At 31.5% G+C, this 144,179-nt stretch overlaps 12 protein-coding genes and 1 pseudogene across 14 annotated transcripts in view; 9 read left to right on the top strand and 4 right to left on the bottom strand.

Moving 5' to 3' along the window:
* The window catches only part of LOC123226068, an 11,980-nt pseudogene extending 2,420 nt beyond the window's left edge, over positions 1–9,560 (bottom strand).
* Positions 9,561–30,829: 21,269 nt separating this feature from the next.
* LOC123224978 lies at positions 30,830–33,894 on the bottom strand. 2 transcript variants are annotated; one of them, XM_044648787.1, is made up of 4 exons: positions 33,640–33,894; positions 32,124–32,248; positions 31,865–31,943; positions 30,830–31,728 (listed from the first exon to the last, which is right to left on the bottom strand). In XM_044648787.1, the coding sequence occupies exons 1-4, from the start codon at positions 33,794–33,796 to the stop codon at positions 31,025–31,027; spliced, it is 1,065 nt and encodes a 354-aa protein (XP_044504722.1). In that variant the 5' UTR covers positions 33,797–33,894; the 3' UTR covers positions 30,830–31,024. The 2 variants fall into 2 exon arrangements, with proteins under 2 accessions (XP_044504722.1, XP_044504721.1); XM_044648786.1 differs by having other exon boundaries at positions 31,865–32,248; positions 33,640–33,893.
* A 7,572-nt stretch (positions 33,895–41,466) lies between these two features.
* LOC123225030 (probable polyamine transporter At3g13620) lies at positions 41,467–43,225 on the top strand. The gene has a single exon (XM_044648876.1). The coding sequence runs from the start codon at positions 41,630–41,632 to the stop codon at positions 43,019–43,021; it is 1,392 nt and encodes a 463-aa protein (XP_044504811.1). The 5' UTR covers positions 41,467–41,629; the 3' UTR covers positions 43,022–43,225.
* Positions 43,226–51,456: 8,231 nt separating this feature from the next.
* LOC123226092 (constitutive photomorphogenesis protein 10) lies at positions 51,457–62,149 on the top strand. The gene is made up of 4 exons (XM_044650568.1): positions 51,457–51,699; positions 54,411–54,484; positions 55,323–55,470; positions 61,862–62,149. Exons 1-4 carry the CDS (start codon positions 51,501–51,503, stop codon positions 61,957–61,959), a joined length of 519 nt encoding a protein of 172 aa, XP_044506503.1. The 5' UTR covers positions 51,457–51,500; the 3' UTR covers positions 61,960–62,149.
* Positions 62,150–77,059: 14,910 nt separating this feature from the next.
* Positions 77,060–82,161, top strand: LOC123224963 (probable CoA ligase CCL12). Its single transcript, XM_044648769.1, has 14 exons — positions 77,060–77,439; positions 77,954–78,083; positions 78,206–78,465; positions 78,578–78,779; positions 78,871–78,911; positions 79,135–79,263; positions 79,342–79,415; positions 79,498–79,718; positions 79,849–79,943; positions 80,021–80,237; positions 80,460–80,585; positions 80,995–81,093; positions 81,326–81,532; positions 81,806–82,161. The coding sequence occupies exons 1-14, from the start codon at positions 77,171–77,173 to the stop codon at positions 81,917–81,919; spliced, it is 2,184 nt and encodes a 727-aa protein (XP_044504704.1). The 5' UTR covers positions 77,060–77,170; the 3' UTR covers positions 81,920–82,161.
* Positions 82,162–89,957: 7,796 nt separating this feature from the next.
* On the bottom strand, positions 89,958–94,397 carry LOC123225029 (glucan endo-1,3-beta-glucosidase 4-like). Of its 2 annotated transcripts, none has more exons than XM_044648874.1 (5): positions 94,238–94,397; positions 93,061–93,255; positions 91,312–92,559; positions 90,538–90,565; positions 89,958–90,438 (listed from the first exon to the last, which is right to left on the bottom strand). In XM_044648874.1, the coding sequence occupies exons 2-5, from the start codon at positions 93,125–93,127 to the stop codon at positions 90,294–90,296; spliced, it is 1,488 nt and encodes a 495-aa protein (XP_044504809.1). In that variant the 5' UTR covers positions 93,128–93,255; positions 94,238–94,397; the 3' UTR covers positions 89,958–90,293. The 2 variants fall into 2 exon arrangements, with proteins under 2 accessions (XP_044504809.1, XP_044504810.1); XM_044648875.1 differs by lacking the exon at positions 94,238–94,397 and adding an exon at positions 94,026–94,199.
* An 887-nt stretch (positions 94,398–95,284) lies between these two features.
* LOC123226136 (serine/arginine-rich SC35-like splicing factor SCL30A) lies at positions 95,285–104,558 on the bottom strand. The gene is made up of 6 exons (XM_044650621.1): positions 104,425–104,558; positions 104,150–104,318; positions 97,835–97,912; positions 96,795–96,959; positions 96,243–96,374; positions 95,285–95,754 (listed from the first exon to the last, which is right to left on the bottom strand). The coding sequence occupies exons 2-6, from the start codon at positions 104,302–104,304 to the stop codon at positions 95,517–95,519; spliced, it is 768 nt and encodes a 255-aa protein (XP_044506556.1). The 5' UTR covers positions 104,305–104,318; positions 104,425–104,558; the 3' UTR covers positions 95,285–95,516.
* A 2,726-nt stretch (positions 104,559–107,284) lies between these two features.
* LOC123224939 (transcription initiation factor TFIID subunit 7-like) lies at positions 107,285–110,151 on the top strand. Its single transcript, XM_044648730.1, has 5 exons — positions 107,285–107,619; positions 108,593–108,726; positions 108,799–108,918; positions 109,267–109,336; positions 109,803–110,151. The coding sequence occupies exons 1-5, from the start codon at positions 107,505–107,507 to the stop codon at positions 109,967–109,969; spliced, it is 606 nt and encodes a 201-aa protein (XP_044504665.1). The 5' UTR covers positions 107,285–107,504; the 3' UTR covers positions 109,970–110,151.
* Positions 110,152–118,547: 8,396 nt separating this feature from the next.
* LOC123226392 (putative B3 domain-containing protein At3g24850) lies at positions 118,548–120,182 on the top strand. Its single transcript, XM_044650904.1, has 2 exons — positions 118,548–118,770; positions 119,357–120,182. Exons 1-2 carry the CDS (start codon positions 118,650–118,652, stop codon positions 120,073–120,075), a joined length of 840 nt encoding a protein of 279 aa, XP_044506839.1. The 5' UTR covers positions 118,548–118,649; the 3' UTR covers positions 120,076–120,182.
* A 1,967-nt stretch (positions 120,183–122,149) lies between these two features.
* On the top strand, positions 122,150–123,471 carry LOC123226218 (B3 domain-containing protein At5g24050-like). The gene has a single exon (XM_044650753.1). The coding sequence runs from the start codon at positions 122,545–122,547 to the stop codon at positions 123,364–123,366; it is 822 nt and encodes a 273-aa protein (XP_044506688.1). The 5' UTR covers positions 122,150–122,544; the 3' UTR covers positions 123,367–123,471.
* Positions 123,472–123,586: 115 nt separating this feature from the next.
* LOC123226504 lies at positions 123,587–124,535 on the top strand. Its single transcript, XM_044651032.1, has 2 exons — positions 123,587–124,190; positions 124,372–124,535. The coding sequence occupies exons 1-2, from the start codon at positions 123,999–124,001 to the stop codon at positions 124,495–124,497; spliced, it is 318 nt and encodes a 105-aa protein (XP_044506967.1). The 5' UTR covers positions 123,587–123,998; the 3' UTR covers positions 124,498–124,535.
* Positions 124,536–134,453: 9,918 nt separating this feature from the next.
* On the top strand, positions 134,454–138,396 carry LOC123225413 (IQ domain-containing protein IQM2-like). Its single transcript, XM_044649353.1, has 9 exons — positions 134,454–134,671; positions 135,592–136,093; positions 136,190–136,304; positions 136,388–136,453; positions 136,559–136,647; positions 136,740–136,830; positions 136,914–137,150; positions 137,248–137,349; positions 137,457–138,396. The coding sequence occupies exons 2-9, from the start codon at positions 135,615–135,617 to the stop codon at positions 138,189–138,191; spliced, it is 1,914 nt and encodes a 637-aa protein (XP_044505288.1). The 5' UTR covers positions 134,454–134,671; positions 135,592–135,614; the 3' UTR covers positions 138,192–138,396.
* A 5,050-nt stretch (positions 138,397–143,446) lies between these two features.
* LOC123225199 (G-type lectin S-receptor-like serine/threonine-protein kinase SD3-1) overlaps positions 143,447–144,179 on the top strand; it is a 2,864-nt gene continuing 2,131 nt past the window's right edge. Inside the window, exon 1 of the mRNA XM_044649101.1 lies at positions 143,447–144,179. This exon is cut by the window's right edge and continues 2,131 nt beyond it. Within this exon, the coding sequence (XP_044505036.1) occupies positions 143,658–144,179 (522 nt within the window). The 5' untranslated portion in view covers positions 143,447–143,657.

Below are 144,179 nucleotides of genomic sequence, written 5' to 3'. Positions count from 1 at the left end.
AAACATCCTTATCAGATAGTCCAAACTGTGCTAGTTCATCTTGGGGAAGATAAACTCTCCCTCTTGAAGCACTGGGAAAATAAACCAATAACAAAGTTAAAAGTAGGTAAATTAAGAAGCTTCAGCTTTAAGCAAACTATGGTTTCTCTTCCTGAAACTTACTCCTCTCCCACATCTCTGAGAATGTTTCTCAATTGATTTCCAACTGCCAAGTAGAGTGTAGCATTATATATACTTTTTGTAGAAACTGCAGATTCCGGTGCAATTCCCATAATTGGAACACTCATTAGGCCTACTGTCCCAGCCACATGGTAGCAATAAAGATAGAGTTCTTGAAAGTTTTCGTATCGACATTTTCTCGTATCCATTCTCATTCCCTCGATCATGTCCTTGAAAGGCTGTTAAAAAGAAAGAATATAAATCTATTATTGCGTCAACCTTTTTAGGTCCCTTGCCTAGAGAAGTGAATTCTGTAAGCACCTTGGTGTCTAAAGGGAAGTTGAAAACAGTATCAGTTAGTGCAGCATCAAGCATGTCATAAGGGCGCCCATCAAAAATGTCTTGCAGCCTTTCTTCCCATCTATCAAGAACGCTGGAGCTCATGCATACAGCATTGTGCCCATCAACCAGCTCATCAGTCCTGCACCAAACTGCAGAATTTCATTTCAATTAGTTTTCAGTTTTATTTTCTAGATTCTAGAAATTCTCCGACACTTGCTTCCCCAGCCTAGTTTCAAAAACTGGAGTCTCCACTGAATCCTGCAACCTTTAAAGGGCAGAAAACAATGCCCATTTCAAGAAAATCAATTCAGAAAGTGAGTCATCTCCTAGAATTAATCTGCAGAGTCGACAATTATTACTCACCGTAAATCGCCCATATCGCTTTTTGTCGCTCCTTTGTCATTAACAAGGTACCTGCATCAAGAAACCAACAGAAGAATTAATTCAAACCTTGTGGTTTTAAGCCACCGCCAATTGTTGGAAAGAAGGGAAGTGAAATTGAACCTAGATAAAAAGTCATTGCATATTCGGCACAAATATTTCCGCATCTTTGATAAGCTTCTTCAAGGAACAAAGGAGCGAACCCAGGCTTTCTTCTGCAGGAATCTTCCTTACAAAACAATGACACCTGCGACTGCCTCTCAACGATTTCGCGGACATGGAGATCCGTGTGAGGAACACCTAGTCTTGACAATCCAGGGAAGCTTACTAAGCTAGTTTTCCTGGGGGCCATTGTAACTCCACCACTGCTTGTTGCTGTTATCACTAGAGGCCTTCTACAGAATTCTGTTTTGCCATTCCCAACCCCCGTAGGCATTCCTGCTATGGAAAATGTTGTACTCATTATGGCATCTCAATCTTTCCCCTTTCTTGAAATATTAAAGGATCAAGCCGACGAAAACAAAGAGAAGTTTTCTAACAGAATATTGATAAACAATGAAAAGTTTCTTCTCGAACGTTTTCCACATTGTCCATATTGAAGAAAAACAACAAACTTGGGATAAAATAGATGGATGATAAGGCCTCTTGGGAATCTAACAATGCAGTTATTGGGAAACTTATAAACATACGAGTCTAATGAGACAAACACACAAGTGATTAAGATTGGTTTTGATAAAATTAATACAAGGATTAGAGATTGACTCTTAGGTTGATGAATAGTTGTTTAGTTAGGATGTTTAAATTGTCAGGATCATTGGTAAATTGTAAAGAGTTGAGAATAATAGTGTGTTTTTACAAAGATGCTACGTTTGTCTATTTGCAATTGGTCAAAAATTCCACGGAGCCGTCTTCTTGTGTGCAATTCTTATCAGAATCTTGATCTCATTTGATGCATCGTTTGTTCAATTTCTGCGTGCTCCTTGTTGTCACGTCATCACGTCTAAATTATAATATTGCAGTTTGTTTCCAAGTGGTTTGAGATGATCTAAGCGCAACACTAATTAAGGTATCTTGTCCATCTTTTTCCCAGCAGAAGATTTATGAATTCATTATTTTCAAAGGAAGTATCTAGGGTCACATAGTACATCATTGGTGACAATGAGTTAGAGATTTTGCATTTTCTTCATTAAATAAATACATGTATTCCGTATTCAGATGAAAGAAACTCTTGCAAAACCTAATAACAAATATGTAGACTGTTTTCACTTGTTTGAGAGGCTTCATTTGTTATTTTGACCATATAAATATTATAATTCAATTTTGTTGGTCTTAAAATTCTTACATTAGATCATTGTTAAGAGTTAGCAAAACTTCGATTATAAGGTGTTATGATGATGTATATGGGTCTTGTTGTTCATTTGTAAGCGAAAATCCGACTTTTTGATAAGCAAATAGGGGTGTAGAGGATAACACCTTTGAATTCGTAAACGTATTATTTGAGTTTAATCTATAAAAAGTCATATTAGAATTTTTTTTAAGAAATCTAATTACGGTTTCTTTTATTAATGAGAATTTTAACCGAATTTGTTTTAATTATAAATATCTTAATATATAAATACAATTCGCGATATAACAATTTATATGTATATATACTTATTGTTACAAGAGGTTTAGGAAATATTAAAATAATATTTAACTATGCTAGCCATAGCCTTATTTTATTTAGATGAACTAGGGTAGACTGTGTGCATTTTCTGTTTACTATATGAGTAATTGGTTTATTGATTTTATAAACTCTCTAATTAGTTAAATAATTAATAACAGAGGACGTTGAAAACAATATGTCGTGACGAATTTGTAAAAATAGGATTACATGTTGTATTAAAATCAATAGATATTGTCAAATCAATAAAAAGGAAAAAACAAGGTGTCTGATAAACTTAGCGCACACAATATCTATTCTTCAGATACATGCAAACGAAAAATTATGATGTGAGTTCAAATCATATTGCCACATTAAACCTTAATTTATATGTAAGTGTGAGGAAAAACCTTATTTGTAAAGCTAACTTTTACTATGGAAAGAGCCAAAATATCACTTTGTAGAGTCCAGAAGTCTCCTGGCTGAACCAATAGCCATGGATCCAAGGAAGTAAAACCATTAATGTTGCCGGATTAGGAAGAAAAATTAATGAAAGTGAAGTGAGAATGTGAAGCCAAAGGACTTTTCAGCCCTTTGATGTCATCACTTCAACGATATTTAAGCATAGTTGTTTTATATTTTGTCTCATTTAATCGGATATTGCTTTTAATAAGTTTCAACATAGCCAAAAGAGTCTTTTTGAGTAAGCTAGAAAACAAATTAAGCCTTTTCGTCCCAGAAATTCATGCATGAATGGAGCTAAACATTCTAATGAAAAGCCATTGTCATATTAATTCATTATTTTATTTTCGAAAATTAAAAAAAAAAATTGATTCTCTAATGTGAAAAATTTTCAAAAAGAAAAACTAATACCTAATATATAATTTAATTAGGTTTATATATACTCTTTCCATTCATTTAGTAATAAAATATCTTTTTTTTTTTTTTTACAATGAAGAGATTTATATATACATATAAAAAATTTATTATTTGAGATAATTTTTTTATTTATAAAAATAATTATGCCATCAAAAAATCTGCATGAAGTATGAAGTCCATGATTTTGTTATTAAAAAAAAAAGATGGTTTCATATATTCTTTTTAAAGTTCTAAAATAAACTTGTTAAGCAACCAATTATGTCATGATCAATGTTGATAGATCTAAAAATATGGCAAAATCTGTTCAAACTTCTCCCACTATCTACCACCAAATTGCTTTTTGGGTTGGATTTTGAACAACCCACATGATGTTAGAGAGGACCTAAGAAGGGATTAGTGGACCTTTTTATATAATAAATCTTTTCTCTTTCTCTCTCTATATATACGTAGTAATTTGATATAATTTATTTTGTAAACTGACCTCACTAATCTATTGCGAGGATAAAATTATCACTATAAAAAATACTAATTTTAGTAAGAGAAGTAATAATAAGAGGTTATATTCTATCGTTGTAAGTATTTTTTTTATAATTTTAACGATTAATTATTGATACTCATTAAAATCAAAGAAATTTATGACTTTAACGATGCAAAAATGGTCATTAAAAATCTATTTTTCATTGTTAAAAAATTTTAAAGATAGAAAAAATCTCATCATCGATTATCGTTATAGCTTATGCCGTTAAAAGTATTAATAACAAGAATAGAAAAAATTTCTCCTTCATTAAAACCCCCTTTTTTTTAAAATGTAGTTTATATTATTTATTAAACAAATAGGGGAAGTTTTTTAATTAAATATATTTTATTTTTTAATAAAATTATATTTACATTTTTTATACATAATTTGAGTATATAAATGATTTATCATTATGTAATTAGATGATTTTGAATTAAAGATAAAATAATATTCAATCATATGATAATATAACATTTATATATATAAATTATGTATAAAAAATATGTATATATAATATTATACTTTATTTTTATATTGCCTTTATCAATTAGGCATTGATAAAAAGGTGAAAACTAAATATTGTTTGTAGAATGTTCAATCCCCATTTGTCATGTTTTTTATATTATTTTATTTTGAAATTATACCCCTTATCTTAAAAACAATTATTTCAAAGTGGATTATTATAATACAAATTCTTGGCATAAATCTATAATACAATAATTTACCCTTTAATTGTTGAAAAGATAGTGAATCTCTAATTTCTCTTTACTTCATTGAATTAATGAGTTAAGATTTTATATAAAAAAAAATTGTGTTCAAAATAAAAATTGATAAAAAATCAGGGATAATGTGCAAATAACTTCTTCAAGTACATTGAAGTCCGAACCAAGCCATAATTTTTATATCAATAATTGTTTTTAAGATCCACTTTCTAACTCTGACAAAGTTGTTAATTTGCTTCTGTTATCGTTTTGATAATATATAATAGATCAATAACATGATAAATTGTTTTTGTTTATAGATCATTTATCAAATTAATTTCAAAATATTATCTAAAATAATTATTATTTATGTCTCCATTTTCACAAGGGATATCAATTATTGTTCTCAGTCAGTTTTCATTATTAGAATAGCAATGATTTTTGTTCTTTATTCGTAGAAAAAAATCTTCTCTTCATCCTTATACTTGCAAAATAAAATCTTCACCATATGCTCTCTAAACACAACATAAACATATTAAACAATAAAACTAACTAAAACTAAAACCATCTTATTATTTCAAATACCACAAATAACATATGTTAATTACTTTAATATGTATTACAAAAAAAATAAATTAATTTAAAAAAGATAAATAATCTAAAACTACAATTATATGTTAGTAATTTAAGTAACAATATTAATATAAAAGGATGAAGAAACGGTAGGGACACATATTATATATCTTTGTCTCCGATTGTGAAAATATTTTTTATTTCTATCCCTATCTCTTTTCCAATTTCTATCAGAAAATCTCCCTCATATAAGAGTCGGAGAGGGCCGAATATCCTAAATTCGGCCCTAAAGTTATTATCTCTTTATATTTGTCAAATAAAAAATATTATAGAAGCTTAAAAAAAGAAAATCTCACTAATAAAAGATTTTTGATATATTACAACAATTTTCAATGTATTTAATATTAACTAATTTTCAGTAAATTACTATTCCCCACCCAAGCTTGGCTCAAAAGCAATTTTCCACCCCTTGATTATATAAATTACATTTATACAGCCAAAATAAAACTTCATTTGAAAAAAATAAAGGTGTAAGGAAAAATAGTAATTTCACCATCTATAAATTATGAAAAATAAATAAATCTTATACACATCACACCTTAACATTTTAAATATAATATTTTAGCCTTTTACAAAATTGATTGAAATCATGTAATGAATTCATTGCAAAATGTTTGGAAATCCTAACCTTAGTCACTAGTAGCCTCCTATGTACGCTATTTATAGATCTTTGTTGGTTCTTCTTGTCAATGACGAAGCCATAGTTTCTAATGTCGGAGAAATTGTTTCTAGTCATCGATGAAGAAGTGAGAAGTAGCATTTTTAGTCATTGATGAAGAAGTAAGAAGTAGAATGAGATGATGATGTACGTCAAATAGAACTTCTAGTGTTGTTGATTTTGCTTCCAATGTAGGTGAAGTCGATGCCAAGTAGAGCAAGGGGTAGATCAATAGGTGTGGAAGCCAAATGACATGCCAAAATTTGATGTCGACTTTACCTAGGATGAGATGATGTATTAAGATTTGCGAAAGTTGATGTTGTTATCTTTGTTTTTAGTGTTGAATGTGAGATTAGCAGGATGAGATGTTAGAAATCAAAATAGACGTCGTATAGAATTGGAAATGGCAAGATCAGTGGATGCAAAAAGTCGAATGAAATTCTTGATGGTGACAAGAATAAGAGGGTGAGTTAAAAAAAAAAAAAAAGGAGAAAAGAGGGTACTTATGCAAATATGATATCTAAAAAGATTTTTAAATTTTTTTGATATGCGGTAATATTATAATTTTGAAAAGTAAAATAGTTAGAAATAATATGGTAATTTAACTTTAGAAATCGTGTCAGGTTTCCTTTCCCATTAATGGAGATTTATTTTTGGTGGAAAAAAGTAATTTATGCCATCAATGGTGAAAAAGTGTTTTTAACCCAAACATTAGTGGGAAAAAGGTATCTTTTCAATAAAACCCTATCTATAAACTTTTAAAAACCTTCAAAGAAGTGTCTGGTTTGAAAAATATTTTATTAATAAAATTTAAAGATTATTTTAGAAATTATTGTGTATAAATTGTTACTATATTTATAAAATTTGATAAGAATTGGTAGATATAAATAATTATTATGTTTAGTTAGATTTAATAAAAGAATACTGATATATTATTTTAAAATATTTTTTTATATTATTTATTATATTAATTGAAAATGAGATTTTTTTCTTAAAAAATTAATAAATAAAAATATAATTATAATAATATAAAGATTACCAAGGTAATCTTTTAATACATGAAATGAAGGTGATAATTAGATTACTTCTGCATTATTATTAATAATAAAAAATTATCAAAATATTTTATTACTTATAAATAAAATAAAGTAATATAAATAATAAAATATAAATTATCGTATTACTCTTTAATCTCCCGACCAACCGCCCCTAAGGATTTTTATAGTATTCTCTCTTCAATATCTTTCAAGGCAGCTGTTACTTCAACTGCTCTCCTCCTCGTCAGCACTACGCTGATTTCGCTCCCTTATCCCTTCGTCATCAGCCACATGAACTTGCCTTATCTGTTACCGCTATGGTTGATTCAAGTTTTGATTGGGTTTGTTTACAGCAACCACCAGATGCTGACTTCTGCGCTTTGGCTACAATTGACGTCGGTACAACCTTTGCAGTCTCGTTGGCCTTGGTAAAGTGAGTGAAGGAGCTGATGTGTTTTTAAGCTTACTCTCAAAATGCCCCAATGTATGTTCCAGTTATTGTCACTTGCTCTTGAAAAATTCTGCTCTATTTTTCATCAATCTTCGCCTTGCCATGTATCACGTATAACGAGGGTTTCACTACCTTATTGATCAAGTAATCGTTTTAATATTAGTCAAATAAAAGTTGGCAGACACATGATTAACGATTTTTTATTATGCATCTGGAAGGATTTATGTCTACCTAAATAAATGTAACTTATTTGTGAAACAGAGGAAGTATTCTGTAAGCTTTCTTTCCTTGTCATCTATGACTTGGGGAATCATTAGAATGCGATAATACCTGCAGTCCATGAGTAACTTGAAATGTTGTGCTTAGCATGAAATGATTTGATTTTCTTCCAGTTTGGCTTAATGATGAGATAATTATATCAGTGGTTGGTAGCAATTTTTGTCCATATTGCAGTCAAATTCATCTCCATTATGAGTTGTAAGGATAGCTGATTTAATTGATTGTTTTAACGTTTGTTGGGTTTATTTTCATTTTTGTATATAATATCGGCTTTTTAAGTTTAAAATTGATGATTAGTTGATGAAAAAATAATTATTTGTTAAACTAAGGTGTGATTTATGTTTTAAAACTATTAATTTTATCAAAAAATAATAGATTTTATGCCAGTAAAAAATTTGGGTTTAAGCTTAAATTTTAAAATTTGCTTAAGAAAATAAGATTTATTAAGTTGAATTTGGTACTTCGATGATGGAAAATTGAGCATTTGGAACAATTATTCTAGAAGTGCAAACCAAGGTGGTGATAATTAGGGTCAGTGGAAGAGTTGAGATTCAGGAAATTGTGAAAGTAGCAGTCAAACTGGCGGTTGGAGCAGCTAGGAAATTTCAGGTGGTAAGAACAAAGGAGATACAACTAACGAGACTGGGGGTCAATCATCTGGTTGGGGTCAGTTCAAAATCAAAGGAAAAGTAAGTGGTGCAGGAAGCTCTTGGGGGAAGAGAAGCCATGTAAGTGGAAGGGAGAAAGGAGGGTGGTAATTACGCTTCATAGAAAATTTAACTCGTGGAAGAGAGAAATAAGGGTTATGCTCTCGCCTCTTACTTACTAGCTATTTCTTTCTCTTCTTCCATCTTCTTCTCCTTCCTTGTTTCACCTACATCACTCCTTTCTTTTTCTTTTGCTGCTCTTTTTTCTTTCATGATATGGGCAATCGTAGCCTTGGCAGCTCCATTGGGCCAAAATCTGGCTAGATTGAGATCATTTTTCTTTCTTTTGCCTTTTTTTTTTTTCCTTGATATAGCCAATCTCAATCTGTGCAGTGTCACCGAGCTACGATTTGGCTAAATCAAGCAAGAAAAACACTTTTGTTTTTTGTCTTTTTTAAATAAGATTAGACGTAGTCGATTTAGCCTTTACTGATGACCTGTTTCTTTTCTTTTTCCTTTTTTTTTTTTTTTTTTTGGCTTTTGTTGCTGCTATAACGGATGCTAGCTGTTTTTATTTGTAATTGTTTATGGATGGTTCCCATGGCCATAGCCACCAGCAACTACACTTTCCACTCGTTTTATATTTTACTTGTCTTCATGTAAAATGGTTTGGTAAGATGTCTAAAATGACCAGGAAAAAGGGTTAAAAGTGTTGGAACTGGGGAAGATTAAGAAATTAACTGAGAGGGGAAGAAGAGAAAAAGAAGAGAAGTGTTACTTTGTCTTTTTTTTTTTTTTTTGCATGAAAAAAATGTGAATTATATATTTAACGGAAAAACTTAAAAAGGTATTTTTATCAAACCTTCCTTGGGTGAAAAAATATAAATCACTCATTATTTAATTCTTGTATTTAAATTTCCATATCTATGGAATTCTTTCCAGATTGAAATATTACAGAACTGTAAGACTTGAAAACGGGGCGGCCAATCCTTGAAAAGTTACCGTTTCTTAGATGTTTGAAATGGTGGCCCACAGAGGCAGCAAAGAGCCACCTGGGGACTTATTGTTAGATAATTCAAATGATTCAGTTTTAAACCATGTAACTGAATTGACATGTCAATTGGGGTAAGTTTATGGTCCGGTCTTAAATACGGAAAAATAGTATAACCTGAAAGGACAGGATTTGTTATTATGGTAGATTATGTTAAATCCGTAAACCTTCTAAGCCATTCTGTGGCAAGGCTGTGCAGCCTTGCAAGCTGTGCCCTTGAGGTGTTAAATTTTTTATTTTAATTTTTTCAATTTCCCATTCTCTTTATACGTTCTCTTCTTTTAATTTATTTCGCATTCAACATTTTATTCATTTAATTTTAATATTTCTATTTCAATTGTCAATTTCTCTTTACATTGTATTTATTTAATTTTGTATTAATTTTTTGTCTTTGATTTTTTAATAAAAATATTTTTTAAAAATAATTATTTAAATCTATTCATATAAATTTTTTTACAAATTAATACAATTGAAGATTGTAAATTTTCAAATAACATAAAACCATTTTCTAACTAATTGGAGTATTTAATTAAAGAAAACTTTTTCATTTATTGATGTCACTGTGATGGATTTACTTTCTTAACTACATCGTCGTGCCTTACCTTATACTTGAGCCGAGATAATTGTATTTCATATGCTCCATTGGTAAAAAGAACCAACTAACTCACTCGCTAGACTTTCAAATAGTGTCACTTGTAATTTTTATTACACATGTTATTGTCACCATTTCTTAATGTCTATTAACAACATAATTGTTTTTTTTGTTTTTACAATTTTATTAATTATTAGTTTTCTTTAAAATATTTCTATAATGAAAATATGCTCTAAATGGAAAAGATGTGCAAGTAATTGAAACGATTTAATTTTTGTAGACATAATTGATCAATAATTGGTACAATGCAACCACTGTAATATAGACTGTTACAGTATTTACATTGCACCCATTTTTGATCCATTACTTTTACAAAAGTGAAATCATCTCAATTATTTGAACACTTTTTTCGTTTAAAATATATTAAGTATTTTCATTATTAAAATATTTTAAAAAAACAATAATTAACAAAATTATAAAAGCAAAATAGAAACTAAATTGCTAATAGATATTAACAAAATAGTTACAACAGGTATAGAAAAAATGTAAGAGACCCTATTGGACAATCATTCATGTGAGTTATTCAATTCTTTTTGGTGATTGAGTGTATGAAAAATAGTTATCCTAACTCAAGTATTAGGTGAGTCAAGAAGACGTAGTTAGAAGAAAGTCTATTGCAACATCACCAATGAAATAAAAGGTTTTCTTTAATTAGATAGAACAATTAATAATATAAATTAATTTTACATCATTTGAAAATATAAATAAAATATGATTTAATAGATTAATTTGTAATTTACGATTCTCACTTATTTTAATTTTGAAGAAAATTTATATTAATAAATTCAAATAATTATTTTTAAAAAAATTTAATTAATATGTAAATGGGTGAGTTCGTTTAAGGACTGAAGTGACTTAACCCCATATACATAGAGCTGTGTTGAGAGCATTTTGATTTGTTTGAATCAATCCGGTCCAAAGGCTCACAACTATGACGACCTTGGACCCGGCATAACCCACAGCCTAGTTTCTTAAAAAAATAAATTGATAATATTGGAATGAATTGAGAAATATAAGGAATTTTTAAATTATAATATATATTTTAAAATTTTTTATTAGTGGCTCATTAGATACATGTTGTGCCGATAATATTATTTTAATGGTGCATTTAGTTTTAACAATATTTTATTAAAATAATAAAAGGTTAATATCACAACGGGTAACCTATAATATTATTCAATAAAATAATGTATAAATATTTTTGAAACATAAATATGTATACACATAAATATATTATTATGTAATTAAATAATTTTAAATTAATAATAAAATAACACATAATCATATGATGATATATTTATATATGTATATATAAAAAATAGATATATATATAATATTATTCAATATTATTAAATATAAGTTATTATTATGTTTGATAAAAATAAATAAATATAAATAATTATTGTGTTTGATAAAATATAATACAAAAATTAAGATTTTATTTTATTTAAATATCGTAAAAATTATCAGATATAATTATTTTATAATATTTTTTATATTACAAATATTTTTTATCCTTAAAATTAATAATTAAGAATAAAATTATAATAAAGTTAACATAACATTAATAATATTTTAATATTTATTATAAATATGATAATTAGATTATTCGTGTATTATATGACAATCATTGTTAAGATTATTAAAATCTTTTATGAGGGAAAAACCAATAAAGCTAATAATGAAAAATAACTCAAAGCCGGTGAGATATCTGTAGTAAGAAAAAGCCTTGGCCGTTTGTCAAACATAAGCAAAATTTACAGTTCACAACAGAGCCAAAGTTAAATATCATGTATAAAAAATTAGTTCCTTACCCTTTGTTGAAGGAGAAATTAGATGAACCGGGAAACACTAGTTCCTTCCACTACAAGCTAAAAGGCTAAAACTCTATTCTGTTCACCACGGAAAAAGCTTCTCCATCAAAAGCAGAGCTCTTATCTCTTCAGTTCATTCGTTTATCAATCAAAAACAAATTCAAAAGCAAAATCACTCATTTCAATTTGATAAACAAGTGTTGTTTTAGCTATTTTTTTTATATGATTTGTACGTAATATCTACTATTTCTTATTGCTGAGCATTACTGTCAATGCATTGTTATTTTCATATTAAATTCTTTTGTTTAAGAAGACTCAGTTCCAGGATTGGTATATCATGATGAGATTAAGTTTTTGATAATCTCAAACCTGCATTTCTCCATGGTGAGACTGAAAAGAAAGATAATAATCATAATAATGTCATGCCAAGAACTGAAATTTAAAATATCCATCGATCTCACATTAGCATAATATTATAAATCCATAAGCTACATATGGCGAGAAAGAGGGCTTTTATAAAACCTTTCTTCCATCGTAGTGTAATTGGTAGTGTACATTTTATTTGTAGAAGGCATAACAGCTTGACTATAAACTCTTACAGATACACAATCAAACATGGTTGATCATAAATCCACAAGTCTTATTACCTGATCACGAAACCCTTATTATTTATCGTAGGTGGGTGAGGTGAAGATCGATGGTATATGGAGTAGATTTTCACACGCATGCAGTGCCATTAACGCCGATGGTAAAATTAGTGCATGTGGTGTTGAATAAGGTCGCCACCGCACTTACATTCACAATTATATTCGCAGTTGCGTTGAAGAGCGTAATAGCGGGGCAAAAGCATGCGCTTGCATTAGCTGAGATGACATTGCAGCAAGCATTGGTTGGTCGATCCAAACGCGTGAAGGGACGGACACATGACGTAGCCACAGCCATGAGGTTCGCAGATGAGCAGGAAGGGGCGGCTGATAAGGATGGGATGAGGGAGATCAGCAGAGCGCTGAAGAGGAGAGCAGTTGAAATAACAGCTGCCTTGGAAGAAGCCATTGGAGAGAACTGACAACTGTTTAGGGATTTTGAAAGTTGATAGCTTGAGAATGCGAATGCAAGTGATGGATTTTTTAGGCTCTTTGCATGGGGTTTTATAGCATGAAAATTAAGTAGAAACTCAACCAGATAAAATTAATTTCATCTTCTTTAACAAGTCATCTTCTTAAATCAAATTGTGTTTAATACAAACACAATTTAATTGACTATATAATTACATCGTTCTAATAAGGCTGCTGACAAATTCTATTTGTATGTACAAAATAATTACAAATACGTACACTCAAAAATATGTATTTTCCCACTTTAAAATTACAAATATATACACATTGAATTCGCATTAATTCACAGATCTTCGTCACACGCCACTTCTGGTAGACATATGAAAGATCTTAATTTGTTGCTTCTTAATTTCACATTCCTTAGTCACACGTCTTACTGAAAAACTGCATGTAATTAATTGGATGTTGAAATTGAAATTGAAGCAAATTAACCTCATTGCTAAAGGTGCTCAAGATTACCCAGTAACTAAACCAAACTGATCTTTGAACAAAAAAATAGGATATTTGAAAAATCGGTTCAGATATCAATTTAAAAATATAAAAAAACCGATTTTTTGATTTGGTTATTGTTTTGTTTAATTTTCAAAACTAGTTAACCGAATCAAACTAGTTTTGAAAAAATTGAATAAAATATTAATAAAACATTAAATATATTTTTAAAAGATTGAAAAAATACTAAAATAGGATAATTCTTTGAAATTTGGTTCAAAATTGATTAATCAAAAATTTGGTTTGGTTAATTGGTATTTTTGGCTTGATTTAAAATAGGTTAATCTTTAAATCAGTTTAGTTTCGATTCTTGATTTTTTTAAACCAAAAATTTGGTTCAGTTCAAAAAATTGACAGAAAGGTTTGGTTAACTAGTTTTAAACACCCCTACATAGCCATAGCTCTGACTTTCATTGTTCTTATACAAACTCACAACATCTAGATAAAGTCTTCATATTTAATCTCAATCAACCTTTCGTTTTCTAGTTTAACTTCATTTTGTTCATGTTCTATGAAGATATATAGGGAAATAAGGATATGTTGTGCTTGAGTTTCTTCTTCTATATAATCAATATCATGACGAAGGGATAACTTTGTATTGAGAGGCATAGGAGCGTTGCTGCAAGCACACGCAGAAACTTCAACTTGCAAAGCATTTAAACTTCTCTTAAAATGTTTGTAAGTTTGATTTTTAGGTTTCTGTGGGGCATAAAATCAATCATGCAATCTCTAACTGAGGACATTGGATATGAGAAACCAAAGACTAAATTAAATTCATATAGATCTGCTCATATAAATTATATGATAAGTCAGGACTAGTAGTTAGGATTAATTAAATTCATACGAGAAATTAATTAATGTGATGCCGGCAGGAGGAAGAAAGTGGCTGACGGTGATCAATTTCGTCAAGTAACTGTAACTTGGGTTTGACCTTACATGCGTCCATTTAATCGTAATTTAAGAGTTGAGACAGAATTGAGAAATAAATAGGCCAAAGCACTATTCCCACCCAAAGTATGCACATTTCCCAGTTTCCCCCCGTTAACTTTGAAAATCTCATTTACCCATTCATGGGCAGTTAGAATTAATTAAGTCTGTTAGTTATATCATTTTTCCCCCCTAAACCCTTAAAACTAATAATTTCACCCCAACCCAAGTTTTAAAAAACAACATTTTCCCCCTAGGGTTTTCAGTTTTTCAGATTCAATTTTCCGATATCGTTTCTTCCTCTCTGGTGACCTCCAGGTGATGCCTCTTCCTCTCCAGCACAATCTCCTTCCGACGGCTCTTCCGAGAGTGGTCGTCGATGAAGACCTCGTCTTTATCTTGATGGAGACGACTCGTCTTCGTCGACAACCACTCTAAGGAGAGCCGCCGGAAGGAGACTACGCCGAAGAGGAAGAGGCATCGCTTGGAGGTCACCGAAGAGGGAGAATCGACACCAAAAAATTGAATCTGAAAAATTGAAAATCCTAGGGGAAAAATGTTGTTTTTTAAAACTTAGGTTGGGGAAAATTGTTAGTTTTTAGGGTTTATGGGAGAAAATTAAATCAAATTTTAGATTATTTTTCTATAATACAGACAAAATAATAATTTTACCCTTGAAATCGTTAGTTTTAACCGTCCACGGGTGGATAAATGGGATTTTCAAAGTCAACGGAGGAAATATTGGGTAGTCCTTTGGCCAAATAAATATATACATCGTAATCACATAGCAACATATAGTTAGTTTGATGACTAATTGACCAGATTTCTTGTTACTAACTGAATATGTATTAAATAAAGAAAAAAATGAAGGAAACAACAGGTTTTTAATATTGTTCGACCCCATAGTTGAAAAACTTATGCCCATGGCGTGTTATTGGCTACTATTACAAGATATCCTCCAAAAAATGTATGAGTATTGAAAAATTAGTCATGCAATTCTTAGTCTTTTTGTGTTCGTTTTTCTATGTATGCATTGTATCTGTATGGGTCTCACTCTCCTCATATTTTTCATTTATATTTTAGATTGAGAGAAAAGATTTGCATTCAAAAAAAAAATTAGTATTCCTTATTCCTTTATAATTCTGATGATTTATTTAGTTGAATATATATATATATATATATATATATAGAGAGAGAGAGAGAGAGAGAGAGAGAGAGAGAGAGAGATTATCCCAACTAGAAAGGAGGAGATAACTTTCTCTTGTTAAAAACATAGGAGAATAGGAAAATCAACTTGTCAAAATTGTAGAGATTTACCATTTTATTAAGTTGTCACTATAACCAAGCAAAAGGTTTATTTGCAATCCTGGGTGAATGGAGACAAGAGAAGTACTTGATTGTTGGTGTTGTAACTAATTGTTAATCATAACTACTTAGACATGTTCCATTGAAGTGATACTTCTCAAGGAGCTATCTTCCAGACAAAAGAATATTGTATAACATTTGTCTCACAATTTTGGGAATGCGAGTAAAACTTCAAAAACTTTTCTCATTGTTTGATGTCATGTGAAGATTGCAAAATCTTTGTGACGAGGATGTCTTAGTTGGCATAATTATTGTTTCATTCATTTCAAGTAATGTATCAAGTCTTGTTATTCTATTTCTCCATGGAATTTGATAAGACGTGTTTTATTTGCATCACGAGATAGTTGTAACACTTATTTTGTAAGTGTGTTGAACGGTTGGTTTGAGTCTTTTGTACTTCAAACATTTCTAAGCCTCTTGATATTATGAGATTTTCATTTTGTCAATTGATTGAAGGAGTATTCAAACCAGTTCATGGAACATAGGTTGTTTCCACTCTAAGAGTTTTCTGTCGCTAGCTAACTAACTGGTACTATTGGTTTGCGTAGGTGGGAATTTGATACTACGAGTGGTGTGTTTGTCCATTGCAAAAGAGAGGAGTTCAAACTTTGACTCCTCTTTGAAGGAAAATGACATGGTGGACAAATATTTATTAGTCTTACTAGGACAGTTAGTATGGGATATATGTTCCCTTACCATTACAACAAATAGAATTATGCATTCCATGTCAGTATATGAAAGAGTTTTGCATTGTAATGGCTATCATTATCTTGATAAGGCAAGCTATCTTACCTAGGCATACTCTGTCATGAGAAGGGTGTGCACTTATGTCTTACCTCTTTCCATTCTAAGCTCTTGTTAAGGAACCATGTGACATGCCTAATTGTGTCTTTGGTGATAAGGTTTGATGAATTAAGTAAAGTCACTCAAAAGAGATCTCGAGGTGTTTCTCATGGTTTGGACATATCTATAGAGCCTAATTTTTGTTTTGTGGGCATTTTCACACCATTTTCATACACATTTTTGTAATAAATAACATATATACAACACTTCTATTAGAATTGTGCAATATAATTATATCAACAACATTATGTTTAATTACTAGGATCTTTATTTATAAAATATCATTTTAGCCTAATAAACAAATCTAACTATATCAAGATTAAGCAAGCAATGTTCTATAATTTCTCCCAACAATTTTTTCCAAGAAAAAAAGTATAACTCCGTTACAGTTTTGTTATAATTTAATGAGATGAAATTTGTATATTGATACATGACTAAATGTATACATGAGTCTTACGAATATAAAGTAAATCATATACAATTGGAAAATCAATAACAGAAAATATTCTAAAATATTTAGAATATATTTAAAGTATATTCAAAATATATTTTAACATTTCTCTCAAACTCAAGTAGACAAAAAAATTGCTAACTTGAGTTTGTAATATAAGTTATAAAAACATCCTGTATAATGAGTCTTAATGAAGACATTAGCTACTTGATCAACATAAAGAATTGAGGTAAGATGAAAGGTATCATTGACCAAATGATACCCAGTGACAATCAATCTCAATGTGTTTAGTGCACTAATGAAAAACATCATTGTGGGTAATATAAATGACATTTTGATTATCATAATAGATGTTTATAACTTTGGATCGAAAGACTCTCATATCTTGTAACAATAATTGAAATCTAAGAAGCTCGAAATTAGTGTTTACAAATGCTCTATACTTTGAATCTATACTTCAACGAGAAATGATAGTTTGCTTCTTACAATATAAGAGATGAAAGAATCCCCTAGAAAGAAGTTATAACCTGCGATGGAATATCTATCTAATGGATCTCCTACCTAATCAACATCAAAATATGTTATATTTGGTCAAATGGAAGTTAAGTAGATAAGACTTCTAACTAGTTATTTGTAAAGAGTGGGATTATCAAGAAAAACCCCTTCTGTAGGAGAAAGCTTAACATTGGCCTTAAATGAAGTGTTGGTAGTTTTATAATCTGACAAGCCAACACGAGATAAAAGATCAGTAGCATATTTAACTTAAGATAAATGATAACTAGTACCATAACAAGAAATTTCTAGCCCAAAGAAATAACTCAAGTGACCAAGGCCCATCCAATCTTGGAAAAAATAGGGGCATCCATTAAGAGAACCATTCTCAATCCAAGACCCCTAATTTCAAATTGTAAGTTGAGAAATTGTTTTAACTCAATAATACCCTGCATATCATCTCCAATAATAATCATATCATCAACATATAACAATAACATAGTACATCCTCTCTCATTTTTGCGAATGAAGAAAACATTATCATAATAGATAGAAGAAAATCCAAATTATCAGATGGTAAAGTTTAATTTGGCAAACCATGCTCTTGGAGTTTGTTTAAGTCCATAAAAGACTTTACAAAGATCGAAAACCTTGCTAGGTGGATGCCTATAGCCAGGTAGAGCTTTCATATAAATTTGTTCAGAAAGATCTCCATTAAAAAAAACATTTTTTGCACCCATTTGAAAAATATGCCATTTTCTGATATCTACAACATGTTAGGGTAATGCCTTAAAGCTAATTGATTTGTACTTATGAATGTTGTAATTAATTCATTTATTAATAAAAATGTTTTATCATTTATTCATATTAACATACATCTAATATGTTCATAAAAATAATATGCCCTTAAAATGATTGAATCGTGATGAGGGGATTTGACAATTGATCATGAGAACTCTATGAACATATTAGATGGTCATTTTAGAATCGTTCATAATCCCGACATTACTTTGACTAGGGGTACAAGTAATGGAGATGAGATTATCATAGTATTAAATGATTTCACTAAAAGGGTGATGACAATTCTCACATGTTGAAATTGTTAGTTGACAACTTGATACAATACATGGGTGCACATTGTTGATGTGTTCATCGGATTAATATGACTTGAGGATTTCCATATGGATGGTTATTTTATTGTCTATGGGATACATCTTCTAACTCATAGGTACACATGATCTTTTGACTTGAGGTCACGAGACCATCTCATAGAAAGATTGATATGGTTTAATGACACCTAATATGTTATTGCAATAAAGGTAACCATAAAGATAGTGATTGGTTATACCAAGATTTGTATCAAGGCTATAATGGATCAATAGAAGATATGTCACTCTTGAGTATAAAAAAAATGTATCTCGAATGAGAATACTAAAAGACATCGATAATTATTTGAATTTATGGCTATAGTGAGATTGAGTTAGAGCTCAGTTTGAATCGTTTAGTCATTAATGTATATCAGTTCATATTGAGAAGTTGCTTAGATAGACACATATCTATATGGAAGTCTTGAGAGATATTAGTTAACAAAGGGATTGAATTATACATAACCGTAAAGTTGACAAGGCTTAAAAGTTGTTTGCTGACACTTTATTGATGAAGGTAGTCATGATGCCTTGCTAAAGGCCAATTTTGGTCTATGTCCACATTCAACCCGAATCTTAACATTACAAACTCAATAGAGAGCTTATAAGTTACACACATATAAGAGTCAATTCAAACCCTAGCATCATAAGGTTATTTAGCGAAAATCATAAAATGTTTGGGTTAAGATGAAATTGGGAATGGACTAGGTTTGTTCAATAAAATTGAATCATCCTAGTTTGACTTTTTCTTTGACCATGAACAATCATTCATAACCTATAAATGGTCGTTCATAGGTCAGTTAGATTAGGATAAAACTTTATCTGAATTTATGCTTGAAAATCCAAATAATTCACTAATTGTAAAGGATAAGAATTAAGGATGAACGACCAGTCATTCGACAACGAATGAGCATTTATGGCATCTTATGAATAAAGAGATGATTTCACAATTTCACATTTTTTCAAAAACAAACATTTGAATGTTTATTTACTCCACACTTACTATTTGTGAATAGAGCCTTAACAGTCTTTTATGTATGATTTTAGCCTCCTTTCGTCTATGCTTCATACGGATACCAAGTTGCTACCCTATTGTGTGTTAGAGAGTGATTTTCTTGCCACGAAAAGATTGAAAGAGCCTTCAGAGACAGATATTATGTTTTAAACACCGCATGATTGATGTTGTCATGTTCATGTATGTTTTGTCGAAATTCCCTACAGTGATATCAAAGTCATTGTTTAGGGAAACATACATGAAAATATACCTATTGATGATTGATTGAATATGTATGTAGTTACATGTAATTTTGATATCTACATGTTCCATCTATAATTCGGTTTGCATTATGTTGTTGCAAATTGTTGAGGTCAAGATAAGATAAATTGTGTGAAATTGTTGAGTTGTATCTATTAGATATTTGCATGTAAAATTTGTTAAAATTGTGCAAGTTTAAAATTCATTGAATGTCAAACCGTTTTGTGTTGTTGCCCAAAATCACCTTTGATTCATGTCGTTACACATTTCGAGGGTTTTTGCTAGTGTGAGATAGGCTTTCATGTCGTATTATCTTATCCCAGCAAAGTCATGCCGAATTTGGGAAGGTTTTTCAATAACTGCTTTATAGCAGAATCTAGAAAATGTACTACAAACAAACATTCACACAATAGGGGACAACTGTTCATTAGCGCATTCCTCAACTGTGATGGTCATGGAATATCCCTATCCATCTACGTTTTTGTGTATGGACAATTGTTCATTTCGCATGAATGTCTGTTCATTAGTGAAAAAGGTTTTCATACATCAAGTTGTTTGTCTTGTCGTTCATGCTTCTGGAATTTTGTTAAATTTCAGATGTGATACGAGAAACGGGTATTCATGCAATCTACACACTCATTTGAGGCAAAAATTACTGTTTTAATCTAGTTACGTTAACGGGGACCAAATTACAAATTTCTAAATCTATGCAGTTAAATGTAATTATACAAAATTAGCGGGGTAAAAGTAATTTGACACTTGATTAATAATTAAAATTGATTTAATTAATTTTGATTATGATGTATGTATGGATATTTATGCATGATGTTTAGTATACAATGATGAAGCTATAGGTGTTTTTAATTTATTTATTTGGGAATGCATGGTTGTAATTATTTATAATAGGACCTATGTGTCATATCTTCTCTATCTTTCCGGTGTAATTCTTTTCTCACCTAATTCTCCTCAAATGTAACTCAAAATTTCTAATTTTAACGAATGTAAAGTTAAATTTGTTTTATTTTTCTTTAATTAGAAAAAATTGTAACTCAAAAACAAAGTATTGTACACTTAAAAAAAAACAAAGAAGAATCTTTGAAGACCTGAAGAGCAGGGCCTAGGTTGACTTGTTAGCTCTTCATGGCTCAAGGGGATTGATATTAGAATAAGTTGTATACCAGCATGTTTATTTTATATTGTAGATTGCTTGATTAAAGTTTCATTTTATTGTAAAAATAACACCTCATATGCAAACTAAAATTGGTGAGATGATAATAATAAATCTCTCAATAAGTCAAACAATAATAATTGGCACCCTCTAATATAACACCTAATTAAGCTCATATTCATTGAAACTTTATTTGTAAAAGTAAATGATACACTTCTATCAGATGAAGATTGGGGTGGTTGTTAGATTGGATCCGACTAAACTAATACAATTTGCTTGTTTGTTAAAGCAAAGATAAAATATGTTAGAGACAAAGTAAGGATTGCATTTGTTGATGCAAGGTAATATATAGTATCCATCCTATTAATACTAAAAGTCACAATTGAGATCACATAATTTATTGGGGTAACTCATAACTTGAGATTTTGGGCTTTTGTGATTAACTTTTTTATTTACCTAATTGGGTCGATTTTAGTTTGTTCGTCAAATTGAAGGTTGAGTTGGTTTAATGAGATCTCGGTCCACTAAAAAGTTTATTAGGATTTATTAAGTCCAATGGTGAGAGTTCGACAAATTCACAGAGTTTAGTTTGTGAAGGATGAGTGCGGTTAATAGAGGTTTATATAAGAGGAAACTTCAGGTTTTCAGTAAAATACAATGCATCTGGAAATAAATTTGTTTCTTATATTATCTATTTGGCTATAATTGTCAGGTTGTACATAAATTAATGAACTCAGATCATGCTCATGTAGTGATGAAGAAAAATTAGATTAGCTATCTCAAATATAAGCACCATGATCCAAGAATCTAGGTTTCATCGTGAAACAAAATTATCAGAGATGATAATTAATTCGATTTCATCTGATTTGATTCTTTCGGAGAAAAAGGGTGCTACTACTTAGGTTGAAGTTATATCTGGAGATGATGCAATGCGAATTCTATTTGTGTCATGCTGAGTTATGCAGGTGGAACCTCAATTTTTTCTATTATAATAATAACTCAAAACACCTGTAGGAAGTTTATTTACATTTTTTTTTCTTTCTGGAGCATTAAAGATAGCCCACGCATGTAAGAAACAAGTACTTTGGAAGTTGAATTGACACTTGATTTTCGAAAATGTAGATTCTGGAATCCTGCTCTGATACTAGATATATTGTTTGTAGTTAGAGCTCTAACCCACATTTATAATACAAAATCTGGAAGAAATGTGGAGAAAACACTGGATTGATCCAAAAATTTCAGCTTTGTTTCCTCAACATCTCTTGTATTAATAATCCTTTTAACTCTTTTTCTCAACCTGAAACATTAGCTAGTAATAGTATTAAAAATAACAAATTGGATTTATGACCAAATGGAAAGAGTTGGCTAGATGTCATTCTAACCCTACTAGTCGTACTACAAGCGAATAATACCGAAACACGATAGAGATAAATTCTCAAAAAAGGAAGAAATAAATTAATGATTTTTGTTGGACTTGAAGAAATAAAACCTAAGAATTACATGGGTGTTCATAGGATAGCAAACCTTACGATAAGGTGATTCCTAATATTTTAATAAACCTTCCTTGAAAAAAGTAGCATTCCTCGTGCTAGAAGTGAGAATCATCCTAATTCTAAAAAAGGAGAGAGAAAAAAAATAATTTCATCATAAACCCTAAAAAATAAAGCTTGCCTTTTCTAAAATCAAGCTTGCCTTAAAAAATTAACTCATATTTAAGTTGTTTAAGGAACTCCTTATGATGGAGGGTGTGAACTAAGCCATCAAATCGTAGAAAGATAGTAGAAGTGTATATTAAAACAAAAATTAAGTTCACTCAAAATTCTAATCAAGATCTGAATCCAAGGCATAATATGTGTGTTAAAACAAAAATTAAGTTTTCTCCAAGTCAAGATCTGTGTTGTTTTATAGGGTAGTGAAAGGGCTGTTCCAATTGGAGTAGTTAATTATTGAAGCAATCAATTGGGAAATTTTGGCAGTTCCTACCAATGTGATTGAAGGAAAAAGTAATTTTTTTTTTTAATGTAGAGTGCGTTTAGTTAGGAAGTATTAAAGAGTATTTTGATAATTTATCTTTTATTATTTACATCATTTTATTTAGTTTATAAGTAACAAAAGATTTCAGTAATATTCTATTATCAATGATGATGTATATAAACGATAATTTGATTACCATCTCTACCTTAGGTATTAAAAAATTACCAAGACAATCTTTATTTTATTATAACTATATCTTTATTTATTAATTTTTTTAGGGTAAAAATAATCTCATTCTCAATTAATATAACAAATAACATAAAAAAAATATTTTAGAAGAATTATACAAAAGGATATTTAAGTAAAATAATATACTAATATTTTTTATTACCCTTAACCAAACATAATAATTATTTATACCTACCCAGTTTATCAAATTTTATCAAATATAATAATAATTTATACTCATTAATCCTAATGGTAATATATCTTCAAGACAATCCTCTAATTTTAGTAATAAAATATTTTTCAAATCAATCACTCCCTTACTGTACTTGTTATGGGTAAGTCAAATACTCTATTACATAGTATTAGGCTTAAGGAAAATATTAAGGAGTGTTGAAATATATTGGGTCTATAAATGTAGAGATCAAAACTCATATTACATAAAATTAATTGGTTTGTGTTAAAATTCAATCTATCACACTTGTATACCACTCATTTATATTATTTTTTATTTGATATAAGACTCTTTAGTCTTCAACACCCTCCTTCAAGTGCAAGGATTATAGATTGTTAGACCCACCATTTTATTAACTATGTGAAGATTGAAACTTATATTATACAAAACCAATTGATTTGTGTTAAGATCCAATCTACCACACTTATATTATACAAAACCAATTAGCTTGTGTTAAGATCCAATCTACCACACTTATATATCACTCATTTATATTATTTTTATTTGATGTAGGACTCTTTAGTCTCCAAAACCCTTTTTTAAGTCCAACCACCATAGGTTGTTAGGCTCGTTGTTTGACTAGGTTTGTTGTCACCTAGTATCCAAAATCAAGTTAGGCGATTAGGCTCACCCATTAACCCATTTGGTTTTAAACTGTAATACCTTGTTGAAATATAATGAGCCTATAAATGTGGACTCTTTAATCTCTAACACCCTTCTTCAAATGCAACTACCATAGAGTGTTAGATCTATCGTTTGGTTAGGTGTGTTGCCACTTGGTATCCAAAATCAAGTTAGGCTATTAGGCCCACCCATTAACTCATTTGGTTTTAGATTCTAATACTATATTGAAATATATTGAGCTTATAAGTGCAAAGATCGAAACTCATATTAAACAAAATCGATTAGTTTATGTTAAGATTTAATATATCACACTTATATACCACTCATTTATATTGTTTTTATTTAATGTAAGACTTTTTAGTCTCCAACACCCTCCTTCAAATGCAACTACTATAGACTATTAGATCTGTCATTTAGTTAGGTGCAATTCTGATACCAAGTGGCAACACACCCAACCAAACAACGAATCTAACAACCTATAGTGATTGCACTTAAGAGAGAGTGTTGAAGACTAAAAAGAGTCACATATCTAATAAAAACAATATAAATAGATGGTATATAACTGTGATATATTAGATCTTAATATAAGTCAATTGATTTTGTAAAATATGAGTTTTTAACTTCATACTTATAGACTCAATATATTTCAACAAGGAGAATAGAAGATTTGTGTGCCTTGTTAAGTGAGAAGCAACAAAACACATGGTATGACTGGAGGAGATATTTTGTATAAGCTTCTCAAATCTTGTCAAATATCAAAAACCAAAAAATCAAATTGTTTTCTTTCTCTTCTTTTCACCCAACAAGTCCGGAGTACCCGTGGCTGGGTTTCATTTGCACAACTGTTGTATTCTGGCAATCTTTGTATCATGTACATATAGATTTTGTAAACCCTAATCTTGTTAGTGAAAAATCGAGATATTATTTAGAAATCCTCTTTGTTATGTAGTTTTTCTTTGTTGAAATCTTCAGTTTGGAGTTTTTCACTAATATTCCTCTAAGATACTGAAAAACTATGGAAATTAAGTTTTGCTTTGCATCAACCCTGATTATGATAGATAATTATTAAATAAAATAACTACTTCATACAAGCAGATTTTTTCAATTTAATAAGCATTAATATTAATGGTTGCCCATGTAAATTGGAGTAGAATAATTAACTAAGAAGAAAATTTCAGTACATTGATACGTGATCTGAAACATCTTCAATTATTCATACATAAAAAACCTGAAATCAAAAAAACTTCCGTTATTCTTCAAGCCATATGCATGGCTAATCAAGTCATTCATAAACTAACGAACGATTTAACTAGTACTGAACTACTCTTCTGAGCACTTATAGTCGGCAGGGACTTTGGAATCGATCTCACAGGTCTTGAGGATTGAGTTCAAAGTATCAGTAAAATCTTATCCTTGTGTTTATCAGCAACTGCCTTGCAAAGGCAAGAAGCTGCTTCACTGGCTTCAACTTTTTTAAGGTACTTGCAGCAATTTTGGCTTTCCTTATCTAATTTTTTTACCCAAAGCTACCTTCTTCAACGTATCACCACAATGAAAATGTGCCCCAGACTTGGTGCATTGCTTTTCCTTCTTCTCTTTCGCTGCTGATGATGAAGGAACTGAAGTTAGCACCAAAGCCAACAAGAGAACCAACGCCAAAGCAACTCCCTTGGATGAAGCCATTAATTTCTTAACCAAAGAGTTCTGAAAATATTAGGATTAATTTACAGAGTTTAGTTTGTGAAGGATAAGTACGCTTCACTGGGGTTTATAAGAAACTTCATGTTTTCAGTGAAATATAACATTGTTTCATGCAGATCGTGCATCTGTAAATAAATATATTTTTTATATTATATATCTGGCTATAATTGCGAGGTTATACATAAATTAATGAATGCAGATCATGTCCATGTAGTGATGAAGAAAAATGAGATTAGCTATCTCAAATATAAGCAACATGATCCAAGAATCTGTGTTTCATCGTGAAAAAAAAAAATTATCGGAGATGATAATTATTTTGATCTTATCTGATTTGATTCTTCCGGAGAAAAAGGGTGTCTACTACTAATGTTAACTTCTATCAGGAGATGATGAGATGCGAATTCTAATAATGTCATGTTGAATTATGCAGGTAACTTAATTTTTTATATTTTAATAACTCAAAACATCAAATCTTGGCGTCCATCTTACCTGTAGGAAGTTTTTTTTTTTTTTTTCTTTTCTCGAGCATTAAAGATAGCCCACCCATGTAAGAAGGTTGCTACTCGACACTTTCAGCAAGTACTTGGAAATTTAATTGACACTTGATTTTTTAAAATGTAGATTCTGGAATCCTGCTCTGATGGTAGATATATTGTCTGTAGATTGACCTCTAACTCACACCCATAATACAAAATCTGGAAAAAAAAAAAATACAAAGGAGAAAACAGTATATTAATATAAAATTTTCAGTTTCGTTTCCACAATATCTCTTGTATTGATACTCAATATCTCTTGTATTACTCACTCTTGTTGGTGACTCCTTCACTTTAACTTGTAATAGGAGTGTTTTTGTATTCCAATCCAAGAATAAGATGGCACCAAAAAGTCCACACATAGCAGCTGGATGTGGAGAAGCAATGAGATGACTCTAGTGTTTTCTAGACCATTATTGGGTGAGTGAGACTTTTGATAGAGTTAAGATATGTTTTTGTTATTAAAAAATCTATTTAAAAAGTCGCATAACGTGTTGTTTGTACACACACGATGGAACAATAATTCTATAGGTTAGAACAATCATTCCAATTGTAACACAGTTATATATCAGCTGAATAACAAATGTGTTTTATATAATAGATCATGTTTATTCTAGTAATTTAATAGTTGACCACATTAAATGACATTAAAGCTTAGGTAAAGACAACTCCCAAACAATGTTGCTCTAACAAGAAAAATCATTTTCAATGCCTTTTTTGGGTGACTCGTAAGTTATGTAACAAATCTACAATCCGTTAATCATCCACACACAGATTAATATTAACTTTTAACAAGACATCATAACCATCAAAATGATAAGGAATTAGTGAAAGATATGAACTTATCAACAATATGGTTACTATATAATCGACTCTCTTAATTAACTAATATATCATCAAATATAAGACATTAAAGTAAAGTCTACCTCAAATTAACTCTTGATTTATGTTATTTGACTTCTATATCAACAATCAAATATCATTGTATTAAGTGAAAACTCAATCCCACTACGGTTATACATTTAAGTGGTTATTATTATGCTAAGTTTTATTTTATATTAGGCCATGTCATCAAGCTAGCTAGAGTATGATTTGTCCATGCATGGCATAAGTTTGGTAAACGACATGCTAGAGGTAAAAGTAAAGTGACGTATGTGTTATATAGTTTCATGCGTGCATGATAACGTGTCTAAGCATGTGAACAATTTTTATGCACGTAAAATTATAAAGATATTAACGGGTATCCGAAATAGGACATTCCCAAAGAAATGATTCTTTTGGTCGTGACAGAACAATCTTTTGTCAACTCATGGAATGAACATTCCATAACCAGAATGGTCATTCCTTGTTTGGAATGATTGTTCCACACATGAAACATTTTGTTCATTAACACAAAGAATAGACATTCTTTTTGCAGAACAAAAGTTCCACAATCCACAGTAGGTGCTGTCAGCATAGAACGGATGTTCCACTTGTCAAAACACGTGTTCTCAATGGATTTCCAGAATTTTGTTGTGAAGCAAAAGAGCTGAAAATTTCATTTTCTGAAAAATCATTGTTGGAATGAGATGTCAAGGTATGAATGTCTTATTCCAACAGTGAACTTCCAACATGCACGACAGCACAAAATCGATGGCTATTTCAACCAAATTTAATTCACCGCATCCCTACAATTCAATCAATAAAATTACATTATACACAAAACTCAATAAATAAGCAAAAAAATTTAACTTCTATGATCTCAAATGAAAACATCAACATATTGTCAATCATATTATTAATTTCATATTCATTTGCTATCAAATAGCACAAAGCATAACATGTTATCAATCAAACATACCAAACAATCATAATATATACATATTGTGCCCAATAATCAAGCTTTGATACAACTACATGTGTGAATCACGTGATCAATCTGTGAAAGTGCAAAAGAAGTATAAATTAAAACAAAACTTAGGTTCACCTGAAATCCTAACCAAGGTTAGAATACGAGGCATATTATATTAAAAACAGATAGCTAGAAAGATGTTTTTTGGGATTACTCTCTCTTGCTGGTCGCTCCTTCACTTTAACTTGTAACAGGAGTGTTTTCGTTTTTTAATCCATAGGATAGCACCAAGAAATCCACACAAAGCTTAATATATACATATTATGCCCAATAAACAGGATCTAATAATACCATTGTATGGTGTGAATCATGTTATCAATACCTAAAATGGCAACGAAAGTGTAACATAAAACAAAAATTAGGTTAACTTGAAATGTCAACCAAGATGAAAATATAGAGCATAATATGCATATTGAAACAGACAAAAAATATGGTGTTTGGAATTAATAACACTCGTTGGTGGCTCCTTCACTTTAACTTGTAATGAGAGTGCTTTTGTTTTCCAGTCCATGAGTAGGATGGCACCAAGAAGTCCACATGGAGCAAGTTTGATGTTAGGAAACAATGAAAGGACTCTAAAGTTTGCTATAGCACTATTGGGTGAGTGAGAATTTTGTTAGAGTTTGGTATATTTTCTTATGAAAAATATTACTAAAAATATCATATAACGTATTGTTTGATATAGACACAATGGAGTGACCTTTCCATAGGTTAGAATAGTCATTCCAATAACAACACAACTAGCATAGTTACATAACAACTAGATAAAGAGCAATCATTCAATAGGATGGAATGTTTGTTCCGATGACTTAATAGTTATCCTCACATTAAAATTAATTAAAGCTTGAATAAAAACAACTCATGGCTAAAGTTGTTCTGACGAGGAATAACTATTCCAAACAATGAAACATTTGTTCTATTGATTTGTCTTCCAAGCATCATGCTTATAATATAATTCAATATCCCCTTGAATTTCTTATGTTGAAATCCCTTTAACTGTTAATATTAAAATCTCTTCAATCCTCATACTATAAATATGTCTCACAATCTATATAAAGAGGTGAATGTAGTAGAAGAAACTTAAGAGAAAAATATAGTGATAAGACATAACAATAATATACAAAACAAATAAGAAGCTACATATATAGATATAGAAAACTTTAGATATATGAAAAACTAAAATATTCAATAACTAACTAAAAGAAGGTTCCATATATGATCAACACCATTGTTCAAAGATGCTCAGTTTTCCTACTAAAACAAAACAATTGTCCATTTATATAATTAAATCATATCAAGATAATTATGGACATGTAACATATGGTTAATATCTAATAAATCAAAATAATATCATATCAGATAAGAAAAATTATATAATTTTCAAAATAACAATATATTAGAAAATATAGATCAATATACTATCAAAGTATAAGTTTCATATTTCAAAAATATGATCACATCCTGCAACATATGTGCACACAACTTTATGAAAGGACAAATTGAAAAAATGTGATCACAAATGTTCATGATTTGCTGAAATTTTGCCAAATACAATTACTACCTGATATGATCTTCTAACTCCTGGTACGGTATAAAACAAATATTCCTGCATTCCTTTATCACTATTATCTTCTTTGTGTGTGTTAATGTTGTTTTTGCAGCTCATAATTTGTCTCTCATCTCTTTGATAATTGATCACCTACTTACAATTATATTTATATTCAATACAATACCTCCTGTATTTATATTCTTTATTTATAAGGATTTAATAATTCAAAACCTTAACTTTCATTAGATCACCAGCTTCAAATGTTCCTCCATTGCCCTAAGGTTGCACTCATTTGTCTCCACATCTATATACAAGGACAAAAATTAAAGAGAGACCCCTATGGTGGGCGATTCTATTGTAAATTCATCGTAAAAGAACTTAGATTATGTTGTAAACTAAAGAGTGTTGGGTTTATACTAGGGTTGGATTTGAGTCGAACCGAGCTATGATATTATTTTATTTGGTTTATGAAACAATAAAAAATTTACCAATAATTATATGACAAATAATATAAAAAAATAATTTGATTACCATTTTTACCTTATATATTAAAAAATTATCAAGATAATTTTAATTTTTTTATAATTATATCTTTATTAATTTGTTAAAATAAAAATACTCTTATTTTCAATTAATATAATATAAAAAATAACATAAAAAATATTTTAAAATAATTTTAACCCAGACTATTTAAATAAAATATAAACTTAATATTTTTTTATTATATCCAATTAAATACAATAATTATTTATATTTACTAATTTTTATCAAAAATAATAATAATTTATATTTAATAATCTTCTAATTAATTATCTTTAAGAAATAAAAAATTATTGGAACGAAATACACCTTAAATGTTTAAAGTTGGTCCTAAAAGGGCTTGTTTACTCGGGTACCTAAAACCACACCCACAACGAGAATTTATTCCAGCCATAAAAGATACGACTTACCGCCCTTAAATAGCTTAGTGTTCTGTAGTGGCACTGAATTTAAAGGTAGAATCATAAAGAAAATATTGCTGATTGATCAATTAAGCCTATAAAGCATTAACACTGTCAGGTCATTTCCTTTACAAGTATGCGGATCATCTTTAGGTGTATACTTATACAACTGTGTAATCTCTAATCAGAGGTCTAAACCAAACTGCACTGTTCAATCTCTCTTTCTTCTGACTGCAGAGGACATGGAACAAGAATTTATCATTTGTTCTCCTTCAAATTCAATGACACAGGTTTGAAAGCAGCCAACACAACAGCAACTTTACATGTGAAAAATCCCATCATCCCCACCAAGAGTTCTCTTGGAGTCAACATGAATGGAATATCGTCACCTGAGTTATACTTGATAGCTAAAAGAGAAAATCCTATAACCAAAGCGAGGGTTGACAATGGACCCTTGAATCCTCTATCAAAATTTAGTCCATGGTTACTGGAACATGATGCCAGAGCTGGCAATCCATCAATGGACCTTTGCAATAGCAACAAGTACAGAAAACCGCTCACCCCACCAATCAAGAATGCATAAGCAGAGCTTTCACCAGCTGAGAAGGATGCAATTGATGAACCAAAGAAGGTCAAAATGGCATCATAGAGTAGCAAGGAGAATTTCAAATCTGCATATTCCTTCATGCTTTCCTCATTCGAAATCCCACCACTCAAAAGCGGAGTTGACTGCAAAAAGCTTTGACTCAATAAGGCGAATGGGTCAACCCCAGATAACTCAATTATATTGGAAGGTCTAATCTCCACCATGGATGCATCACCACCCTCACCGAGCAAGATGTCATCAACTTCAAAGTCATAGCAGTAAACAGTATACTTCATTTCTTCTCTATCATCTTCTTTTGGTGAAGGTCGCGAAGCGTTGATGACTGTCAGGCTTGCACCTCCTAATCTCCACTGACCTGTCCTTAGAATCCCAGTCAAACACTAGAAGACAAAATTTTAACTCATGCTAACAAACAATTATGGTAGCTTTCTCAAACAAAACATTATGCCATAGCTGCAAATTAATGAATAGTTTATATAAAGTTTACTAACCTGATTCTAGACTGATCCAAAGGGCTTCAACTTTTCCCAGTCTAGGTCCCTCAAAGGTGAATTCATCCAAAGAACCTCTCTGGAAATGGACAATATCAGAATCAACAGAGTTTTTTGTCTTGGCAGAGTAATCAGTCACCAAATTTGGTGGTATCAACTGTAGTATTGAGTTACCGTTTATGTCTATCACACATAAGAGTATACCAGCAGTTAAATCACTCAAACTTGAGCCATAGATATTACTTGTCTGTATCTTGACCTTAAATAAAGACTGAGCTCCACTGAAATTGAAGGATGAAATAATCCTTTCTAATGAGGCTTCAGTGCAGACTTTAACTTCTGTGGCTGGCAACAAACGTGAAGGTTTTGTGTAGCCCTGAAAGTCTGAAGCAGATACTTTTATGTTCATTAAATTATGATTTAAAATTATATTCAATCAAGTGTGGCTAAATCTTGAAACAAAAATCATAATTAAGAAGCAAACATATAGACATTATAGTTATACTCCCCTTAAGTTAACGAAGATGTTATTCTACAGTCACAGAAGTGCAGATATTCAAAGCTAAAAAGGCCCTTGATATCATAATACCTTAGAAAATTCGTCGAGGTCAGAGCTAAGATTTGACTTGGCTGTTGAGTAACCATCATAGTTTCCAAGAATATATATATTGACACCTAACACAGCCTAGCCTCCTGTTGCACATAACATCAATCCACAACTAACATAAGTGTATAGCTATGCTACTGGCTTAGGCCTCTTTCAAAGTGTGTAAGGGTACAATTTGACGGTCAACAATTTGGAACGTAAAAGAGAATTTTTCATACAGTCTGAACCAGGACAAAGGTTTGACATATTAATGATTAACCCCTTAAATTGATATCATTTAAGCGCCCAAAGATACAATGACAATTATTACTCCACATAACTTCAATCAAGTAATGTCACACGTACAAAATAATGCAACAGCACTTATGATTGCTACTTTATCTACTTAAATTTGTTTAATTTATTTTTAGTTTCTACTCTGATAACATCTTCTCTAATAGTTTATGCTGGGACTATATATTTTATATATTTCTATCATTATTCAAGAAGTATATGTGTGATCCACCCACAAGCTTCCAGGCAAATTCAACCCAGAGACGGCACCACCTTAAAAGTGTAAGATACTACAAATTGAGAAAGGTAAAACCTTGAGATGCTCCAGCCACCCCAGACATCCACAAATATATTTATTTCCATGTTAGATAACACTCAAACTACATGAAAAATTCAACCTTCACTCTGAAATACTCACAAGATTGCCTTTACATAAATGCCAAAACTACATACACAAGATTGGCTCTAGCTCTATCAACAATCTCAGCCAAAAAAGCCTAATTTAATTAATAAATTGATAAAATCTAAACCCAAGACTCCTAGTTTCCTTTTAAGACTCAATTAACACGCTGCAATGGTAACATTTCCAAGCCAAACCTTGTATATTACTAAAATAACATGGCATTACAATTTATAATTTAGCAATGTTACAAGTACAGCACAGCACATTCAAAATCTCCATTACGTTACTAAAATCCTGTATCCAGCAAAATTACAGGGATGTACCCTTAACACTAAAATTATATCACCTTTGGCTGCAAAAGATGAAATTTTATTCCGTTATTATTAAAACCCACCTGGCTGATCACTTAATTCGAGCTAAAAACTCAATTAAACTACTAGAAAATGAAAATTTTCAATATTGAGAAACCCCATTAGAGATTTTGTATGTTACCTTGATAATCAGATTGTTTGGAGCGAATCGAAGCCTCGAAGCGGAGAGGCCGAGTTTGGAAGTGAAGAGTTGGTTTTCTCGTAGAAAAATGAAAAGGGGTAAGTGGGTTTCGTTGGTTGGTTGCAGAGATTAGTTGGTTTATCGACAGTGACTCCATTATTCCTGGTTCACCGGCCGCAACTCCAAAGAACAGAGACTTTGTGGGTGTAGGGGAAAAGAGAAAACGCACCGTTTAAGCAGGGAAATTTTCTTTTAATTTAAGAAGGTGATATATTTAATTGGGAAATTATAATAAATGGCCGAATTACGTCTCTATTAAGCAAAAATGTCCGATTTCACTATTCTTAAAAAAAAATACCCAAATTTTTTATTCTTAAGCAAAAATGCCTTAAACTTTTTTTAAAATATCAAAATTACCCTTCACCACATTTATATAAATTCTCTCTCACTCTTATTACACACACTTCTCATATCATTTAAACATTCATTCTCATTCTCATTTTTACTCAATATCAATTAGTACGGGTTCGTTCAGATAGAAGAAGTTCGTATTTCTAAATTCGAATCGAAAAAAGGTATTTATACGAATTTTATCCTAAAAACTTAATTTTATTTGTTAAATCTAGTTTATATGTCATATAAAAGGGATACTTGAATATTAGATAATAATATAAGGGTTAAATAAATGTTAGAGAAATATGGGAGGTATTTTGATATTATACAATATATAAAATATTTAAATAACATGTTAAGAATAGATAGACGTATTTTAATACAAGACAACATATAAGGGTGTTAAATGAAGTGTTAGATAATTATGAGGGGTTAAATTAATGTTATAAAAAAACGGGGGGTATTTTGATATTAAACATTGTAAGAGTATTATAAATGAAATTTTAGAAATAGATAGATATATTTTGATATAAGACAACATACAAGGGTGATAAATGCAATATTAGGTAATTGTAGGGGGGAAAATTAAATATTAAAAAATATATAAGGTATTTTGAAATTACATAATATATGAAAGATTTAAATAATAGGTTAAGAATAGATAGATATTTTTTTATGCAAGAGAACACACAATAGTGTTAAATTAAAAGTTAGATAATTATAGGGGGTTAAAAAAATATTAAAAAAAGCATGGGGGTATTTTGATATTTCATAATATCATGAAGGATTTAAAAACATGTTAAGAATGAATAGATGTATTTTGATAATAGGAAACATATGAGAGTATTAAATAAAATATTAGATAAGTATAAGGGGTTAAAGAAATATTAAAAAATATAGAGGGTATTTTGATATTAAACATTATAAGAACGTTTTAAATGAAATGTTAAGAATAGATAAATACATTTTGATACAAGATAACATAAAAAGTTGTTAAACAAATTGTGAGATAAATATAGGGGGTTAAATAAATATTAGAAAAACATAGAGGGTATTTTGATATTAAACATTGTAAGAACGTTTTTAATAAAATATTAAAAATAGATAGATACATTTTGATACAAGATATTATACAAGGGTGTTAAATAAAATATTAGATAATTATAAGGGGTTAAATGCAATATTAAAAAAATATATAGGGTATTTTGATACTAAACATTGTAAAAACGTTTTAAATGGAATGTTAAAAACAGATAGATATATTTTGATATAAGATAACATATAAAAGTGTTACATAAATTCGTAAGACATTCATAAAAAACAAACAAGTAACCACAAATATAGTAATGTTGAAAAAAATGACAAAATTTAAAAAATAGGATTTCATTATGATAAAATGGTGAAGATAAAAAAGCGAAACTAATATTCGAATTCTAAACGTTGAAATACTCTAGAATGTCAATAATCAAAAAATCGTTCCAAAATCTGAAAAATACGAGTCAATATATCCTAAAACGGTGAAAATCAAAAAAATGAAACCAAAATTCAAATTTCTAAATGTTGAAATACCCTAGAAAATCAACAATCAAAAATGTCATTTGAAAATCTGGAAAATACGAGTCAATATATCTTAAAACGGTGAAATTCGAATTCTATACATTGAAATATTTTAGAATGTCAATAATCAAAAAATCGTTCGAAAATCTAGAAAATACAAGTCAAGATATCCTAAAATCGTGAAATTCGAAAAAACAGAACTGAAATTTGAATTTTATACGTTGAAATACCTTAGAATGTCAATAATCGAAAATCGATCTAAAATCTAGAAGATACGAGTCGACATATCCTAAAACGGTGAAAATCGAAAAAACATAACATGAAATTTGAATTCTAAACTTTGAAATACCTTAGAATCTCAATAATCGAAAAATCATTTGAAAATCTGTAAAATACGAGTCGATATATCCTAAAATGGTGAAATTTGAAAAAACGGAACTGAAATTCAAATTCTAAACATTGAAATACCCTAGAATGTCAACAATCGAAAAATCATTCAAAAATCTGAAAAATACGATCGATATATCTTAAAACGGTGAAATTCGAAAAAACGAAACTGAAATTCGAATTCTATAGTTTAAAATACCTTAGAATGTTAATAATCAAAAAATCGTTCAAAAATCTGAAAAATACAAGTCAAGATATCCTAAAATGGTGAAATTTGAAAAAATGGAACTGAAATTCGAATTCTATACATTAAAATACCTTAGAATGTCAATAATTGAAAAATCGTTTGAAAATCTTTAAAATATAAGTCGATTTATCCTAAAACGGCAAAAATTTAAAAAACGGAACTGAAATTCGAATTTTATACGTTGAAATACCTTAAAATGTTAATAATTGAAAAATCATTCAAAAATCTTAGAAATACGAGTCGATTTATCCTAAAACGGGAAAAATCGAAAAAACGAAATTCAAATTCAAATTCTATAAGTTAAAATACGTTAGAATGTCACCAATCAGAAAATTGTTCAGAAATCTGAAAAATACGAGTCGATATATCATAAAATGACAAAATTCGAAAAAACGAATATGAAATTCAAAAATACGAATCAATATATCCTATAAACAAATAAACCAAAATATTGAGCTGAAATTATGTCATTATATCATAAAATGTGCCAAAAAAACACAAAAATCAAAAAGCCGAATGTCAAATTCAAAAACTATATGTCAAAAAACCCTAAAACAGAAAAAACGGATATAAAATTCAAAATATACACGTCAAGAAACCTAGATATGAAAAATATTAATTACCCCCCTTAGAAAATTCCTACAACAAACCGGTCCAATATTTATCCTTTACACCCCCCAAGCAATTTTGTAACTTTAGCACCCCTATAGTTTAAAAAAAGTAAATTCCCCCCCTCATGGTTTTCACAACATTAGCCCAGTGTCTCATGATAAATTTCAGAAACACCCTTCGTGGACTAACTCTTTTCCCCTAGCTCCCTAATGTTTTAAAAACGCTATTTCACCCCCTAACCCACAGTCAAACTCTTCTAACCGTGGGAGATTTCGTCGTGATTGTGGAATCCACTGTTCCCATGGTAGGAGCGCCAATCACTTCGAACCCATTTTTCGACCAAAAATTCGCCATTTTAGCGTCCAATTTCAGCACAAATCAAATCTACATAGACTATAACACAAAACCCCTCAAAGAAATTCATCGAAAACAACCAAGAATTAAAACATTTTAAACATTGTTCAAAATCAAAACCCTAAACTGTGAAATCGCAAAGTCTCCTTCAAAACTCAATAATATGAACAATAACTTGATTTAAACAAGAGTAAGGAAAATGTACTAATCTTCTTTGCCATTTTCGATCGTTGAAAAATACGAAAATCTCTTCACCCATGGGATGACCGTGGAAAGGGAAAATTTCTTTAAATTTACATAGTGAAATCGTGGAAAATTACCATGGGAAATATGAAAATTTTCTTGTTTATATATAGGGGTCGTTTCGTTATTACACAAAAATTGGGTATTTTTGCTTAAACCTATTATTTTGGGTAATTTCGCTTAAACTCCCTTAATTTTGGCAATTTAATATAATTTTCCTATTTAATATAATGAAAATGAAGAGAAAAACTAAATTAAATTAAATAACTCATTTTTATTTTTTGGTGTGTTTTTTTGTTCAATGGATGTTGAAATTTTTGAATAATACTTTTTTTATATATTTTTAAAATATTTATTTCCAAAATACACAAAAATTAAAAAACTATTTTTTAATAAATTTTTTGAATTATTCATGCACAATTACATTGTTTTTTCCCCTGAATATTTAAAATAGATATTTTTTTTCCCAACGGCTTAGAAAAAGTACAAATCGTTTTATAATTCCATAGTCAGAATTGGAGAAAATTAATTACTGAGATAGAGGTTTTTGATTTTTTTGTTAAATATTTTATCTTTTTACTTAATAATTATTTGTTGTCCTTAATTGGACATTTTTATGGTCGTCCATGGCTCCACCTTGAAATCTTGCATAAAAATACAAGGTTGATGACAATTATGAAAATTTAGATAGCAAAATATCTTTGTTGTCTTTTCATTTTCAGTAAAATTATTATTCCTAGAATCTTCAGAGAAGTTATATTTTAAAAATTAATTACAATAATATAATTATCCTAATATAAAACCTTTTTGAGATTTAATAAAATTAAATATATGTTTGATGTGTATCATTATATGATTTATTAATTTTAAATTAAAAATAAAATAAAAATTAATTACATGATAATATATATGAATATGTATTTATTTATGTATTTAAAATAAATATATATATTATTATATACTGACTGGGTTTATATCATTCTACAAAATTTGATTCCAATTTTTATTGCATTATACTTATTTTATTGAATATTTTGAGTCATTGTTATTAATATTAATCTCTTATAATTTGAATTATTACCTATTTATTTAACTAAAAGAAATTATTTCAATTTCTCAACTACTCATTTTCATTATTTTCTCCTTATAGTGGAAAGGTTTGTTTTTATTAAAGGTGATTTATAATTGTATAATATTTAATCATATAATAAAATATATAAATATATACATTTAATTTTTTTAAATTAAGAATAAAATAATATTTAATTAATAATAATACATATAAATATGTATATATTTATATACTTAAAATAAATATACATAAATATAATATTTTTCTTTTTTATAAGGATTTAAAAATTATATATATTTTGTGCATATATTATAATTTCAATAAAAGATTAAAATGTCAATTGAAAATAATATTTTAAAGAGAAGCAAGTGCTGCCTGGTGGAAGTTTTATCTGAGAGTAAAACTTGGCGGCGGCAACAGATAATAGTTATGAATGTCAACTTTAATATACACGCGTATTTTGCTATTTCCTTATCAATAAAATTAGGTATATAATTTTTTTATATATAAATTATAATATTTTTTTTATAATTAGATATTAATTTATTTTTAATTTTTAATTATTTAATTATATAATAATATATTATTATTTATATAATATTACTCTTTGCTTTTTAACTTTATTTTTAAATTATCAGATTAACCACATCCACAATTTCTGTTGCTGATAACATTTGTTGAAAGTTTGCTTGGCTACAAACGCTTCGCGTCTATTTGAGAGACTTCACGGAAACTGCATTTGCTCTAAAACCACAAACACACAATTTGCCATTATAATGCAAGAAGAATTACCTAAAAACACTTTTGGCAAGCTAAGATGCGGAGACCAACGGCGGTGATGACAGGCATGATCTCGTGATGCCGAGACTGAGAGGAAGCAGAAGGGTGGGTAGAAGTGGGCGCCTAAGGGAGTCGGCATAGAAGTGAAGTGAAGTGAGTGAGTTTAGGGTTCTGATGAAACAGATCTGGTAAAATGGGGGAAAAACTCTCTAAATGGCAATTGGCAACTCTCTCACATACCCTCTTGACAATACTGCCAAAAGGATAAACCTAAACATTTAGATGAGAAAAAAAAAATTAAATGGTAATACATTTTTTTAAATATTTTGGTACTACATATATTACTTGGAATTTAAATTTTGGGATTTTATTTAGGAAGTGCAGTATTACTCATTTCCAACTTTTTTTTTTTTTTCTAAAATATTAGAACTCTTTTATATCAGATAATTTATTTGCATTAATTAGCATATATTGACTTTAAATATTATAAATGTTGTGATATTATTCTTTCGGCTAAAAGAATAAATGCTGCGTACAAACTTATATAATTTAATAGGCCAAAAGACTTGTTCCCAACCCAAGGTTAGATGTAACTCCAAAGTTTTACTCACCAATTTTCAAAAACTCAAACACTCGTCTAAGAGTCAATTTTTATTAAAATCTTCAATTAAGGTTAGGGATAAAACTATCATTTAATAAAAATTTTATCATATTTTCCCTCAAAGTTTAAAAATCTATTATTTTCTCTCACTTAAAGTTTAAAAAATGAAATTTCCCCCTTAGGGTTTATAGTTTTTCCTTGTTGCTACTCTTCTGGTAACCAAAGCTGACCAACCTTTATACCAACACTCCTTTCTCTCCCAAACAATGATGAATCATCGGCAAATCGGAGGTGGACCGACACATAAATATATCAAAAGAAAAATAAAGTCTTCTTCTCATCGAACTATGCATCGGTTGATGCATAAATAGGCCAAAAGAAACAAATCTATGAAATGCATAGATCTATTTTGTCTTTGCGCCAACAATTCATCGTTTTTTGGGAGAGGGAAGAGTGTTAATATGAAGGTTGGCTAGCTCCAGTTATTAAAGAAGCAACTAAAGAAAATCACAAACCTTAAAGAAAAATGTTCTTCTTTTAAACTTTAAAAGAGAAAAAATTGTTAGATCTATAAATATAAGAGAGAATCAGTAATAAAACTTTAATTTTTTTAAATTTTTTTATTAAAGAATAGTTTTAACTTTAACTTTAACTGAGTTTTTTTAATAGAAATCAACGTATAAATAAATATTTAAATTTTTGAAAGTTGGCAAATGAAATTTTGGAATTACATCAAACCTTGGGTGGGAGCAAGTCTTTTGGCCAATTTAATATTATAAACTAATATATGTTATATCTATGTATATTGTTGAATTTATGGTCATATTCCAGATCTGGAATATGATATTAAAATTATTAATAATGGTTTATTGGATCACATCACAATTATTGTTAGAAATATGCATAGAATTAATTCAATGACAGATTCCAATACTTTTGTCCCTTTTCATCAGCATATTTCAAGCGCACTTGAAAATGATCCCTAACTCTTCCATAATTCATGCAACACTCGCATTCCTTTTATCTTCACACTCTTGCTTGAATTTTATACCCTCCCTTGCTGAAATATAAATAAAATTATATATATTTTTGACTATATAAATAAATATATAATTATATATATTATCATATGATTAAATATTTTTTATTTTTAATTTAAAATTATTTAATTATTTAAAAATATACATATATATATATCTTTAAAATAAAGAGCAATACTATGTGTATCCATTTTAGGTACACAAATATATATACACTCATATGTGTCATCATATGATTGATCATTGTTTTATTCTTAATTTAAAATCTTTTAATCACATGATGACACATATAAATGTGTATATATTTATGTACCCAAAATAGATACACATAGTTTTATTGTAAAATAAATATATATAATTTTATTAATTAAATAATTTTAAATTAAAAATAAAATAATTTATAATTATATAATAATATTTAAAAAATTGTGCCATGACCATGTAAATAAAATATAATAAAATTATATAGCTTTATAATAGTATAAATTTTAGCGATGATGAGTTGTATTTGGTAATTTTACAAATCATAAATAAGCAAGCATATTCTCCCTCCATACGCAGCCCTAAAATAAATGTATTTCCTTTCTTCTTCAATCCGGACTGGGAGTTGGAGACGAATTTTGTTTCTTCTCGACTTCTCTTATCCTGCAGGGTTTTTCTTGATCTGAGTTTACTTTAGTTTGCCAGATTTCCATTCCTGAATCATGACACAAGAAGAAAACCAATCACAAAACCATCAACTTCCAATCACATCCGCCAAACCAAAATCCAAGAAACTCACACTAATCCCTCTCATTTTCCTCATCTATTTTGAGGTCGCCGGAGGCCCCTATGGAGAAGAGCCTGCAGTTCAAGCAGCAGGGCCACTTTTAGCCCTTCTCGGCTTCTTCATCTTCCCCTTCATCTGGAGTGTCCCTGAAGCTCTCATCACTGCCGAGCTTTCCACCGCCTTTCCAGGCGACGGTGGCTTTGTCATCTGGGCTCACCAAGCTTTCGGACCCTTCCTCGGATCCATGATGGGCTCCTGGAAATTCCTCAGTGGAGTCATAAACATTGCAGCTTTTCCAGTGCTTTGCATAACCTACCTGGAGAAAGTTTGGCCCTCCATGGAATCAGGCTGGCCTAGATATCTTGCAATTATGGTATCAACTTGTGTGCTTTCTTTTCTCAACTACACAGGCTTAGTAATTGTCGGTTTTGCTGCTATTTTCCTAGGGGTTGTTTCTCTTTCTCCTTTCGTATTAATGTCTCTCATTTCCATCCCAAAAATTCACCCACACAGATGGCTGAGTTTAGGCCAGAAGGGGGTTAAAAAAGATTGGAACTTGTTCTTCAACACCCTCTTTTGGAACTTGAATTTTTGGGATAATGTCAGTACTTTAGCTGGAGAAGTAGATAAACCTCAAAAAACATTTCCCAAAGCGCTTCTAGTGGCTGTGATTTTCACTTGTTTAGCCTATTTTATCCCTCTTCTTGCCGTCACTGGAGCTGTTTCCGTCGATCAAAATCAATGGGAATCCGGGTTCCACGCTACCGCAGCTGAAATCATCGCTGGAAAATGGTTAAAATACTGGATTGAAGTGGGGGCAGTCCTGTCTGCAATTGGGTTATTTGAGGCTCAATTAAGCAGCTGTGCGTATCAGCTTTTAGGCATGGCGAATCTGGGGTCCTTACCAAAATTCTTTGCTTCAAGAGCAAAATGGTTCGACACTCCATGGGTGGGAATTTTGCTGTCAACATTGATCACACTTGGAGTTTCATATATGGATTTCACAGACATAATTTCATCAGCCAATTTTTTATACAGTTTGGGGATGCTGCTAGAATTTGCCTCATTTTTATGGCTGAGGAGGAAGTTGCCGCAATTAAATAGGCCCTTCAAGGTACCACTGAGTCCGCCGGGATTGGTGGTTATGTGCCTAATTCCATCTGGGTTTTTGGTTGTGATTATGGTGATTGCAACAAAGACTGTGTATTTGGTGAGCGGGTTGATGACATTGGGAGCCATTGGATGGTACTTCTTGATGAAGCTTTTCAAGTCAAAGAACATATTCAAGTTCAACAATGGTGATGGAGCAGTAGAAGCTGGAGAATGATCTGTGGCTTTTTGACTTTTTCCATAAGTGCTTTTGAATAAAAAAATGACTTGGTTACCACACATGTATGGGAGCCAAAAAAATCATATAGATTAGAATATATCCTTGTACTCTTTCCTTTTGATTTCTTGTTTTTTTTAACCTTATTTTATCTTGTACACTCTATAAAACTAGAATTATATAGAGATTTGCTTAGTATTTCAATATCATAATGCTAGATTTTTAAGGTTGAATTTAAATTGGATATTAATTCACACAGGGTATAAAAATAATTGAAGGCAAAGTTGGAATTGGAGTTCCAAGATTTTTTATTTATAATTTTTAAGTTATATTATATATACAGGTCTATTTCAATAACAATGTTTTTTTTGGAGGAAAGATTGAAGCAAAGCTGAAGAATAATTTGAGTGATGGTGACTGAGTATTTTATAAATTTCCATTATTAAATTAATTTTTTTGGTCAAATTGAGCAGCTTGTTGTGCTCAGATTCCAAGAATCTCAAGATCTTTTTTACACCATAATAATACTATTAAACAAACGGGTAGAAGAATCACAAGATATTTTTTGTCCCAACACCAATAATAGAATTAAGCAATTATATACATGAACAATAATATGCTACTTTAAAGCAATATAGCGTTAGTTTATTAAGTTATTCTGTTTAAATTGTGAGCGATGTCTTTTTTTTTTTTGGGGTAAGTTTTAAAATTTTTTTTAGTAATTGTGAGCAATGTCGCGTATACTATTTTAGTGTATAATTATATAATTGAGTATACTAAAAAATATTATTTTATTTTTAATTTAAAATTATTAAACCATATGATAATATAAATATATTAATTAAAATAAACATAAAAATTATCCATTAAAACTTTTTAGGTAAACTTTAAATGAATTTACCTTTTTAAGTAAATTTATTTTTTATTTCAATAATACTCTTCTCCGCTAATTACTTCTTTATTCATTATGATTTTTTGTCGATAACTTTTTATTTCGAGTATACTCCTACATCATCATATTTATAGTAAATTTGGTAACTTATGAATAAAACATTCGTAAAATTTTTCAAAAATAGATCAATTTTTTAATGTGAATATTGATATATACAAATTGAAACGAAAAAATAAATATAAGTGCAAAGAGTGCAAGTGTAAAAATTGTGAGTGCGAAAAGTGTAAAAACAAAAAGTACGAGAGCGAAAAGTACAAAAAGTTGTCAATTCGAAGAGTGCGAGTACAAAAAATGTCAATATGAGAGTACGAACACACTTCTTGTACTCATTTTTAATATATATATATATATAAACGACTATTTCCCACCCAAGGTTTAGCGTTTTCTCAAATGTCCCCCTTTAACTATGGAAACACCAAACACCCATCCATGACAGGTTAGATTTAACAAAACCCTAACGCCTATAAGGGTAAAATGGTCATTTTCTCTAGAATATTAAAAATAAACTAAAATAGAATATATTTTGCCCCCCTAAACTTTAAAAACTAAAATTTTCCCCCAGCCTAAGTTTTAAAAAATCGCAGTTTCACCCTCCCGAAGTGTTGCCGACGGTCTCCGGCTCCATTGCCGACGGTCTCTTCCTCCCAAAGCATCATCACCTTTTGAAGATCTCTTTCCTCCCATTTGGACTTTCAATCGGAGTCGGAGAAGCTATGGAAGACGAAGAACTTCGTCGGGGAAGACGAAGTTTTTCGTCTTCCCAGTCGTCGTCGTCGTCTGGGAAGATGACGTCTTCCCAGACGAAGACAAGACGACTCGACGACTCGTCGTCCTCTGGGAAGACGAGTCGTCTTCATCTGGGAAGACAATCGTCTTCCCAGACGATGAAGACGAGATCGATCGATCTCGTCTTCGTCGTCTGGGAAGACGATTTCTCTTCCCAGACGGCTTCCCAGATCATCGGATGCATTGAGGTCGAGTTGAGAGGAGTCGTCGGTGGAAGAGAAACCGTTGGGAGGGGAAGACGGCCGGTGATGGCACCGGAGAAAGCGACAGAGAAGGGTTTGGAAATAAACCCTAGGGGGGAAAATGCAATCTTTGCAAACTTAGCTTAGGGAAAAAATGTTAGTTTTTAAACTTTTAAGGGGGAAAATGAGATTAAAGTTTTAGGCGTTAGGGTTCTGTTAAATCTAACCGGTCATGGGTGGGTGTTTGGTGTTTCCATAGTTAAAGGGGGGACATTTGAGAAAACGCTAAACCTTGGGTGGGAAATAGTCATTTGGCCATATATATATATATATAACATGAGTGTGAGAAATGTGCTCACACTCACACACATTCTTTGCACTCATATTTTTTGTATTGATGTTCATCTTTTTGTTTTGATTTGTATATATCAACAATAACACCAAAAAATCTATCTGTTTTCGAATAAGTTTACGAATGTTTGATTTATAAGTTATCAAACTTACTATTAATATGATGATTTTAGAGTATGCTCGAAATAAAAGATTGTCGACAAAAAATTATACTGAAAAAAACATATTAAATAAAGAGATAATTAGTAGAGAAATGTATTATTAAAATAAAAAATAAATTTACTTAAAAAGGTAAATTCATTCAAAATTTATCATAAAAGTTTAACAGGTAATTTGTGTTTATTTTAATTAATATCCCAATAATATATACCAATTATGTATAAAAACAATTATGTAGTCAAAGTTTTATTGCTCTTACTATAAGATACTCTATTTAAATCAATCCAAAAAGTAAGTTATAGGGTTCCTAACTTTTGTGTGGACAAAATGACTCTTAAATGAATAGTTGATTATTCATTTTTATTTTTAATTTTAGCCCAAATGACTATATTCCAATTGAACTTTGAAAACAATAAATTCCTGTCATTTAAGTTTAAAAAGTATATTTTTTTCATTCATATGTAATAGTCAAATGTTAGTTTATAAAATAAATCATTTTTAAAATATCAACCATGAATGACAGACACACGGTTTTATTTTCTTATAATTTGTTATTAAAACTAAGAGGTTTTGATAATAATAAAAATAATATTAAATACATTGATTTGTTCAATGCATGACTTAGGTCATGACTAAAAGTGTCAAAGGGTTAGGGTTAGTGGGTTAGACCCTCATTTTCAGCGCGCCTTGTGATAAACACAACTTGTTACTTATAGCGAGTGGTGTTAAGCCAACAGGCTTTTTGGATCGTGCTCAAACCTAGAAATCAAACCTGCAAATTGACCAAACATGACTTACTAGTATAATGGATTATAAAAAATAGGCCAAAGGACTATTTTCCATCCAAATTATGTTGAATTTTCAAAGTTTTTCCTATTAACTATAGAAATACCATTTACTCACCCATGATCGGTTAAATTTAACGGAATCCTAACCCTTGAAAATTTAATTTCATTTTCCCCTCTAAAAGTTTAAAAACTAACATTTTTTTCTTAAGCCAAATTTGAAAAGATCGCATTTCCCCCCCTAGGGTTTAGTTTCAAAACCCGTTCACTTTCTCCGATGTCATCTCCGACCGTCTCTCCCTCCTAACGTTTTCTCTTCCACCAACGACCCACCTTAACTTCACCCCAACCCATTTGACGTCAAGAGACATCGTCTGGAAAGAGAAATCGTCTTCTTAGATGAAGATGACTCGTCTTCCTAGAGGATGACAAGTCGTCTCATCTTCGTCTGGGAAGACGATTTTTCTTTCTAGACGAAATCTCTCGACATCGGATAGGTTGGGGTGGAGTTGAGGTGGGCCGTCGGTGGAAGAGAAACCGTCGGAGGGAGAGACGGTCGATGATAGTGCTAGAGAAAGTGAAGGGGTTTGGAAACTAAACCTTAGGGGGGAAAATGTGATCTTTTCAAACTTAGCTTAGGGGAGAAAAGTTAGTTTTTTAAATTTAGGAGAGGAAAATGAAATCATATTTAAGTTTATTTTTAATATTAAATATAAAAATAATGATTTTATCCTTACTACTGTTAATTTTAACTGTTCATAGGTAGGTAAATAATATTTTTATAATTAATAGGGAAAACTTTGAGAATTCAGCATAGTTTGGATAGGAAATAGTCCTTTGGCCTACAAAATAAAAATTAAAGGTTTGCAGTTGGTAGCCGTTGGTTAAAATTTTTTATTATTTTTCTTTTTTTATATAAACTCTCCCCCTTCCCAAAAACATAATTTCCAAATCTCTATCTCTTTACACTATCTTCAATCTCTCAATTTCAAACCCTCTCAATAAATTATTAATTCTATTTAACAACTTAATTTTCAATTGTTTTACAATTTTATATTTTTGTCAATTATTTTATTTTCTTTTAAATACTTTAATAATGAAAAAACTTAATATGTTCTAAACGAGAAAAATATTCAAATAATTGAAATGAATTTATTTTTGTAAACTCAAATGAGAAAAAATTGGATTTATATAAATATTGTAATAGAGACCTCATATGAGCAATTAAGAGTAAAATCAAACATTTCATTCACATACACGTGATGAAAATGCTCTGATTTGAGAAATTCAAATGAAGTGGCACATGAAGCAAAAATGGGAAGTGACACAATCTTATTTTGCTTTATTTGCTACTCTATTTGAATTTTTCAAATCAAAGTATCTTTATAATAATACATAAGAATGAGAGATTTTATTTCACTTTTACTTATTTCTTTAAGACTTTCTTATAGTATTTACATTTCATCTATTCCTTTCCATTTAAGTCTACAAAAATGAATTCGTCTCAATCGTTTGAACTTTTTTTTTTGTTTATAACATATTGAGTTTCTTTATTATTAAAACATTCAAAAGAAAAAAAATAATTATAAAATTATAAAAACTAAATCGAAACTAAATTGTTAGACATAATTAAAATTTGATTGAGAGAATTAGAGATTACGAGATTGAAGAAAGCTTGAAGTTATCACGAACTGAGGTTTTTTGAGTAAAATTTTAAAGTTTTCATTAATTAAAATATGAATATAAGTAATAGAAATACATAAATAATTTTACATAACTTGAAATAAATAAAAAATGTAATTTGAATGTCTAACCCACCATTTTCAAAACACTATCATTGATTGTATTACTTTAAAAGTAAATATAAATTAGTAATATTTAATTATATAATTTAAAAAATTATTTTATTATTAAAAAAATAGTTCAACCATCCATAAGCCCGTAGGCCAACCCAGTAAGGGTCGACATAACACAACCCGTTACAGTACTAGTCATGCTCTAGGCCTTCATAATTAGCAGGTCGCCCCAACCTGTAATTCTCACACTGTAACGGGCCTTGGCCTTGCACTATTTGTTGACACGATAAATTGAGTCGAGGTCAGCACAATCCACCCTAACCTAGCCTATTGACATGTCTAGTCATACCAATTTGGAAAAAAAAAACCTTGAAGAATGTAGGTAACAAGGTGATGCACAACCGTGCACCTATTATGTATGGTCAAACATAGTGAAATTACAATTGTGTATGCATTGATACAAATTTTTAGTGGATCTTGTATATGTCTCTGAATTTTTGTGGGTTATATCAAGCATGTGATGCACGTTTACACATAATTGATGCACGATTGTGCATGATACATATAAAGTCAATGACGAGCAAAATCTTCCCATGCATAACGTCTCAGTCACAACTTAATTAAAGTCAACATGACATTTTGGTCAATATTGATGTAAACACGTGCATGACTTTATAAAAAAGTCACAAGCATACATAACAAAATGATAAAAATTAGACGTGGTTTGAAGAATATGAAGAAAAATGAGTAACATACCTATGAGACATTCATTTGCTTTCCCTTAAATCATGTGCTTCCTTCTCCATCTATGACGCCAACACGAATGTTAGTGTTGACTTTGATGGCGAGTGGTGTGAGTGAGTCAAGTGTGATGAGGGGCTTGGAGGTTTTTGGTAAAGTAAGAGGTGTTAAGCGGATAAAGTGGCGAAGAACGGGAAAGGTTGGTTTGGCGTGGAGTTCAATGGGAGTCATGTGAGTGAGTTAATGGTGACAAGGGACTTGGAGGTTTTAACCGAAGAAGGGAGGATGGGGGAAGAAATAACAATAATTAAAAAAAAAAAGAAGAAAACTTTAAAAAAAAAAACAATATATTTATATTTATAATTATTAGAAGATAAAATACTAAATTAAACATCCTTGAGAGACAAATTAGTGAACTAAATGGGGAGTGTGATTTTGTCATTGTACTAATAAAGAATAAAAAAATAATTTACATTAAAATCAAATAATTTCTTTTAATAAAAATAAATGATAAATAAAAAAATAAATTTTTTAAACTTAAAAAATGAAAAAAATTATCATTTTATCAAAATTTAGATAAAAAATATCAGTTTAACCTTAATTTTATTATTTGCATGTCAAATAAATTAATAACCTAATATAAATTTTCGATTCACGATATTGTTCCCTAGGAATTCGTGCTTATATTATTTTCTAAATGAAACACTGATCTGATGTGAAGTTTATTTATTTTTTTAAATTAAGGGACACTACAAAAATCTGCAAAATTCAAGTATTTCATAAACAAATTTCAAACACGATACTAACAATTATATGTATAATAAGCGGTGTTATATGTATTTATTTTTTATAAATAAATAAATATATATATATATAATATATTATCATACGATTAAATATTATTTTTTCATTAATTCAAAACTATATAACTATATGATGATACATTTATGTATATTAGTATATCAAAAATAGATATACATAGTTTTATTTATGTCTAATGGTCAAATGACTTATTCTCACCTAAATATTAGTGTTTTCTCAAGTTCTTACCTATTAATTTTGAAAAATCAAACACCTATTTATTTATTAATTTTTAGAATTAATATAAAAGGTAAAATTGTCATTTAATAAAAATATTTTAAAAAACTAAAAATTTAATCACATTTCCCCTCTAGGTTTAATAACTAACACTCCCTCCCCCCTACCTCGCACCTAAGGTTTGAAGAATCACCATTTCCCCTCAAGGTTTCCATGACATCTCTCCAACGATTAGCTCTTCTCCAATCATTAGCGTTTTCTCTCCCTCCTGACTTCTCAATCAACTATCTCCCTATTATCTTTGTCTCCAACAAACATGGTAGGGAGATAAAATACTGACGGTTGAAGAAGAGTTTATCGCTAGAGAGTTGCTATCAAAACCTTAGGGGGAAAATGATGAGTTTTCAAACCTTAAATAGGGAGAGGGAAATTGTTTGTTTTTAAATTTAGGGGAAAATGTGATTAAATTTTTAGTTTTTCTAAATATTTATACTAAATAATGATTTATCCCTAATAGTAATATTAAAAATTAATAAATAGATGAATGTTTGAGTTTTTCAAAGTTGATAAATAAATCATCGGGAAAATACTAATATTTGAGTGGGAACAAGTCCTTTGGGTGCATGTAATTTGTAACCTTTAGGTAGTCCTGACCACAAGCCGGTTTGACCCATGAACCGGATTGAAACTAGCCTGATTAAAACCAAAATCAGAACCGTCAAAACTGGAACCAGTATGAACTAGAATCAAAACCAAATTTTGATGGTTCAGTTTCGATTTTAATATTTGTGAACCATAGAACCGTCAGTTCATAGTCGATTCATGAATTGACGGTTCAAAAAATTCGTAAACCAGTTTTTTTATTTTTTAAATTTAAAAAAATTTACATGAACCGACAAGATTTGCTTTAAAAACATTTGCAGTGCAAATGTTTTAAAAATGGCTACTGTTTGGCTTTTTTTTTTAATTCTTTAATATAAAATTTTACTTGTATATATTATTCAATCTTTCAATTCTCTCATTTCTTATTCTCTCCATTCTTAATATTCTCTCAATCCTTCAATCAAATTATCTCTTTATTTTTATCAATTCAAATTTTAATTTCTATAATTTAATTATTTTTTTTATTATACAATTTCATAATTAATTATTCCTTTTGAGATTTAAAAGAATCAAAGAGTATGTAGTTTTATTTACAATTTTTTAATAATGAATAAAATAAATTATATAATTAATTATGAAAGATAATGAAAATAATAATAATAATAGATGATAAATAAAATTAATTATAAAAAATAATAAATAGAACTACATAGATTTTGATTCTTTCAAATCTCAAGAGGATATATAAAAAGTTTAATTGAAAAATTAAATCTAAACTTTTTTTTAAATTTTTTATTCTTAATTATTAATTAAAAAAATAAATCGAGATTATGAATCAAAACCAACAGTTTAATGTCGGTTTCAAATTGGGGTTATGAATCGGAACCGTCAATTCCAAACTGATTACAAACCATTCTGTAATAGTTTCGATTTAAGATTTTTATTTTTTTGAATCATAATCAGTGATTCCAAACCAAAACCATCGATTCATGAACCGTGACCAGATCTACCTTTAGGGCTTATGAGACCACTATAACACTACTTACACAACTCATGAAGTGAAACGGTGCGCATTGAATTAAAGCGATGAGCAGCTTAGGAGGGAGTGGCGTTTGGGGAGGAGCATCAACTTCATCATGGATCTCTACGACGTCGGTTTCCGCTTCAGGGAAGAGAATTCAGAGAGAAGTGGCGGAGCTCAACTTGGACCCACCTCCTGACTGCTCCGCTGGACCTAAAAGTGACAGTCTTTACAACTGGGTCTCCACCATTATAGGCCCTACTGGTCTCTTTTCTCTCCTTACTTCATCGTTTTTTAATCACTATTGGTTTAGTCTTGTAGTTTGAAGTTGCAAGATTCGACTGTCTCACTTTCGTCTTGGTACTTTGTTTGATCATTTTATCGTCATGGGTTGCTAACTTGCTATTAGTTTCCTTATGCTCAAATTTTTATCTTTTTTGGGTTTTTTTTTTTTTTTCAGTATTGTTGTCTTAAGTTGAAAGATTAAATGGTCTTACTTCTCTCTTAACAGTTTGTTTAATCATTTTCTAGTAATAGGTTGTTTAGTTTCTTGTCTTTTATGCTCAAGTTTTATCTTTTTTTAGGGTTTTGTTCGATTCAGTGTTACTTCAGTCTAGAATTTTTTCTGGTAAGGTTTAATTTTCTTACTTCTCTCTTAGCACTTAGTGGGATAATGTTTTTCGGTAATGGGATATTTAATTTATTGAGTTTTATGCTCAGGTTTTGACATTTATTAAGTCCAGTTTAATTCAGTGCTAGTTTAGTCTTTTGGGTTTGAGTAGGAAGAATAAATGTTCTCACTTTTCTCTTTAGCATTTTTTTCTTTCACCCATCTTTTTTTAGTATTGGTCTCACTTTGCTCTTTCTTTCATCATTGTTTCACCAATGGGTTCTTCACTTCTTGTTTTTGTGCACTAAGTTTGATATTTATTTGTTCCATTCTGATTAAGTGCTATTTCATTCTTGTAGTTCCGAGTAGGAAGAATATGTGTTGTGTTGTGCTTTTATTCTTATGTTGTGAACTTTTCAAGTAATGGGCTGTTGAGTTTATTGTTTTTTATTCTACAAGTTTTGATCATTTCTGGATTTTGCCTGATTCAATATCAGTTTAATCTTGTGTCTGTGGGTTAAAGATATAAGCTTGAAGTTTGTTCAGTTAGTGATTTGGTTATTTGAAGTTCCTCCTTTGTTTTTTTTTTTTTTTTTTTTTTTTGGGCATGAAATATAATTTTGTACAAATGAATTTAACCCCCATAAGCATTTGTACACCTCTGATTGTAATGCTTAGTTACATGGGCTAGCCAGCCATTCATCATAGGATTATACACAGTCTCTCACACATATAATCATTAGAAACAGATAACAAGTGTTAACACAACACATACAGCTAGTCACACGCAGCCAATACTAACTCCATTTCTCTCATGTGCGTACCTCCTTTGATAATGTTGAGAGAATGGAACACACTAGTCATTTACTGATATTGGTGCTCTTAAAAGTTGACCACTTTTTGATTGTTTGATCTTGCATCTTGAGGGACATGCATCATCTGCGGCCAACCACAACTTCTTCTCTTTCTTCTTCAGCTGCTCGTGTTGGAAATTCTTCTTCCTCACGCTTGTATTGATCAATTTTTTCATGCTCTTCTTCTTCCTACTGATTCTTGATTATGATGAAGTATTCATATGACCCTCGGCAGGGTTACCAGCAATTTTTCTGCACCTCCTAACAGGTGGAGAAGATGGAGATAGAACTCCTTTGGGCTGTTTTGTTTGGAAAATTAGACCAAGGGTCTAATTATCAACAAACTAAGTTTTGTGAATTTGTAGGCTGAACAAAGGTCAAAGAATTGCTCACAGGAGCTACTTGGAGGAGCACAGCAGTGTTACCATAAAGCTCCTGTTCCTCCTCTTAATAGATGGAAAAGATCGATATAAACTTGTGGAGACGAATTGAGGCTGGTTTTTCAAAATTACTTATAAAGGGTTCAGCTAAGGAACTCCTGAAGTGTTTTGTTAAACAGGAGAGCAATTTGCCTTAGTGTCTCCTTTTAAAGGTAGATTTTCAGTTGAGCTTGTAGAACAATTATCTCTTATTTAACAAATAAAATCGTTGAAGAAATTAGTAGCAGCATTGAGGTACAGGCAAACCTCCTCAATGATCTTAGGGGTGGAAAGCTGGAAAGAGAGAGTGATGTAGTTAAAGCTGGCTGGATTAATGGAAAGCTTCTTTGCTGTGCTCTAACTTTGCTTGATTAAGCTAATAACCCTATAAGCAGTTGATTATTTTGATGGAGTGGTTTTGTATTTCCTGCTTGAAGAAATGGCTTTGATAAAGTCTTGTGAACAAAAGTTGAAGACTATGGCATTGCTTGAGTGTAGCATTAGCATACCATTGAGGCATGCAATAACCACATAGATTTTGATTGTAAAATTTCTATATTTGTCATCCTTTTGAATTGGTTGCTTGGAAGGATAAGTGTTTAATAACCAAACTAGTAATAATAAGTTACCATTTGAGTCAAAGGCTTATTTTGCTTGTGGAAGTTATGAATGCATATTTCAATATTTAAGGCCTTGTTGCTTATGGATTAGTTTCATAAAAATCTTCCTGTTCAATTGTACATCCTTCGGTGATTCCTTTTTAATTGTCTTATAGTTCTCTGTTTGGGGAACTTAGATAGTTTGCTCAGTGTGTTATATTAAGGAGTGAGTCCAGTGATACTAAGTCCAATAAAAATTTCCAGGTTGAGTTCGTGTTTTTGTTTCTTCTCTTTGAAAAGCATTCCTTCTGTCACAGGAATTTTCTCTTGGTGTTGAGTTTCTGATTTAACTTTTAGTTCTTTGAAAATTGTTTTGACCTTGTCTTTGAAGAATCTGTTTTGACTGGAAAGAAAGGATGGTTTTGAGTAAATAAAATAATTTCTTGATCATGTATCGAGGATGTTGACTAAATTATTGTTGTTCATGTTGTAGGAACACCGTACCAGGGTGGCGTATTTTTTCTTGACATAATATTTCCAAGTGATTATCCATTCAAACCTCCAAAGGTAGGATCGATTATATTCCTGTGATTGAAACATTTGTAACCTTGTTCTCTGGTTGATCTAAGAATATCATATGCATCTTTCTCTTTGTCTCCATATTATCATTATCATGTCATGCTGATTTTCTTGTGGGACATGGTGCTCTCAAAGCTGGAGTACAATAATATGTTATACATCATGCCAACAGCAGTCTTGCACTTCAAGTCAACTCTTGCTTACATTTGACGTCGTAGCTTAAGAAAACTGAAACTGATTTCCCAATTCAACTTGTTGTAAAAATTACAATGTCTAACTTTCGTGAACCATAAATACCACCCCGAAATTTCTGCTCTGGTTGGGTACCTGATTTTGATGTCAATTTGTTGAATTTTGCATTCTTGTCTAGATATAACCAAAAACAAATGGCATTGTTGGAAGCAGAGTTGATATGCTTTCAAATATACATGTTTGAGAAAAGTGAATCTTTGTGCTGGCAATCTTGGGCTTCTCAAAAGTGTTTGATAAGTGGAATCAGACTATTACTGGTGTCTTTTATTTGTTTTGTGTGTGAATATGCACATTCTTGCTTTTGATTACTTAAATTGCATTAACCAATCAGCACCTGTGATACAAATCTGAAATATTCTGCCACGGTGCAGAATATGGCATTACACCTCTTGCATCCATGACCAGGCAAGTTAGGTTATTGCACAGATTGCTGAATGATTTGTAAACATATGCTGATGTCACTCCAAATCTGTAAATTAGCATGAATCTATTCTATCAGATAGTTGATTAGTGCACGATGTATTTTTACTGTGGTTGTCATCTCTTGTTTATTTATTAATAATTACATTCATAGGTGCTATTCAAAACTCGAATATTCCACTGCAATGTTGATTCTGCTGGCACTGTTAACTTGGACATCTTGAAGGATGGTTGGAGTCCGGCTTTAACAATTACAAAGGTTCTACTTGCAATCAGATCAATGTTCATGAACCCTGACCCTTGTAAGTTCTTTCACCTGGTTTTTTTTTTTATTTGGGTAAGCACTTGATGAGATTTGGGCCAATGTTCCACCACTTATTGCCTCCACTTGGGTCATACTAGATCAGTCAAGCTATTTCTATCAAACGGTTGGTTTGGGGGCTGCTTGAGGGTGTGGATCATGGAGGAATTTTTTTTATTGTGTTTTTGTTGTTATTGTTGTTATTGTTGTCCTAACTGTTATAATTGGTTTGGTAGAAGAAAGGGTAAAATATTCCCACTACATAGTAACGTTAAGATGGTTATAGACCAGTTAAGGTTTCTTGTAGGGGGAAAATCAAAACAACCCATCAACAAACAATTAAGCAGGAAAGAAAAGTTTAATAGAGCCAAAAATGGAAAAAGAAGTAGCAAAGGACAGAGAAGTTCAATGTAGCCAAATATGGGAAGGGAAGAAGTAACAAGAAGTAAGGAAGATTTAGTACAATAAAATACGGGATGACAAGATATATGGGGAGATTCTAGCAGTGTGGCAATTAGCAAGACTTGGTAAATTGGGTATAAAAGTAGGTGATATCTTTGTGATAGTGGAGGGAAATATATTATAAATATAGTAATGTTATATGCTCAAACAACGTGTATAACTATGTATACAAACAATACGTTCAACTTTGTGCACAAACAACGTGCATAACTTTGTACACAAACAATGACATATAATTAAATAGTTTTAAATTAGAGATAAAACAACATTTAATCATGTGGTAACATGTCATTGTTTGTGCACATAGTTTTATTAATTATAAATAATGTTAATGGTGGGCATGATTTTTGGTTACTATTGTAACAAAAATTGTGAGTGGTGATCCGGTAATTTGGTAAAACAATTAGAGTTGTACTGATTGATATAATTAAATAAAACTACATATTGAATTCTTACATCTCTTTTGTTTATAATGTGTTATGGATTGGCGTGGTGTAATTGTAAATTACAAGAGCGTTCTAGTAGTGGTATTAGAGCGAGGTTAAGGTCAAGTCATGGTAAACACGAGGATGGAGTTGAGGATGGAGAAAATGGACAAACAGAAGATAGAAAAGATGTGTCGGAGATTAGGGATTCACTTGAACTAATGATGAACTACATGGAGGATATGAAGACATACATGGTGAAAATGAGCAATGGGAAGGCGACAGAGTTCGAGGGATCTAATCAAAAGATGGAGATGATGGTATAGGGTACAACACCATACTCTGGTGAAATGAGCCGCATTGGGGTTGGATTTAACAAAATTGGCAATCAGACACAAAAATTAGATTTACCGTTCTTTAACAAGGAGGATCCATATAGGTGGGTTTTCAGGGTGGAAAAATATTTTTATGTAAACCAAAATTAGGATTAGGAATTACCAATGACGACAGTGTGTATGGAGGGCATTGCTTTAGCCTAGTTTTAATGGGTGGAAACACGGTTTTTGGTGATGACATGGGAAAAATTCAAGTTAGCATTGATAAACCAATTTTGGTCAACCCAAGAAGGGAGCCCCTACAAGCAATTGATGGCTCTCTGAAAAAAAGAATAAGTCAGTGATTATGGATCAAAATTCAAGATGTTGGCAACACGATTGATGGATGTGAATGATGAATTTCTAAAAGGGATTTTTATCAATGTTTTGAAGGAAGAAATTAAGGTTGAGATTTGACTATTCAGGGCAAAAACTCTCAGTTAAGCTATGATAATGGCCCAATGGGTTGAAGATCAGATTGCATCACTCGACCAGTTCAAGGCCCAACAGAATGGGTAGGAAACAATTGCCTAGAAAGCCCAAAATTTATCTCCCACGCAACTTGGTGGAGTATAACTAGTAAAATCTCAAGTCCCAATCAAGTGGGGCAACCAACTTGGCCTATCCAGTAAATCAGGTCACCCAACCCAAATGAAATATAACTCATTCCCCACTAACCAACCTTTCAGTTCTTTGTATTCTCTCAATTCAATTGCTTCAACGTTAGCCATGAGCCAATCAACAGGGAATTCAAGTCAAAGGTTGATGATCCAACATTTGGCAACGTCATTGGCAACCAACAACTTAGTTTTGACACAAAAACGGAGAGTTGGTGGTGAAGGCACAACTCCGAGAGGAGAAAATGGGTTCTTGTAGCTCTTTGTCACTAAATATAAGTTGAAGATGGAAAAGGTCCGTGTTTCTAGTGTGATGAACCATAAACAAGAGGCCACAGATGCAAGATTAAACAATAACAGGTCTTAATGGTTCATGCAGAAGATGATGATGAAAATGAAAAAAAGTTGTTGAGCCATTTGATCTCAAGCTAATATCAATGGAAGGTACACAAGTTGAACTTTCTGTGCACTCTATTGTGGTAATCTCTTCTTACAAAACACTTAAATTAAAAGGAAAAATTGGGATAGGGGAGGTTGTTGTTTTGATTAATAGTTGGGTTACCCATAATTTAATTTCCACCAAACTGGTTACTGAAATGGGGTTGAGGATTCTGCTAACAAGGGAATTTGGAGTGTTAGTGGATGATGGGAAACAAATTCAACGTATCAAGGTATGTAAAGTTGTGACTATTGGATTTTTTGGGAGTGACAATCACCTAAAAGTTTTTGTCGTTTTGTCTTAGGAGGTTGATGTAGTATTAAGGGTGGCCTGGTTATGGTCCTTAGAGGAAGTGCAAGCTAATTAGAAAGCCATGCATATCAAATACCGAGAGATACACTAAAAATTCTTTAGGGTGATCCTTCTTTGGCTAATCTACAACTTTCAATCAAAAGTATGCATAAGGTAAATCCGATCAGATGTATTGGATTGAATTATCAAAGACACTTGTCTTAACGGATGAGTTATCAAAAGGAGTAAATGAGAGTTTGACTTTGGTGCTTGAGAAGTTTTAGGAGTTATTTGAGATTCTGACTTAGTTACCACCAAAATAAGTGCATGATCATGCTATTAGATTGGTAGTCGGAGCTTAGCCTTTGAATTTAGAAACTTATTGTTGCCTCCATTTTCAAAAAACAAAAGTGGAGAAGATTGTGCACAGTTGGTATTATTAGGTCTAATACTTACCCTTATCCTAGTCTAGTTTGTTCATCTGGCAAAAAGATAGACGGTGGAGATTCTGTATGGATTATAGGGTCCTGAATAAATTAACGATTCCAGATAAGTTTCAATTTCAACTATAGACGAATTGTTTGATGAGTTAGGAGGAACAATATTTTCTAAATTGGATATTAAATCAAGTTATTATTAGATACGTGTAAGAGAGGAAGAGGAAGATATGGAGAAAACGACCTTTGGGACATGTGACGATTATTTTGAGTTTCTAGTGATGTCGTTTAGGTTATCAAATGCATCTACTACATTTCAATCTTTGATGAATGAGATTTTTCAACCTTACCTTTGGACATTCATATTAGTATTCTTTGATGACATACTAATATATAGTAAAGCTTGGGATATACATTGGGACCATTTACAAATCACATTAACAATATTAGAAAAGCATTGCCTTTTTTTATTTAATAAGAAGTGTTAGTTTGGTCAAACTCAACTAGAGTATTTAAGACATTATATTAGCACAAGGGATGGCTACCAACTTGGCTAAGGTGGGCAACATCGTAAAATAGCCTAGGCCGAGAGACATCAAGGGGTTACAAAGGTATTTTAGGTTAATCGGGTACTATTGGTGATTTGTGAAGGGGTATGAGAAGAATGCTAAGCCTTTCACCTGATTGTTGAAACAAGATGCTTTTGAAAGAAGCATAAATAGCATGTGACTCCCTTAAGCAAGCCCTCCCATTAATACCAACATTAGCTTTGCCAAAATTTTTGTCTAGAAAACTAATGCTTGATGGGTGGGGTTGGGCAATGTCTTTATTTAAGACGACAAGTTAATTGATAACTTTAGCAAAATGTTATCCAAGAGGGCCCACCAAAAATCTATCTACGAACGGGAACTTGTGGCCATTGTTCTTGACATACAACAATGGTGTCATTATCTTATTGGTCAACACTTCATTGTTCGCACGAATCAGAAAAACCTTTGTTTTTTGTTGGAACATAAGGTCTGTAGTGCCGATCAACAAAAATGGGTTATAAAGTTATAGGGGTTTGATATTGAAATTGTCTATCACCTGGGGTGCAAAAACTAAGTCGTAGACACATTATCTAGGAAATTCATAGGGACAAGGAAATTATTTGCTCTATCCATCATATGACCGATGGGTTTTGAAGTTCTTGAAGACAAAATTTCCAAGGATAAGAGGTTATGAGGTATTACTCAAGATTTATTGGTTGACTCTATGCGCTATGCAAGGTACTCCTTGCAGAATGGCATTCATTTACACAAGGGTCAATTGGTCCTTGCCAAGAATTCGACATTTATTCCTTAGTTTTTATTATAATTCCATGATTCAACATTTGGGGGGCACTCAAATTCTTTCACACCTATAAAAGAATATCTATGGTATTGTATTGGGATGAAATGCAAAAGGTAGTAAGGGATTTTGTAGCTAGATGTGACATTTGTCAACATAATAAATATGAAGCAATAAACCCCGTGGGGGTGCTTTAGCCATTACCCATCCCTACGCAAGTGTGGATCGTTATTTCTATGGAATTTGTATCTGGGCTACCGATACTATATTGATGGTGGTCAATAGATTGACTAAATATGTCCATTTCTTATTATTGCACTACCCATTCATAGCCAAAGAGGTAACAAAACTATTTGCTAAGTAGTGCAACTCCATTGTATTGGATAGGGATTGCCTTCATATGTTCCACTTTTGGGCCATTTATTTCGAGTCAGAGGTACCTTTTTAAAGCAGAATTTCGCCTATCACCCGCCAATTGATAGACAAATGGAGGTCGTCAATTAGAGCCTAGAGACCTAATTATGTTCACGAGTATGCAACCAAAACAGTGGAGCCAATAACTCTCATAGGCTAAGTATTGGTTTAATACCGCATAATAGGGCTTTGCAGTTATGACTCCATTCAAAGCTTTGTATGACCGCTACCCACCTTCACTTCTATGTTTCACCAATGAATCTTCCTTAAATGAAGAGGTTAATATTCATATTCGAGAGTGAAACCTTATATTGGATGAATTGAAGAAGAACTTGTTAAGGGCCCAAAATAGGATGAAGAAGTATGCTAATACTCCTATAAGAGAAGTGAAATTCCGCGTGGGCGATTGGGTGCTTCTTAAGCTCCAACCTTATTGCTTGCATTCACTGGCAAGACACCCTAATGAGAAGCTAAGCCCTCAATTCTATGGCCCTTATGAGGCAATTGAGTATGTGGGAGTTCTGGCATATAAATTGGCCCTCCCAGCAGACGTAAAAATTCATCCGGTCTTCCTTGTGTTCCAACTAGAAAGAGTGAATGGAAAGCAATGCAAGAGCCAAGCCAACCACTACCCTTTTATCTTTCTAACGACATGGAGTTACAGTTCTATCCAGCAAATGTGAAGTGGTAGAGAAATGGCAGATGGTTCCATATTGGTTCTTATCCACTGGTAGGGCCTTCTGGACTTTGAAAGCTCTTAGGAAGATTTTGAGCTCGTTAATGAACAGTTCCCGGAATTTCACTTTGAGAACAAGGTGAAACTATTGGGGGGCAGTATTGATAGGCCAGTCAAGGTTTATCGTTGGAGGAAAACAAAAACAGTTCATCAACAAGCAATTGAGCTGGATAGAAAAGATTTTGTGCAGCCAAAAATGGAAAAAGAAGGAGCAACAAAGGATAGGGAAGATTCAGTGCAGCCAAATATGGGAAGAGAAGAAGTAGCAAATAAGGACAAAGAATAGTTATTGCAGCCAAATGTGGGAAGGGAAGAAGCAGCAGCAGATAAGAAAGATTCAGTACAGCAAAATATAGGAAGACAAGATATGTGGGGTGATTCTAGCAGTGTGGCAATGAATAAGAAGACTGGGTAAATTGGGTATAAAAGTAGGTGATATCTCTGTGATAGGGGAGGGAGGGAATATGTATTTAGAATATGGTTAATGGTGAGAATGATTTCTAGTTACTATGTAATGGAAATTGTGAGTTGTGATCTGGTAACTTTGTAAAAGAGTGTAAGCAATTAGAGTTGTACTCATTGATATAATTAAATAAAACTGCAAGTTTATTTCGTACTTCTCTTTTGTTTATGCTGTTAGGTGGATTAGTGTGGTGTGACTTAAAATCACAGGAGCATTCTAACATCTGGAAAACCATGGCAAAATTGTAAACGAGAGCAAAGAACAATTATGGCTCAAAGACTGGGAAAGAGTACTCGTGTTGTTGGAGGGTGCCAGAACTCTATATGGGAAATGTTGAAATGTAAAATAATCTTCAAGTGACATGGTATATTTTTGCTAAATGTGTTGATATTTTTGTCATGGCAGATAATCCTGCTGTCCCGGGCATTGCTCACTTGTATTCGGCAGAAAGGCCTAAACATGATCAACTGGCAGCAGAGTGGACACATCGATTTGCCAAATAAAAGAACTGCAATGAATGAGTTTGAGTTGTGTGAGTATCAAATTATTGTATTTTCTGCTGGATATTCAACTTTCTTGTAAATTCCTCAGCAGCCAGTGGAGATCATGGCCATCAGAAATTTTCTAATGGTCATTGTGAAAACATCTGCCAACCTTTTATTCAATATAAACTGTGAAGCATCCTTTAAACTATCCAGTGTTTTGATAGCAGCCATGTATCTACTTCATGTAATTTTCTTTCACCTCATCTGGATTGCTCGGAAAAAGAACGTGACCACCTACCAACTTACCATTGATGATGGGCCTAAGCAATGTTGAAAAACAACATTTGGTAGTTTCTTACGGAAGTTGGTAGAGTTTCATTTTCGTATTATTTTATTGTAGCGTTTATGAATTGAATTTAAACATTTTGGCACAAGAGTCAACTGCAGGCTTTGCAAATTACAACAATGGCCCCCAAACCTGATGATGACACCCAAAAGGTGATAATTTATGATAATTAGAGAGATATTAATTAAAATAGGTAAAATTTTTTTCACTTAAACCTTTTTAGGTAAACTTACAGTCATTTTATCTTTATAAGTAAATTTATTTGTAATTTCAAAGATACCTTCCCAGTCCTGTATGCGTAGACGCTGGAAGGAATGCTTAAGTACGTGGATGCGTGTGAAGTGCACGGTACGTACGAGTGCGTACACCCTCATATATATATATATATATATATATATATATATATATATATATTAAATATATAATATATATATATATATATATAATAATAATAAATATATATTATATTCATATATTATATATATATATATATATATATATATATATATATAAATAGGCGTGCACCCTTTCTTATATATATATTATATATTTAATTATTGTTAAATATATAAATTATAATTATTTATATATATTATATTAAATATTATAATATTTAATATATATTTATTTATTATATTTTTTTAATATTATATTATATTATTTAATATATATATATAAGAAAGGGTGCGTGTAGTGCGTGGGGTGGGCGCAGTTCGCACGTACCACGTGCATTCCGCATGCATCCCGCGCACTCTGCACGCACCCACGTATCTCGCGCTTACGCAACCTGTATGACACCTACAGGGCTGGGAGGGTATTTTTGAAGTTACAAAAAAATTTGCTTATAAAAGTAAAACTACTGTACGTTTACCTAAAAACGTTTACGCGGAAAATTTTTTATCTATTTTAATTAATATCTCATAATTAGGGGTGCTATAATAGTGTTCCTATAATATAATACATGGACACCTTTACAATTTGTTGAATCAAATAATATAAAGTGAAAGAAAGCTTGGGAGAATTACAAGCCATGACACCAGGCTAACAGTTCTATACCAAATGATAGAAACTCTAGGAGAATTACACCACCAAAAATTAATTGTTAAGGAAGAAGAATCTTTGAAATTATATAAATCTTATACTAAAAGTTTATACTTTTAATATGAGATATAATCTCATTTTTTAAACTTGAGAGCACAATGGACACTAATACAATATCCAAAAGTTTTTCATATTCAACCAAATTTATCAGTTAGTTCTTAGATGTAATGATATAAAATATATTGAAATATATGATTTATGGGAAGGCAACTTTTTTTTTTGGCCAAAAGACATATTCCTATCCAAGGTTTGATGCAAACCTAATCTCTGACTCGCTAACTATCGAAAATATAAATTTTTATTTATGAGCTGTTAAAATTAACAGAAATAGTTACTTCAAAGTTAAAATCGTTATTTAACTAATAATATATTAAAAATAATAAAACATTACTTATTTCCTCCTAAAGTTTAAAAAATTAATAATTTTCCTTCATAATTAAACTTTGAAATCTTACATTTTCCCCCTAGGGTTTAGGGTTTTTCTCTCTCCCTTTTTCGATGCTAAAACCGAGCAGTTTCTCTCTCCCTTCCCTTTTTCAATGCCTCTTTGGTATTTTCCCCCATTGTGAAATATATTCATCCTTGGACGAAGACGAATCATCTTTATCAATGGACAAAAACGAATCATCTTCGTTAATGGACAAAAACGATTCGTCTTATCTTCAGTTGAGAACGAAGACGATTCATAATGGGCAAGAAGACATCGAAGAGGCATTGAAAAAGGGGAGGGGGAGCAAAGGTGACCAATTTTGACATCGGAAAAGGAGGGAGAAACCTTAGGGGGGAAAATGTAAGATTTTAAAGTTTAATTTTGAAAAAAATTGTTAGTTTTTTAAACCTAATGGGAAATGGATAATATTTTATTATTTTTAATATATTACTAGTTAAATGAAGATTTTAGCCCTAAAGTTAACTATTTTTGTTAATTTTAATAGTTTATGGATAGAAGTTTGAATTTTCAATAGTTAGTAAATGAAAAATAGATTTGCATCCAACCTTTGGTGGGAAACAGTCATTTGACCTTTTTTTTTTTTTTAATGTTTTACACTTTCATTTCTCATCATTTCGAGCCAAAGTAGATGTCGCTTGCACTTTGAGATAAGCGATAAAAGTGTAGGAAATTAAAGTAAATGTCCAACTGTTTATACAACTAAGTAAAAATGCCTCTATATTCTTTCATTAAGCAAAAATGCCCCAAAAAGGTGAAATGATACAATTACCCCTTGATAAGGCCATTAATTGTTACTATTTTGATTTATAATTCCCTTGTGTTGGGTGGAAATTTGATTTAATCTAATGGAATTACTTATCTTTTTGCATTTAGGAAGCTTTGAGCAATTTTGGAATAAATAGGGCCAAAAAGAGGAAAAATTGCAGCAGATATATTAAACTGGAAATTTCGTAATGCAGACTAGGCGTGGGCACGTGAAAGATGAGAGCAGAATCCGGAAAACAGATCTGAACGCCCAGATCAGCTGCAAGAGTCCAGAAAATATTAAGATTTGCTTCCTAGGAAAAGGATAATCACCAGCTGGAAAAGAGGATTAATTGAGTTAAATAAGGAATGATATTTTTGGAAGAAGGATTTATATTAAAAATACATATCTTTTCCTTTCTTTTTGGGAAGATATGTATCACTTTGCTTGATTGAATTAGGAGATTAGGATTGATTTCAATTTCCAAATTTTTAGGAGGAAGATAATATATATACTCTTATTTTTATTTGAAAATTATCAACCATTGTATTGAGAGAATTAGAGAGAAAAACATGTTCTACAGTGGCTGAGTAATTTATCTTGGTTGAAGGGATCTGAAACCATGGAACTACAATGATTGTGAGATTTATTTTGTTCTTTAATGCATCTTTTTGATTATTTGAGTATTGATTATCTTTCTGAATTATTTGTTATTGATTGTGTTGGTTGATTTCTAAAGCGCACGATTAGTTTATCAATTAATATAATCTACGGCTAGTTTAGATGCTGAATCTGTAATTGTTCAATCCATCTAATCGAAGTGGCAACTAGGTTTATCGTTTGCTGCGTCAGAAGCTATAATCCTAGGAAAATAATCAAATAGATTAAATGCAACGTCGTACGTTTGTGTTGTCTTGCTTCGTTGGTCTTTCTAATTCGTAATGCTATTGTTTAATTAAATTCGAGATCGTATCCGAATTGTTAATCAATAAGGGTTAATTGAAATACATGTTTTTGGTTAACTAATCGTAAGGAAGGACAGGTTAATTTAATACCACAACAAATATTTGAATAATTAAATTGATATTTTGTTTCGATGATCGATCGTAGTTCCAATGGTGGATGTGACCGAAGACCAAGGTTTGTTAAATCGATTTATTCCTTTTAGATTATTTTTCTGAATTTTTATTTATTGTTTTTCTTTATAATTTGCATTCAACTCAAAACTCCCCTTTTATTTCTTTGTTTCGATTTAGTTGGGACGACATACTAATCAAAGCTCTTCGAGGGAACGATCCCTACTTTCCTTTACTACATTTTTTGTTACAGGAATTTAGGATTTAATTTGGGTGTCAACGACAGCACGTACCACCCCTTATACAATTAAATAAAACATGAAAGAATTTTCACGAAAGCACTGTGTTTTCTAAAATACATTTTGTGTTACACAAAAAGGTATTGTTCATTAGCACGAGTCATTGAAAGATGACTAATTCTAATGAGTTTTTTTAGTGTTTGGTGACAAAAATGGCCAACAAGGTTAGTAATTCATTCCTTATCAATTTTTAATCATTTTAGTGTTGATATTTCACTGATTAGATGAAAATTTTTTAAACTTTAGAGTTACGAGTTTTTTGTATGAACAATCAATTTTATAGGTTGATTTTTCCGTGTTTTGAATGAATTTCTTCAAGGCTTTTGTTTTATAATATGCATAGATTTGTTTTGTGTTGAAATGGAAGTTGTAATTTTCATTTTTTGGTCACAAATTGTGGTAGAGACACTATTTTGCAATAAAGGGGAAAATATGAGTTTTTAAACAGTACATAAACTTTGAGATATTTTGCGATAAAGGGAAAAGGGAAGTTTTTCAATAGACTTTTTGTGATATATAACATTAAGGGAAAAAGCGAGTTTTTAAACAGTAATCCTTTGTGATATTTCGTAATAGGGGAGAAATTGTTATTTTTTAGGATTTTGGATAGTAAATTGTAATTTAGTGGGTTTAGGGGGAGCAAATTAACATTTTCAAGGTTAGGGGACAGATTGAATTATAAGGTTTATAAGGAGACCAATTGAAATTGTTATGGATTTTGAAAGGCAAAATGAAATTTTTATAGATTAGAGGGGGCTAATGAAAATTTACCATGAATATAGGGTAAATCACAATTTGTCATGAATTTGGGGTACATTTAAATTTTCCAAGAATTTTAGGGCAAATTGAAATTTCTACTATCCGAGAGTTTTTTGGAGTGTAGTTTTCAAATTTTCAATCCATTTTTCTGAATTATTACGATAATTGATAAATTTTACTTATTTAAAAAATATGTATATTTCATTTTAAGATTTTTAGATGTGTAGATTTCGAATTTTCTGTCAGTTTTCTAATTATGAGGTTTATGAGGGGCAAACTAAAATTATTATGGATTAAAAGGGGCAAACAAAAATTTGTCATGCTTTTGGGGGGGAGGGGGGGGGGGGGGAATTAAAATGTTTGCTATCCCAGGGTTTTTCAATGTATAGTTTTCAAATTTTTAGTCCATTTTTTGAATTATTGCGATAATTGATATATTTTACTTATTTAGGAGATATGTATATTTTATATTAAGGTTTGTGGGTGCATAGATTTTGAATTTCTATCGGTTTTTTCTAATTATGAGAAGGCAAATTAAAATTATTATTGACTAGAAGGGGCAAATTGAAATTGTTATCGAATTTCCTGTACATTTCATATTAAAGTTTTTTTTTATGTGTAGATTTCAAGTTTTCAATTTGTTTTTTTGAATTATTCTAATAATATTATGAAATTATTATGCTAACAATTTTTTTTATTGTTGGACAGAAAGATCCAAAAAAAAAAAAGACATGAGAAGCATCAAAAGGAGCAAAGGGGAGAACAAAAGAGGAAGTTGAGATTTTTCGATGAAAGTCTACACTTCCTTGTGGAGATAACAACTAGGGTAAAACGAAAACCCATCCCCAATCGTGTCTATATTAACCTAGAGACAATTACAAATGTTTGAGAGGATGTGCTTTTGATATTTTTTGCAATTTAGAGACATGAGATTTAGCTTAATCTTGGTCCACTCATTTATTTTGAGAGAGGTTATCAAACATGATATGGGATTCTGGATCAATAGGGTTGACATGAGGTTTAGTCCATATGAGTTTGCTCTTATTACCAGTTTTCACTTTTCCATGTTCACTAACATTGTGATGTTTATGTCATGAGATATCGAAAATAGGATTAGAGATATATATTTAGGGGTGTCGAATTCGTGACCTATGATGATATTGAGAGGGTATTTACCATGAGGCCATGAAGGGATGATAATGAGGATGTTATTAAATTGGCTCTATTATATTGTCTTCACATGGTGTTACTAGGGAATATGCGTTTATTTTCAACTAATGCGTTGAGAAAAAGTTGATATGCAGTTTCTCTAATTGGTTGATCATCTTAATTGATTCAATATCTAGCTATAGGGGAAATTGGTGTGGAACACGATGTACCAATCCATCTGCAAAGCCATTACGGTATTTTGGGGTTCTCATAAGCTTTTCAAGTAAGTTAATCAATGTTAATAATATTTTTATTATTAGAAAATTGATTAAATCTAAGCTTTTATTTTGTTATTACAATTTTGAATATACAAGATGTTGGACTCTGTGTCTTAGTAGGTGGATTTGGTCAATTATTTTACATTTCTACACATGTTCAAGCAGAAGTCATGAGGTGTCCTAGGATAGGATGATACAAAATATTTATTTGACAAAAATATAGTTAGTAACTTTTAATTAATTAATTGATTAACAAAATGTTAATTATTATATTTTAATGAGTAGGATGATGTAATTTTTTGTTGGACACTTTCCTAATTGAAGAGTAGATGCCATGGTATATTGATGTTGTTGGCTACTTTGGACTGATAGGTCTACATCTATTCTTTCCACTAGCATTAACATCATTATCATCAACTCTTACAGTTGGTGCATCTCCATCTATTGATCTTACTCCCTCATGTCACCATTAGTTGAATGCCTTATTGTAAAGTCGATTGTTATTAATGACTTAGATGTGCCTCCCAAGATGAAGCATTTATCACCTATCGACATGGCCTCCATAATGAAACGCCTTTCACCCATTAGTGTGGGCCTCATGACAAAGTACCTATCTCCTATGCTAGCTAGCATGGCCATTATGGTGTCTATATTTGATGTTACATTAACGAGATGGGACAATCTTATTTTGGATAGAATGCATCAAAAGATGTCTCTTTTGTATGAGGAGATATCTAGTCATATATCTCATTTAAAGGCCCAAATGAGTCATTTGGAAGACATCGTGACATGGATCCAACCAGCTGTAATTGTTCAGGTGAAAATATCACATATTTATTTGTTCGTTATTAAATATTTTTCTACTCGTTAATCTAACATGTATATACTCATTCAAGGTTCTCACGATAGTTTTGGTAAACCCATACCCATACCCACTAAGATTTTCTCTCCTCGCCCAATCGAGGTTAGTAATTATTTTATGGCCAAATGACTATTTCCTAACCAACGTATGCGTTTTTGTCAAGTTTCTCCCTATTAATTTTGAAAATACCATTTACCCACAAATGGGTTATTAAATTTAACGGAACCCTAACCTTTAAAAAAATTTATCTCGTTTTTCTCCCTAAAATTTTAAAAACTAACAATATTCCCCAACCCAAGTTTTAAAAAACAGAGTCTTCCCTCTTAAGGTTTTCAATTTTTCAGAGTTAGTTTTCTGACGTCGTTTCTTTCTCTCCGATGACCTCCAAGCGACTCCTCTTCTTCTCTGATGCAATCTCTTTTCGGCGATTATGCTAGGCACGGTCGTTGAGTCGTCTTTGTCGAGACGAAGACGATGTCTTCTTCTCTAACGAAGACAAATAATCTTCGTCCAGAGACGACGACAAGGTCTTTATCAATGACGAAGACTCCTCGTCGACGATAGTTTCCAGGACAACCGTCGGAAGGAGACCATAACAGAGAGCAAGAAGAGTGGCCTGGAGATCACCTAAGAGGAAGAAACGACATCAAAAAACTAACTTAGAAAATTGAAAACCCTAGGGGGGAAAATACAGTTTTTTAAAACTTGGGTTGGGGAAAATTGTTAGTTTTTAGGGTTTAGGGAGGAAAATAAAATCAAATTTAAGTTTATTTTTAATAATACAGACAAAATGACAATTTTACCTTTAAAACTGTTAATTTTAACTGGTCATGTATGAATAAATGGTATTTTCAAAGTTAATGGGGGGAAACTTAAGAAAAACGCATACTTTGGGTAGGAAATAGTCCTTTGGCCTTATTTTATTTGTTACAATATATTATATGAAATGTTATTGAACAATTTATTATTACATTTTGTACATGGTTCTCCCGATAGTCATTGTAGGCCCTCTCCCCTATGCACTATGATTCCATTTCCTCCTCCCCTAATCAAGGTTAGTAATTATTTGTTATAACATTTTATATGAAATGTTACTGAACAATTTATTATTACATTTCATATAGAGTTTTGGCCATGATGGATTATCGATTTATAGTTCTCCATGTACACCATCCTCATCCCCATCATAGAGGTATGTAAATTGTTGTTATGAAATTGGTTAAATAAAGTTAATCCTAACAAGGTGATAACATTTTATTCTTCGTAATTCTAAGATAAATAATTGTTGTTCCTACTAAACCTCCCAGGTAGCGCGAGTAAATTGGTGATTGATATCGACTCATAGAGAGATGATCTTATCAATGTCCTAACACAAAGAGATGGTGTTGAGGTATATCCATAATTAAATATATTTTTTCTTCTATATATTGGTAATTGAAAACATCAAATTCCTTCCCCAGTCCATCATAGGGGCACAAATGGTTGACTTGACATCACAGAAGGATTCCCCCATTAAACCTCCTCCTAGAGGAAGAAACGATGCCGAAAAACTAACTCAGAAAATTAAAAACTCTAAGGGGGAAAATACAGTTTTTTAAAACTTGGGTTAGGGAAAATTGTTAGTTTTTAGGTTTTAGTGAAGAAAATAAAATAAAATTTAAGTTTATTTTTAATAATATAGACAAAATGACAATTTTACCCTTAAAACCGTTAATTTTAACAGGTCACGGGTGAATAAATGGTATTTTCAAAGTTAATGAGGGGAAACTTGAGAAAAGTGCATACTTTGGGTGGGAAATAGTCCTTTGGCTTTATTTTATTTGTTACGATATATTATATGAAATGTTATTGAACAATTTATTATTATATTTTGTACATGGTTCTCCTGACAGTCATGGTAGACCCTCTTCCTTTTGCATTATGATTCCATTTTCTCCTTCCCCAATCAAGGTTAGTAATTATTTGTTATAGCATTTTATATGAAATGTTACTGAACAATTTATTATTACATTTCATATAGAGTTTTGGCCATGATAGAATATCGATTTACAGTTCTCCATATATATCATCCCCATCATAGAGGTATGCAAATTGTTGTTATGAAATTGGTTAAATGAAGTTAATCCTAACAAGGTGATAACATTTTATTCTTCATAATTCTAAGATAAATAATTGTTGTTCCTAGTAAACCTCCCAGGTAGAGCGAGTAAATTGATGATTGATATCGACTCATAGAGAGATGACCTTATCAATGTCCTAACACAAAGAGATGGTGTTGAGGTATATCCATAATTAAATATATTTTTTCTTCTATAAATTGGTAACTAAAAACATCAAATTTCTTCTCCAGTCCATCATTGGGGCACAAATGGTTGACTTGACATCACAGAAGGATTCCCCCATTAAACCTCCTCCTTCGTACTTCAAGAAGTTAACATTAGCCCATTTCATTGAGTGTGTTAATTAAGATAAATTATTGAATTAACAATTTTATGTATTTTTTCAGATGGTGTTGATTGTTCATGGTATGGTCGCCTAAAAGGGTCCTCTTATACCTATTTCATACACAAATTTGATCAAACTGAAGGTAAAATGATAGATTCAAATTCTATCCTTGATTGCAAAATGTGAGGAAGCTTTCCTCAAGCGGTATAATGAAGTTATGGCATGGAACGACCATGAAATATATTATATAAGAGTGAAGTCCAAAAATGCTTTTTGAGACACAATTGTTGAGTTGTGTCAATGGTTGGCCAACGATATAAGTGGTCTATATCCATTGACTTTTTTTAAATGTTTTATATATTCATGAAAACATAAAACAATTCATGTTCTATATCCAATTCATGTTTTCTTGTCGATTATCAGCATGTAGATTTCTTCCTGACATTACTACATCGACACCAGCATAAGCAACAAGTTGTCATCCTACAGAGTTAGATGATGGCCTACACATTCTTCATAGGTTATATCAACATGCATACAAGTGGTTGGAGCCTTCATGAAGATGGTAGAGGCATATTACATGTCAAGTTTTTTTATAAACCATGAAGGGCGATTAATCGAGTACTATATATGTATATTTCTATTATAATTTATTTTTATACAACACGTGTCTCTATTATAATTTCTCAATGTTTATAAGTTTTTATACAGATAAATTTTAACTATGCCCATTAGATCACGAGGATGTTAGATCTATATGAGTGGAGAATCACTGTACATGACTCACAAGACGCTTTTATAGGTAGCCATAAAGGACTTGCTCATTTGATGAGACTGTACACCGCCTTCATCCCAACATTACTGGTGCTACGAGTTTTTGGACCACTGCAAGCTATACACCATGACAGGATCACTTATCATTGCGTTGAGCGGAGGGTGTCCCTTAGCAGGGCATAAGATCCGACAATTGCAGTGTTTTTATGTTGCACTTCATAGAATGTGTGACATTTGATCGGAGTTTGGATTTTCCCTGTGAGCCCTCCACCTCAATGTGCAGGTGTTTAGCCTCAGAGTTTTATTTCGTTGCATCAAATAGATCACACATACATATGTTTATTTTAGAGTTGTTATGTATATATTTTATGTACGATATTTTATTAGTTATGCATATGATTGCATATTTTATTAGTTTTATTAGATGTCTAAAACAAGTACACCAGCAATTTATAAGCAATTTTAATATAAATGTATATCAAACATAATAACTGATTAATAGATGTCAAAAACATAAATAATAATAATATAAAATTCCAATAATTACATCTCTTTTCAACATAAATAATATTGATATAAGATTCTAATTATTACATCTCATTTCAACAAATACATAAATCAAACTAAATAAAAGGTTTAGGTAGTGAAAATATCTTTCCTTTATTTCTTCTCGATGAACCTAATGGCACAAAGCATGAAACTAGTGCTAGACTCTTGCAGTGTGATCGTACATGCTTAAGTTGATTACATCAATTACAAACCTTTGGTATAACAACCTCACCCTACGAAAAACATCATTCCAATTTGAATGACGGTCTGATCAATGATGATCAAGAAATGGTGGCAAGATAAGTTTTTCCTCCTTGGCATGTAACCATTCTAATTGATCCCTCAGTGGATTGACAATTTTTGCATAAATCAAACGGTAGAATTCGATGGTGTAGAATGGATGAACCTATGTATAGACATTATTGAGCCTCATATGTCTTGTAATAATAATGGCATGTGTGCATGGAATGCACGAATGATAAAACTTCATGTATATACATGTCTACTCATGAAAGTCCATATTGCCCGTGTATCTGCCCATGTATCTGCCCCTACCTATAACCTAGTGTCAAACATTTATAATTAGATGAACCTCAAAGTTCACAGACTTTAACACATGATGGTCAAGTTTCTCCTTTGTCCATGGTGTAACTTGATAAGGGCATTCATCTATAATTTTTTAGAAACGTCAACACATTCGTTACTAAATAAGTGTAAGTATAAAAAGTCATATTCAATTAGATAATTGTATTAACACTACACATATTTGAATGATTTCTTCTCTCGTAAAACCATGACTATAAGATGCTCCGAATGAACTCGGCCAACATTATGAGAGACAAATCTCACTTGTGTTTGACAAGTGCATTAAATAACTTTGTAATGTTAGTTGTCATTATGTTATACTTATTGTCTAGAAAATAGGTCTCGTTCATCATTAATACCCCACCTCGTGTAGATAATCCCTTGTTTCAAGATGTACCTCATCAATAGATCTCATCATGAACTCAAAATCTGTCTTTGTATAGGTTTTCACTACTTTCCAGTACAAACACACGACTTATGAATTATAGTTGTACTTTGATCACATGTTACAAAAAAAGTGATGACAATAATATCCATGGTGTACAATTGGAAATACCTCATCCATTATAGAGTATATAACGTGATGTCAATCTAAGATCATTACCAACTTTAGCACTTCATCGTGCAATCTTTAAGCTCTATCAAAACCAACACCACATATTGGAACAACCAGTTAAAGAAATAAATTATCTTTCTTTTTTCTCACGCCTACAACTATTACCATCCAAGGTCACAGTAAGAAATAAATATTCAATATATCGACCCTTTACGAAAACAACATCAATGCAAATAATTAACTGAAGATATCGTTGAAATGCATAGACAAAATAACCCAACGCCATAAAAAAGTACTGAAAGCGATGTTCCTCGTCTATTTGTATATATGTGGCAATACTCAAATTAGCAAGCTCTAATTATAGCAATAATCTAGTAAGAGTATAAATAACTCTTCTAGTGAGATGTTCAATGACTATATTACCTAATTTTTTGCCTGTTAAACATGTGAATATGATAAATCAGTTTTATACATGTTGGCGATGTCGATAATGATCTCCTTAGGTTGATAAATACGATTAATCAATACAAACTTCAACTTCATCAATGAGTTTAAAACTCAAGCTCCAACTTATATATGATGTAGCTTTATCTGATCTTTTAAATATATGTGTGTGGGATTCATAGAACGGGTTCAAAATACGTTATTGGGTTTTATTGTTCTTCTTGATAGATATCATTCGCATTACTCATCATAACACTTAATCTTTCATCTCTGTGTGTCTTGTTTGGCCACTTTGTGCTGGAATCTTTTCTCCAATACAAATTGAGCCATTATATCTTTCAAGTATTTTTTATCTTTAAAAATATCACTAATTTTTGTAGCATTCCCTTCTTGCACTGATCCTGCACCACTTGATGTTGTTGAAGGTTGTGGAGGAAAATCAAGCAGCCACTTAAATGAATTAGTGGGAACATTATCAAAAAATGGACTAACATAATTCTTGCCACCCTGAAGAGGATCTTCAAGCTAGAGACTACTTATATCACAGTTAACAAGTGAGGTATCCTTTATGTTTGGCTCATCAAGAGGAACATCAATCATCTCATTCTTATCAAAATCATCTAAATTTGGAATATTCTCTTTGTCTCCACGAACCTATTCTGTTACAATATAGAATGCATAATTACAAAAATTTGTCAATTCTTCCTCATCAGATTCCTTTTTCAATTCACCATTATCGTTGTTACTTATTTATTCTTCTCCTTGTGCTTTGATGGAGGTATGCAAACAAAAATTGGAATACATTCTTTGAAGTGATTTGATATGTCAATAAAACTCTCAACATCTTTATCACTTTTGATTTTTATAGGGAAGTCTAGCTCAATATGTTTTGGTTTCATACATAGCTAAATGTTATTTTTGATTGAATCGCTACCACACTTTTCATTCAACAGTTGGATAAATCTTTCAAGTGTTGTTTCAGATATAATTTTAACCATTATTATATTCTGATCATGTTGAATCTATTCTCTTTCGAAATGAATAATAGCATAACCTGTTATTTCAGTTATCAATCTTATAATAAATAATATTAATTAAAAAAAAACATTTATCAGAAAAATTCACATTAAGTTTTACCAATATATCAAATGCCTCTTATATTTTATTTAACCCCCTCATATATTATCAAAAATCAAAATACCTCATGTATTTTCTTGACATATACGAATTTGATATTCTTATAATATCTAAATGCCCCCCAATATTAGTGTATTTCAGTTAACACTCTCATATTTTGTCTAATTTTAAAATACCCCCATAACTTTCTTACATTTCATTTAATTCTCTCATACATTATTAAAGATCAAAATATCTCATATATTTTCTTAACATATACGAACTTGATATTCTTATAATATCTAAATGCCATTCCCCCCCCCCCCCCCCCCCCCCCAAGGCTTATTTCATTTATATTTGTCATACTTTGTCAAATTTCAATATACCCCTATATATTTTTTTTTATTTTCTTAACCCTTTCATATATTATTGAAGATTAGATATCCTCTATATTTTTCTAACATATTTAAATTTGATATTCTTATAATATCTAAATACCCTCCAATTTTATTTTATTTTTTTACCGCCCTTATATTTTATCTAATTTCAAAATGTCTCTAATATTTTTCTAATATTTTATTTAACCCTCTCATACTTTAACAAAAATCAAAATACCCCATATATTTTTCTAATATATACAAACTTGATATTCTTATAATAACAAAAATACCCCCTCAATTTTAGTGTATTTTATTTACCACCTTTATATTTTGTCTAATTTCAAAATACCTTATATATTTATTTGACATTTTATTTATTACCCTTATACATCGTCAGATCTTGAAATGCCTCTTTTTTTTTTAACATTTTTCATTTAGCACCTTAAAATATGCTTTAATATCAAAATACCTCTTATACTTTCTCAATATTTTTTTAACCCACTCATATATTATCAAATATTAAAATGCTCTCTATGTCATTACATTAATAAAATATACATACTTATTTAATGAATAAATTAAGTTTTAAATTAAGATTCGTATAAATACCTTATTATTATGGATCTCTTTTTCGATTTGAACTTAAAAGTATGAATTTTCTTCCTTCCGAATAACTCACAATGCTAGATATTGAGTAAAAATGAAAATTTGAATAATATGAGGAATATATAAGAGTGAAAGTTTATATATGAAAGTGGTGAAGGGTGTTATTAACATTTTTAAAAAAATATGAATCATTTTCGCTTAATACTTTAAAAGGTGATTATTTTTGCTTAAAATTTTGAAAATGAAACATTTTTGCTTGTCCTAATGTAAGGGGATTTAATTTAACAATAAAACTATGTGTACCTATTTTGGGTACACAAATATATACACATTTATATATGTCATCATATGATTGGATGATTTTAAATTCAGAATAAAATAATAACCCATCATATAATGATATATATGAGTGTATATATATTTATATATCTAAAATAGATACACATAATATTACTCTTAATTTAATTTCCATGAAAGTGCCAAACACTTTTGAGGTCAACTTATGGGCTGTCTAAAAGGGGTAATATGAATAAAATCTAATGCAAGTGAAAGCAAAGTACATTTGCATTCCACGTGCATCAACGTACGAACACGTTTCCCACCTACTTCACCATTCAACTACTATCTCGTCTTGAACATAGATTTTGAGTTTTAACTACAGCTGACGAATTAGACCAAAACAAAAAGTTGGGATTGAGAGAGTGAGAGATGGGGAAGAACATTGGTGAAGTGGATGTGGAGGACTTTGTGCAGGCGGGTTTGACAGCGACCGACGCCAGGGAGTTTAATGAGATTCTGAAAGAAACTCTGAGAAAAAGCAAAGGTTTGGAGCCAAGAGAGGTTTGGAGGGAGTTGGTGGCTCAGAAAGTGCTCAAGCCATGGTACCCACATGGGCTGCACCAACTTGTGTATTACAGTGTGTATAATGGTTGGGATGCCTCCTCCAATGGACCTCCTCTTTATTGGTTCCCTTCAATGTAATGTTCATTTCTTTGTTGAACTCTTTTGTTATGTTATTATTATTATCTTTTTTTGTTTTGATCTAGTGGAGAAAAGTCTTGGGTTTGATTTGTTTTGCAATTGGAGGTTAGTATTTATCATGCTAAGTTACTTGTTTGCTGATTTGATATGGGATTTAATAGCATTTTGATTGAGTTAAGTCTTGAAGCCACTTATTTTGCTCAATTTAGTCATGAAATTATGTTATGGGTTTGTATAAGAGGTCTTGAGGGCTTCGTTTAGATTTTTATTGTTGATTTTTTTTCAAAAGAAAGGTATCCGCTTCTATATTTATTATTTTTTATTAAACTAACATAGTGGTCAGAGATATAGCTTGTGTGTTTCCTGCAGATATGTACATTGATTGTGGGTTGAATTGGATATAGTTCAAATTCATCATGTATTGTGGCTATGTTTATCTCAGCATCTTCACTTGGTGCATTAAATTCTGAATCTTTTCTCACAACTGATTGATGTGTCTTTTGACGTCAGAAATCAATCAAAACTGACTAACTTGGGACGTATAATGGAAGCTCATGGTCCAAAGCTTTTAGGGACATTGTACAAGGATCCTATAACAAGTTTTAGCCTCTTTCAGAAATTCACAGCTGAACACCCTGAGGTAAGTACTTTTGTATTGATGCCTTATAGTTTCATCCAAATGTAAACTAAGTGCATTATTTTGCTTTTAAGTTGAAGGAATTATTTTCTCATCTTATTTTTGTATCTTGGATTGATTTTCAGGCTTACTGGCCCATCGTCCTAAACGAGCTTTCAGTTGAATTTCATGAACCCCCAAAGTGCATTCTAGATAGAACTGACAAATTGAAACCTGGTGGAGTTTGGCTTCCAGGCGCAACTTTGAATATTGCTGAATGTTGTTTGCAACCTTCAAATCATCCAAGGAAAGAGGATGATAGTCCGGCTGTTGTGTGGAGAGATGATCGCTGTGATGACTCCCCTGTTAATCATTTGACATTGAAAGAACTTCGAGAGCAAGTAATGTATGCTTTCACATATAATCTGAAGTTTGTCTGTGTTTATCTCATTGTAATGTGATCCTGTGTTTTGATTATTTCTGGTTGTTTGTTGATATGTTTACAACTTGAGTTGTAGGTTGGTGGCTAATGCATTGGATGCCACATTTTCAAAGGGTGATGCAATTGCAATTGACATGCCAATGACAGTCCATGCCGTTGTTATCTATCTAGCAATTGTCCTTGCAGGATTTGTTGTTGTATCAATAGCTGACAGCTTTGCACCAAAGGAGATTGCAACTCGTTTGCGAGTGTCAAAAGCAAAGGGTATCTTTACTCAGGTGATGCTTCGTTACTATAGACCATCTAATACATGATGAATTACAAGGCTGAAGTATATTACACTGACATCTGCCTTCAATTTATTTCCAGGATTTTATACTGAGAGGAGGTAGAAAGATTCCTTTATACAGGTGAAGATGCAACTTTTACTGTCTATTCTAGATGTTGCATATTTTTTTTTTTTAAATCTTCTGCAGGAAGCTGCCACTTTTAATAATAAACACTTTCTTTTTTGATATTCTAGGTGCAATCTTCTTTTCCAATATTGTATACTATTTACATGGAGGACCTGTTATGTCTTTAAATTTTCCAGTGGCATCAGAAAGGTTAATTGTTTTTAGCTGCCTTTTGCAGTAAAGTTGTAGAAGCTGGTCCTGTTAAAACTATAGTACTCCCTGTGATTGGACATGATGTGGGCATTCAACTAAGAGAACATGATTTATCATGGATAGATTTCCTTTCAAGTGTCCGTCACCATCCGAGGTGATTATTCTTATGTTTGTCCGATAAAAAAAGTGTTGATGATCATTTCAACGAATGTAACATAATTCTTGGTGGCAGACGAAAGCATTACTCTCCAGTTTATCAACCAGTAGACTCGGTGATTAATATCCTTTTTTCATCTGGGACAACAGGTGAAAATTTGTGTAACCAATTTTATACTGTTTGGGTGTGTTTTGAGTTCCTTTTATCAACTAATAGCTAGTTTATTCGCAGGAGAACCAAAAGCGATTCCATGGACTCAGCTTTCTCCAATTCGAAGTGCTTCTGATGGATGGGCTCATATTGATATTAAAGTTGGAGATGTTTACTGCTGGCCAACAAATTTAGGATGGGTGATGGGGCCAACTCTACTCTTCTCAAGCTTTCTAAGTGGTTCTACTCTTGCACTCTTTCATGGATCTCCTCTTGGCCGTGGTTTTGTAAAATTTGTTCAGGTAATATTTCGTATTCCCTTTTATTTAGTGGTTCTTATTGTGTACTGCTGATCATTGAATTCGCGGTGAACTGTTTTTGCACTTTCTTTTGTGTTGCTTCATGTTTTAACTTTTCTTTATGAATGTTCAGGATGCTGGAGTGACTGTTTTGGGTACAGTTCCAAGCTTAGTAAAAGCTTGGAAGAGCACAGACATTCTGGACGGCTTAGACTGGACAAAGATAAAGTAATTTTCTCTTTTGACTTCAAACAAAAATATTTACTTATGATTCTAAAGAAAGATGACTTACAATATTTGCTCAGAACATTTTGCTCCACTGGAGAAGCTTCAAACTTTGATGATGACCTTTGGCTTTCTTCAAAAGCTTACTACAAACCCATTATTGAATGTTGTGGAGGCACAGAGCTTGCTTCATGCTACATCCAGGGAAGTCCACTTCAGCCACAAGCATTTGGAACCTTCAGCACTGCATCATTGACAACAGGATTTGTCATTCTTGATGAAAATGGAGTTCCTTATGTATGAACATCTACACACTACAACTGAATTTAGTTTATTTTACAGATCTTGCAAGCCAAACTGTCACCAAATCATGCAATGCTGGTCTATGTATTCCATGACCATGGTGACATGTAAAAGCATTATGATACTCTTATAAGTGAATTACTGGGAATCAGAATGATTGATATGGAGGTTTGTTTTGCATGTGGATATGTTTAATCTTTTTCACCTATTTGACAGCCCCATGATCAACCGTGTGTTGGTGAAGTGGCTTTGTTCCCTCTGTACCTTGGAGCAACTGATAGATTGCTTAATGCTGATCACGAGAAAGTTTACTTCAGTGGAATGCCAACATATAAAGGAATGGTACGCTTAGACCTGCCTTTCACAAATACTTGCATAGAGACAGTATTTGGTGCTTAGTTCTATCATTGATTCAATACTAGAAGCATGTTTAAGTTTACTTAAGGGAATGCCAATTTATATATGGACATCATACTTACATCTGCTGTTCCTGTCTGAGTTAATGTTGTTCTTTTTCCTCTGTTTCCTGGCTTTTGTGTATTTCTGAGTGGAGGCAAAATGTAACTTGTTCTGGAATTACGAGGAATTCAGCATTTCAACCTTAGGCATATCACCTGAAAACTTGTTTGAAACTGAATAGATCTCTGAGTTTATCCATCCCTTACCAAAACCAAAGCTGTCATATAAAGAAACCATCATCCTATGAAATGGAAACATAAATCTTAAATTATCGTAACATTTTGGTTGGCAGCGCCTTAGGAGACATGGAGACATCATCAAGAGGACCGTTGGAGGCTATTTTGTTGTACAGGGCAGGGCTGATGACACCATGAATCTCGGTGGGATAAAGGTATTACATTCTCCTCTTCTTAGACGATAGATGATGAAGTAACTTTAAGCAAGTCAAAGTATAATTTTTTTGGGCGGGCTTTGTGACAATAGAAGTTAATAAACTTTATAAAGCATAATTTGCTGTTTATATTTGAATGAGCTTGAACTTGCAACATCAACATCTCTTTTCGTGAATCTGTGGTGCTGGACTAATTAATGAACCATAATATTTTATATTCTTTGACATGCAGACAAGTTCTGTTGAAATTGAGCGTGTGTGTGACCAAGCTGATGAAAGTATCTTGGAGACTGCTGCTATCAGTGTAGCTCCTGCAGGTGGTGGTCCTGAAGTGTTGGTTATTTTTGTTGTACTAAAGAAAGGATGCAACTGCCAACCAGATAAGCTCCGGTTGATATTCTCGAAAGCCATCCAAAGAAACCTCAACCCTCTATTTAAGGTTTGATTTTTATTTTTCTTAACACTAGTTAATTTCATGCACACCTTTATTTCTGCAGCTGAATCATTCTTATATATAATTTAATGGCATTCAAAAGTGCAAATTCGAAGTCAAAAAGAGGCATCATTGCAGAAGACATTATTAAATCTTGATACACAACAAATCATGGTTGATTAGATTAAGACTCATGCCAAAGCTATGAAAATTGTATATTGATGTAAAAACAGTAGGCTGCCTTTGAGTTGCTGATATAATTCTTTGATTCGTTGCCAGGTAAACTTTGTGAAGATTGTCCCGGAGTTTCCTCGAACTGCATCAAACAAGTTGCTGAGGCGAGTCTTAAGGGACCAAGTGAAGCATGAGCTATCTGTTAGGAGCAGAATGTAGAGGAGCTATGCAATTGGTAGCCATTGGTTTGAATTTTGAAAAATAATGCATGAAAGGGTCATTGAAAGTGCTGCATTTCCCCTTTATTTATAGTTTTTATTTGTTAGAATATCATTGTTGAAGACTTGCAGATTTACAGTACCTTCTATAATTCACAATGAAAAGAAAGAAGGTGGAGTGTAAATTAGTTGACTAATGTGGTTAATTGATGAGGAAATAAAGTTTATGCTGTTTAGAGGGCATTAGGGTGCAGTCTGACAAGTATTTGGGTTTTTAATTATCATGAAGGAGACACTCTTGGATATGTTTTGAATCTTGTTCTACATTGTTTATTAAAGAAAATTTTTAGGAGCGATTAGGGATGGCAATGGGGAGGGGCGGGGAGGGGATGTCAATCCCCGTCCCCGTCCCCGTCCCCGTAGGGGATTTCAATCCCCGTCCCCGCCCCGTCCCCGTTACGGGGATAAAAAAAAGTCCCCATCCCTTCCCCGCAAAGGAAAATCCCCTCTCTATCCCCTCCCCGTCCCCGCGGGAAAAAATCCCCTCCCCATCCCCGCCCCGTTCCCTCGGGGAAAAATCTCCTCTCCATACCCGTAAATATAAATTTTAATTCCGTTATGTATTTCAATAAATAAAATAAATTATATTCTCCAAAAATATCACTTGTTACAAGAGCTACAAAATATTCATTGTTATTTAAGTTCAAATACAAAGTTTTCATAAAATCTAACAATATGCAATAATCAATATCTTTATTAGTAGCTCTTCATGTATATGATTTAAGGTAATTTTATAATAACATTAAATTTAATATTTTTTATTTACTTTAATTGATTTTATCAAGTTATAATTTTTTTTTTTTTTGTGTGTAAAACCTGGTGGATTGACTAACTAAAGTTGAAATGTAATTAATTTGATACATTTGTATTTTATGATAATGAGATTCTGAGGTTTTTTTTTAATATATTAAATTAGTAGTTTAGAAATTAATAAAAACTAATAATTGATCATTCAAAAATTAGTAAAATTAAAGTTATAGTTTTAATAAATCATAATGTAAAAATTTCTATAACTTAATAGTTTATAAATTATTATATTAATATATTAGATTTAGAGGGTGGGGAGGGGAAGGGAGGGGCGGGGTGAGGATATATGTATCTCTGTCCTCGCCCCGTCCCCGATTACGGGGATTTTTTTCATCCCTATCCCCGCCCCTTTCCCTGTTAGGGTCGGGGAGGGTCGGAGCCCCTAAAGTCGGGCTCAAATTGCCATCTCTAGGAGCGATACTATGTTTACTCATTTTTTATATACAATTTGGATACATAGATAATGTGTTATCATATGATTAAATGATTTTAAATTAAAGATAAAATAATACCAAATCATATGATAACACATTATTTATATATCAAAATTGTATACATAGTTTTTTTTTTTTATCAACATCAATTGAATAGCTATTGATGATTAAATGGGTATAATTAGACTTTCTAGATTTGTGAAGTTTTTTGAGTGAGTGCTTTTTTGGGTTTTAGTGCTAGTAAGAAATTCTGTGACTTTTCACATAGGTGTAAAGATTAATTGGTTGGATTTTGGAGTAAGTCACTTTAAGTTAGGTCAAACCATATATTTATTTGCATGTTTCTTTTGATTGAGTCTGCTCTATATTTCATGGTTTTGGGTGTTGCATTATAAAAAGTGGTATTAGGGTGAGGTTTGTGACTTGAAAAGAGTCAATCCTAATTTGAGGAAGAGTTTCAAACTCATCTCTAGCAACTAAGCTTTTCCTCAAAGTAGGTCTACCTTCTTCACCTCACTAACTCTACTTTGACATCAGTTGTTTAGACGCAATACCCAAACTTACAAAAAATAGAGCAAATCTTATTTTAAAAAAATAAACAAATAAATATTTGATTCAACTCAACCCAAAGTGATCTACTCTAAAACTCAATCAATAAATTAATCAATTATGTAACTTTTAGAAAAGAAAATGCCCAAAACTCAGTGTTTGATTAGAAACGAGAAAAATCATAAAAAAAAATTTTATCTATTAAATTCCAAAAAGTCTGATTGCACATTTTAATAGCATCTCATTATTCTATTAGTGTAATATTCTCAAATTAATAAAAAGGACAATTTAGTTATTTCGTTATCATTGTCCGATTATTTTGTTAATATTAAAATTGTGTGTATATGTTTGTATCCAGAAATTCGAAAGAGCATTTCGTTGCTATATTTTTTAATATACGAATTAAATATATGTATATTTACACGTTTAGTTTTAAAAGACACTGATATGGGAATTTAAGGCCGCAAATGATTTTTTGTTCTGGAGGCGTTTTGGAGTGATATCAACGCCGAAAAATGGGGGCAGAGAAAGGGAAACGTCTCCTTTTATTTTTTTAAAGCGGTTACTTTCCTAGGGCGAATACTTTGCTGCTTCCTTATATAAAGAAAAGAAAAAAAACAGCCATTTTTCTCTCTAGCTGCTATAGTTTACATCTTCACAGTTTTCTTTTCTTAAAATCAATTCTTTTGGGTCAAAAAGGGAGAGAGCTGAACTTGTTGCTTGTCAACCAGGAAAGGAATTAGACGGGGAGATAACTGCCACGTGAAGACCGACGTAATCGCCGGAGGAGAGGTAGGCCATAAATTCCATGTAAAACTTTGCATGTCGTAAACTAGATTTTGAAAGTTGGTTTTATATATTTATGTGTGTGTGATTATATGTTTGTATTATGAGGAGGTAGCGTACAGTATTGATGATGATGATTAGTTAAGGGATGTCTTGATGTTTGAGAGTTAGAGAGAGAGTGATCATGGATCTTTGATGAATAAACGGAGCTCGACTATTATATGCGTGGCAGTAGACACTAGGCGCACTTGCACGGAACCGATGTAGTGGTGTTGTGACTGAGTCACCGCCTGAAATTGTTAGGAAGCGAAATCTGAAAGAACATGCAAGTTACCGTCATCTTCTTTCCAGGAAGCTAGCTTGAATTACGTAGTCTGTAGGATGAAGAAGAAATAAAAGAAAAGCAGAAGGAATTAAGCATTTGTAAGTTATTTTGGGTAGATAGGATATTGTGCATGCATCCACACTTACTATATTGCACCTGCACCATTTTAATTAAATCACAGAAAGTATATTAACTAGTTTTATGGATAGAATAAGTTATATAAGGATTAATTTATGGTCCTGATTATTAATTTTGTAGACTGTCTTTCCAGATTAATTTTATGTGTGTGTGTGTGTATATATATATATATATATATATATATATATATATATCATGGGATAATATAATCATACTAATTGAATCAATAGCATCACTTGTAATTAGAGATCAGTGGATGAGACGTCCTGATCTAGTGAATGTTTGAACCGTTTGATCAGACGTCACGGTTTCAATTAATGAAAAAAAAAATAGTTATTAACTAGTTTTGTGGTAATTATGTAAACAACATCTGTGATGGATGTTCGAAATTGAGAAGTATGAAATAAGAGGTATCTGAGATGGATGCCCTAATACGTTGGCGTAAGAGACACTTGAGATGGGCGTCCAGCCGAGTGCGTCAATGACACATGTGATGGTAAAGTTTCATCGAGAATAACCATAAGAGATATCGAATTTATTCTAAAGGCCTACTGAGTTTTATAGCTCATATATATTTATTTTGGGGTGTTGCAGGTAGGAAAAACAATGGGGCAGGCAGGGAGGCGAGCAGATCAACACGATAAAATGCGCTTTTAGCTATACTTATTTTTACAGCTATTTTGTTTGTTATTATGATATTTAATAGAATTTATCCATTCGAAAATTTATTAGCTTATTTATAATTTATGAATTTCTTTTGGGAGACTTTGAGACACTCATTGATTTCTAATAAATATTATGATGGTTTCTCACAAGTATTAAATTTTATGGCTATTATATTATTCTCTTTAAAATAATAATAATATAGATTGTTACCAAGGGTATGTAAAAAAAAAATTTAAAAAAAAAAAAAAATGAGGGGTATTACAATTAGTGTCTCTCATTATTTAGAATTATCTTACTTAAAACCAAAATAACCTATTTATAAAATATAAACCCCTTGCATATTTTCTAAACAACCAATATCTGAAAATTAACTTTTTTATAACTTTTCTTAAACAAATGTTGTGGGTAGAGATGTCAAATGGGTTGGACTAATTTTTAGCTTGACCTAAAGCATGGGAAAATATCTTGGACCGCAAAGGTTTGACTTGCTATTATAACAGGCTAGGCCTTAACACAAGGCCTATAAGTAGATTGACCCGATTTGTTATTGTTTTCATAATTATTTAAAAATTAATTAATTAATAAATATAATATAAATTTTTTTATTAAAATTATCGTGCCGATTTATTATTGTAGGACTCATTTCTATATATAAAAGTTGGATTGTGAGTTTTGTGCTTTTCATGGGTCAACACAACCTATAAGACTTACTATTATGTTAACCTTAAGCTTGACTTAACATTGGGCCAATAGGTCTGGCTTACCACTACCTCTAGTTGTGGGACAACACAATTCCAATATAAACAATTATAATATAAGTTCTTAACTAATAGAAAAATTATAATGTATGTTCTTAACCAAGCTTTTTTTAAAATATAAACGGTAAAAATTGAAGTAATTTTCTTTAAATTATCACAAAGTGGTTCATTGGAAGAATGAACAAGCTATCTATTCAATAGTAAAATTTTAAGAAGAAAATTTGTTGAGATTGCAGAGATTTATTTATATGAAAAAATAAAATAAAAGAAATGCAATTTAAAACTAATTTGAATGCGTATAAATGCAGAGCAAACATACTAAAGCTAAAATGGGGATATACCTGATAGAGCAAATTGTAGTTATTTTGTATGTAAAAACTGAAAAAATAGTTTTAGTTCAGGTAACCTTTTATTATTGGTAATTGAATATTACCAAGATAGATTTATTATAAAGTATTCTATTGAGTATAAATTAGTAATTTGTTTAATTAAATTAATATATATAAATAATTATTATATTTAGTGACAATAATAATAGAACTTTAAGATATTATTTTACTTAAATATTATTAAATATATTATACTAAATTAAACGAGATCGGAAGAGAAATGATAAGAGAAAAATTATAGTAAATAAAAAGGTGGGAGCTAACTGAAAATTCTAACAGCAAGCTGCATCATCGAACATTGAGGGCAAGTGTTGTGAGTTCCAAACTTCTCAGGTTTGGCAACCAAAACCTTTACAACCTTCTTCTTAACTTGACCAAACATGCCAAGTAGATGAAGCATTGCAAAGTTGTTGAAGATGGCAAATCTAATAAGATAAAATCCCGGAGAAGGGCAAATTTGTAGGTGGTGATATAAAGAGTGGCGGTGGGGATACTGTGGATGGTGCGAATTTTGTCAATGGTGTTGACAGTTGGTGCTGGTAAGTGGAACGGTAATTTTAATTTTAAACAAAGCATTTTTGTCTTAATAACTATTTGAGTAAGGATAATTTAGTTATACTATTATTTAGGGTTATCTGTTATTTTAATTGGATATGAGTGTTTTTTCTTAAAAATTTAGTAAAAATAAAATTGTAACAATTTAAAATTATACTAATAATCTTTTAATAGTTAAAATAAAAATGATAATAAAAATATCTCTATATTATATATTATATCAATTTAGTAATAAAATATTATTAAAATCTTTTATTAACAGACGAACCAAACAATGTAATATAAAAAATAAAATTATTGAAATAATTAAATATTATCTTTCATGCGCCATAATTGTGTATAAAAGACATTCTAGAAAACATGAAAGTAAACCTATGAACTACACCCAACCCAACTGCAATTATATTGATGGTTTGAGCACAGGCCTATTAAGACAATTAGGAAAATCCACTCCTCGTGTCTCTAACTCCACTAAAGCAGCCATTGTGGACGCTTCACTTTTTCTCGATGTCAACCCCCAAAACTTTGCACCAACAAAAACTTTGAACAACTCTCACCATAATTCGCATTCCTTCCACATGTGCAGTGACAAATAGCATTAGATAACATAAATAACTCCATACCTGCACTCTCGTTCCCAATCACCAACTCTTAGTAACACTATTGTTTTCCCTTAGATGGTTGTGGTTTGAAATTGATAACCTTCACCCTCTTACAGATCTTTGAGACCGTTAATCCAAGCCTTTTGATCACCCTATATAAAATAAAATTATTGCTAGCGCCTATGTCCACCATTGCCCACTTTGCACGCCCATTCACTTGTCACTTGCATGTACATTTGTTTCTCGCACAAGAAACTCTTGGTTCCAGTGATTGCATTCAACAATTGTATCGGGTTAAGTCTCATAATACACCACTTTATCTCATAATTGGTATTATCTTTGTCAACAAGAGCAGATCTCGCTTCCTTAACGAATACTCTTTTATCCTATGAGAACCATCACAAAAAAAACACTTTGAAAACTTTTTTCATGGAAACTCTCACCGATTCTTTGTTGAAGTATCTTTGTCCTTTTTCTAACCGTATTTCCCTCTTTTTCTGTCATCCCTCTCATTTCACTTCGTGTTAATTTTATTCTAAACAATATTAAACAATGAAGATGACTTGTACAAATAGTCCCACAAAACTATTTATAATTACTATTATTGTCGATAAATCTCTCATATTTTATTGTCTCAATTCAGCCTACGCTTATGGTTGTAAACCTGAAATGAAACTAAATTTTTGTCATCCTTTGACATGTTCTTTTATATGTAACATCAACAAACTGAATCGATTCACATATTTCCACATAGAATCGTATGTCCTAACCGTTTAAGTGCCTCTCTTGCCAACCAAGATGCCTTTACCAGATAGAATTGGCCTTCAATTATTTCTTAAGCACACCCTAAGTCTTGATACGTGGCCAACCCACAATCATGTCATCCGCCAACCAGGTATGTCACAACAATTTGGCATCGCCAACCAGAGACATGCTGAAAACAGTGACCTGCTCCTTCTCTACACATGTGCAACAACAAAATACAACTTCATATCTCACAAAAAATTCTCTGACTCCTTAGCATCTCAACACCCACTGAAAGACTTAGGATCGGGCAATAGGATTCTCTTTGATCTGAGTTTTGCCAAAAAAAAAAAAAAATTGAGATTTTTTTTGCGGAGTAGGATTGTTCTTATACCTTTGAACTAATTATAATTAGTTGTTAATTATAATAATCACTTGATATGTATACATATTCTTGTAATACCACGTGAGCAATACACCATCATACCAATCTACCCAAAAAAAAAAAGAAAAAAACACACCATCATATCATAAACTTTCTTAGATCAGTCACATTAAACCTAAGTTTTGTGACCCTTTTAACCTTTATAAATATACACATACACAATATGATTATCAAAGACTTAATCCAAGTTTTATAAATATAATATATGTAATGTTATGTGTACCTAATTTCAAATGTCAAATTGAGTATTTAGATGATATGTTATTATATGATTAAGCGTTACTTTATCATTAATTCAAAATCATCCAATAAAATAATGACTCATTATCTGAATACTTAAAACTTTATGCACATAATTTTATTGAATGTGTTATTAGCATGTCTTAATGTCAAATATAAGATAGATAAAATGTTAGATAGAATAAAATTAAGTCAAACTGCCACTCATGTAGGTCCCTTACTTGGTAAGGCAAATTATTCAATTACCTCTAATGCCTTCAATTTTTGCCATTAAGTTTAACAACTTTGGCCATTACAATGATCAAATTACCCCTATATTGAGTTTCTATAGAATTAAGAAAATTTTCTAATTTCTTTAAAAATTAACTTAACAGTCAAAATTCAATTTTCAAATTTTTAAATATATTTTTTAAAAATAATATCGTCATTTAACATTTAAAATAGGTCAATAATTTGATTTAACAAATAAATATTAATATCAGGAAGATAATTGGATAATTTGTACAACCAAACCAAGGGGCCAAATGGCAAAGTAAAGCAATAAAGAAAAGGATGAATTTAATTAAACTAAATCACAATAGTCATTATTAAAGGAACAAAATAACTGTCCCAAAAAATAGAGTCCTACTACTAACCATTTTACAAGAACCAAAATACACCCTGTTGACAAGAATAAAAGACACTCTTAGGAAAAGCAAAATTGGTAAAAATGAAGAGACACACATCAATTGAATGACCCTTGAGAGACTCTAAGCTTCTGCATTGCTTATGACTTCATTATATTCTCAATTTTCATTGAAATTTTGCATTTCCATGCTTCAGTCTTGGCAATCTCAACATGCTGCTGCTTTTAACTGCCTTGGGAGTAAGATGCAAATCAAAGCAAGATTAGAGAGATAAAGGCTGTTGATACCAGAAGCTGAATTTTGGAAACTGGCAGGGTTGTACTCCCTCCTACTAGAGGACTTGCAGGTCCAAATGCTGCAGCAGGTGAGAGCCCCCCGGTTGTGCTTGAATTAGAACTGTTTCGAAATGAGATTCGCATGGTTAGAGCTAAAGCATATAGAAGCTATGAAATTGGATCAGTTCAAATGAGAAATATGATGAAGTCAGATTCTCACCTTCCTGCATATATACAGGATCCATGACCTACAAGGAGGTAACCACCAACCCAGAAATTAGCACAAATCGAGAGACAGAAAAGATGAAAAATCAGAAATCCTCAGATATTATGTGTGTGAGATTAGAAATACACAGAAGGGAACAATAGTGTTAAAGCCAAAACAGACAGAGATCTATGGTTACACCTAAATAACAATATGAAGGTCTCCTTAAAAATATTCACAGAATTCGTATAATGGCTTGAAATATTGAAGAGGGTGAAAAGGCATACGACCAGTTTTAGCATGTTGTTACACACTAACTTATCATTTAACCTAAAATGGAAATGAAATCCAGAGTCTTAACCACTAATCATTGGTCAAGCAGTATAAGCACAATCAAAAAAAGGGCAACCATGCATTTATTTCAACATGATTTTAGTGTACACAAGTTGAACTATAAACCATTCAATCCCCAGTAATACATAGAGCATGTTTCTCAATTAAATTAGCTTACCAGAGTTTTATTTTCATCTTTTGATCTTACTCATACTAAAACCTTTTTTTGTCTTTTCTCCAAATGATAAAGACAATAAAAAAGAAACAGTTTCTAAAGTGAACCACAAATATTCTCAGCAATGTATCAAATAAACACGTCACCTAATGGCTTTACAACATAAGTATAAACCAGATTCAAAGTACATATTAAATACTATTTTTTGTCAAATTACAAATTTTGAATCCAAACACACCTATAACCACATGAATGGTGAGAAAAGGATAGTGGAAACTTACTGGGATCAATAGAAGTTGTTGTAGCAGTGCCATCAAAGTTGCATGTTCCGCCAACACTATGCATTCTCTGATAATAATCATTAAAGGCATATGAAGCATGATTCTCGACAGTGTTGGGAAGATAACATGGCTTTCCCTCTTGGATGGCAGAGCAGTTAACCTTGCCTTGCCCACAAGCCCAATTCAGCGCTTCTTGCAACTTATCAGAATCTGCATCATCTCTTGCCACACAAAAAATTCCAGAAGAATTTCCAGTAGTTTGACTGGAACCACTCAAACTCAGAGGATAAACAGAACTGCCATTGGTAAAAAATACACCCCAGTTTTTCTCCGAAACAGGCCCAGGCCTCTTGTCTTCATTGAACAACTCATAAATGTATGTGTTAATGGGCATAGAAGTCTGACTGGGAGGGCCTGAGTCATTCAAGACTCTTTTGATAAGATTATTATTGTAGGTCTCAGCATTTTCCAGAGTTGCATCAGGTTCATTGGCTCCACCACGCCATGGCCAACCAGATTCTGAGACAACAACTGGGATCCCTGAAAGATTGTAAGCATTTATAGCATAGTAGGTAGCATCTACCATAGCATCAAACATACTGCTATAGTGGAAAAGTGTGTTCGGGTCAACAATTTGCTCGACTGAGGGAAGTGGTTGGAAAAGGGCATAGTCAATTGGAAAAATACCATTTCCCTTTGTGTAACCATAATAAGGATAGGCATTTAACATGTAATAGGAGTTAGTGTTCTTCAAAAACTGAAGGATCTGGTAAATTGTAGAGTTCCATAAAGAATTAAAGGTAGCTGTGGAAGGAGGAAACGGTTTAGGAATAACATCCATGTTGTGAGGTGTTGAAATTTTGACTTGGAAATTTAGATCTGAAGCTACTAAGGCTTTATGAAGGTTATTCATGGCAGACACCAAAACAGGTGCAATATTAGGGGCTGTGGTAAGAATCTCACTGCCAACGGCAATAGCTGTAATATTAGTTGAAGGCATGTAAGATGCAACATTTTTATTAATCCAGGCTGCTGCTGGTGGTGGAGTTTCTCCAATACCCAGGACTTCCTCATTTGTTACACCAACTATTACTTCAATCCCACTGTTTGCAAGGGCTTTCAGCATGTGACTATCAGCATCATATAGGCGCACATGAGTAATTTGATTGGCTTTAAGTATGGCCACAACATCCAAAGCTGATGGCATGTTTGAAACATCAGTTCCGATGTTTACCCCAACATATGCACCTAAACATTCAGAAAGTAACAACTGGTAAGATAGATGATCCTCTTGGTTGGACACTGGTATGGTTTTATGATCATAAGGGGAAATGCTTCAGCCTTCAGGCAATGTTTATTTTTCATACTAAAGCATTTTACAATTTCCGTTCCCTTCTTGTCTTGGCAGTCTTTGCCATCAAATCTTTTCTCTTGACTATCTTATTATACCAAAACCTCTGGTACTTCATTGCCATTATGCCCACAATCGATATGTCAACTCCCACATGTGTTATAATTTTCTTTTCTTTTCATCGAATGGGGTACTATAGGGCTCCAAGGTATAAACTCACTAACCAGAGAAACTATTCCTCTAAACTTGGTAAGAAAGAGGAAGTCCCCTAAGCTAAGTACTTTTAAAAAATTTTAAAAGGAAATGGAGACCATAATCCAATTCATATATTTATAATACGTTTAAGTAGACATAATTAAAAAGGAATATCAAAGTCCAGGACGAGTTTATTGAATTACCTAACACATAGGCTAACATGCCAAATACAAGAAAAAACACACTTCCAAGCCATTTTCCAGGTACCATCTTTCCAACAAAACTTCAACCCAAACCTTCAGTCCTCTGCAGTTTACACCCAGGCAGAGCTTTAACTGCCAAATCTTCCACAATCACAGACAAAATGGAATGTTATACCAAAAGCTGAAGGCAAAATTCTGCAAGTGGGACAGAGAACATTGTGGTGACTTTAAAAGAGGGAGTCAGTATAGGTATATAGTAAATAATGAAGATGTACTAAATATCATTATACCTTAAGAATCTCTATAGCAAACCAATACATACATAATGGCAGCATATTTCAACAGGAAATAACAAGTTCATAGAGGGTTGTTAGTCAAGCAGTAACTATCTAACTATAGTTTGTCATCCTCCCAGATAAATTAATGAGTAGAATGCGCAGGGGACACCAAGAGAGACAAGGAGCATGAAGAAGCCTAACGATCAACCTAACTGTTAAAATGAAAACATGCCTCAACTGAAGTCCCAACTAACTTCTATGATAAGGGTACAACATTAAGAAAATGAAAGTTTGAGCTCAACTTTAAGTTCAACCCAGAAGGTTAAATTAGTCAGAATCCTATATCCTAGTCAAACCCAATGAATCAATTTAGATATGACCAATCCCATTGTACTGGAAATAGTTCCTTATCATCCAATTTTCCCATACCACTACCAGTTACAGTTTAATAACTTGTAAAATTATGATTTTAGTAAGATGAGCCAATGTAAACACTGAGTGAATACGGAGTTGCAAGCATATATACTACAGGGAAGCTAAGCATGACAAGCCCTGATTTTAAACTTCCCATAACCACAATGCAGCATCACTGAACCGCAAAAAATTAGCGAAAGCAACTCAATATTCAACAAGACGGCAAAAGAAACATCTTAGCCAGACAATCTACGTTTCAATAAGGATCTTCACCTGTCAGTACCTCTAAGCAAAGACATAAAACTGTAACTATGTCAAGCTCAGACTTAAGGAAAACTAAAAGCAAGAAACCTGAAATTTGTAATTACAAAAAATCAAAAGTCCAAGACTGCACAAAAGAAGAAACCCAGATGCCAAAACCGGAACAAAATATCACAAAGCAAAGAACCCAAATCAGTAAGTGAAGCACAAAACTAAAAAAATACCTGACCCAAGCTGCCCAGCTGAAAGTCTTTTGAAAAGAATCAACAAACCTTCAAAAACGCCAGAAAGAGAACTGTTTCAAGACAAAATTCAATAATATGAGCCACTTTGGAACAGTATGGTAACTAGAACAGGACAAAACACACACATTCCTATTTCTTTAGTCACTGTACGAGAAAAAAATATATATATGTCCCACAATCTGTTACAGACGCTCTGTACATTTAATATAAGGTTTGTTTTGTTTGTGTACCTAATCTTTTTTTTTTCATCCGATGCCCAACAGTTTTGTCTTTTGGGACACCGAGATCATGGCCATCCAAATAAAACATATGGAAACGAGACAAGCAAATTGAGAGAAATTAGAGGAGAATTACGGTGATTTTGTTTATGATTTTCCCTCCAAAAGTCACCATCAATGAAGTTTTATTTAAACCTTGAAAGTAGTGGAGAAGTCAAAGAGAACGGTTTAGCTGTTACAAACTTAACATGTCTCAAGGAGATTAAAAGATTTTTTGTCCTAATTAAGTGGACTCTAATATGTTAATGACAATACAATTTTTTTCTTTTCTTGTTCTTTTTAAGAGTCCTTCAAATTATTAGAGGATCATCGAGAAAAGACTGCTGTAACAACCCTTGATTTTTGCTTTGGAGATTGATTCCACTATGATGGATGAAAACAAGGCTTTTGGCTACAGTACTTTGATGGTCCATTAGTGGACCATTAATGTAAATTAGCACCAAGCAAGGCAAGGACAGTCAATTTTCAAAAACAAAAAAATCCTAAACTTAAACCGAACCCTGTGTGGAAACCGAACCAGGCTCCTGCTGGAGTTGAAAACGGTGGGAGGGATGCAATCGTCAAAAGGCATATCCTTCATAGACTCTTTCTGTCACTGCTTTTTCTCATCAACTGGGTCCGTTCAGATGCCTCGGTCCCCACATTTCCAAATTATGCATTGAATTTTCATTATCATTGATGTTCAAAAGTAAGTCATAATCTTTGTATATTTATGTTATGATGGGAAATAGAGGTGAAGTCTGTTGGATGGTAGACAAATTTGAGTTGGGCCGATAAGTAAAGCCGAAAAGTATTCATTACACAGCAATCTAAGTTGAAAATACTAGCATACAGACATTAAAACTGCAACATCAAGAAAGTATCCTACAAAGTTGAACCTAAACGTCAACACGATTTAAAACAAATTTCTATTGTTCACATTATCTTCAAACAAAATCTGGATGATAGGTGTGACATAAGTATCATCTCCGTCGTGTAGCTCACTGGCAGGGAGACCTATCTCCATTGGGTTCTCCAGAGTATCCACCTCGTATTGGAGACTGGCTTCTGCTTCTGCTTCTTCTTGGGTATTGTCTTGGGGTCTGGCTTCTGCTTCGGCTACGGTTTGGGCCCTGTCCCCTGTCAGGACTTCTGCTGCGGCCCCTTGAGCCATTATAGGCTGGAGAATGTGAATATGACCTCTCCCGAATATATTTTCGATCACTGGGTGAAACAGATCTACTTCGGAAAAATGCAACCAAATTATACATAAGAAAGGATTGATTTCATAGGTAACATTGGACACCTCAGCAAGTAAAAAACAGGCATGGTGGGATGGCAAGACACCCACAGTCATTTTGATCAATCATATTTTTTAAACAGAAGGATAACATATCTGGAAGAAATACACATCAACAGGGATTCAAACATATACAACCAAGGAGTCATTTGGAATTATCAAGTAATTAATTCTATATAGCACATACAAAATAAGAAAATTAGTTGTTCTTTCAAGCATTACAAGTAACAAAATCACTTGCATAAACAAACTTTTGGTTCAGGGGAGACACTTTGCACCTTGTTTGCACTCATATTTTTCTTTTGTAAAACCAAAAATTTGTGTTTCAAGATAGAAAGACAACTCAACCTTTAATTTTTTTGGGGGATAAGGAGAAACACAAACATGACTTAACTTCAAATAGAAACTAACATAATATATTCCTCACCTGGAGTAATGCCTTCGTTTCAGGGGAGGGGAATATTCACGGGAGGGAGACCTGGCATAACGTGGAGGGGAGCGCAAATAACGAGGTGGGGATCGAGAATAACGAGGGGGAGACCGTCTTCGAAACCGACCCCTGCAACAGTGTAAATCATCACAAGGTTTAATTCAATTTCTGAGTTATGGCTATGTATTGTAACAAAATTATACTTTTTTGCCTGGCCCAAAGAGTTATGAAATACATTTTTAGCTCATACTATTTTAGCATATTTTTATTATTCTCTTTATCCTTTGAACAAGTTCAATTATGTCTAATTTGATTTCAGAAGGTATATTATTAGTTAAAATAAATCAAAGGTCAAACTTCACATAATCTATGCATTCCCAAATAGCACGGTGAGAGTACAGTCACCAGGACTTAAAATAGGTGTGAGAGGCCATCAAATTTGTAATCAGAAAATTATTTAATTTCACAGCACATTTATGTCAGAAAAATAATATTTGAACAGATTTTCTAAATGGCTCAGCTAAAAATTCAAAATAATGGTTATTTTACCTCACTCGTTCCCTTGCCCTCATATCAGATGGCTTTTTCCTGTTCTCCTCTGCAAACACAACAGTTAACTCTCGACCCTGAAGAACCCAACCATCCATGTGACGTTTGGCGTCAGCAGCATCAGCAGGATCTACAAATTGGACAAAACCAAAACCCCGAGGTTCCCTGCAAAATTTAAATGGTAAAAAAAAAAAAAAAAAAAAAGGAAATTGTCATGGGAGGGGCTTCAACTGAACAAAAATATGTAACATGTTCTGTGCACACCAATAACCTCTGCTAATTGAAAGTTGCCAAAATAATCCCCAGTAATATGGAAGGTCATGATAAACATGAAAAAAGCAAGCACTTGCCTGCTGACATTGCAAATGTCAGTTTAAAGATGACTTGAAATTCTTCAAGACTTGGAACATCTTCTTAATGTATTCAAACCCAACTTCCTTCCAATCTTCATTATCATTAACATCATCTTCAAAAGAACTCTAATTACTTGATTGATATCTTCGAAACGTTAAATCCACTGTTAATCTCAGCAACTTCAATTAACGCACCCAACTTATGATTACAATAGAGTATATCATGAAGCGAATACTCCATCAACAGACTTACAGGCAAGCAGGTGCTTAGAAGGGTCTGCTTGATAACAACTCAACATGCATTCTTTCAAACATTCTTTGTACTTCCTGAATTCTCTAAGAATGATGACAGCAAATTTTGAGAAAACAGTGTTTTGAAATCATTGTTTTACTGGAAAGTGGGTAGTAAACCACAGAAGACAAATTGTGATATTTTCATTGAAAAAACATTAAAAAATGAAGAAAATGAATATCCCAAAAAATGACTCCAAAACCATCTCTCTTAGTTTATTTCAGAAATTCAAAATAAATTTGCAAGATGCCACCTAGCAAGTCCTTGACTTAATCAAATCCACACAAGATGTAAAACCCCAGTTAAATTTAGAACAAAAAAACCCTTTAAGATCAAAAACTAAAGTGCAACACAAAGCTACTTCAAACTTCTACAGCTAGCAGATATTAGCTCACCCAGTGTAATAATCCCTGGGCAAGTAAATGTCCTTAAGTGCTCCAAACTGCTCAAAATGCCTGCGGAGTTCTTCTGGCCTGCAAGAAACAGAAGTTAAAGATTAAATGGAATGCCAATCGATGCTACTAATTTAGCCACAAGAAATTCAATTGAATTGTCCAAAACAGGCAAAAATGTTAAGTATCCAAAGGCTTACATCCCATATTTCGAATCAACTAAAAAATCCACTCCAACAAATATTCAAGCATCTACACTAACCAATAATACTAACATGCAATTTTTCAGCATGAAACTTGTTTGAGATTGTGGAAAATAGAGATTAAGATATCAGTTACTTCCTAATTTATCAAATGTATATTTCCTATTTTATTGTGTGATTCTCCTCATAAAACAAGATATTAATTTCCTTCTATTGGGATCTAATTTCCTATTCTATGAGTTTGTAAATACACATGCAATTTTAATCAGAACAAAAAGGTCACAGAATTACTCAAATTCTGCATGGTATCAAACCAGAAGTTTGGGAAAATTAGTCTCTTTTTCCTTGCTGGAACAGTCATCAGAACAGTCCAACAGTCACCAGAATCTCAGGAATCTCGCCAAAATTTGCCGATTCACCTCAGATTTCTATCAAACTGTCATTAGAATCTCAGATAACTCAGTGAAAGTCATCAAAATCTTGCCAAAAGTCACCAATTCACTCTAAAATCTGTCAGAAAGTATAGAACCATCCTTGTTGGTGTCGCAAACACTCTCAGATCTTCTATAAAGTGCAGATCCATCCATGTCGGTATCGAAAACAACCCTGCCAGTGCCAAAAACCACTTGTCATCACCAAAATCTGCTGATTCATTCTCAGAAAGGTGTCAGATAGAGACATAATCTGCCAGAAAGTGCAGATCCATCTGTGTCACAGCTGGAAATCATCCAACTCTGTCGGGATCCGCTTAGACCTTGCTAGAAATCGTTCATTGTTACCGAAAATTATTCAAAGTCGTCATATACCCTTTATTGTTGCCAGAAATCTTCCAAAATTTGCAGATCTAGTTTCATCTCATCCTTTTCAAATCCGAATCCTAACCCTAACCCATGACTAAATACAAGATGGCCTTCAATGGTCCCAATCAGAAATGATGTTTATATGTGGCAAAGGAAAAGAAGATTATCTCACCGGCAGTACACCCAAACCACCCGAAAAAGATTCAAAGTTCAAAGTATGGAAGGCGGAAAATAGCATGATAATGTCTTGGCTAATAAACTCCACGAACAATGAAATTGGGGTTTTCCACTTTCTACGGCCATTGAAATAGATCTAAACCTAATTTTGCCTTCCAAAATGAAATCTAGAAAGGGATCCTTTCAGAGTTCCCTTGGCATAGTTTCACCAACATCCTACTTAGAAAGGCCTCCATGCTAATACAGGAGAAATTTGTGAATGTGCCATAATTCAGAGGTTAAGATCAAATGAATAGATACTATTATTTAAAAAATGAAGTTGAAACTTTTGCTAACATAGGATTGTGAACACTATCCTAAGCCATAACCCATGCCCAAACATGGGATGGCCTTCAACACTGAATCTTCAAAATCAGAAGTAGCCTCTTCAAAGACACCTGTCCTAAGCCCCAATATAACCTCCAAAAGTTGTACTCTTCTTATTACACAACACAAACTAAATGAGAAGAACTACCTTCAATAGTCCCAATCAGAAATGATGTTTATATGTGACAAACAAAAAGATTCTCTCGTGGTACACCCAAGCCACCCGCAAAAGATCCAAAGTTCAAAGCATGGAAGACGGAAAATAGAATGATGATGTTTTGGCTAATAAACTCCATGAACAATGAAATTGAAGTTTTTCATTTTCTATGGCCACTGAAATAGCTCTAAAAATCATTTTGCCTTCCAAAAAGGAAATCAAGAAAGGGATCCTTCCAGAGTCCAGTTGGCATAGTTTTACGAAAACCCGACTTAGAAAAGCCTCCATGCTAATATAGGAGAAATTTGCAAGTGTGCCATAATTTAGAGATTAAGATCAATTGAATAGATAGTACTATTTAAATAATGAAGTTAAAACTTTTGCTAAGATAGGATTGTGAACCCTATCCTAAGCCATGAACCATGCCCAAACACAGGAGGGCCTTGAACACTGAATCTTCAAAATCAAAATTAACCTGTTCAGAGACACCTATCTTAAGCCACAATATAACCTCCAAAAGTTATACTCTTCCTATTACATGACACAAACTAAATGAGAAGAACTACCTTTAATGGTCCCAATCAATTATGATGTTTATATGTGGCAATGGAAAAGAATGTCTATATGTGGCAATGGAAAAGAAGATTATTTGGTGGTACACCCAAATCACTCGCAAAAGATCCAACATTCAAAGTATGGAAGGGGAAACATAGCATGATAATGTCTTGGCTAATAAACTCCATGAACATTGAACAATGAAATTGGGGTTTTCCATTTTCTACAACCATTGATATAGATCTAAAAATCATTTTGCCTTCCAGAAAGGAAATCAAGAAAGGGATCCTTCCAGAGTCCCCTTAGCATAGTTTCACCAAAACCTTACTTAGAAAAGCCTCCATGCCAATACAGGAGAAATTTGTAAATGCACCATAATTTATAGGTTAAGATTAATTGAATAGATAGCATTATTTAAATAATAAAGTTAAAACTTTTGCTAATATAGGATTGTGGACGCTATCCAAAGCCATGACTCATGACCAAATACAGGAGGGCCTTCAACACCAAATCTTCAAAATCAAAAGTAACCTCTTCAAAGACACCTATCCTAAGCTACAATATAACCTGCAAAAGTTCTATTCTTCTTATTACTCAACACAAACTAAATGAGAAGAACTACCTTCAAAGGTTCCAATTTTGTGATTAAGGACCTGAAAATTTTAAATATTTTCTCACAATGGAAGATGCTCGATCAAAAAGGGATATTGTAGTTTCACAACAAAAGAATATACTTAATTTACTAAAGGAAATTGGGATCTTTGGTTGTAAATCTGTCAATACTCCACTAGCCAACAACTACAAAAAAAATATATATATATAATCAAGGAATGTTCTCCTATAGACAAAAAAGAAGGTATCAACGTCTTGTGGGTAAACTTATATAATATATATCTATCCCATACAAGACCAAATATCAGTTTTTCAATTAGTATAACAACCCAACTAATAAACAAATAGGAGTTGTATTCTCAAGAATCTAAAGATAACCCCAAGTGTTGGATAGTTTTATAAGAAAACTCAAAATAAGATGTTCAGATTTATTCAGATATGCATTGGTCTGGTTCTAAACTAATTGAAGATCTACCAAAAGTTCTTGTACCATGTATGGGGAAACTTGGTTACATGGATAAATGAGAAATATTTTGTTATTGCTTGGAGTAGTGTAGAGACAAAATTCAGAGCTATGGCTCATGAAATTTGTGAAAGAGTGACTCAAAAAGGTTCTTGACAAAAAAAAATCCCTTCAAGAAAATCTATGAAAATGTATTATGATAATCAAGCATCAATAGATATTGCAAAAAATCTTGTACATCATGATAGAATAAAACATGTGAAGATAGATCATCATTTCATCAAAGAGAAAATCAAGAGATGAATTATTTCCTTGATCTATACACCCTCGTCTATTCAAACCTTCAAAGTCTTCACCAAAACATTGTCACACACCATCTTTATAATCTTAAATCAAAGCCAGAAATAATTAACATGTATAACCTAGCTTGAGGAGGAGTTTGGAAAACAGAGATTAAGATGTCAATGACAATTACTTCCTAATTTATCAAATGTATATTTCTTGTTTTATTGTGTGTGATTCTCCTCATAAAACTAAAGATTAGTTTCCTTCTATAAGGATATAATTCTTGTTCTATGAGTTTGCAAATAGCCATATAAACCATTAATATTGTACAGTTTAATCATAATAAAGAAATCTTAGAATTACTCAAATTCTACATAAACCTTGAGCCCTTTAAACTTGGAGTGTAGATCAAATCTTTATTAATTATGGACTTCAACATGTTTTGAGTTCCAATTGCTAAAATGACTTCAACCAATCTAACTTAGATACTCATTACACTAAATACCCATTCATTTTCATTTTCCACCCCAATGTGGGACTTATATAATCCAACACTCTCCCTCAAATGCAACTAGGCTACCAATTAACACTTGCCATATATGGAGTGATCCATCTAAAATTGGGTATAGCTTTCTTGGCTCAACTCGAAACAAGATTGTCTAACTTTTCCTGGCTAACCATCCAAACTTGAGTTTGGCTCTTCTTGGTTCAACCCAACACAAGATTTAACTAGCTCTAACTAGCCCATGAGTCCCCTGGGTTTAAACCCAAAGGTTTGGCTTCTTTCAACTTAGCCCACCATGCTCAAATGGATTTTGGATTAATGGGCTATGATACCATGTTACGGCAGTTTCTTGGTTTGAATAATTTCCTCCATACATTCTATTCGTTCATCAAGGGAATTTATACAAAATTAAAGGAAATACAATCTAGAAAAAAGAAATAAATCAATGAAAAAGAAAATAAAATATTATAATAATTCTTTTCTAAATATACTAGACTCAATCAATACTATCTAAACTTGAAATGATTCTAGAATATATGAGTAATGTTGGAATATATGTCCCACATTGGCAAGAAAAATAACAATGAAAAGATATAATTTAATGGGCATCCAAGTTAGATTGGCTTAAGTCGTTTTAACAATTGGAACCCAAAACTTGTTAGATGTTGATTCACGGTCTAACTTTAATGGGCCAAGATTTCTAACATGGTATATGAGCATAGGTTCTAAGGAAACATGTTTTTCTTTTATTGTACACATTCTTAGAGGTCTCCGACGCCTAAGAGTGTTTAGGTTTCAAATAAGGGGAGAAAATTATTAGGGTTTCTATTACTTGGACAACCACCTTTGATTGATTGTAAGAGGTCTCCACTGCCTCAAACAGCCGAAAAATTGGAGGCCCCGGACTCCTCCTCGAATTGTCCGGTTTATCTATGTAATACTTCTTATCAATAAAATAGTATTTATTTTGTTTTTTGTTTTATTTTGTGTTTTGTTGAATAAAGAGCTAGATTTCTAACAAAGGCCGAATTCAAAGTTAAAAACCTAAGCTCTAGGAGATAATGTCTCGATATGGAGATAGCAAAGAGTGAAGAAAAGATCTTTATTCCTCAAAGGATATATACTTTTGATCTCCTAAAGGAAACAAGAAAGTTAGGGTGTAAACCAACAAGTACACCTTTGGATAGAAATTGGAGGTGTAAAAATAATTATGCTCCAATAGATAAAAGAAGATACCAAAGGTTGGTAGGAAGGTTGATCTATTTATCTCTTACTCGATCTGATCTTGAATGTTATGAATGTGGTAAGCCAATATATGCATTCTCCCACGCAGACAAACCTTTAATACGACTATGCATATCCTAAGACACTTAAAGGGAACTCCTGAGAGGGATAGTTATTTCAAAAGAGTAAGAATAGAGAGATAATTGGCTTTGCTAATGCTAAAAAAGAAAAACATATTTTCAAAACTTATGCTCTGATACCATGTTAGAAATCTTGATCCTTTAAAAACTTGGAGTTTAGATGAACATTATTATTAATCAACATGTTTTGGGTTCCAATTGTTAAAATGACTTAAGTCAATCTAACTTGGATACCCATTGCATTATATTCCCTTTATTTTTTTATTTTTCTTCCCAATGTGGGTTTTATATTCCAACACTACTTATACATTCCAAATTCATTTCAAGTTTAGAAAGTATTGATTGAGTCTAGCAGATTAGAAAAAAAAAATTATTGCAATATTGTATTTCCTTTTTCTTTGATTTATTTCATTTTGTATAGATTATATTTTCTTAAATTTGTGTAAGATCTTTGTATAAATTCCCATAATGAATGAATAGAATATGTGAATGAAATTATTCAAATTGAGAAACCATTGTTTCAAAACTCACCCTAAACTTAGCCGCTCAACAAAAGAACAGAAAAAATGCAGCAACAACATTCTACAATACAGGTGGCTAATGATACACAGTTTAAAGTTTTCACTCCGTTCAATGTTACAATTCTTGTTTGATATTATAGAAATACAAAATTCAAGCTTTACTTTCCAATTTCCACTTTCAATGTTACAATAAACGTTCCATATTACAAGTTTGAAGTTTAAAATATCCCATCACAACTATAAAGAATTGACTCAATCACCATTCTTCAAATTCAAATATCAGAAAACAATCATAACTTCGAGCAGTTACCTGCAATCATGGCGAAGGTTACGCACGAGAAGGCTGGTGGGAAGATCTCGGCCACGACCACCACCGTAGCGACCTCTGGGGCTCGGGCTCCGTCCCCTCCGACCATAGACACCACCCCGTGGCGGCGGCGACGGCGTGTAACTCCTTCCTCTCATCTACTCGGGCAAACCTTCAACATATCGAAGAAGTTTCAATATTTCAACAGTTAGAAAATCGATAATCGAAACTGAAGAACGAACCCAGTGAAATTAATCGATTAGACAAGTAGATGTCACCTGTAATTAGACAGAGAGAAAAGTGAAGAGCAATGCTAGGGTTTGAGATCGGGGATAGGGCTTGGTTAATATTAGATTTAAAAGTTTGGATTGGCGCTGTGTTTTTATCCATAACAGTGAGTAGGCCTTGAAAATAGTGTGTATTTTTTTGGGCTCTTTGAAAATATTTAATCTTTCCTGGGTTTATGATAATTAACAGAATATTATGTGCTACCCTTTAATTTTTCAAATAACATTCGGATACTAATTTTGCATTCCGCTCAAATAGATCCCAAAAGTTTGAAAAGTATACCTTAAATACCTCTTTGTCCTTCCTAGCAGTATACTGATAATATTTGATATACTGGAGTTTTCCATCACACAAGGTATCAACGTGAAGAGACATGTCTTCACAGGTCTGAGCTATCTCTAGCAACGATCAATCGAAAGACTAGCAACCAAAGAAAAGTGTGTAGGGAATTAAATTCAAAGTTTAAATAGAACTCCCCTTAAAAGGAAATTTGTCTAGAATCTTTCACAAAGATTTTTATATCTCTTACTATTTTCTTCTTGTTAGTCGAAATATATTTGAGATTGAAATAATCCCATTTTAATTCAACTAAAATAATAACAAATTCATATAATTATGTTAAATTAGAAATCACATGATTATCTTAATTTGATTGTAACTTATCCGTATAAGTTTTATAAATATAAAGGACCAAAGAGAGATAAAGGGAGAAACTCTGAGAGATATCAACATATACATATATCAACGTAAGTTCATATATCCACTCAATTAACGTAGTTGATATCATAGTTTTATTAAATTCTAATCGTTATTTTCATAGTTTGACTTACGCAAGGCTCTAAATTACCTACTTTATATGATATTAAAAATCTCGTCAACAATTTAATACTAAAAATAAGATCCTTTGTAACACTCTTTTAGGACTAAAATAACTAGATTTACTTCTATAAATAGGGTGAATAAGACTTACTAAAAATTATTGCAAAATTAAATCTTAATCAATTTAAATTAATTCAACAAGTACATAGTAAATACACTTGAAAATCTTTAACCCTAGTCAGCCTACTAACTTCGATTCTTTTGTTTGAGGGTTTGATGTTGCTTGATCTTCTTTCTTCTTCATCAAAACTCGTTGAAATCACCATAAAAAATATCACTCAAAGCTCTTTTTCTTTCTATCAATACGAATTTTAATAAATGAGATAATAATCTCTAAATCTCATATAACATATCTTATATAAACTATTATATTGAAACAGTTTGCACGGGCATATATCCTTAGCATGTATGATCGTGCACCTTTTTAAAAAATCCGACATAACACGTTATCCACTTGACTAACATGACATCAGATGAACAAGAGTGTACCTTTCATGCAAAACCATTTATCAACTTAAAAACTTATCATTTTATTTAATTCAAATCCCTTCTTATATCACAATCAAATATAATCATAATTACATATGAAAATACTATTTTGTCATTAAGACATACATGTGTATGTTACATGTATTCTTTTCGAAGAATATTCCTTCGAAAAAGGGTGTTTATATATGCACTACAAATTTTCAAAAAAAGAAAATTTTCATTTAATAAAACAAAATTGATTATAATATTTGTTAGAATGCATTATATATAATGATATTGGGCAAATAATAATGTAATAAACTCTACCAATTTTCACATGTTAAAATATATATTAAAACATAATTTGTAAAACTTTTATAATCTTTTATATTTTCATAAATTTTAAATCACCCCAAATAATTAAAACTTACATTTTAACCCTAGGTTTGATTACACCTACTCTGCCTAGGCCATTCTTACTCACGATTTTTCTACTTTTATATAAATTATAACTAAAAATCACATCAATATTTTGTACGAATATAAAAACGATTTAAATAAAATAGTTTAGGGGTGTTGTTATAGTGATCCTAAGATATAATATAATATAAAAACACCTTTATATCAAATTATATGAAGTGGCCCCAAAATGATAGCTTGGGTGATAAAAAAGTATAACTCTAAGGTTCAAATTCTCCTAATAAAATACTAAGATAATACTCTTAATTGAACTAATTAAATAGTTGCGGGGCCAAAAATAAAGTATTACTCTTATAACTAAAATTTAGTAAAAACAACATATAAAAGTAATTACTCTTACCCGATAAATAGAAAAAAGGTTAATACTCATATTTTTAACCCAATAATAACAATTGAAAATGACAAAAGAAAAAGGATAGACATGATCATCCTTACCAACAATCTTACCCATGATTTCCTTAATTTTTCAAACAAATTTCAAGCAAAACTTTAATAAACCAAACCTGTTATTGTACTTTTAACTAAAACACACAACAAAGACAAAGAATTGATAAAAGATTATGATTAAAATTATATTTATCCATACTAGGAGAGGATCACGTTTACCCCCAAAAATTCTTTAAATTTCAAACTGAATTCGTTGAAAATTAATATATATATATATATACACAATATAATGGAATTTTGATTGGACTAAGAAGAATTTGTTTTAGATTTGGTTGATTTTTAACTAAATTATAAATGAAATTATATATGAATTAGCCACTATCCATATAATCTCCAGAGTATTAATTAATATCATGCAGACCTCCTATATTTAGGCCATTTTAATTAATTTATTAATATAAATGGGTATAAAGGAAATTTTGTTTAAACTTTGAGGGTAATCATGTGAGAATGAAAAAGTTGCTATTCGAATAAAAATTCAGAAAGCTCAAGGTTTGTCTTGTAATTACATTCTCCCAATTCTCTTTTAAAATTAAAAATATATATATACCCTTTCTAATATGCTATTTGCATTTTCCCCCTCTTGCTCCTTCCATCATCAATAACGCTTTAAATATTTTTTTTCCCCTTTCGTAGCGACGCCTATTTGTTTCGGACTTCTAGTATTTTATAACGCATAATCGATCTTTGGCTCTGGTTTTTTTGGTTCTTTCGCTGATTAAAGATTTTAATTGGGTTTTTTTTGGTGGATTTTTTATTTATTAAAAGTGTAAACTTCTCTGGGTATTGAATATTAATGGAGGAGCAATTCATCCTCAGAGTTCCCCCTTCTGTTGCTGAGAGAATTGAACGTCTTTTGAACGAAGATCCTTCTTCTGGGGAAGACAAGTCTCTAGATTTATCTTTTTCTGGTGAGAACTCGCTTTGACTTGCTAAAACTACTGGAGTAATTCGGCCCATCAATTTCTGGTTTTATTAATAGTTTTTATAAGGTTATACCCGCATAACGCTTCACCTTCAAGTTCAGAATTTTGAACATTATAGCTTATAAATTTTAAAGGAATATGTTTATTTATTAGCTAATTTTTATCAGGATGAGGTTTGATATTTGGTGTTGAAATTGGGCATTTAATCATGTTATTTTCGTCAGTCATTCTATGATTTTGTTACAGTATAATGCTTAGATAAGGATAAAGTGTTTTTATTTTTCTCCTTTTTCAATAAGTTCTAATTGTATATCCTCGTCCAGTGGTCTAAAACTGCCTGATTCTATAGAGTTTTCCGATTTTCTTTCACTAAATTGCTTTCTGATTTTAAAAAGTGTTTTCACGTGAGAGCATCCAAAATTCCCTCTTAATATGAACGGAGAACATGTATTGTGTCAATGCATATTTTGTCTTCTCATTCCTTTGGATAATCAGAAGGGAGGGATACTTTCACTGGCATCAATGCTCGTAAATCTGACACAACCGTCGTTGTTTTCTGAAAAGACAATGTGATTTTTATAGAACCTTGTATACGATTCTTGTATAGGATTTTCTTATCTCGGCAGGTACAAAAGAAATTTGTAATATGGCTTTGAAGTTAACGGACCTGAGGCAGTTGTTCCCTTGCTCTCGGTCTCCACTGTGTCTGTTTTCGTGTTTTTGTTTTTGTTTTGTATTTATGTGAGCTTTCACTTAGTACTTGATATTTTATTTCTAAGTTCAAATTTTTATTTTTTGTACCATTAAATCGTAATATTGTATTAAAGGTGTAAAATCTGTCTATCGATAAATAAATTGTGTGAACAATTAGCAATACTCTGTATGCTCAGTACGTTGAAAACTATTGTTGTTTCACATAATGTCTTTGCATTTTTGTGAACTTGACATATATTTACAGAGAATGGGAGGAGTGGAACTTTTGTTATAGGCGATGATCATTTCCCAGTATCTCTATTAGATCTTCCTTCTGTTGTGGAATCATACAAAACCTATGATGACAGTGCTCTGGTTAAAACTGCAGACATTGGTCAGGTAGTGTTGGTGGTTTGTAAAAAAGAGTCCATCAGTTTTAATGCAATTATATGAACTGTTTCTGTTGTGCAGATGATTGTGGTTAGAGAACCAGGTGATTCTGCTCCAGATGTGGTCGAGTATAGACATGGTATCACCCCACCTATGAGGGATGCTCGAAAACGTAGATTCCGGAGGGAGCCTGACCTAAATGTACAAATTGCTTTGATACTTCTCAAACACTTTTTCATTTATGATCTTTTTTCTGTCAGGAACCAGAAGTAAAAAATTAAATGTTTTGGCTCTTGCATGAGAACTTTATTAGGACTACTAAATGTTCTCTTATTAGATATGTCTATGGCCTGAATGAAGATGCTCTGAAAGAAAGTGATTGCAAGCAATAAAGATAGTGTTCATGCATTATGTAGTTTCTGATTACCATCATAAAGTGACAGATAATCAAGTTGCTTGAGCTTGAATATTGTCTAAGTGCTTTTTCTTTTCCCTTTTGATTCCATTCTATCCAATTTTGGCTCATGTCATTTTTGTTTCCTTCTGCAGCCTGAGCTTGTACAGCGTGTTGAGAAAGATTTGTTGAACATCATGAGCGGTGGAACAATCGAAAATGCAGATATCCTTGAATATTATAAAGGAAATATCAGAATTGCTGTTAAGCCCAGAAAAATAAGAAAACAAACTCATTTTATTCGAGTATTTTGTAGATTTCTGAAAGTCAATGTCACTATGAACTCAGAAACATGCCCAGATATTAGGTGGAACTATAAATTTAACATGTTAAACTGGACCTAACATTTATTTCTTCAGCATTTTGTTGGATTAGAGGAAGCAACTTTATTTTTTGGTAGATCCAATTGATAGGCAGTACATTATTTTGCTGAAATTTGAAAATTTCTTTGGATCAACTCTTTTTGAATGAATGAAGCATGTGTCAATGCATAAATGTGTCACACTCAAATAGGTAATAGAAAGAATATGGAGGTTTTGAGGAATTCTGCATGTGTTTATTGAGTTTCTTCTTGATTGAATGTTGACATTGGACTGTTATGATTTGGATATTCCTTGACAAAATGGCTTACATCCTGAAGTGAATGAGAAAGAGGGAGATGCTGATGGAAATGCTCGTAATGCAAACAAGAAAGTTGCACCTATTCCTGCACCAAAGGAGGCTGATGTTGCTGAGGCTGAAGCTAACACTGGGGTGCCTGAAAGAAGTGACTCTGAGGAGTCTGATGATTCTATGTAAATTTACATCTCATTCTGGAATTCAATAGGGTATCATATGCACAACAAATGAATTCATCGCAGATTCTGTTGTGCAGTTCCTGCTTGTTTCTTGTATCTGTTGTATTTAATGACATCACGTAACTTTTGAAAAAGACTGTATTTGTTTATCTTTAATAATAGCCATCTTATAATTTTGATGAAGTTGTTGATTCATGCACTTGATTGCAAAGACAGGTGAATGTTAGAAGTATGAATTTAATGGTCTGACTTACATGCGGGAAAATCTTGAAAAACTTACCTGGAATATCAGTGAGGAGAGAGAGAGGACTGTAGAATTAAATGCCAGATCTGATCTTCCGTGAATAATGGTTTGCATTGGGAGTCCAACTTGTTATTTGTAAACTCAACAGTAGTAATTGGGTACAGAATCCAGTAAAGACAGGCCATCAAACAAAGGCAGACACCTTAACCTTTTATACTTTTGTCCCTGCAATACTTAATAATTAGCTTCATTGATCCGATAATATTATCACCAACCAATTGTCATAATTTATTAATATATGAGCAGGCAAAAGCATCCTCCAAGCATGAGATGAAGCAAGCCCATAAATCCATTAATACACAAGACAAGCTTGGTGGGTATTTTATTTGAAATTTGATATGTAGACTTCTAAGGGATAGACTTAAACTTGTTCAAGCTTAAAAGTAAGTTTGATTTAAATAAACTTAAAATAAGTTCAATTCAGAAGAATTTGAGTTCAAGTTTAAGTTTAGAAGTTAAATATTTTCGAATTTGAGCTTAAAGTGTGTACGACTCATCAAACTCGTAAGTTTGGAAAAATTTAATACTAATTAACAAAACAAAGTCGTTTTGATCATTACATATCAAAACAATATTGTCTTAGATTTTCTTGCGTGGCTATAATATTGAATCGAGTTCAAAGCTCAACTCAACCCAACATTGTAGCTGAATTCAAGCTCGGCGCTTCTTCAGTAAACCGAACTCAAATAACTTTTACAAAAACTTTGTAAACTCAAACTCAGTTCAAATTCAGTTTTACTCTTCATCAACTAGATATTGTATTGCGTAGCATTCAATTGAGTTTGAGAAAGTGTAGACCCCAACCATCCACACTCTTTTTTTGTTACACTTTTACCTTTATCCATTCCTCAGTGATACTGCTGCATTTAGTTAAAGAATGTTAAAAATTATTTTGATAATCTATCTTTTATTACTTATATTATTTTATTCAGTTTATAAATAATAAAAAATTACAGTAATATTTTATTATCAATGGTAATGTAACAGGTAATATAAGAGATAATCTGACTATTATTTTCACCTTAGGTATTAAAATATTACCAATGTAATCTTAATTTTATTATAATTATATTTTTATTTATTAATTTTTTAAACAAAAATAACCTCATTTTTAATTAATATAACAACTAATATAAAAAAAATATTTTTTAAAATAATTATACTCAAAGACATTTAAGTAAAATATTATATTAGTATTCTTTTATTATCTTTAACCAAACAAAATAATTATTTATACTAATTAAATTTTATTAAATATAGTAATTATTTATACTTAATAATCTTTTTATTAATTTATTTTCAAGATAATTTTTAATTTTAATAATAAAATATTACCAAATTCAAACACCTCCTCAGATTTTAGGGTTTACGGAGTCAACTGGGGCTACAATTTGGGGCACTTTTCTTATCTTGTTTGAGATGATATTGCCAATTTGGGGCGATAATATTAAAAAATTCTCAGACCAAGCCTATAAATGATGTGTCTTCCAACTAATAATTTGAATTATGAGGCTGGTGAGGGGCTTATGTATTATTATAACCACAAACATAATCATTATTATTATTAATTTGAAAGTACTAAAACATGCTTTGGTCTGCCAGGTGACTTGGTTGTCTGGCATACCTAGACACGTTCAATTTCGAGGAAATGGGCCGGCTGTGATAAATATGAACCGTTTGTGTGTGTGTCGACGGAAGGCCCTGCCCATTTCTGTGTTGCAAGAATTCAAATCAAACAGGTAAAAGAGTGGAGCAATTTTCTTGGGTTTCGATCAATATTATATTTGAAAACAAAATTTTGCATGATTTTTATTAGGAATTTTGTGTTAGAACGGGGTGTAAATTGATTCTTGTTAAAATGTGGTTCGATGAAGAAATTCAACCTCACAAGCTGTCATCTCAGCTTATGGATTGTGAGTTGAAATTGCAAGATGAAATCAATCGGTGATGGGGGAGGGGGGAGGAGAAGTTGATTTTGCTCAACTTGATAGACTCATGGGATTGCGAACAGGGACAAAGAGCCAGTGTTTAAAACTTGAGAGACTCATGAGATCGCGAGAAGGGAAGAAAGTATGAGTTTTAAAACAATTCCCACCTAATGATGTTGCGAGTTTGCGGTTTGGGGTTAGTTGATAATTTTTATGTGGGGTTTTGTTGTTATATCTGCCATTAAAAGGTTTTTCTGGATAGTTTTCACTTGAGGGTTTTATAATATTTGCTATTTAAAAAGGCAAATTGATATTATTTTTCTATTTTAAGGTTTTTTGATATATAATTTTCAAATTTTAGGTTTGTTTTTCTGAATTAAATAGTTATTACAAAAATTGGTATATTTTTTTATTATTTTGGATAGTTTTCAATTTAGGGTTTTGGATATGTGAATTTGAAAAAAAGAATTTATCATTACAATTAAAATCTTTAATTATGTAGTGGTTTTTGGATGTGTACATTTCAAATTGTAAGTTTATTTTTCTGAATAAAGTATTCAATCTATTCGTTTTATAGTATTTACAATTTTAAGGGGTTTTATGATATTTTTCATTTACGGGGGAGAAATAGAAAATTCTCATATTAAGATTTTTAGATGTGTAGATTTCAAATTTTGTATCTATTTTTTTGAATAAAATATTTATGATGAAAATTGTCTTTATTTTTTTTTTATTTGGTATTACAAAGAGGATTATCGAGAAGAAAACATAAAGGCCTAAAGGAGAAATTGAGATTCCCTATGGCTAAGTGACACTTCAAGACTCTAGTGAGCCCATCCGAGCATTGAGGCACAATGTCCATGATAAAAGATGCATTGATGAAGATGTAGTTAAAGATCTTTCAAATGACATGTTTTGGTCAATTTCTGTACATCCAAAACAGTAGATTCAGTGGAGTGTTGGCATATTCATTTATCTTAAGAGAGGTGATAAGGGCCAATGCAAGGGATCAATTATGGTTCAGGGTTAAGGTTTTGACATGAAGTTCAACCCATTTGAGTTTGTTGTTATTACCGACTTTCACTTCAGTCGATTGACAGATATGAACCTTTATCTTCCCTGGGATGCTAGACAAAGGATTCAAGATACTTATTTCTACGACACGTAGTTGACTCTGCTTTATTATCTTCATCTGGGGTTACTAGGAAATGAAAATTGGAAATTGATATTCAAAAGGTTCTCCAATTGGTTGATCATATGAACGAATTCAATGCATACTCGTGGGGAGAATAAGTATGGCAAATGACATATCAATCCATGTCCCACTACAATGAGAGGTTATGTGCAGACTCTGGTCCCAATGAAAAGAAGAACGTTAACCTTGTTAGACATTTGGTTTCATGGGGTACCCGTTTGTTTTCCAAGTTAGTGTATCATTTACTATTGTAAAGATTTTTGTGATTGAAATAAAAAAACAATTACTACAATGGTAATTGATGGAATTAACATGTTAAGATTGATATTGCAATTTTGAATTAACGAAATGTTTGATACACTAGATAGTTGAGTGGATCATGTGTCATTACAACGAGTTCGCTTATGTTGACGTGGCATACTAGAGACATCTCGAGATGGAATGACATTGTAACTATATTCAACAGAGATATGGTAAGCAATTCATGATTGATTGATTAATTATTAATTAACTTGCGACAAATGCTTATTGATATAATTTAATAAGCAAGATTATGTTAATTTCTCGTTGGTCTAATCTCCGATTGAAAAAGTAGAAGATTGTTATCCTGCATCATGCTACCTAAGAATATTAGATACTGAGTCTTCATCCTCAGCATCAGACTCCCTCGAAGTAACAACTACTTCTTATGATGTTGCTTCTCTAGTGATTGCTCCTATGCCTATTGAGGGTTCTATTGAGCCTCCCACAAAGCCCATTTCAGAGGAGGCCCCTATAATGCCACCTATATAATCCTTTTCAAAGGTGGCCTTGGTAGTGCCCCTTATTGAGCTGATTTTAGAAGAGGCCCCTATTATGCCCCCAGCAACAAAGCCCAACTCAACCAATCCCCTCGCCACCACCTATAAGCTGTAATACCCTCAGGTATGTTCTAGGGGTATTTATGTCTTTTGACCTTGTTTTGAGATTTTTTCCATTTTAAATATATATATCTATGGGTGTTATATATATATATATATATATATATATATAAATACAAAAAAGTCAAAAAAGAGAAAGAAAAAGAAAAAAAAGATAAAGATGTTTATAAAAAAGAGAAAAGACAAAAGGAAGCTTCAAGTTTTTCTATCATCTTCTTCTCCCGTAAAGCTCCAGCAGCCAGCCTCTTTCATGTTCTTTTCTTTTGTTTCTTGAAGCCAAAGGAAGAAATTGAATAGATATTGGAAGATAAAATAAAAAGAAAAAAAAGAGAAACACCTTGGAAGCTTTGGTAATCAAAGATCTCCTTCCTTTCCCTTTCATCTATGTTTATATGCATGTTATGTGAATATGTTAGTGTGTTTTGGTATTGATTTAAAGTTGTCTTGGTGATAAAGGAAGCAAAACAAAGAGGAGGAAGCCAACTTGTAAAAATTTGGCTTGAAACAAGGTAAGGGATATCATCCTTGATATGTGACATGTTTTAGGCCTTTGGTTCCTTGGATCTATGTTATAAATGATGATTTTGATGTTGAGGAATATTGTTTTGCTATTTGGGATGTCTATGTATATGATTTTGTTCATTGCAGAAAGTTGTATAATATTTACAGTTTTTGCCACTGAGTTCGTCCCATGTTTTGCCTGTCTTATTTGATGAATTATAAGTGCTATTATATCTTGTTGGAAAGCTCTTTGAATCTTCTTTTCAATGATATATAGCTTGTATGAATTAGAAATCATTTGGACTGTTAAAGATTTGTATGAACCGAAAGGACTGGTTTACTAAATAAACAGAGGAGGCAGTTTTGTCACTGAGTTTATCTCACGTTTTGACTATCTTATCTATGGAATTATGAGTGCTATTATATCTCTTTGGAAATCTCTTTGAATTATATTTTCAGTGATATATATCTTGTATGAATTGGGGATCATTTGGATTGTTAAATATTGCATGAACCACAAGGACTGCTTTATCAAATAAACAGGGGAGACAATTTTTGCCACTGAGTTTATCTGATGTTTTGACTGCCTGATTGAATGAATTATGAGTGCTATTATAGTTTGTTAGAAAGCTCTTTGAATCCTCTTTCCAACTATATATAGCTTGTATGAATTAGAAACGCTGTTAAATTGTATGAAAAAGAAGGCTACTTTGTGAAATGACTGTTCTGTGAACAGTATTTCGTAGTTTTGGGCAGGAAAGAGAGAAAGAAAGAAAGAAAGGAAAAAGAAAGAAAAGAAAGGAAAGAAAGGAAAGAAAGGAAAGGAAAAAAAAAAGAAAGAAAAGAAAAAAAGAAAAAAGAAAGAAAAGCAAGAAAAGAAGTTTGGGGCTCAAGATTTAGGGGTTGTCCTAAGAGTAATGTCTGGTGAGTTATGAATAAATTTAAATGGAAGCAAAATTAGTAAGATATAAGACCCGCATGCATGCTATAAACTATGAGGGGGCACTTTACAGTACACCGCCTGCAGTAGGGCACGTCCGCAGTAGGACACGTCCGTAGTAGGACATAGACCCCCAGTAGGATCCGCTCGCAGTAGAGCATGCTCGCAGTAGAGTATGCTCGCAGTACAGTTCAATTTAGATTCAGAAATAGTGTAGTGAAAGAAAAAAGAGCTTGAGCTTAGAAAAGTATCAAATCTCTATAGTTAGCTTCCAGAAAGTATCAAATAAACACCAGATGGGACAAAGTATGACCCAAATAGTAAAGAGTGAACTAAATTACCTCTTCAATCTCTTATAGAGGTTAAGATGTGAGATTGAATCCCAAAAGTGAGTTAGAACATGAAAAACAAAAGGATAGTTTACTTGATTCTTTCTCCTTACTGAGTGTTCTTATCACTCACTCCCTTTTCTTTCCTGATTGCAGGTACAGGTGATCGAGGTAGCTGCGAGGCAGGGTCAGGTCAGCGTAGGTAGATCCAGCTGGAGCAGGTTATCTCTGGTTTATATTACATGCATACAGTAGCATGTTTTTATTGACTTTTGACTTTTTGAGATTATGGTACAGTTGCATATGATTACTCCCTGTTTTCATATGCTTTTAGATGAATTTTTATATGAGTATATACATCTTTTGTTTGCTTCCAGATTTTCAGTTTTCTTGGAATGCTTTCTAAACACTTTTAATGATGCATTTATTTTAAAGTATTTTTAAAAAGAAAAAAATAGACGCTTCGAATATTAATTCGTAACATTTATCCTTCGATGGGTAGTACTTCTAGGGAGGGATGTTACATAAGCCATTGATGTGTTACTTTGCTATTATGTTGACTCGATAGGACAATCTCATCTTGGATTGTTTTGAGGCTTAAGAGGAGAGGATCAGTGACATAAAGCCCAGACTAGGTAATATAGGGGCCAAAGTGGGTAATATAGAGGTCATATTGTATCATCAAAAGGTTGTCAATATACCAGAGAGAGACACTACCATCTCGGTAAACAAGCTAACTCATTTACCTTTATATTTTAATTTCTTATGCAATATCAATGTGTAAATGAAATATTGTATATGTTGTTACAACCTCCTGATGACGACAATGGATCATTAACAAAAGGACTCGTTATGACATCTCTTCCCCTAGTTAAGGTAAGTAATAATTTGTTATGACATCCCAAACGTGGAGCTACTAAAATGTTTCAATTAACTGTGTAATTGCAATTCTTAATGTTGCTATAACATCCTAAGGGTGATGGAGAACCGTCAAGTGTGAGTCTCATTGTGATAGCAAGTCAGACAATAAAGATAAGTACAATTTCAGTCAAACCCTTTGATTAACTATTTACTGTTAACTTTATTATTGTAATCAACATAAGTGAAGATGAACCATTTATTATTAATCTTCGTACAAGGTAATGGGAATGAGGATCATCATAGGACTCATCTTTGATAATAGAGGTCAGTACAGTGTTTTTCACAAACATGTGGCTTACAGTTGAATCCAATAAAGTGATTCACTATTTATGTGTCATTTTTACAGTAAAAAGGTTATTGATATTGTCTCTCAAGGGGACAAGGTTGTTGATATCCCGTCACAAGAAGAGCTTGTCTAGGTATATACATATACATCCATAATAATTTTCAATTGGCTAATGAAAACATTAAAAGATTATTTATTGTTTATATGTCTCTGCCCAAATCGACCGCAAGGTTAGATGTGGTCAACCTAACATCATTGGAGGATTCTCTGACCAAGACTCCTTTCGTGCATAAGGTATCATTAACCCTTATGAAGTGAAGATGAACAATTTCTAAAGTCAAGGAAGGTCAGCTTGATTCCGATCTTTTAACCCTCTGGTTCCCTCTCTGTAAAACTCCAATACTACCTAAATTTAATTGTAAAGTCTTATTTAGACTTTAACTTTGTGGGAGATTAGCTAGTTAATTATTAATTAGTTAAGTGGCAGTATATTAATTAGCTTAACACCCATTCAAGTACGCCAACTGACTAATTATCATAAAATAGCATACTGCCAGCCCACTTGCATCAATTTATAAAATACTCCAATTGAATCAAATTTGAGCTCAATTTGATTTGAATAAACTCAAATTAATATTTGAGATTGTATCAAAATTATTCGAGTTTAATTTGTTTGACAAAAATTAAGTTCAAGTTCAAACTTAAATTAAACAAAAAATAATTAAAATTATATTATTTTGATAAATATTAATTAAAACGATATCATTTTAATTTATTCGTATTAACATTTTTCGAGCTCATGAGCTTTGAGAGTCAAATATTCCTAAAATTAAGCTAAAAAATATTTAACTCTCAAACTTAAATTTGAATTTAAGTTCACTTGAATTTAATTTATTTTAAACTCGTTCGAATTAAACTAATTTTCGAATATAAATTCGATGCAAGTCTGATCCTAAAAGTAACCTTCTAATTTAAAAAAAAAAAAAAAAAAAAAACCTTGTCTTTAATGTTTTTTTTTTTCTTATTATCCTTTCTATAAATAACAACATCTTTTATAAATAAACTTTAACTAAACTAGATAATGAGATATAATCAAACTCCTAAAGTACAATTTTCTTTATTATAAGAATATACATATTTGTTCTTATCTCTCTCACCAATTCAACATAAAAAAAAAATGTTTCTATCAATTTTCTTTCCTCATTGGCAAAACTTTCCATTGAAATTAAAAAAAAGAAATAAAAAAGGATTCAATTCGCTCCATTTCTCACCATTTCCAAAAAGAGTATTCACACTCAACTCAGAAAACCACCAACACAAAGCCCATATATCTCACTTCAGCCTCAACAAATCTCGTATGGGGTTTTTTGGTCAACTCAACTCCACACTTTGTAGGCTAGCCGCGGGACGGAACGACGTCGCTTCTCGCTGCCTTGTTGCTCGACGTTATGCCACATTCTGCTGGGCTACCGGTTTGGGTAAGACTTGTTTACGTTAATTGATTTACAAGAAATCAAGTAAGATTTTCACAAGCAAATTACAAATTTAAAAGAGAATAGGAAATTTCTTAAACTCAAATTTGTCCGTTGAGGGTTAATTAGTTTGTAATTAGGAAAGATATTTCCTTTCAAAATAGGAGTCCCAGGCTGGAAAAGACTCGGTTTTCTGTTATAAATTGAGAACACTATTTACAATCTTGCATCTCAGTTGGGTTTAAGGGTTTGAACAGTGCTCCGATCTTCTAATGTCTTCTGGGGTTTAGAATTCTGCAAATTCTATTTCTGTCTCTTCTTCTTCTTCTCTAATTGACAATTTCGATCTTCACTTAATTTTCTAGCAACAGTTCACATCTGGGTTCTTGTGTTAACGTTTTTCTGGTTGTGAGTGGTGTGTTCTGTCTTCTAAGTTTCAGAAATTATATAGAAAATTTATCAAACATGTGTAGTCTACGTGAACGGATTTCAAATGCTGATGATTCTTTCACAAAAATCTTGGAAGAAATTAGACAAATTTCCGCTGATGAATCAGTATTTGAAAGATTGCTCACGGAAAGAATTCTTACAGGTTTTATATTGCATTGCGTGGAGTCCAAGAAAGTGGCAAAGGTTAATGAGGGTGGAGTTAAGTTCTTCAATGCTGCAGATTGTATTCATAAGAAGAAAAGATCAAATCGAAAATGGGCAGGGAAGGTTTCTGAATCTTTAATTCAATTAGGACGAAGCTTAACTGAAATGGAGCCTGTAGCATCAGATGTGAGTAGCTGTATTACGAGAGGGTTGGAGAAAGAAGAGGAAGAAGTGGAAAATAGAAGAAAAAAGAAGAGAAAGATTGTTAAAAGGCCAGAACAAGATGTGGAGTTAGAAGCGGAACCAATGATGCCTGAAAAGTTCAAAAGGATTATCAATGAGATGAATGGTATGAAAACTACGTTTGTCATGCAAAAAAGATTGACAGAAACAGATGTAGCCAAGGTAAACAATCGTTTATCGATACCGAGGAAGCAAATGAGGAATTGTAACTTCATTGACGAAGAGGAGATGAAGACTCTTGATGAGAAGAAAGGAATAAAGGTTAATGTAGTTACACCATCTACGGAAACCGTGGAGTTGGAATTGAAGAAGTGGGAGATGGGTTCAACCTACACTTATAATTTGATTGGGGCTTGGATTAAGAAGGTGGTAGATAAAGAAGGCAATAAACTGCAACCTGGAAGATTGGTGCGACTTTGGTCTTTTCGACAAGATTCAAAATTGTGTTTCGTATTGGATAATGAAGGATGTTGAACTAGTTTGATTATTTTGTTGTCTTAATACTACATAGTGATTGATTGTTGTCTTTTAATATCTTATTAATGTAATTTTTCCAGAATATATTTGAGATATGTTGATGACTTCTTGTAAATTAATAGATTTTCTGATTTTTTTATAATACGAATTTGGGTCTCAATTATTTTTCATATATGTTGTTAATATTGAAAGGAGATCATTTATTTATTTTTGTGCTCCCTATAATCATTCTCCTTTTAGCCCATTTATTTTCTTTGCATTTAATTATGATTAAATTATAATACTTTGCGGCGACATGCGGTGAAGTCAAGACATGGGTGATTAATCCCAATTATATATGATTAGATTATAATACAGTCTTTAATTATATTATATGATCACGGGATCGCCGCATTCATTTAATAGTGGAAACGACGTCATTCCATTCAAATTAAAGCCAGAAGTTGAGGAGGTATCGTTGAAAATCCAAGACTGTTTGCTCCACTGGACCAGGAATTCACAGATTAGTTTAGAATATATGTGTTTCAACTGTCGGTGAGTAAAGTACACCACCCAGTTCAAGAAATTTGTTTTAAACACCCTCTATTTACATATACATAGAGATGACGATGGGGTGGATAGAAGTTGAATACCCTAATCCTCTATTCCATAGATTAAGAACCACAAACTCTCCTCCAGGTAAAGAATGACTAAATAATATTTCATATCATAAAAACATATATGAAAAAATAAATAGAAAAATGTTAATTAGTTGCTGGTTCTGCCAACTTTGAGAACTGTTTTAAAGTGGATAAATAGAATGTTAGCAATATATAAATAAATCCCTGAATTAAATGGTTATTTGTGTTTCACTTTTAGGGTTTTAGGCGAAGGAAGACAAACAATTGTCAAAGAGATGTATGTAGAAAATTAAAGGCAGTGGGATGGCAAAGAAAGAAACAAGAGAAGAGAATGATATATAAGAAAACATGTGTTATGAATATGGTGGATGGGAAAGGAATTAATTTAAGTAATTAATCTTCTTAATTAAGAGAAACTTTGATTCCATTTTGTGATGTGGGTATAATATTTTTATTTAATTTTAGGCCAAAGGACTTATTCCCACCCAAAGTTAAATTAGTACCTTCAACTATAAGATCAAAATCTAACAATGTATAATTCATATTACAAATGTTAGGGAGGGGAAGATATTTATATACATTTTCTCTTGACTCTTAAGTCAATAAGGTGAAGTCGTTTTCCAAGGTCATTTAATATATGTTGCCCAAAGTGAAGTTGGTGGGAATTCTATCTTTACATGTGGGAAGCCACCTTATATCATGATAACTTGAAGCATTTTTTATTCAAATACAGGCCAAATGACTGTTTCCCACCATTAATGAAACTACAAAAAGGGAGGACTGGAGACAGGAGCAAACAGATGGAGAGTCATCCTGCACAGGAATAATCCAGGCTGAGGACCATCTAGGAACTACAACAAGAGGCAAGGACACCCTCCAGCAGGAAACTGCAGCAATTAAGCAGCACTCTGCAGAAGCACACATGCAAAAGGGAAAACTAGAGACTGTCGCCTGAGGAGTCCAGAAGACTAGAAACTTGGCAGAGACAGCATCAAGGTGAGGAAGAAACTTTAAGCGCCAACCAAAGGGGATCATCCAGAGGCAGGTTCTGGAGAAAATCATGAAGATGCAGCATAGACAACGGCAGCAAACTGGGCAGGAGAATTTTCAAAGGTTTAGATTTATGTTGGTTCTTGTGGATTTATTTAATGATAATTGATTTAGTTTTTGATAGCTGGGAAAGTTTAACCAATGATTAGAAAAAAAAAATGAAATTGATATGTAATTTAAGTTAAGTTTTCCTATTCTCTGATCAATGCAATTCTAATTCTAATGAATTTAAAATTGATGTGAGATTTCACGATAAAATAACATCTTTCTAGTTTCATTAGGGATATATATTTTCTTTGTAGTACACTATAATTAATTAAAATAATCATCTAATTAATTACGTATATAACGTCAATTTACATTTTTATTTAATAAAACTTAATTATCGACCAGTTATCATAATTACTTATTATTAACTAATTATTCTTATCAACACTTTGATTTTATATCTTGTATTTTGATTTTCTTTTATTTCAGCATTAGTTTCTGAGGTGAAGGAGGGAGGTAGGTGAGTTAGGAAGACAATTCTCTCTTTCCACCTCTGAAACCCTACTTTCATTATATGGGTATATGCGTGTGAACAGTGCTCTGATCTTCTAATTTCTTCTGGGTATAGAATTCTGCAAATTCTATTTCTCTCTCTCCTCTTCTTCTCTAATTGTCACGTTCCATCTTCACTTTTCTTTGGTTGAGCTAACAGTTTAAATCTGGGTTCTTGTGTTATAACGTATTTCTGGTTGTTAGTGGTGTGTTCTGTCTTCTAAGTCTCAGAAATTATATAGACAATTTATCAGACATGTGTAGTCAACCTGAACAGATTTCCAATGCTGATGATTCTTTTAATAAAATCGTGGATGAAATTCGACAAATTTTCACTGATGAATCTGAAATTGAAAATTTGATCACGGAAAGAGTTCTTACAGATTTGATAAAGCGTTGTGCGGAGTGCAAGAAAGTGTCAAAGGTTAACGATGGTGGAGTTAAGTTCTTCAATGCTGCATGTATTCATAAGAAGAAAAGATCGATTCGAAAACGGGCAGGGAAGGTTTCTGAATCTTTAATTCAATTAGGAAGGAGCTTAACTGAAAGAAAGCCTGTAACATCAAACGTGAGAAGCTATATCACGAGCAGGTTGAAGAAAGAAGTGGAAAATAGAAGGAAACAGAAGAGAAAGATTGTTGAAAGGCCACAACAAGATTTGGAACCGACGATGCCTGAAAAGTTCAAAAGGATAATCAACGAGATGAATGGTATGAAAACTAGGTTTGTCATGAAGAAAATATTGACAGGAACAGATGTAGCCAAGGTAAACAATCGTTTATCGATACCGAGGAAGCAAATGAGGAATTGTAACTTCGTTGAAAAAGAGGAGATGGAGATTCTAAATAAGAAGAAAGGAATAAAGGTTAATGTAGTTACACCATCAATGGAAACCGTGGAGTTGGAATTGAAGAAGTGGGTCATGGGTTCAACCTACACTTATAATTTGATTGGGGGTTGGATTAAGAAAGTGGTGGATAAAGAAGCCAATCAACTGCAACCTGGAAGATTGGTGAGACTTTGGTCTTTTCGACAAGATTCAAAGTTGTGCTTCGTATTGGATAATGAAGGATGTTGAACTAATTTGATTATTTTGTTGTCTTAATCTTATAAAGTGACTGTTGTCATTTAATATCTTATTAATTTGCGACAATGCAGTTGTTTTAAGAACTAGTTTGAGATATGTTGTTAACTTGTTGTAAATCTAGTCAAGTTTTGGGTCTCACTCATTAATAAATTAATAGATTTTCTAATTCTTTTATAGTAAGAATTTGGTTCTCAATTATTTTTCATATATATTGTTAATATTGAAAGGAGATCATTTATTTATTTTTGTGTTAATGGCCAACTGCTCTCATTTCCTTTGTTTTTATTGACTCTTGTAGGATCCACAGTACAACACTGCCTTGCTATATATGTATATATATGCATGCATGCATCCATCAATCCTTCTTTAATTTAGTAAATAATGTCATTTGTTAATAAATCATATGGTTATTCCATGTTAAAAGATTATATGATGTTCTTGTAATCAACAGAATATATGACATGCTTCTTCAGCCATTCTTTGTTTATTTGCTGTTTGTGGTAGTGCGGTTGTGCAGTTGTGCAGTTGCAGTTTATTTGCTTCGCCAGCCATTCTGTTGGGCTGGTGTTTATTTGCTTCTTCAGCCATTCTGTGTTTATCTGCTGCCTCCCCTCCAGTAGTTTATGCTTCCCCCTTCCTGCTGGATCTTTCTGATGAGGCTGGCAGCTTTTGGAGATGTGCCAAGTATCTTGAGTATGTCCTCTTCTTCCTGCTGTGGCAGTGGTTTCTGCCAGCCCGGAGTCTGGAATTCTGTAGCCTCTTGTTGGTTGTGTTCTCCCTCCATTCGCTTCCCAGTTTTGTCTCTTGGTGTAATGGTAGCTTAGATTTGTCTCTGATTAAATTAAGCTGCTTTGTGTTTTGTTCAACTTGATCTCTTCTGTCAGGCTTGCTATGTTTTGTTCAGCTTGAATATTGTCTAAGTTCTTTTTTTTTTTCTCTTTTGGTTCTATTCTATCCAATTATTTTAGTTTATATCACTGTGGTTTCCTTTTGCAGCCTGAGCTTGCACAGCGTGTTGAGAAGGATTTGTTGAACATCATGAGCGGTGGAACAATCGAAAATGCAGATATCCTTAAATATTATAAAGGAAATATCAGAATTGCTGTCAAGCCTAGAAAATGAAGAGAACAAACTCATTTTTTTCGAGTATTTTGTAGATTTCTGAAAGTCATTGTCACTGTAAGCACAGAAACATGCCCAGATAATATATGGAACTAAAAATTTAACATGTTCAACTGGACCTAACATTTATTTCTTCAGCATTTTGTTGGATTAGAGAAAGCAGCTCTATTTTTTGGTAGATCCAATTGATAGGCAGTACATTATTTTTCTGAAATTTGAAATTTTCACTGGATGAACTGTTTTGGAATGATTTAAGCATCTGTCATTGCATAAATGTGTCACACTCAAATAGGTTATAGAAAGAATATGGAGGTTTTGAAGATGTCTGCATTTGTTTATAGCTTTTAAGTATCTTCTTGATTGAATGTTGACATTGTATACTGATGATTTTAACCCCTTGGTAGATTGAAAATTATGTCCAAACTAATGTGCTGACTACCTTTGAAGAGGTGTCAAGTGAGTCAAGCCGTTCTATAACCCTTGTTGAAGACAACCTAGTGTGCTGACTAACTTTTTCACCTTGTTAGATTGAAAATTATGTCCAAACTAGTGTTAGGGTCTTTATATAATAGCAAAATCTTGCTGGGTTGGGCTGGAAATGCAGCTGCAAATACACCTGCATATCTCTTGTGGAAGAATTATTGTCATCAATTAAAGGTATCAATGGGCTGAGCCGGGCCATATTGACTTAGACACAGCCCATCAAACCTATAGGCCGAGCCTTAGACCTATATAGTGATAGACTTTCAGATTGGATTGGCTTGATTTATAAAAAATTTTAAAGCTCAAGACCGGCCTTATTTACATAAGGTCAGATTGATTCATTAATTTTAACAAAAAAATAAAATTTTATATTATAATTATTAATTAATTAATTATTTTTTTAATTTTGTTATTAATTATATAAATAGTAACAAATCAAACCAACTTATGTTTAGGCCTAAAGCCTAATCCAAAATGCCCATAAATGGGATCTGATATGCTACAATAAAAAATTGAGCTTTTTTTCTGTGCCTAAGCCCGATCCAATTGACACCTTTATAACTTCCTTGTTCAAACTTATAGACTCCATAATTTTGGTTGTGTAGCATACAACAAAAAACATGAATTTAATTGGGCAGGCAAATCCAGCTATTGGTCTGACTTAATGCTGGAAAATCCTGAAACTTTCGATGATTTCCATGTGGGAGAGAAGAGAAGTGTAGATTTAAAAGCGAGATCTGACCTTCCGTAGTACTAACATATGCTTTAAATTTCAATTCGGTGAGAATGGGGGTTTGCATTGGGAGTCCAACTTGCTATTTGTAAACTCAAACAGTAGGTGATTTGGGTACAGAATCCAAGAAAGACATGCTGTCAAATGAAGACCGACAGCTTCATCTTTTATATTTCTATTTTTGCAATACTTCAGAAATAGCACCACTGATCTGGTAGTACCATTATGAGCAAGCAACTAGTGTAGAAGCATCCTCCAAGCATGAGATGCAGCACGCCCATATATGCCCAAATCCATTAATACACAAGAGACGGTTGGTGGATATTTTATTTGAAATTTGGTATTGAGATGTTTAACTGGATTTAAGTCAAATTTATTTAAATTAAAAAACAAGTTTAGTTTAAATTAATCTAAAAAGAGTTTGATTTAAGAGAATTTAAGTTAAATTTGAATTTGAAGGTTAAATATTTTTTAATTCGAGCTTAAAAAATGTTTGATTCATTAAATTCATAGACTTAAAAAAATTTAAATATAAATTAATTAAAATAATATCTTTTCGATTAATATATATTAAGACGATATCATTTTAGTTATTTTTGTTTTGTTTGATCCAATATTATAACATAATTCAATTGAGTTTGAGAGAGTGTAGACCCAACTACCCACTCTCTTTTCTTGTTACCCTTTTTACTTCTATCCATTTCCGAGCAATAAAGTTTAGGGCATATGGAGTCAAATAGGGCTGCAATATGGGGCATTCTTCTTATCTGTTGGAGGCAATGTTGTATAATGTTACAAAATCTATGATCAAGCCTTTAAATGGTAACCATCAGACGTCACATGCATCCGCACTCATATTTTATTTATTTTCCAACTAATAATTCGTATTATGAGGGGCTTATATATTTTATTATAAGCACAAACATAATCACTATTATTTTTAATTACAAAGTACTAAACATGTTTCCGTATGTCTATAGTATAAAATACTCATGGTACATCTATGTACATGTAAAAGAAGACAAAGCAAGCTATAATTGAAAACATTGGCTTAGCCAATTGTTATGCGAATAGTTGTTTAATACAAAACCAAACATGGCTCTGGCCCTTCTTTGTTTAATTTGTCTAGCTGTGGATGTTCACCAATAATTCATTTCTCCCTTGTAAACAGTGACGGATTGTCTCTGTCTTTTTATAGACGAAGACACACGAGAGACGAAAAGACAACGATCTCTCTTCATCAATAAGGATATTCTTTTGTTTCATTTTTAGACAATCACTATCGTTATATTTTCGTTGAAGAGAGATAATAGAAAATCTAGAAATTTGGAGAAGAAAAACCATTTTTCAAAATTAAAAAAGTTGAACTAAAGTGAAATTATTAGTTTTCAAAATTTAACGAAAAAAATAAAATAAAATTATAATTTTTTAATATTATTAATAAAATGATGTTTTACCTTTTATTTTAATAAAAAATTCTGGTGATGGATAGGTGTTTGAGTTTTTTTAAAACTGACAGATATAAGTTTTTAAATAACATAACATTTTGTTTTCCACTTTTAAATATTCTAATAATTTTAATAATTAAATCTCATTCTCAATATTAAAATATAAAATAATTTTTAAAAATAAAAATCATGAATAATCAATAAAATTACAAACATATTAAAATACAACTATATACGGTATATAATAATTTTAACTAATATTAATATTTATCCTTCATCATTTCTTTAATTTAACTTTAATAAGTTCTATTACAATTAATATTTTTCTAAATATTCAGATCAATTCAAGTTATTTTGTGTCAATCTTAATCTAAACTAATCTAGTTTTGAATGGTGTCAAATTGACTCAAAATAAATTTCATATGGAAAAACTCAACTCTAGTTTAATTTTTTTATATGGTATCATTAAATTAATAAATTGTGTCAAAAATTGCTAGGATCAAGTCTGCAACCTTAATAATAATTTCTATAGTAACATACACCTACAAACAAAAAGAAGAAAACATTTGTGATAGTTTAGTTTAAGGAATGTTTTATTATTAAAATTAGAAGATTATCTTAAAAATTATTAGATATAAATTATTATTTTGTTTAATAAAATTTGATAAACTGAATAGATATAAATAATTATTATGTTTGATTATGGATAATAAAAAAATACTAATATATTATTTTACTTAAATATCTTTAAGTATAATTATTCTAAAATATTTTTTATATTATTTGTTATATTAATTGAAAATGAGATTATTTTTGTGTTAAAAAAATTAATAAATAAGGATATAGTTATAACAAAATAAAGATTATTTGATAATTTTTTAATACTTGAGATGGAAGTAATAATCAGATTATCCTTTATATTACATGTCATATCACTATTGATAATAGAACATTATTAAAATCTTTTATTATTTATAAACTAAATAAAATAATATAAATAATAAAAAATAAATTATCAAAATAATCAAACGCTTATAGTCATCTTACAGATTTTTTAAATCATTATAATCTCTATATATTTATATATATAGATTAAACTATATGAAGGAAACATGGGTGGGTAACCAGCATTATATATAATAAAGATCAGCTCAAGCAATGAACACATGTTTTCTGCAACAATATTTTCTTTGTTTCCCATCTGGCATGCACTGACCTCTTCTCCAGTGAAGCCATCTTCCCGGAAACTACTCCAATTTTTGTTCATTCTTTCTGCAACCAATAATCCTTCTTCACAATATTTAGCAAATTGCACAAGTCAACCCCATTTTTGGCTTCACGTTAAAGTCAACCCAGAAATTATATATGAAAATAGTTGAATATTACACTTGTTAGCAAGATCAAGTCAGCTCAGAAAGAGCTTAGAAATTGTATTAATCATAGCTTGTTGCTTACGCTCCATGGTGTCAAATGTTTTGATGCGACAAGTAAACAATTTGGAAGGAATTTCCAAGAGAAAATATGATTCAGTTTTCTTCAAACTATCTAGCTAGTCTTTATGGATGGTTGAACAATTACAAGTAAATACATTTTGTTTGTTCATATTAACTCTTTCCGGGTAATTGTTATAATAATTTTCCAAGAAAATTTATGCCCAATCTTGACATGAAATTTGTTGAATAATAATAATAATAATAATCTTAATCACTTAGGAATATACTCTTGCATCATTTAATTTTATGTTCTTATTCGAAAATATTAATAACCCATTTAAGATTTTTAAAAAAATTTAATCACTTAGGAATATACTCTTGCATCATATAATAATTTAATTAGTAGCATGATTTATTTTAGGTAGGGTGAAGGACTATTTTTCATCCAAGTTTTAGTGTAAAGATAAATATATATTTGTAGAATTTCAAAAACCTAAACACTTATCTTTGAGCTAATTTCTATTAGAGGTAAGAATAAAATTGTTATTTTACCACTAAACTAGAAAAATTTATATTATTTTCTCTTCTTAATTTATAAAACTAATAATTTCCTTTCATGATTAAACTTGAAAAAACTACATTTTTCGTTAGGTTTTTTCTTCCTTCTTCGATGACCGGATGTTGTTCCCACCATCAGCCAACCTTTTCACTGTCTTTTTCTTCTGTTGTCGATCTTTCCACTGGACTAATGTCATCTGACAAAGATGAACTATCTTCATCCGATGACAAGATAAAGACGATTTGTTGTCTTCGTCACTTTGGTCGAAAAAAGATAAATCATATTTATTTGACTGATTAATCGACATCAGACGAATCTCTTATTGTCAATTAGTCTAAATCTAGATCGTTTTTAAAACTTTACAAATATGTATTTATTTTTATATTAAAACTTCATAGAAAATAATCTTTTGGCCCTTTAGGTAATTTACCTATTAAAACAACTTGTTAAACCGGTTAGAATATAAATCATATTTGTCCACGCTACCAACAAACTTGGTCTCATTTAATAAGAAGAACTGGGGATTGGATAAAAAGGCCAACAACCAATTTGACCTTTTCTTTAATTAAATTAATTTCTTTATACAAATTTATTTCCGCTTGCACTTTTCTATTTGTATTTTGACAAATCGACTCTAAGCAAGTCCCATTTATTGACAAGTTGAATTCCTTGTATAAACAAAATCTTTGCCAGAGGCTTGCTTGACAAGTTCTATGATAACGAACAGTGGCCCATTTTTACCTCTTTTTGGAATTTGCAAAATTCTGTGTAATGACGAGTCAATTTTTTAGGGGAACATCAAATCATCAATAGTCAAATTTCTTCGTATATATAAATATTAATTTATTTAAAATTTGATTAATTTATTAAATTAAAAAATTATTATAAATTAATAAATTAAGTTTATATAACTCTAAATAATTATATTTTATAAGATTTTAATATTCTTAAAATTATGTTTTATATTACTTAAAAGTATATAATAATTTAATAATAAATTAAATCGATTAATTATTCAATTAAATCAATCGAAGTATAAACAGATGAGATAACAAATTCAAACCCCTAATCCGATTTGAAAAAGATTGCACTTTATCTACGCAAATGATTTTCATTAAACAAAAATTAGCACCGGCAATTGCTTTGCTTAAAAGTTGTAGTTAAGTAGAGATGATTTCTAGAACATCTATCTCTCTATCTAGAACCTTGATTTGATGACAGCTAGATTTGAAAAAGAAGAATAAAAAACATAGTAATAATCTAACAAGCAAACTTTTAACTTTTTAATATACTTTCAAAGCTCAAAACCCACAACCCATTTGGTAAAATTTCCCTAAATCCAAACAATTTCTTCAAAAGCCATAATTTTCTATTTATAAAGTTTAGGATGAATTTTTGTCCTTAATTATATACCCACCTCAAATAGTGTTGATTAGAACAAAAACTTGATTATTATCTAAATTGTGAGGTGATTAACTTTATAATTAGATTATGGGATTAAGTTTAATCTTGTAGTTATGACATGGGCATACCTACCAACATTGTAACTTAGAAGTCAATTACATAAATCATAAATCAATAAAGTGCATGTTTGAATTTAAATATAAGTTGAATATAAAATTGAAGGAACACACTTTGGTGCAACAAAAATCTATTGGACCATAAGTCAATTGAGTCCTCACGGGGCAAGACTTTTTTATACACAAAATCAAAATCAAAATCTAGAGGGTCAGTCTCAATGCAAATATAAATTCTTTTGCATGCCCAAACCAAAACCTACTCTACGCGCAAACTCAACACCGAACATTTAATTTAATTGTAATTTAATTATATTATAATTTATTTAAGATAAGGAGGTCAATCCTAGGTGACACATTCAAAACTTTACATCATTTGTGGGCCTTACCTCTGTGTTCAGTCAGTGAGCGCCGTCCGATCAATCTTGGGAATATAGAATGACGGTGTTGGGCGGTATGATGGTCTTCGTGGGGCCTCACTTAAATTTTTTTTTTTTTAAATTTTGGGCAAGCTCATATTTCATAACCCTAAAATGGTTTCAAATTCACCTTCTATGTATTTTATTTGACCCTTCAAAAACGATTTTTGGTTTGGAAAGTGAATGCTTTGGAATTAGAATTAGAAATAGAATTTAAGTACTGGAAAAGTCTCGGTTTGATTTACACAATTGACTACAAAAAAGACTAAATACTGAAGCAAAGCTAGATATTAATTAATTTTATGAGAATAAATTTAAAAAAGAAAAATATAAATGATTAAATATGATTACAAAAATTTAACATAGTTAGATTAAAATCAAAAATCAATTAATTATATAAATAATTTTCAATCCTTATAAAAGATATCAATCTTCATCTTTATTATGGGGATAAAAATGATTATTTGTCCTCTTTTTGTTAAAAAAAATCTTCTCTTCATCCTTGTTCTTGTTCTCACAAAAAAAAAAAAACTCCTCTCTATATTTTTTAAATACAATAAATAATAAAATTAATTAAAATTAAAACTAACTCTTATTTTAAATATCACAAATATTAGATATTAATTATTTTAATATATACAATAAAAACATAAATAAAATTTTAAAATATAAATAATTTAAAACTATAAAAATATATTAGTATTTTAAATACAAATATTAATATAAATAGACAGAGATAGGGATTGGGGGGATGGAGAGAGGAGAGGATATATGTATTCCTTTTTTTATCGCAGAACCCCCTCCTTATTAGGGTCAAAGAGGATTGAAGACTTTAAATTTGAATCGAAATTGTCATTTTTAGTTTTATCCGGTCTTATCAACACATTCTAAATGTAAGAAAACACAATAAAAAATATTGAAGGCCTAAGTGATATTTTCATGATAATTTACAAATGGCGAGTGGTGAGTGGTTTACTTAGAATTCTGTGTACCAAAAGAAGGATAACGTGGTGGAAATCAAAAGGCCATCCAACAAACGCCAGCAAAGTCAAATTTTCAACGTTGACTTTGGGTGCTTGCTGTTTTGTCTGTGCTTAGTATGCCGTGCACCGCAACAGTTAGCCTGGCCATTCTCTGCACATGCAGTTCACTGCCGTCGGTGCTCCAAAGCAAAGCGCGTTCATTTGCAGTATTTAGTCACAGTAAAAAGTGCTTACACATGGCATTAATTTATTCGCCTACTTGCTCTCCAGCTCCTCTGTGCCGTGACTGTGGCCGTCTATCACTTTTTGGACTTCCATTCCCTGGCGCTGGCAGAAAACAGTTGACCTCTTTTATCTGAAAATTAATAATTTAATCCAGTAAGTTAAGTAGAAATTAATAATAAATAATTTTCGGTTTTATATGCTCCATGTCCATCCATGAGTGAGGTCTCAGAATCGGACTCAGATTGGAACAAGCATTTAATCGTTTACTCGAGGATTCATTCAGATTTTGAACTTTATTTGAGAAGAAATAACTCAAAAGACACCTAAATTTGAAACCAAAATTCGATAATGGAAAATGAACTTGAGTTTGTTGCATTGCATGTGAAATTTAAGCTCTTTGATTGGTGAAATATTCAGATTTTGATCGTTATATTTTTAAGAACAGACACCCAAATTGAGAACTAAAATCTGATGACAAGAAAGAATTTGAAATTGGCGTGAGATTAAAGTTAGAATTTTGCATTTTTTCCTTGGTGAATCATTTTAATTTTGGTCTTTTTAGTTTAAATAACTATTTCCCCCCAATGTTTGATAGAATGACAATTTACACCCTTCAAATTTGAAAAGCCACTTTCACATATTTGTTAAAACATCTAGTATATATATATATATATATATATATATATATATATATATATATATATATATATTTATAAAATTACTAAAAAGGCTAAAAATCCTCAAGCCAAATAATATTAACCCCAAAATTTTATTAATTATATATTTTACCTTAATTCATATTAATTTGAATTAAAACTAATAAAAAAATAATTTTAAAATTAACTACATCGGTGCCCACATCGAGAATTATACCAATTTGCTACCATTTCAAACAAAAATTATTCCAATAGGCGTGATTCTTAAGTTTATTGGTGATAATTAATTTTTAAATTTATTTATGGTGACATAAAAAAAATAAGATTTAATGTAAATTATTTGTATTATTAAGAATTTTATTATAAAATATTTAAATAAAATAACATAATTTTTTTTACTATTAAAATTAACAGATAAATACGTGAGATAATGACCCCCGTATTTGTTGAAGCTTGGGGGGTAAGGTACCATCATAAATGAGGAATGAGTCCAAGTCCAACAAGTTCTTCTTGGTAGATTAATTATAATTGACTATGACTTTAAAGTAAAAAATTAAATCAAAGTCTTGTTCGTATTTCATGAATTGATTCTACTCTTTATATTTCCAACAAAATACTTCCTCAATTCTTACTTGCTTTTACTTCAACAACTTGACCATACCAATTAATTAAATTAAGATTTCAGAATTATTCAAAGAAATTGTTAGAAATTCAATACAACTTATAAAAGAACTATACAATTTCAGCTATTCGTATATACATACATACATTAATCTATTAATCCTAGTTAGTAAAAAAAAGTAAATTATTCCCATTCTCATTTAATTCGTATTTTAAATACGTTATTTTAAATTTTAAAATTCAAAATTTATTAAACATGTATTTTATTTTGTTTTTCATTTTAAATGTGTATTTTTATTTTTTATTAATTTTTTAAAATAAGAAAATATTCTTTATATTTTCAATTAATTATCTTAATATCGTAGATATAAAATAAAAAAATCAATTTTTTATCATTTAAATCTCCCGATAATTTTTGGAGGTGATTGAATTTTGATTATATATTATGTTTAATAATCAATTAAATACTTTACATTTAAATTATTGACCAAAAAATCTATAAAAATTGTTAAAATTATTATATTTTTAAAAAAGTATTATTAACTATATATTGTATTAAATCCGTATATATATATATATTTTGTATCCAAATTTTATAACTTTTTTTTATAAATATATTTATTATTTTATCATATTATACTTATATAATGTTTATCTCATTTTGTTCCATTCTCGTATTTACTAATTAGACTTTTAATTAAGAAGTTGTGTCAAAATTTCAGTAAAAAATTGGAAAATATAAGAATTTTTAAGTTTTTTGTTCCTTTTCCAAAAACACAAAAAATTAAAAATTAAAAAAAATGAGGAATAAGCTTCATATTCCTGCTACATAGTCCTCTCCACGTGTTTGGAATCAACCTTCTCTCTTCCCCCCTGAAACTCAGCTACACTTTCTGTCCCTCTCTCTCTCTCTCTACACACCTATTTATATATTCACGTCATTTAAGCTGAACTACCCTCATTCAATCTAAGGACGAGCTTAATGAAGGTAGCTTTTTTATTTTAGCTTCACATATAAAAAGAGCAACCGAAATCACCCAAAATCTCCACCGGAATTCTCTTGACATTATTATCCAATCCACACTCCTCAAATCAAGGTATAATGTTAACTCCTACTTGCAAAGCCTTGCTCCTTTCTTTCATTTGGTACTTGTTTGTGTGTTTCTGTTGCTTGTTCAGCGCTTTGGAAATGGTAGATAAATGTTTTGGTTCTGTTTTCTTTGGTTTGTTTTGTTTTATTTTGCAATGTTGGTTTTGTTTGTTTTTTATTGCATGGTAATGGGTTGGTCTTGTTTATGGTGTTTTTTGTTTCTGGATTTGTTTTCGAGTAAAGTGTGTTTGAGATCCGAGGCTTTTGTTCATGGGATTATTTGGTCATTGAAATCTTTCATTTGAACGTTCTTTAAAGTTTAAAGCTTGCTCCTTTGTTCTGTTTGGTTTGGTGCTTTTCATTTTTGTGTTGTGTGTTGAGTTCATTGTTTAGACTTGTTAACTGTGCATAGACATGATGTTGATATGCTTTGTTTGTTTGTTTGTTTAATTTTATTTTATTATTTGCAATCTTGGCTTTGTTTCTCTTGCTGATTCTAAAATGGGTTCCTTGTTTTTTGTTATTTTTCATTTTGTTTCTGTTTCTGTTTTTGCTTCTGAAATGGTTTTTGAACAAAGGGTCTTCTTGGTTTTGCTCTAGATCTTGATGATTACATGAAAATGGGATTATTTTGTTTTTGTTTATGTTAATGAAATGATTTTGGGTAAAGTGTGTTTGAGATCCAAGCTCCTTGTTTGAGCAAATAGTCTTTCGTTTTGATTTTTTTTAATGAATTTTCATTAAGTTTAGCAGATCAATGGACTTGTTTTTGTTAAATAATTCTTACATCTTTAGATTTATGTTGTTTCTTGTGGATTTATTTAATGATAATTGATTTAGTTTCTGATAGCTGGGAAAGTTTTGTTCTCAATATATACATTTTTTGTTTTATGTTACTAATTTTCGAGTATTGTCTTATTGTTGCAGGAATCTAAAGCAGATAAGTGGAAATGGGGGTCAATATGTCCTGCCCATTTTCTGAAGACAGTGATTTTGAAACTGGCTTAGAATCAGTCATAGTTAAATCCATTAGTTTTGGAGATGAGGAAGTAAAAACTCTGGTTCGATCCATCAGTTTCAAAAGCGAGGATATGGAACCAACAATATTGAAATCCTTGGGTGCCGGAAAGATGATAAAGGAAGGATCTGTTAGCTTTAAAGAAAGTGAATTGGAAGTGATGATCTCCCGTTCATCTTCTTTGACTGACAAAGAAAAGGATGAATCTATTAAATTAATTACGAAAAAGAGTTTCAGAATGGAAGACTATTCTCCAAGATCGGATGATTCTGCTGAAACAGTCCGACAATTACCAGTTTTGGATCCCTGTAATACCAAAGATCAAGCTGCAATCAAATTACAGAAAGTGTACAAAAGTTTCAGAACCAGAAGGAAGCTTGCAGATTGTGCTGTGCTTGTTGAGAAAAGCTGGTGTGTATATATTGTTTGATATGTGCTAAACTTGCCTTTTCACAAATTTTGTATGTTTGTACCTGATTCTAATGCAACAATTTGTGCTGTTTATAGGTGGAAGCTCTTAGATTTTGCTGAACTCAAGCGGAGTTCTGTATCGTTCTTTGATATTGAGAAACATGAAACTGCCATTTCTCGGTGGTCAAGAGCAAAAAACAGAGCTGCTAAGGTAAGCTTCTGATAGATAGAAAATTGATTTCATATGATGATTATGATTTGCTTCTAGTGTCTGACTGTTCTTTTGATTTCCAGGTTGGAAAAGGTTTATCAAAGAATGACAAAGCTCGAAAACTTGCATTACAACACTGGCTTGAAGCAGTAAGTCAATTTCATTGTTGTGAACTTGGTATGCAAATAAAGTTAATGTATAACTATTTCTATGTTGGCTTTTACTGATCATTTTTTATCATTCATGTTATACAGATAGATCCAAGGCATCGTTATGGACATAATCTACGCTTCTATTTTGAAAAATGGCTTCTTAGCAAGAGTAGAGAACCCTTCTTTTACTGGTGACACTCTTTAACCTAAACCTGTCTTCTTGTTAGAACTATATTTCCAGAAGTCAAGAAATTAATAGTAAAAATACTTGTTTTGAATGCAGGCTAGATATAGGGGAAGGAAAGGAAGTAAATCTTGTTGAAAAATGTCCTCGGTCAAAGCTTCAGTCGCAGTGCATCAAGTATCTTGGACCTGTGAGCCTCCACTTTTCTCATACTTTATCATAAGATCTAATATCATCTTAAAACTTTGCTGATAAAGTGACTCCCATGTACAGATGGAAAGGAAGTCCTATGAAGTTCATATAAAGGATGGCAAATTCTATTACGAACAGACAGGAGAGATCTTGCACACATTTGATGACGGCGAAGCTAAGTGGATTTTCGTCCTTAGCACATCAAAAACCTTGTATGTTGGTAAAAAGAAGAAAGGGACATTTCAGCATTCCAGTTTCTTGGCTGGAGGAGCCACAATGACTGCTGGGAGATTAATTGTCGAAAATGGTGGGCTTAAGGTATAGCTACAGTACCAGTTTGTTGATTTTATTTTACTTACTTATGCTCTCTTTTATATTCAGTCTCTAATGATAATTTTCTGTCTCATCTTAACAGGCAGTTTGGCCTCACAGTGGTCATTATCGGCCTACAGAGGAAAATTTTAAGGACTTCATTTCATTCCTTAAAGAGAACGATGTTGATATCACAAATGTCCAGGTAAGAATATAAAGGTGTAAATTCTTTTTATGGTGTGCTATAAGTTTCTTAAATTGAGATTAGCAAGTGAGCTCAATCTAAACTGCCGTATTTTCTTTTGTTATCAGATGAGTCCAATAGATGAAGAAATCTCACATGATAAACAAAGTTCCAGTTTACATATTAGGAACCACTCTTCTGAAGAGGACATGACTCGGGTGTTTGATGGATTAGAGACTGATGAGATCAATGCTGAAGAGTTGAGTGAAGAAAAAACCACTTCAGTGGAACATACAACATCTGCTTTATCAGAACTACCCAAGTTGGGGAGGTTCAGCAATTTTAGTAGAAAATTGGTCAGTCTTGAAATACCGAAAAAGAGCAAGCTGTTCGAGAGAGTAGAGAGTGACAATCCAGCTGGTGAGCCGAGCGACAACAAATTATCAGCAGAGTCTCCAGTGGCTCATTCACATTTGATGGAAAAAGCAGCTGCTGCTTCTGAACAGAACAACACGGATGCAAAGCAAAACCAGTCAGACGAATTGCAAATAGAAGCGGTTCCTCAAGAAGCAATTCTCCAAAGAATTAATTCACTCAAAGGAATGAAGTCATATCAACTGGGGAAGCAATTGTCTTTCAAATGGACAACAGGAGCAGGACCGCGCATAGGCTGTGTGAGGGACTATCCATCTGAGCTTCAATTCCGAGCTCTGGAGAAGGTAAACTTGTCTCCAAGAAGTGCCACTTATTTAAGATCTAAGCTACGCTTTAACAACTTGGGTGGCGCAAGCTCACCGATGGGTCCTGGTGGCAAACTTGAAGCAACTGTCAGTCTACCAGTGCCTGAAAAAGGAAACTTTTAACCATAGCACCCAAACATATGTTAGTTTCACGTAGTAGATGATCAAATTCTTTTCTGTGAATAGAGAAGACAGGAATTATTTTAGTTCTTTTCAATTACAATACTGTAAACACTTTTCGTTCTGTTCATTCACCTTATGCAAGATGTAACAAAACTTGAGGCTTGATGCCCTTTCAATACAAAAGAAATCACCATTATTTCTTATAGTTGCATTTGCTTTTGATTTCGGACCCATTACACATTCGAGCTTTGTCCATTTGCTGCAAAAATATTCTGTTCTGTACTAAAGATAATGCACATCCAAGTTTCCGAGAAAATCTTTCTCCACGTAGAATATATGACAAATTCAATAAAATTATAGGTACATATTTTTGAGTATTTAATTAGATATTCAATGATATGTTATTATATAATTGAGTTATTTTAAATTAAAGATAAAGTAATATTTATATTATCTAAGTATTCAATTGGATACTCGAAATTGAGTATCCACAACATTGTTCTAACAAATTAGAGACATATACTAGAGGATTTCGGATTATAGTACACCCTCACCAGCCCATTGTGCTTATCAATTGAATAGTCTAATAACGTGTTTGGATTACGATAACTCAAGTGGTCCATTGTTTCCGATTTTGTAAGAAGTCTATTAAACTTTATCAATTATAGGATGGAGAAATCATAATAAGATTTCCATTAAGTGAACCTACGGAAGGAAGGATCATTGTTGAAACTTGCTTAACAAAACGATCCACAAACTTGCGCTTAATATTGGGGGCTTGTTGGCCTAATGCCTGCGTGCTCCCACCCATGCTGCATTCGGCTTATGTTGCATGTGTGTCCATGCGTGCGTCTCTTTGCCTCTTGCGATATCTTAATGAACCGCAACGCTGAATTGAGCCAAGGAAATTACTAAAAAAAAAAAAAAAAATTCGGATTATGGTAAAAAGAAGTTTCATTTGAATATTTAAAAAAAAAATATAAAAAGGGAAATATTTTCAATGTTTGATAGGTGCATGCATGTGACATTATTGAAGCACATCAACAATATCAAATGGAATTATTTGTCTTATGGGATAGAACCAATTGCATAACAAAATTTTGTTTGCAATTCCAAAAATGAAATAATAATTAAAGTAGAGAAGATAAGATGTTGCTCCCCACAACAATTTGTATTTTTTTGCTTTCACTTTTAGCTTGCCTTTAATAGGAAACAACATAGTTGAGATAATTTGTGAGTTAATAGTAATTTACATCTAGATTTGTTTAATAAAATGATTAAACCCCTACACATGAATTTATTATTATTAATTCCTTCTTTTGAATGAACCATTTTTAATTTTATTTTTCAAAATATTTCAATCTTGAAGAATTTTTGGACACAAACTTTGTGGGACACCTTTTGGGTAAGCATTTTGGACCTCAAAATTTTTAGATTAAGCCCAATTGAGTATAGCCCAAACTATTTATTTTGCTTTGAAAAAAAAAAGAAATTAAGATGTTTGAATTTGAAAATTTCCATAAAAGCCTAAAATATATGTTCTTCAAAAATAAAATAATTGCAAAACTTAAAATTTGAAAAATCATTCACAATCTGTCTCATAATGGTTTGAAAGAACTTATGGTTGGTAGGTGACAAAAAGACAAAAAGACAAATATATATATATATAAATAAAATCATATGCATTATGAGATGTAAAGACTAGTTAAATAAAATTTAACAAAAGAAAAACATGTTAAATACGTGTTATGATTTTTTTCGATACGATAAGTCTAACGTATCTTAAACTTTACCAACTACCTCATCAACTCTTATACATAATATGAATCATATGTGTAATATAATATTACATTTTTTTTTATTTTACTAAGTAAATAAGTATTATACATTAAGCAAAAGAACACAAACAAAAAGAAAGCATCATAAAGACAAGTTAAGCTCGATCGACCTTAGGCAAAGGTAACCAACACGCAAAGCCAAAAGAAAGCCAAGCAAGAACACAACCCACCTCTAGGTCATTGTAATAATACAATGTTATACCACCAACAATATCACCACTCTTAACAATTTATATTATTTTATGTGAACATATATACGACGGCTTAACTAAGAATTTTAGTTAGCGATGGTTAAATATTAAGCTAATTAAATTTATAATAAAAGTAATTTACTAAAAATAAATATAATTATTGTGATGCTACATGTTATAAAAAAGAAAAAGAAAATAATTTAATCTAAAAGGGTTAACTTTAAAATTATACATAGTTATCAATTTTATAATTACCTCAACAATTCCTCGTATTATAAAAATATTGTATAATTGTTTCATTGAAAATAAAAATGATTTGATAAAAAAAATAATCCAATTATTAGTTTATTGGAATCTGTTGTAATTTTCAAATTATCAATGAGATTAAATTAAAAGAAATAATTGTATCCATTTAAGAATATAAATTACAAAATTAGTCCTTTTTTTTTAAATATAAAAATAACAAGATAATTACTTTTTTTTTTTAATTTAAAAAAAGGAAAGTGATGATTGAAAAAATAAAAATATGAAGACTAAAGATTCTTTAGAGCCTTAGGAAAATTCAACTCTTCATTTTTTCAATTGGGTAATAATATTAGAGTTTCACTTTTTTTTTTCTCTTTTCAAAGGGTGGGTCAAGTGATTCAACAATATGCAAATCAAAATTCTAGCTAAGCTTTGAATTTTTATGATATGTCTCAATATTTTCTTTTTTAATGGGATCACATGACTCATAAATAAGTTTTTATTTAATAATTCTCAGTATTATAAATTATGTATTATAAACATTAAATATATATATATATATATATATATATTTAATGTTTATAATTGCCAATTAAAATAAAAAAAAAATATTTTTAAATTTTAATGGGGTCCAGTGATCCCTATGGCTGCACTACTACAATTAGACCTTACACATATGCAAGGTGTGCTTATAATAATAATAATAATAAAAATAAGAATACCCGTGACTCTTGTTAAATAATGAACAATTTTTACTCTGCTTTTTGTCGTTATAATAGTTTATGTTGTGTAATGTTAAATTCATAATTATAATGTTATGTTGTTATTATTATTATTAAGATTTAAGTCAATTGATAAGGCCATATGGTGCCAAAACGGTCTTTTCTCCAATGATTTTACCAAGATTTTGCTTTCAAACTTTAAACCTGTGGTACCCCTATAGTTTACATTATTGACATGTAGATCCATGTAATATCAAATTAGTCACTTACTTCTCGTTTCTTTAGTTTTTTTTTTTTTCAATAAGATTATGTATATATATTTTTAATATATAAATATAAATATATATAGATATAATATCATATAATTGGGTGATTTTTAATTAATGATAAAGTCAAAAGACTTATTCCCACCTAAAGTATAGTGAAATCCTAAAATTTTACCCTTTAACTTTTAAAAAGTTAAATACTCACCCATAAATTAAAATTTATTAAAATTTTTAATTAGAGTTAAAGATAAAATCGTTATTTAATAATAATATTTAAAATAATAAAAAGTTTATATCATTTTACCCTATTGATTTGAAAAACTAATAATTTCTCTTTAAAATTAAAATTTAAAAAGTAACATTTTCCCTTCTACCTAGGGTTTCAAAGTTCATTGACAAATTTTTAATGAACGACAACCAATTTCTCTCCCTTTTGGTGACTTTTTTTTCTCCAACGTTTTTCTTCTAATTGACGATGTTTGAATTTAATAAAATCCAAACAAAGAGTTTTAACTTTTTGTTTTTAGACCTTTATTGTTTAGACAAAGTTAATTTTGTCTGGATAATGATGATGGTTTAGACGAAGAGTCATCCTTGTTTGGAGAAAGACAAGGATTTAAAAGATTTGTGTTAGAAACTATTGCATTAGTGCGATTCGTTTCTAATAAAAACTTTAAGGGGATTACTCAGCGGAGAGGATATAGGGGTTCTGTGTTTTAAACCCATTTAATATAAAATATTTATTTAAAACCCATTTAATAGCGAAAATAGCTAATGCTTGATTATGTATAATTAGTTTTTTTTTTTTGGTCTTTACCTCTTTTGCCAAATTTAAATTTTAATTAGTTTTCTTTACATCCACTTCCCTAATTTCAGATTTAATTAGGTATATTGTTTACATTCATTTTCTTCCATTTAAAATTTGATTAGGGTTTTATTTACACAACTTTTCTTCCTTTTCCAAATTTAAGTAGGTCTTCTATTTATGTTTTCAAAATTTAACTTTAAAACTTAGTTTTCTTCCACCAATTCAAATTCATTTGTGCAATTACATTTTCTATTACTTGACTAAAATATTTTCATCAAACAAAGAGATATTTTGAAATAACAAAAATTTAACAATGAAAAATTTTAAATATATATATATATATATATATATATATATATAGAGAATAAGTGTATTAAAAAATAATTATGTCATTTCTAATATATATTTTTTATTAAGGTTAAATTTGTCAAAAAGAAAGAAAACATCTAAAAGAGGGGGATATCCATCAATTGAATTTAATATATATTTTATAAAATCTCTAGAGATAATTTATTCATTAGATTTGTCAAATATAATCAATAATTAGATTTAGAGATAATGGTAGACTATATCGGATCATGCTATGTCTAATTTAACATAATTTACTGTGTTAAAACTTACCAAAAGACATATTTTGGTAAATTGTGTTGGCCTGTTTTATAAGTTATAACACATACAAAATATTGTAGGTCGTATCCCTATAAACTTTTTGACAAATTGATGTGTTTTATGAATAGGCCTATAATAAATTATTTTTCAAAATGCGAGTCATTCCCATTTGCCTTGGCATGACTTGCAATTTTATAGATCATGCCCTTTTTTTTTTTTCTCTGGCCGTGGGCTGGCACAAACTTTTTCCAACTTAGCATTGGAAGGTAAAAACTAGTGGCGTGGTGGGGAGGTAAACGGAGAATTCTGATGCAAGAGGGGCTAAACTTTTTATCAAATCATTCACAAAAGTATATCTAAATGATATCCTATTGCTTACGGCATTCAAATAGTTTTCACCTGCGCAGTGAAAGCAAAATTAGTGAAGTGTAAAGAAACAGACAAAAGTTTGTGAGAGTGATGAAATGTAATGTATGTTAGCTGAGCTGAAGTAGAGAACAAAAAGTTGTGTCCAAAATCCGTACACTGTAGTTAGTGGAAGAAAACTATGAAAACAACACCATTGGTTCGCTCAAAAGGACTCGAGTCTCAACCTTTGTATCATTCTCTAATTGTATTTCCAACGTTCAAAATTCACTCACTTTGTACCAAAAGTTGAACCCCTCACTCGTGCCTCCTTTTCTATCATCTCTTTCGTGACTTTATTTGAAAGCTTCAGGTATTCTCTCTTTCTGGGCTGTGTGCAACTGTTTTTCAACTCTAAACTTGCCACATTTTGCTGCTGAAATGTGTGAACTTTGGGGGAGAGAGCTGAATTCTCAGACACCTTTCAAGCATTTTGGAGGTAAGAGGTGTAAAGGTTGTTGCTTTCATGAGTTTGCTTCTGTTTTTGCTGTGATTCTGCTTCTGGGGTTTTGTTTTTGTGCGGTCTGTGATGAGTTAGCTATGGTTTCAGTTCCTCTGGGTTTCGAGATTTCTATGATTGATAGAAGTAAAACTTGGGTGTCTCAAAATGGAGTCTTTGCATTTGGTTTCTTGGATTTTAGTTCAAAAGATGGTTATGTTGATGGATATGGTGTGGGGGTTAGGTATAACTTGGGAGATAAATTTGCAAATTTGCCTATTTGGACTGTTGGTGGTGGGCTTAGAGTGCCTGAGAACTCCACAATTAGGCTGAATATGGATGGTAGGTTGGTTCTGGTTGAAAACCCTAGCGGTTTGATTGTTTGGAGTAGTAATACATCTAGTTTAGGTGTTCAAAAAGCTACTCTTTTGAACAGTGGGAATCTGGTACTAATTGGTAGTGGA

Source organism: Mangifera indica, chromosome 9 (genome assembly GCF_011075055.1).
Source record: "Mangifera indica cultivar Alphonso chromosome 9, CATAS_Mindica_2.1, whole genome shotgun sequence".
Lineage (NCBI taxonomy): Eukaryota > Viridiplantae > Streptophyta > Magnoliopsida > Sapindales > Anacardiaceae > Mangifera > Mangifera indica.
The sequence above is the reverse complement of the archived record's forward strand: the minus strand, read 5'-3'. Positions and strand labels throughout refer to the sequence as shown.

What these genes read in the sequence shown, in the direction of transcription:
- LOC123224978 (XM_044648786.1), bottom strand. Translation starts at nt 33,796, where the DNA reads ATGGAGTCACTGTCGATAAACCAACTAATCTCTGCAACCAACCAACGA. An exon ending in CAAACAATCTGATTATCAAG is followed by an intron (nt 32,249 to 33,639) that starts GTAACATACAAA and finishes TATCTGCTTCAG; the next exon opens with ACTTTCAGGGCTACACAAAA. An exon ending in TTGGATCAGTCTAGAATCAG is followed by an intron (nt 31,729 to 31,864) that starts GTTAGTAAACTT and finishes TTCTAAGGACAG; the next exon opens with GTCAGTGGAGATTAGGAGGT.
- LOC123225030 (XM_044648876.1), top strand. Translation starts at nt 41,630, where the DNA reads ATGACACAAGAAGAAAACCAATCACAAAACCATCAACTTCCAATCACA.
- LOC123226092 (XM_044650568.1), top strand. Translation starts at nt 51,501, where the DNA reads ATGAGCAGCTTAGGAGGGAGTGGCGTTTGGGGAGGAGCATCAACTTCA. An exon ending in ATCCATTCAAACCTCCAAAG is followed by an intron (nt 54,485 to 55,322) that starts GTAGGATCGATT and finishes TTACATTCATAG; the next exon opens with GTGCTATTCAAAACTCGAAT. An exon ending in GTTCATGAACCCTGACCCTT is followed by an intron (nt 55,471 to 61,861) that starts GTAAGTTCTTTC and finishes TTGTCATGGCAG; the next exon opens with ATAATCCTGCTGTCCCGGGC.
- LOC123224963 (XM_044648769.1), top strand. Translation starts at nt 77,171, where the DNA reads ATGGGGAAGAACATTGGTGAAGTGGATGTGGAGGACTTTGTGCAGGCG. An exon ending in AGAAAGATTCCTTTATACAG is followed by an intron (nt 78,912 to 79,134) that starts GTGAAGATGCAA and finishes TGCCTTTTGCAG; the next exon opens with TAAAGTTGTAGAAGCTGGTC. An exon ending in AGTGTCCGTCACCATCCGAG is followed by an intron (nt 79,264 to 79,341) that starts GTGATTATTCTT and finishes TCTTGGTGGCAG; the next exon opens with ACGAAAGCATTACTCTCCAG.
- LOC123225029 (XM_044648874.1), bottom strand. Translation starts at nt 93,127, where the DNA reads ATGGTACCTGGAAAATGGCTTGGAAGTGTGTTTTTTCTTGTATTTGGC. An exon ending in AACAACTTCTATTGATCCCA is followed by an intron (nt 90,566 to 91,311) that starts GTAAGTTTCCAC and finishes ACCTCCTTGTAG; the next exon opens with GTCATGGATCCTGTATATAT. An exon ending in TCCTGTATATATGCAGGAAG is followed by an intron (nt 90,439 to 90,537) that starts GTGAGAATCTGA and finishes ATTTCGAAACAG; the next exon opens with TTCTAATTCAAGCACAACCG.
- LOC123226136 (XM_044650621.1), bottom strand. Translation starts at nt 104,304, where the DNA reads ATGAGAGGAAGGAGTTACACGCCGTCGCCGCCGCCACGGGGTGGTGTC. An exon ending in AACCTTCGCCATGATTGCAG is followed by an intron (nt 97,913 to 104,149) that starts GTAACTGCTCGA and finishes TGTTTCTTGCAG; the next exon opens with GCCAGAAGAACTCCGCAGGC. An exon ending in AGGGCAAGGGAACGAGTGAG is followed by an intron (nt 96,375 to 96,794) that starts GTAAAATAACCA and finishes ACACTGTTGCAG; the next exon opens with GGGTCGGTTTCGAAGACGGT.
- LOC123224939 (XM_044648730.1), top strand. Translation starts at nt 107,505, where the DNA reads ATGGAGGAGCAATTCATCCTCAGAGTTCCCCCTTCTGTTGCTGAGAGA. An exon ending in TCTAGATTTATCTTTTTCTG is followed by an intron (nt 107,620 to 108,592) that starts GTGAGAACTCGC and finishes ATATATTTACAG; the next exon opens with AGAATGGGAGGAGTGGAACT. An exon ending in GGAGGGAGCCTGACCTAAAT is followed by an intron (nt 108,919 to 109,266) that starts GTACAAATTGCT and finishes TTCCTTCTGCAG; the next exon opens with CCTGAGCTTGTACAGCGTGT.
- LOC123226392 (XM_044650904.1), top strand. Translation starts at nt 118,650, where the DNA reads ATGGGGTTTTTTGGTCAACTCAACTCCACACTTTGTAGGCTAGCCGCG. An exon ending in CTGCTGGGCTACCGGTTTGG is followed by an intron (nt 118,771 to 119,356) that starts GTAAGACTTGTT and finishes GAATTCTTACAG; the next exon opens with GTTTTATATTGCATTGCGTG.
- LOC123226218 (XM_044650753.1), top strand. Translation starts at nt 122,545, where the DNA reads ATGTGTAGTCAACCTGAACAGATTTCCAATGCTGATGATTCTTTTAAT.
- LOC123226504 (XM_044651032.1), top strand. Translation starts at nt 123,999, where the DNA reads ATGCTTCCCCCTTCCTGCTGGATCTTTCTGATGAGGCTGGCAGCTTTT. An exon ending in TTTTGTCTCTTGGTGTAATG is followed by an intron (nt 124,191 to 124,371) that starts GTAGCTTAGATT and finishes TTCCTTTTGCAG; the next exon opens with CCTGAGCTTGCACAGCGTGT.
- LOC123225413 (XM_044649353.1), top strand. Translation starts at nt 135,615, where the DNA reads ATGGGGGTCAATATGTCCTGCCCATTTTCTGAAGACAGTGATTTTGAA. An exon ending in TCGAAAATGGTGGGCTTAAG is followed by an intron (nt 137,151 to 137,247) that starts GTATAGCTACAG and finishes TCATCTTAACAG; the next exon opens with GCAGTTTGGCCTCACAGTGG. An exon ending in TTGATATCACAAATGTCCAG is followed by an intron (nt 137,350 to 137,456) that starts GTAAGAATATAA and finishes TTTTGTTATCAG; the next exon opens with ATGAGTCCAATAGATGAAGA.